Below are 127,432 nucleotides of genomic sequence, written 5' to 3'. Positions count from 1 at the left end.
ATATCTTCAAGCTCTGTGCGGTGCCTGTGCACTACTTTCCCAGCATCATAGTGCTGCTACACTTGATTTGAGTGTTAGTACACTTGTACAATGTAGTCCCAACATAACTAACACCCCTCTTGCCCAACAAAACTAATTACATCAATTTTCTATTTTACAATGTTTCCAGTTGAATAACATTAACAAAAATACAGAACGTGAGCTTTCTTTGATCAATTTATATAGATATTTGTCCACAATTTATATAGATATTTGTCCATGTTTTACTGTTGTGAATTATATTGTGATACTGCTCAGGTGGTTGTATGTTACTCCTCCATCTTGTGGACTTGGCTGTAACTATTCCTTTCTGCAGTGTTTTGGTGTTATTGCTGGTGCTGTCGTGTTTGGCTCTGGAGAGTGCATGTTTGCAGTGTTTGTTTCTGGTTATATTGTTTTCCGTGTCTGGTACCATAACTGCTGTTAATGTTGTCAGCTGTTGACAGCTTCAGGTGAGGGTCTGATATGGATCCTGTATTGGTTTCCAGGTTCTGTCTCTACCAAGTAAGATCTTGGGAGTATCCGCTTTTCCAATAACCTTGGCTGGACTCCATGTTCTCAACAACAGATCTTGTATATGCACTGATTGCCCATTTAGCAGCTCCGGTAGTGGTTTTGCATGCTTGTTATAGTGTGTGCTCTCCCCGTAGCTTGTGTTTCCATCAGCTTCTGCCGAACGTCCTCTTGGTCCTGGGGAGGATATACCTTTGGTAGTTTTGTATTTTCTACCGTTTAGTAGTTCTGCTGGTGATTTTTGAGTCTGCTCTCGGGTGTCAATCTGATTGCCAAAAGGGCGAGGTCTTGGTCTTCTTCCCATCTCCTTGCTTTTAATGAGCTCTTTGGATCTGTCTTTCAATAAATCAGTGTCCCCTTGGGTAATGTGGGGATGAGGTAATTTTTAAATCTATATTTTCCAGCCAGTGCTCCGAATTCACTGGAGTGAATTGTATCCCATTGTCGCAGATGACGACCTTCTCTGGGATGCCCTGTTCTGCAAATAAGCTTTTTGCAATTTTTGTGATTGTTGTGGCTCATGTCGTTTATCCTTCTGACAAGGAAATTTTTAGTAGTCTGCTATTATGATGTACCACTCCTGGTTGCACAGGAACAGATCTGTTCCAACCATGGTCTCTGGGCGTACTTCCATTTGAATCATCTTCTGTGTTTTGGTATTTCTGGCATATGCAGCATGTGGAGACCATTTGTTCTGTTTTTGTACATGCCTATCCAGTACACAGCTGATCTGGCTTAGTTTACATTTCTCCATCCCCCATATGCCTTTGGTGTATTAAGCAGAGAAGTTCCATTTGCATTGTTTTTGGTATGATTCTTGAGCCAGCAAGGAGAACACCGTCCTCCACCGAGATGTCGTCTGATTGTCCAGTACTGTCGCTTTGGTTTTGTACCTGCTGGATCTTCTCCAGCCACCCCTGTATTACCTGTTGCATGAGTAGTAGCAACTCCTTTACCAGTCTCCTCTTGAATTTGGCTAAGCTTTGTGGGAGTAACATTTACAAGGTGGTGTATGTAATACCCACTGGAAATGTGATGTACACTAAGTATGGTTATCAATCTTTAACTTAGACACTATTATCATGGTTATAAATCCCTGGGTTAAAGTTGCCCATGTGAAGGTACGACAAGAACTTTTAAGGACACAATGTGACTAAGCAGACTTTCCATAATTCTGCACCAGTATCAACTGTTGCAGACAGTGAGGCTGCGCAGTCTCCAGGCAGAAACCCCAGGAGGAAGGGGTGGAGTCGGGATTTTCGAGCGGGAAAAGCTGCAGAGAGCGACTAAGGAGGGCAGGAGCTCTGAAAAGAGGGCTCAGGAGGCAAATGGCTGCCGCATCCCGTCCCAGGCTTCCAAACTCGGCCGCCGCCCTTCGTATTAGTGGCTCTGCATCCAGAACTCAAAGTGGGATTCAGTGATCGTGAAGAGAATTCAACGAAGGGGTTCGGAGTCGTAAGTCTTGCAGACATTATACATACCATGAGCTCCAACTTAAGCGCGCCAACGAAAGTGCACTCGAATTTGGACACAGGGACAGATTCTCCTTTGAATCCATGTAAATGGAGAATGTATGTTTATTATGTCTAGATTCATTCTAATGTATGCAAATGTCTAATTTAGTTCATAGACCTGTAATCTTCTTATACTGTCTGACTTTAAAACTATAAAGTAAGATAATTAGAATTAAGCCATTGTAGTAGTGATCTCCTTACTGGACTATAGAATACTGTCTACCACAGAGACCACATCTCACATATATCTAGAGAACTGTGAAGGGGTTACATGTATTTTTACTGTCAGGCCCGTCATCTCATGTTTTTTGTGTGGTGACAATCGAGACAATGCATCTGCTAGTGCCATTTCTTTCCCTGGCCGGTATTTTAATTCAAAGTCGTAACTTTGGAGTCTTAACAGTAACCTTTGCAGTCTTGCTGGGGCCTTGCTTAGGTTTTTCTTGTAAATTTGTTCCAGTGGATGGTCACTTTCTACCTCGCATTTTCTTCCATATAAGTAGGTGTGGAACTTTTCGCATCTGTATACTACTGCCAATAGCTCCCTTTCGATGTTTGTTTGCGTATCTTGTCTCTGCTGATGTCAATGCCTTCAATGCGGAAGATATTGGTTTTCCTTCCTGCATGAGGGCTGCCCCTAACCCCCTGGTAGAGGCATCTACCTGTAGGGTGACAGGTTTTTTTCTATCGTAAGAGTCTGGTTTCTTTACATAATTCCTTTTGGGTGTTTGAAGTTCCCCTCATGGGATTCTGACCATTGGTATTCGGTGTCTTTTAGTAATTCTCTTAGGTTTGCTGTGTAGTCTGACATGTTCGAGATGAAAGAGCTCATACTGGACCAAGCCGAGGTAGCTTCTCAGCTCCTTGTCATTTGGAGGGTTCATCTCTGCTATTGCCTCGACCTTTTCGGGATTAGGCTCGACACCCTCCGGTGTGTAGATCATGCCAAAAAATTTGCATTTCGTACTTTTAACGATGCACTTCTCTGCATCCAGCTTGATGCCAGCCATTCTGGTGCACTCCATGGCCTCGTGCATGTCAGTCTCTTTCATTTGATCTGTCATCAGCGATTCCAATGGCTCCTTCACAGCCTTTATGTTTCATCGATCTTTTGTTGGAAGATGTCTTGGCTGACTTTCAACCCGAATGGCAGCCGCAGGAATTTATAACGCCCCAATGATGTATTAAGTCGTCGGGTTAGTTGATTCTTCATCCAGTTTTACATTCCAGTAGCTGTTTCTAGCATCCAGTTTGGAGAAGACTTTGGCTCCTGCCAGTGCTGGTGTGATTTCTTCTAATGTTTGTGGGGTAGTGGTCCCGCTTTATTGCCTGGTTTAAGTCTTTGGGGTCCAGATGGATTCTGAGCCGCCCATTTGGCTTTTCCCGTACCACAATCTAGTTTACCCAGTCTGTGGGTTCAGTGACCTTTGCAATTATATGCGATTATTTCTTTTCCATTTCTTTTAGTTTGGTGTAATTTTTCTTTTAGCTCGATGGGTATTTTTCTTGGAGTGTGGATGACTGGCTTTACCTCTGGATCTATTGTTATATGGTACTTGAACTCCCCGAAGCATCCTACAGTGTCATCAAAACATTCTGGATACGTGTCCATCAAATGTTTCGTGTCCATGATTTGTGGGCGATTCTCCAGTGGGGTGTTGCTGTTGACTTTCAGTGTTTTTGTTAGTTCGTGGTTTACCGAGATTAACCGCAGCTGTTTAATCCCAGGATCGCCGGTCCCTCTTAGTCAGTCACACAGAACATGCAGTTGATGTTTCTGCTTTTGTGTTCCTTTTTTATATAGGTTCCGGGTTGTCTGATCTCGCTCCCCCATACGCTGTCAACGTGACGTTTGCTTTTAAACATCCTCTTTTCGGGTATCTATCTTCGCCCAAGTTTTTGGGGAAGATCCTCCAGTAAAGCCTCAGTGGAAGGATGTTCTGAGCTCCTGTGTCCAACTTTACTTTTAGATTTGATGGTTGTGGGCTGTCCATTGATCCTCTTGGTAATTTGGATGATAGTGCGCCATTCTTTCTTTGGGGTGCTTTCCGCTCTGGATGTTTTGTGTAAGAGAACCTTTATGGTTTCAATGTTCAGAGCTTTGTCGTACCCGCAGTCTTTGTCCTCTTGCTCACCCATGGTATGGATTTTGGTTTTTCTTTTGTTGGCTCTGCTGCCCACCTCTGCTTTTGGGGTGTAGCCCCTTTTTAGCTGCACACATCTTTTGCCAGTGGTTTGCTTTACCACACGTGTTGCAGCTTGTTCCATACGCTGGGCATTTTCTTCTGTCTGTGTAGTTGTGTTCCACAATTTTCTACACGTATTCTTCCCACTGTCATATACTTGTTTTTGTGTGCTGTGCCTGCATCTACTCTGATCTGGTTCAGGAGTTGTCAGCCGTATGAGAATTCAGCGTTTTCATCTGTTTTGTGTCTTTGAGCCTTTGCTGTATCGATGGCTTCTGATATTCCAAGCTTTTCTTTTCCTATTAGTTCTTAGCACTTCTATGTGCTGATCCCCATATTAATTGGTCTACCAGCCTTTCTTCTCGTTCCGTAAACTTGCATTTGCTGGCGTCGTTTTTTAATCTCGTCAGGAAATTGTCAGCTGTTTCACCAGGTTCCTGTCTTAAGCTTTGGAATTTATACCTGTGTATACGGTGGTTTGATTTAGGCTCAATGGTTACTGAACTTTACATAAATCTCTGTAGGGTTCATTTTATCCTCTTCGGATAAACTCCAGCTGTTAGAGATCTAAGCCTTTTTCTCCTGCCCACAGTAGAATGTAGCTGACTTTCCTTGTCGGAGGGGCCTTTCAGGAAACTTTTAAATGTAAGCTTGCATTTTTGCTTAAATTTACAGAAAGCTTCCACAATATCGTCGGCTTCCCAGTTCATGATGGGGAGCATATTCACGGTCAGTGCATTGGACGCCACCATTTTAGCTGCCCGTACGATTTGCGGTTACAATGCTGCAGAGTTTACTTTTAAATGTCTTCAATCTGAAGTTTTACTCACTTATACCGCTGCCACCATGTTATGTTTTCTAGCACTCGTAGTGCTTTGTAAAGACGACTCTGGACTCGGTAGTTTGTAATTATAACTACTGTTTTATTTGTGTTGTAATGGCTGCCTGCCGCATGGATATCTTCAAGTCCTGTGCAGCACCTGCGCACTACTTTCCCAGTATCAGTGCTGCTACACTTGATTTGAGTGTTAGTGTGTTATGTTGGGACTACATTGTACTATCAAAGCATTCATTAATGGAAAGAGTCTGTCTCCATTTATTTTCTTCCCTCCCGCCAGCTGTCCTTCATTCTGCCAGGGCCATTGACATTTTCCAGAGCCATCCTTTTCCTTGAGACATTAAGAGATATTCAATGTCTCGATCTCTACTGCTGACCTTTTTTTTTTTGTTCTTTCATCCCCTCCCCTTTTCCCAGCCCCTACTTGCTTTAAAATCTATCCCCTCCTGGTTTTTCCCAGTTCTGACAAAAGGTCTTCAACCTGAAACATTAACTGTTTCTCTCTCCACGGATGTTGCCTGGCCTGAGTTTTTCCAGCATCTTGTTTTGGATTTCCAGCATCCGCGGTATTTTGCTATCGTTTATTTAGTGCACTGCTGCTCTTTCTGAAGAGCCGGGTGTGAGACTCTCCCTCCCAAACGACAGGCATTGGCCTATTGTCTCTAAAGCCATGGCTGAATTTTTGGAAGAGGTTTAACCAATATCAGTATGCGCAAACCAGGGGACTGCAACAAAGCTCATAACATAACCTCGTGTGGGCATTGATGGCAATAGGTCCCTAACCCAGCAGGAGTCAGTCAAGGAAACTATAACTGATAGAATATAGATCTAGGTGAGCAAAAGTGGAGACTGGTGTCCATGGCAATACTTATGAAAGGTTTTGAAAGAGTGGATAGTGTTTCCACTTGTGGGGAAGAGCAAAACTAGAGGCCATCAATATAAAAGTCGCCAAGAAATCAAATAGGGACTTCAGAAGAAACTTCTTTTCCCAGAGTGGTGAGAATGTGGAACTCGCTACCACATGAATAATTCATTGATGTTTAGATGGGCAGAGACAGAATAGTTAGTCAATGCTGTTACAGAACAACCTCAAGCAGTGTTTTTCTTTGCATATTTCTCCTGAAAAGGACAGCCCAGTATATTACATACACAGGATTACATAGGATATACAGCACACAGGCCAGCCAGTCCATGCCAGCATTTATGCTCCACTCAAGCCTCCTCCCATCTTTCCTCATCTAAATCTATCAGCATAACCCTCTATTCCCATCTCCCTCATGGTTATCTAGCCTCCCCTTAAATGCACCTATACTATTCACTTCAACCACTCCGTGGTAGTGAGTTCCACATTCTCACCACTCTCTGGGTGAAGTTTCTCCTGAATTCCCTATTGGATTTCTTGGTGACTATCTTATATTGATGGCCTCTAGTTTTGCTCTTCCCCACAAGTGGAAACATTCTCTCTGTATCCACTCTATCAAACCTTTCATAAGTTTAAAGACCTCTATTAGGTCACCCTTCATAGAATAGTTACAGCATGGAAGGCAGCCATTCAGTCAATTCTCTGCAAGAGCACTTCAGCTAGTCCCTGCTCCCCACCCTTTCCCTGTAGCCCTGCAAATTTTTTTTCTTTCAGATACTTCAACTCCCTTTTGAAAGCTGTGATTGAGTCTGCCTCCACCACCCTTTCGGGCAGTGCATTCCAGATTCTAACCAATTGCTGCGTTAAAATTTTTTTTTCCCTCATATCGCCTTTGGTTCTGTAGTGTCCAAGCATCAATAATACTCAGACTGCAGGAACAATAAAACAGGTATTTACTGAACAGAGTAATTCAATTCTGAAATACAGAAGCCTGCTATGGATTTATATACAGGGGTGGTCACTGCTGGTACTGCAGTATAGAATCAGTTCTTTTAAAGGCACATACACCACAATTGCTCCCCTTTTTTAGATACAGTACATAACATTCATTTAACAACTAAATAATAACTAATTACAATTACAATTTTTTCTCTACTATATACATCAGCTGAAATGATCATTTATAAGTTCAGTCTTTGAGGAGGCTTCCTGATCCTGACTGGATAACTGCTTTCTCGAGTACCCTGTTCTTGCGGCGGTGTTGATTCTGGCTCATTGTCATTGGTTGGTTCGTCAGCTTCCAATACCACTGCTTCTGAGGTAGATGCAATCTGTACTTTGGGTTGATTACCAGGTGCATCTGCTTGTGGTATGGGTTTGGCTTGTTCCTGTGACTCTAGAATCTGGTCAGCATAGCGTCTCACGATGCTCTCTCCAATGTCCACTGTGTACATTAGTGGTCCCTGCTGTGTGCATATCGTTCCTGGCTGCCATTTTTCTGTTCGGTAGTCGCGGGCCAAGACTGGTTGCCCTATCTTGAAGCTCTTGGTTGCCTTCTCATTTATGTGCTGGAATTGCTTATCCTCAACATCTCGTCTTTTATATTTGGTTTTAGCAAATCCAGGTGACCTCTTAGCCTTCGGCTGAAGAACATTATGGCTGGAGCTTGGTTGGTGACTGCATGTGTCGCATTCCAGTAAGCAAACGAGAAATTATCCACCTTGTGTTGTAGTGGTATGTCGTCATTATGCATTGCCTTTATGGCCTTTTTAAAGGTCTGAACAAACCTCTCAGCCAATCCATTTGTGGCTGGATGATATGGGGCAGATGTGTCATACTTCACCCCATTATTCCTCCGAAACCTCCGGAAATCCTCGGCCACAAACTGTGGCCCATTGTCGGAGCAAATCTGTTCTGGCAAGCCATTCCTGGCGAAGATGGTCTGTCGGACTGCAATAGTTTTCTCCGTGGTGGTGGAGGACATTTTAATGACCTCTGGCCATTTCGAATGGGTGTCCACAGCGATTAGGAACATTGATTTTGCTGGTCCATTTATGGACTCGCTGTGTACCCGTTCTCATGGAGATGAGGGCCACTCCCATGGATGTAGCGGGGCCTGTGGTGGAGCATTTTGGACCTTCTGGCATCCTGTGCATCTCGGTCATATCCTCGCTTTCTTTATCGATTCCCGGCCACCACACAAACGCCCTGGCTAGGCGCTTCATTTTCACCCCTCCCAGATGACCCTCATGAAGCTCATTGAGCGCTCCATCTCTCAACTTGGGTGGAATTACCACTCGGGATCCACACATCAAGGTCCCCCGGCTCACTGACAGCTGTTCTCTCCTTGGCGAGAATGCTGGCAACAGTGAGTCGCCATGTGCTGGCCATCCCTTCACCGTCAAATCATAGACCCGAGACAGTGTCGGGTCATTTCGGGTTTCCTTCTCTATACTTGAGTTTGTAACAGGCAGACATTCGACTGGTCGCATGGAATATCTCAACAGGGTCCACTGCAGGTGCTTCCTCTACCGTAGGCGCGACAGCCCATCAGCGTTTCCATGCTGTTTCGTACCCTTGTACTCTGTCGTACCGATGTGCCCCTAGAAAAAGTGACCATCTTTGCAGCCGTTGCGCCGTCATCACCGGAACGCCCTTCTTTGGGTTAAAAATGGAGACCAGGGGCTGATGATCAGTCAGTAGGGTGAATTTCTGCCTGTGCAGATAGTGATTGAACGTCTTCACCCACATCCCCCCCCCCCCCCCCCCCCCCCCCCCCCCCCAAAACCAGGCTGAAGGCCTCCCTGTCAATCTGGGCATAGTTACGCTCGGCTGAGGTTAACGAGCGCAACGCAAAGGCTATTGGCCCCTCAAACGTCAAGGAATTTGTGTGACCGCACCGCTCCGATGTCGTAGGGAGACGCATCACATGCTAACCGAATCGGTAGTGTTGGATTGTAGTGGGCCAATACTTCTCGAAGTGATTAGGCATTTACATTTCTGAAAAGCACGCTTACACATCACTCCATTTCCATGTTACTCCAGTTTGCAGTAGGGCGTTCAGTGGGTGCAGAATTGTAGATAAATTTGGCAAGAACTTATGGTAGTTCACCAACCCGAGGAACAACCTCCGTTGCGACACATTTTCCAGTGCTGGAGCCTTGACTACAGCCTCAATCTTGTCTGGCGACTTATGCAACCCTTCCTCATCAATCATGTGGCCACAATACGAGATTTGTCTCCTGAAGAACTCGCATTTGGGGCGGTTGGCTTGTAGCCCATATTCCTGTAATCTCGTGAGCACCTGCTCCAGGTTGGCAAGGTGTTCACTGTCATTTTCGCCTGTAACCAGGATGTCGTCCAAATAACACTGGGTCCCCAGGATCCCTTGCAGGACTTGTTCCATCGCCCTCTGCCAAATAGCCGGGGCTGATGCTACCCCGAATACCAGTCGATTGTACTGGTAAAGGCCTTTGTTTATGGTGAGGTATTTCCTAGATGCTTCTTCCACCTCCATTTGTAGATACGCTTGGGCCAGACCAATCTTTGTAAAGCGTTTCCCTCCAGATAGTGAGGTGAAAATAGCTTCTATCCGTGGAAGTGGATATTGTACTGTGTGCAGGACTGGGTTCACAGTCACCTTGCAGTCCCCACAGATGTAAACCTCCTTTGGTTCCCCAGGCGTGCTGCTCAATGATTTCATTACAGGAACGATGGGTGTGGCCCACTCGCTCCAGTCCACCTTGGACAGCACACCCAAATGCTCCAGACTCTCCAGCTCTGCTTCGACGGCTGGGCGGATCGCGTAAGGTACCGGTCTGGCCTAAATTTTAAAAAAATAAAAAAATAAAAAAAATAAAAAAATTTTTTTGGATATCTTCGATTTTTATCATTGCCGTTACTCCTTTTTAGAGTCCCAAGTCCTTGTTGGAACACCTCTTTCGCGTCAGTTAGAATTTTTGACAGTCGTCCAGGTGTGACGTCGTCCTTTTTGTCAGTCACAGTTAGCGCCTGAATGGAATGCCAATCCAATTGTATTTTTTGGATCCATTCACGTCCCAACAATGGTGGTCCTCCATCTGGTAGTATATATAGATAGTTTGTGTTTCCTTGCCGTTGTCTTCAACTGGCACCCTTATTTTTCCTCTGGGGTAGACTTTTTGCCCCGTGTATGTCTTCAATACAATGGACGTGTCCTTCAAGGGTATGTGTGGGAATAGCCGCTCATAGTCTTGTCGATTCATGACAGTTAGGGCTGATCCTGTGTCCAATTCCATCTTTACTGGGGACCCTGCTATCATGAGGGTGACCCAAATGGTTCGGTGATCCACCTTTTGCGATCACATTGTGTAACTTTAGACTACTTAGTCTCCTGCTCCCGGAGTCCTTATCACACTCCTGATCTTCCGAACTACTGTCTGTCAATTTCTTTACTTTCTTGTACTTTTCCTTAGTTCTTGTAGTGTTGGTTTTCTTTCCCGACCTGCAGACTCTTGCTATGTGTCCCATTTTCCCACATTGCCTGCATACTTTGTCCTTTAAACCAGCAGTCCTTCTGCTCATGGGTTGTTCTGCCGCAGCGATAGCACTTTTCTGCTCCATACGCCATTTCGTTAGCGCTGTATTCTTGTGGTTTCTGTTGTATTTCCGCAGCTCCCCCTGCTGCTGCTTCATAGGATACTGCCACGCTGAAAGCCTGTTCTAGCGTCAGGTCCTTTTCCGAAAGTAGTCGTTTCTGGGTTCCTTCACTCTGGAGCCCGCAGACAAACTTATCTCGCAAGGTGTCTGCCAGTCATGCTCCGAACTGGTAGTGCTTCGATAACTTGCGTAGTTCCGTAAGATAGTCAGCATTGCTCTCATCTTTGTGCTGGTTTCTTTTATGGAACTTGAATCTTTCTGCTATCAGCAGCGGTGTAGGGTTTAGGTGTTCCTATAAGATATTAACAATCTCCTCAACTTTCCTCCATTGGTTTAGCTGGGGTAATTAAATTCCGCAATAGGCTGTACATTCTTGCGCCCATCAAATTTAATAATACCGACGCCGCCTTTCCATCGGCCACCTCATTTGCCTTGCAGTACACTTCAATTCTTTCCACATACGTGGTCCAGTCTTCTACCTCGTTGCCAAAAGCAGTGATACTGCCACTCTTCAGCATCTTGGGTGATTTTAAAATGGCGCCTCCTGCGCTTTTCCTTCTTCCCCTTGCTGCCACGCTGCTCCTAGCATTCTACAGGGTAATGGCGGCGACCCGCGGCTTCGGCGCATCTCACTACTTTCCCCGCGTTCTATCCTCTCCACGCTGCCCTGTTCTTGAGCACTGACCACGCCCTGTGCGCTCCTCCCTCTCCCTTTTTCTCCCGACGACGCTGCACGGCTCCTTTGCAGAGCCGCTCGATCGAGCCTGAGCCCGCCGCAGTCCGGAAGGGTCAGCGCACTACCTGCTACCAGCATGACTTGCTGGAACACCTCGACTGGGGAGCCAGGCCCAGCTCGCCACAGCCTCCCCTGCAACTCTCCGATGGATCCCTGGGTGGTTGCCCGCGGTCGACGCCCGCCGTTCTGACTTCGACCTCCAAGAAGCTTCTCTTCAGGGAAAAGATCCCCGTGAGGTGATGCAGTACTGCAGGTGAGTTCAAACCTGCCCATCGCCAGTGTAGTGTCCGAGGATCAATAATACTCAGACTGCAGGAGAACAATAAAACAGGTATTTATTGAACGGAGTAATTCAAGACTGAAATACAGAAGCCTGCTATGGCTTTATATACAGGGGTGGTCACTGCCGGTACTGCAGTATAGAATCAGTTCTTTTAAAGGCACATACACAACAGGTTCTTCTGCCAATCACCTTAAATCTGTGTCCTCTGGTTCTCGACCCTTCTCGCAATAGGAACAGTTTCTTTCTATACTCTGTCCAGATCCCTCATGATTTTGAACACCTATCAAATCTCCTCTGCTCTAAGGAGAACAACCCCAGCTTCGCCAGTCTATCCATGTAACTGAAGTCCCTCATCCCTGGAATCATTCTCGTAAATCTTTTCTGCACCCTTTCTAAGGCCTTCACATCCGATCTTCATGATTCCCCTAGAATTGGACACAATACTCCAGTTGAGGCCGAACCAGTGTTTTATAAAGGTGGTTCATTTCCCTGCTTTTGTACTCTGCCTCTATTCATGAAGCTCACGATCCCATAAACTTTTAACTGCTTTCTCAACCTGCCCTGCCACCTTCAACGATTTGTGCGCATATACCCCTCGGCTTCCCTGTTCATGCACCCCCTTCAGGAGTGTACCCTTTAGTTTATATTGCCTTTCCTCATTCTTTCTATCAATGTATCACATTGCACTTTTGTTAAATTTCATCTGCCACATGTCCGCCCATTCCACCAGCCTGTCTGTCCTCTTGAAGTCTATTACTCCTCCTCACTATACTTCCAAGTTTTGGGTCATCCCATACACCCACATCCAAGTCATTAATATATATCAAGAAAAGCAGTGGTCCCAGAACCGACCCCTGGGGAACACCACTGTATACCTTCCTCCAGTCCGAAAAACAACCGTTCACCACCACTCTGTTTCCTGTCACTTAGCCAATTCCATATCCATGCTGCCACTGTCTCTTTTTATTCCATGGGCTTCAACTTTGCTGGCAAGCCTATTATGTGGCACTTTGTTAAACGCCTTTTGGAAATCCATGTACATCACGTCAACCACGTTACCCTCATCAACCCTCTGTTATCTCATCATAAAACCTTGATCAAGTTAGTTAAACATGATTTGCCTTCAACAAATCTGTGCTGGCTTTCCTTAATTAATCCACACTTGTCCAAATGACTGTTTAATTTTGTCCCTGATTACAGTTTCTAAAAGTTTCCCAACTACCGAGGTTAAACTGACTGGCCTGTAGTTGCTGGGTTTATCCTTGCACCCTTTTTTTGAACAAGGGTGGAACATTTGCAATTCTCCAGTCCTCTGGCACCACCCCTGTATCTATGGAGGATTGGAAGATTATGGCCAGTACCTCTGCGATTTCTTCCTTTACTTCCCTCAGCATCCTAGGATGCATCCCATCTGGTCCTGGTGACTTATCAACTTTAAGTACAGCCAGCCTTTCTATTACCACCTCTATCAATTTTTATCCCATCCAGTATCTCTTCTACCTCCTCCTTCACTGACTTTGGCAGCATCTTCCTTGGTGAAGACAGATGCAAAGGACTCATTTAGTACCTCAGCCATACCCTCTGCCTCCATGCGTAGGTCTCCATTTTCATCCCTAATTGGCCCCACCCCTCCTTTATAAGCCTATAGAAGACTTTTGGATTACCTTTTTTATGTTAGCTGCCATTCTATTCTCATGCCTTCTCATTTTCTTTGTCACTTCTCTGAACTTTCTATATTTAGCCTGATCCTCAGATGTATTCTCGACCTGCCATCTGTCATACTTTTTTCAAGAGAAAAGCGACCCAGCCTGTTCATCCTTTCCTGATCGGTAAACCCTCGCATTTCTGGTATTCTCCTTGTAAATCTTTCTTGCACCCTCAGTGCCTCTATCCTTTTTATAACATGGCGACCAGAATTGTTCAGAGGTTTGTCACCCCAGTGCCTCTGCTGTAGTGTCCAAGAATCGCAACCCAACTCCTGTAGAGTGGCTGGGCACTTTGCCCCATATCTTTGGTAACATGAGGTCCAATAGCAGAGATGCATTTAAGGGGAAGCTAGATAAACATAAAAATAGGACACGCTGCCAGGGCGAGATGAAGAGGGGTGAGAGGAGGCTCGTGTGGAGTATGAACGTTGGCACGGACCAGTTGGGCCAAATGGCCTGTTTCTGTGCTGTAAATTCTATATAATGCAACAAGCAGAAGCTTTAGCTGTGGAAAGTCCAACTGGTGCATGTCCTAGGGTTCTACATGGTACAGGAGTAGAAGTCTGCATCCACAACTGCCTGTGCAATGTCAGGACAACATTTTCATATAAGTGCTCAACACATGGTTCCCCACCTGGGCTCTTGTGCTTAAAAGATGTTGACTGAGTAATGGCCAAATCTTTCTCAAGTCATAGTGTGAAGGTTTAACTTTTTCATTATTTTTCTTCCATTCGCTCTTGAAATGGGCTGACTTGTGCTGGACGAGAGGACTGCCCTTCAGTACTTCACAAGTGACTGTTTTGCATGTATGAGCTTAGACCATGAGTGTTTGCAGTCCATTCCATTGCTTGGCAGGGGGAGGAGAACAACCAAACACCATGTCCTCGCCTGATGTGTACGTGCTTTGAGTAGGGGGTCAACGAACAGTTACTTTCCAGCAGTTCTCTTTTTCTTTTTTTTTTTCTTTCCGCTCCCCAGAAGCACCGGATCAAGTTATAACACCGAACCATTGCCCCAGATGAGAGCAGCTAGCTCTAGAGACCGAAACCCAGGGCCTTCCTGGTCTGAATGGCTCATAAGAATTAGGAGCAGGAGTCGGCCATACGGCCCCTCGAGCCTGCTCCGCCATTCAGTAAGATCACGGCTGATCTTTGACCTCAACTACATTTTCCTGCCCGATCTTCATATCCCTTGATTCCCCTAGAGTGCAAAAATCTATCTCAGCCTTGAATATACTCAACGATTCAGCATTCACAGCCTTCTGGGGTAGAGAATTCCAAAGATTCACCACTGAGTGAAGAAATTCCTCCCCATCTCAGTCCTAAATGGCTGACCCCTTATCCTGAGACTATGCCCCCTGGTTCTAGACTCTCCAGCCAGGGGGAAACAACCTCTCAGCATCTACCCTGCCAATCCCACCCCAGCATCTTGTATGTTTCAATGAGATCACCTCTCATTCTTCTAAACTGCAGAGTATCGGCCCAATCTACACAATCTCTCCTCATAGGACAACCCTTTCATCCCAGGATTTCACAGCTCCACAACCAGGCATTGATTCAAACAGTAAGCCATTCGATGAAGCAGGTTTTAAGTTTTTTTTTGACATCTGAGCCATAATGTTGAAGATTTTGCTTGTGCTAATATCAGAGAAGTCACGTCCACAGTCATATAGGTGCTGCATTGCCTATATACCAACTTGTATTTGTATAGCACTACTAACGTAGTAAAACGGCCCAAGGTGCTTCACAGAAGCGTTATCAAACAAAATTTGACACCGAGCCACAATAAGAGATATTAGGGCAGCTGGACTGGAAAAGGAAAATTTACAGGACTGAGGAAAGAGCAAGGGGCATGGGACTAATTGGAGAGCTCTTTCAAAGAGCAGGCACGATGGGCCAAATGGCCTCCTCCTGTGCTGTAAGATTCTATGAAGGTGAAAAAGATTGCTTTAGAGAATGGGTAAGGGAACACAATCCATACAAATCTTTCGAAGAGCAATCCAGTTAGTCCTACTCCCCGTGCTCTTTCCCTATAACCCTGCAATTTTTTCTCCAAGTATTTATCCATTTCCCTTTTGAAGGCTACTATTGACTCGCTGTCCACCGCCCTATCAGGCAGCGCATTCCAAATCCTAACCACTTGTTGCGTAAGTAAGTTTTTCCTCATGTCGCCTTTGGTTCTTTAGCCAATCACCTTAAATCTGTGCCCTCTGCCGTCAACCCTTCAGCCAATGGAAACAGTTTCTCTTTATTTACTCCATCTAAACCCTCCATAATTTTGAACACCTATCAAATCTTCTCTTAGCCTTCTCTGCTCCAAAGGAGAACGACCCCAGCTTCTCCAGTCTTTCCATGTAACCGTATTCCCTCATCCTTGGAACCATTCTAATAAATCTCTTCTGTACCCTAATTTAACTCTCGTTTTAAAATATATTGGCCTGGAATGTGCGGTAATAATCAGCGATCACCGTTATTACAGTGTAAATCTGACGGCAACCTCTGGATTACATGCGCAATTAAACGCAGAAATCCAGAACTTGCTGTCAGAGATACCTTGCTCCTCCATACGGTGCATTATTGCAGTCCTCGCCGATAGACTCGGCATTGAAATGATTACAATGGCGTGAACTTGGGCTACTTGCCCACTAGTTCCACACTAATCAGGCCATAAGTTAGGGCTGGTGCATACAGGAGCAAGTCAATTTTTAATGGTGTCATAACTGATAATTACAGTTAAACAACCTCTCTGGCCCTGAGAATTTTATTTTACAAGTGTGGAGTCTCATTTCTTCAGAAGTTAATTGGTATTGGAGATTTTTTTAAGAAAAATTTTGATTTAGCTTTTTCTGTCTGTCTCTTAATTCCATCTGTATTTGCCAATCTTTATTCTGCTTTCTGTACAACACTTATCCCTCAATCAACACCACTTAATTTTTTTTTTTTTTTTTTTTTTAATAATCTGGTCATTATCACATTGCCGTTTGTGGGACCATGCTGTGCACAAATTGGCTGCCGCATCTCCCTACATTACAACAGTGACTACAATCCAAAAAGTATTTCACTGGCGGTAAGGCGCTTTGAGACGTCCTAAGGTGGTGAAAGGCGCTATAGAAATGCAAGTCTTTCTTTGTGGTACTCCACCTCAATTTCGTCAACACCAATTAGATTGGTGTTGGGTATCAGAATCAAAGGTTTTCAGAGTTGGCCTCTCAGATTATCCCCAGTAATGTTACTTGTCTCTTTGGGATCAGTTTTACAACAATCCCATCGTAACAGAATGAGCTCTGTTCACTTTGCTTTTGTCAGTTTTTCCTTTTCCAAAATCAGGCGCATCTCGTTCGGCGCTGCTAACCTTTTTCTCGGTGAACACGGACAGGACATGTGTGTACATGTCGGACTGGTCAATGACAGCCTGTGTCCGCACCGGCCTCTTCTGAGTCGAGCTACTGCGACTTGCTCCAGACTCCATAGCCTACGTAGAAGGAAAAAGCCTCAATCACTGCATTGCAGGCTATTAAAACTCAGAACAATTACTTTCAAAACGGGCTGGAGGTAGAGAGAAAAGAAGAGTGTGCCTAAAAGGTAGACGTGGGACCTTATGCAAAGGTAAAAGATCCCATGGCTCTATTTTGAAGAAAAGCAGGGGAGTTCTCCCCGGTGTCCTGGCCAATATTTATCCCTCAATCAACATCACTAAAAAAAAATTATCTGGTCATTATCACATTGCTGTTTGTGGGCTCTTGCTGTGGGTAAATTGGCTGCCGCGTTTCCTACATTATAATAGTCACTACACTCCAAAAAGTACTTCTTTGGTCACAATGCTCTTTGGGACGTCCCCAGGTCATGAAAGGCACCAAATAAATGCAAAGTCCTTTCTTTCCTCCTTTTAAAGAGATGTGGACAAACGTGTCTCAAAATATTTGAGTAATTCATCCATTTGGCAATCCTGTTATAAGAACATAAGAATTAGGAGCAGGAGTCGGCCATACTGCCCTTCGAGCCTGCTCCGCCATTCAATGAGATCATGGCTGATCATTGACCTCAACTCCACTTTCCCACCCGATCCCCATATCCCTTGATTCCCCTAGAGTCCAAAAATCTATCGATCTCAGCCTTGAATATACTCAATGATTCAGCAACCACAGCCCTCTGGGGTAGAGAATTCCAAAGATTCACAACCCTCCGAGTGAAGACATTCCTCCTCATCTCAGTCTTAAATGGCCGACCCCTTATCCTGAGACTGTGGCCCCTTTGCTTTCCTAATCATTTTTAATTGCACCCCTGCACTTTCTGTACTCCTCTAAAGATTCTGGAGTATTTAGCCCTCAGTATCTGTCATACGCCTCCCTTTTTTTCTTTATCCTACCCTGTATGTCTCTAGACATCCAGGGGGCTCTAGATTTGTTAGTCCCACCTTTTTTCTTTAAGGGCACATATTTGGTCTGAACCCTCCAGATCTCCTCCTTGAATGCCTCCCACTGCTCTGACACTGATTTACCTTCAAGTAGCTGTTTCCAGTCCACTATGGCTAAATCCCCTCTGAGCTTAGCAAAATTTGCTTTTTCCCAATTTAGAATTTTTATTCCTGGTCTATCCTTGTCCTTTTCCATAACTACCTTAAATCTAACAGAATTATGGTCACTAGCACCAAAATGCTCCCCCACTGTTACGCCTTCTACCTGCCCAGCTTCATTCCCTAAAACTAAGTTCAGAACCGCCCCCTCCCTTGTTGGGCTTGCTACATACTGGCTAAAACAGTTTTCCTGGATGCATTTCAGGAATTCTGCACCTTTTATACCTTCACACTAATTTTATCCCAGTTAATATTGGGGTAGTTGAAATCCCCTACTATTACTGCCCTATAATTTTTGCACTTCTCAGAAACTTGTCCACATATTTGTTCTTCTATCTCCCCCTCACTGGGGGTCTGTAGTACACTCCCAGCAGTGTGATCGCCCCTTTTTTGTTTTTCAATTCGACCCATATGGCCTCGTTTGATGATCCCTCCAACATATCATCCCTCCTCACAGCTGTAATAGTTTCTTTAATCAATACCGCGACCCCCCCTCCCTTTTTACCTCCCTCTATCCCGTCTGAAAATCCTGTACCCAGGAATGTTTAGCTGCCATACCTGCCCCTCTTTCAGCCACGTCTCTGTAATAGCTATAATATCATAGTCCCAAGTATCTACCTGTGCCTTCAGCTCATCTGCCTTCGCTATATTCCTTGCATTGAAGTATATACCATTTAGTACAGGCAAACCTCCTTGTTGACTACTATCGAGCCCTTGATTCCTCTGTCCTTCCAATTTAATTTCTACGTTTTTGTTTTTCTTCCCTCCCTATTGACTCTATACTTAGGTTCTCATCCCCCTGTCAAGCTAGTTTAAACCCTCCCCAACAGCACTAGCAAACCCTCCCGCAAGGATATTGGTCCCGTTCCCGTTGAGGTCAGTGGCAGCTTGGATAAGGAATTGGCTTAAGGACAAATCAGCAAGTTGTGGTAAATGGCTGTTTTTCAAACTGGAGGGGATGGTCGTAGTGTTCCCCAAGGGTCATTGATGGGGTCACTGCTTTTTTGATGTATATAAATGACCTGGATATTGGAATACAATAGAATTTCTAAATTTGCTGATGACACCAAACTTTGGGGTGTGGCAAAAGCTGGGAATGATGCCAATTGACTGCAACAGGACATAGACTAGCCGAATGGGCAGACAAGTGGCAGATGGAGTTTAATACAGAGAAGTGTAAGGTGATGCATTTTGGCAGAAGGAACAGGGAGAGGCAATTTACACTTAATGGCACAGTTTTAAAGAGTGTGCAGGGACAGAGGGACCTGGGAGTTAATGTGCATAGGTCCCTGAAGGTGGCAGGATATATTGAGTGGTTAGCAAAGCATATGGGATCTTGGGCTTCATAAATAGAAGTATTGAGTACAAAAGTAGAGAAGTTATGCTGAATCTTTATAACGTGCTCGTTTGGACTGGTTACCACACTTTTTAGGAAGGATGTGAAGGCCCTTGAGTGGGTGCAGAGCAGATTTAACGGTGTAGTTCCGGGGATGGGGGATCTTGGCTGCAAGGACAGGTTGGAGAAGCCGGATTTGTTTTCATTAGAACAAAGGAGGTTGCGGGGTGATTTGATAGAAGTGTACAAGATTATGACGGGTTTGGATAGGCTAGACGGGGAAAGGCTGTTCCCACTAGTTAATGGTACAAGGACTGTGGGACACAGATTTCAGGTATTGGGCAAGAGATACAGGGGGGATGTGAACTTTTTTACGCTGTGAGTGGTGAGGACCTGTAACTCGCTGTCGGTGGAAGTGGAGACACGCCATGTTTTCAAGGGGAGACTGGATAGGCATTTGTGGGAAATAAACTTGCAGGGCTATGGGGATAGAGCAGGGGAATGGGACTGACTGGATCACTGAGCCGGCATGGACTCAATGGGCCGAATGGCCTCCTTCTGTGCCGTTATGACTGATATTGCTGCCTGTGGAGAGCTGTTGCTGTGACTGATTCTGCAGGTATTTGGTAAATGTGGGCATGTGTTGTGAAGGAATAAGCAAAATAGCCATATTCAGAAAAATACACCATTCTATGAAATATTCTGACTTTATTAAAACATGACTAACCGGGTTTGACAATCTGGAAGCCTCAACAATCTAAAGCCGTGTACAGCATACAGGCTTTCGAGATAAGATAAGTTGTTGACACTGAATCAATAGCCTTATTGAAGCAGAAGGGTAGAGTTTCCAGAAAGTCTGAAGCCTTGGAAAGAACACCCAGTTAAAGTGTCTTAAACCAACACTTCAGAAAGAATCACAGAAATTAAAGAAACATATGCCTTTGTAAAAATGACATCAAATGAAACATCAGACACGAGTCTGTGTTGCAACCAACTGAGGTAACTAAGAAGACAATGGTGCAACCAGCTGAGGTGTTCTAAATGCAAAAGATACAAACAGAAGACCTTCGTAAGAATGACATCAAATAGAGGCACCAGCCATCACATTGTTATGATAAGCTTTGAACACCTAAAGGTAGAGACACAAGTCTGCTTGCTACAAGCTGAACTAACTAAGAATAGCAGGGGTCAACAGAAAAATGACTAGAGATAATTAGCTTACATCAGCAGAAAACTTCAAAGGATATACCATTGAAAAAGGGTATAAAAATTGGACTTTCAAATGGGAAGACGGATTCGCTTGAAGGGGCAAAGCGATTCTTAGGCTTCAGAGGCAAGCTCTGTAAGTCTTTAACTCTGAGTCTTGGGGACCAAGGTACTTGTATTTGATTTTGGGTGGATATCCTGGAATAAGACTAAGAAATGTAAAAATGTAATGAAGTTAAAATTTGAGAATAAGGATCTCTGATAAGATTGTAAAAGCTTTTTGTATTTGGAACTGTTAATGTCCCGATTGAATCACCAACTGTAATTACATGTCGGTTCTTTAATAAATCTATATTTTTTTTAATTGTCTCACATGGTACTTCTGTAATCAAACTCACTAACTCAATCTCTGTACGCTCCTTGGCGAGGAGTTGCAGAATTATGGGGGAGTTTTCTGGACCCTCAAAATCCAGAAGGTTACAGTCTAGCTAAACTTATTAAAAGTGCTATCTGGAGAACGGTAACATCTTCAGGTTGTTCCTTTCATTTAGGGAGAGATAGTCTGGACCTTTAGACCCAATTAAGCATCTTTAGGATTAGGCGCCCAATGTGTGTGTTAACGAGTTGATACAGAACCTATACTTATTTTTATATCTATATCCATCTTGTAGATTAAGTATAGGAGTGTTTTACTGACAATGGTACTAAGACCCAGATTTAAGTCTCTAGAGATGACAAGCCCCTGATCAGGCCTTGTAGAACTTAAATCAGAACTCCCTCAATATACCATTGAGATCTAGAAATTTCTTATAAAGTTCATATTAAACCCTAACCGAGGTTAGCTCCTGTCGAAATATTAAACCCTAACCGAGGTTAGGTCCTGACAAAATGGCAAACCCTGTTGGAATTGGCCAAGTCTTATTAGGAAATTCAAACGATTGCTTTATTAGGGGAAATAATCCTATCCCTGTACCTCCACAAAACCAAGTGATAATTTTTGAAATAGAAGGCTTTGGTGCCGATGGAGCCGTTGGAACTCATGGCACGATTGATGTTGATTCCCCAGAACCAGGGGATACAGAATATCCAGTGGGATAATCAAACAAATACTCCAAATCCACTAAATTCCTTAATGATAAGGTGCACAATTGGGAGGACTAATGAACGGTGCCCAACAAGGTGGTGGCAACCATGGCCAAATAGCAGGACCTGGAGCAGCCTATGCTCCTGGGGGCCATGGATTCCGGTTAAGGTAGCAAGCTCATGATGAAATAAATGAGTGGAATCTTCGAGAAAACTATAGACAGCTTAGAATCCGTTATCAATGCCGACAGGCACTAGCTCAATCTTATCTAAATGCTGGAGGCGCAATGATTAATGGTCCAGTAAACCAACCCCAGCAACCACACATTGTGCCCCTAGGTCAAGTAAACCTGAGCTCTATCTACACAATGTGTGGTAGACCGGGTAACACCAGCCAGGAAAAAACCTGCTGGATCCTAACTAACCTTGATACATTTGAAACCTGTTGCCAAGATTGGAATGCCCAACACCTGAGGCAACTACTGCAAATGATACTAAGTTCAGACTTAATTCCCCCATTAAACCAGTGCAACAACTGGGTTCAAATATACGCTTACGTTCTCACAGCAACTCAGGGTGGGCATGTAATGGGTTCCATCAAGGAAATACTCACTAATACAGTTACAACTAAAGGACTGGTAGCTGCCTACAGATTAGGCAAAGTACTTACGCAGGATAACTGGGACATTGTTCATGGTTGCCTGGCCAATCAATACCAAAATACAGCCCTCAAACTTGCCTGAGAGGGTGCACCAGTGGATGTGGTGTATTTGGACTTTCAGAAAGCTTTCGATAAGGTCCCACAAGAGATTAACGTGCAAAATTAAGGCACATGGGATTGGGGGCAAGGTATTGACTTGGATAGAGAACCGGTTGGCGGACAGAAAGCAAAGAGTTGGAATAAACGGGTCGTTTTCCGAGTGGCAGGCAATGACTAGTGGGGTACCGCAAGGATCGGTCCTAGGACCCCAGCTGTTCACAATATATATTAATGATCTGGACGAGGGAATTGGATGTAATATCTCCAAATTTGCAGACGACACAAAGCTGCGTGGGAGGGTAAGCTGTGAGGAGGATGTCGTGAAACTCCAGTACGATTTGGACAGGTTGGGTGATTGGGCAGAAACATGGCAAATGCACTATAATGTGGATAAATGTGAGGTTATCCACTTTGGTGGCAAAAACAGGAAGGCAGATTATTATTTGAATGGCAATAGATTGGGAGAAGGGGAAGTGCAAAGAGACCTGGCTGTTCTTGTGCACCAGTCGCTGAAGGTAAGCATGCAGGTGCAGCAGGCGGTTAAGAAGGCAAATGGTATGTTGGCCTTCGTAGCAAGAGGGTTCGAGTACAGGAACAAGGATGTCTTGCTGCAGTTGTACAGGGCCTTGGTGAGACCGCACCTTGAGTATTGTGTACAGTTTTGGTCGCCTTGCCTGAGGAAGGACGTTCTTGCCATGGAAGGAGTGCAGCGAAGATTCACCAGACTGATACCTGGGATGGCAGGAATGACGTATGAGGAGAGATTGTGTCGATTGGGCTTATACTCACTGGAGTTTAGAAGATTGAGAGGGGATCTCATCGAAGGAGCAGGAGTAGGCCATTCGGCCCTATCTTCTATGTTTCTATTATCGAGATGACCAATAAAGATGGGATAATGTCAATCGCATTATCCAATTAAATCATGACCTCTTAGGTCTACCCCAAACTAAACCTATGATGAGATCAGAAACGAGGGATAAAAAAACAGAGAAGGTACCTTTGGTACTCAGAAAGAAGGACTGTATAGACCCAAGTCTCAAATCCACCCCGCCCAGGCACAAACCCGTGGCTCGGGACCCCCAAGAGGGTATTCCAGAAGGTTTACACCCCCAACTCACCCACAATACAAGAAAGATTTCTCCCCAGAAAGATGGGATAGACGAGGGGCTAAACCTCCAAAGGAAAGCAAAGGACAGTGGACTCCCTATGGGGATAGCTTTTACACTGGCCAAAACTATCAGAGAGCCATGGGAGGATACCGGGAAAACCGAAGTGGGGATCAAAAAGATTCCCAGCAGAACCAACGTCCACCCCAACAGGAAGATCGTCAAGATAATAAACGGTCCGACAAACCCCCTAAGGGATCTGGAAAACATAATACCCCCAAGCGGGAAGAACAAAAATCACTTAAAATAATTCAAAACAAAGCAGCAAATGCAACTCAGGATCCTGAGGATGAACAATCCCAGGATTGAAGGCCTGGCACCCAGCCAGGGCCTCTTGAATTCCCCTATGCCCTGGCAACCTTGCCCACAAACACACAAGTGAAGGCCCTGTTTGATACGGGAGCTGATTACACTGTAATGGATCCTGCAATTATAAAAACGAAGTGGACAGGTTGGGGGAGCCCAATTTGTAAAAGACCATTAGGGGGATTCACAAAAGACAAAACCAAAATAATTAATTTTTATAAAATACCTTTTACTATATATGGAATCACAGTGACCCTAGATGTAGGACTGGTACCACAATTGGCCTGTTCCCTCATTATAGGACAACCAGACATGAAACATTACCTTAAAATCTCAACCAGACCTCTAGAAGCATTCACTGACCAGGATGACAGGGAAAAGCATGGTCGGACACAGCTTGAGGCAAAGAGCTCCTCGAGCAACTCATTAATAGATACTACCCTTATCTACAACGCCATCCAAATCAATGTGGATAGACATCAAACCCCACCCACTTGATGCTGGCTGGCACAAACCTAAAAAACAGTGGCCTATTCAAGACCACAAAGGAAAAATGGATCTCCTAACAACCCTCAAAGCACTAACAGAACAAGGTGTCTTAATCAAAATGGCATCTAGAACTAATTCACCATTGCTAACTGTAATTACGTCGGTTCTTTAATAAATCTATATATTTTTTTAGAATTGTCTCACATAATACTTCTGTATCAAACTCACAAACTCAATCTCTGTACACTCTTTGGGGAGGAGTTGCAGAATTCTGGGGGAGTCTTCCAGACCCTCATAATATCCGGAAGGTTACAGTCTAGCTAAACGTATTAAAAGTGCTATCTGGAGGACGGTAACATCTTCAGGCTGTTCCTTTCCTTTAGGGATAGTCCGGACCTTTAGACCCAATTAAGCGTCTTTAGGATTCGGCTACCTCTAACTTTAGTTGAAGGTGAACGTCTGGGGAATACACCTGATCCGGATAGCCCGAAAGGGGCTAGGACTAGTAATAATCCCTTTCAATGTAGGTTTGATCCCTCGAGCTCCAAGTTTCCTTCTCCCTTCACCATATGTTGTGCTTTGTGACTCTGCCTTTTTTTGGTGTCACTTTGTTTTAATCTGTCCCTATTGTTCACTCCCTTTGTCTTCCACTTTCAACCAGCAGTCCTAGTTCCCCCCTCCCAATTTTCTTTCTTGTAACTCAACTACTCCTGGTATGTACTTTAATTTGAATCTGCAATTATTCCATTTGCCTCCAGCTTGCTCTGGTCAATCACATTATGCAGATCATTGGTCTTCTGTGCACACTCTTCATCTTGGCCTGTAATAATGGACCAGCGTTGGAGGACAAGGGTGTGGAAAGTTATTTTATGGGTGTTTCTAGGAGTACAAAGTGCAGTGAGCGTTTATGCTCCTAATACTGCAAATGGTGCTGTAATAGAACTAGTTTGATTTTCAGTTGAAGGAATAATGGGGTCCAGTCTTGCAATCTGGGACAATAGAATGGATATTGATTGCCATTAACTGAGGTTTTTTTTTATCCCCTTGTAGTGTTGTGGTATTTCAGTTGAGTTCTGTAGCCATATAGTTCAAGCATTTTCTGTCAGTATGAAGAAAACCAGGGTGGAGCGTGCAGAGGACGCACTGGCAAATATGGGTAGTTCGGTAAGTAACTTAATGTGGCATCTAGCATCACCTCAGGATCCATGATATTTAGCTAAACAAATCAACAAACTATCTGGATTATTTAGAATTTTGCCATCCAGAAGGTCATTTCTTTTAAATCTTGAACATTCGTCAGATAGCACTGGAATTAACTTGGCCCACCACAGGAGCCGGTCCTTTATCATAGCTGCTGCCAACATGAAAGATGGGTAATCAGTGCTGTAACTGTTGTACTGCTCATGCATGTGTATATCAGGACCTGGGCTTACAACTTTCTCTCTCTCTCTCTCCTCTCTCTGTCCAGGTATTTAGCGGCATCATACTGACCAAGTTTGGCGGTATTGTGGTCTTGGCATTTGCCAAATCCCAGATTTTCCAGATCTTCTACTTCAGGATGTACTTGGCGATTGTGCTTTTGGGAGCTGCTCATGGCCTCATATTCCTTCCTGTATTGCTTAGTTATATAGGTAAGATTGTTCATCCATTTTTGTTTATGAAAGTAAATTCATAACTATCTGACTGTCAGTGATGATTTGAAATTTATTTTAAATGTTTAATTCAACCAATTGAGCCATTCTTGCACTGCTGACAAGGAGAGTATATAATAATAATTTGGCTTCCTCTTGTTACTATCAATTCTTGTGCCTAATGTCACTTATTCAAGCTAAAGTTACCACACCTTAGGATGTATTGGCCTTGGAAGGAGTGCAGTGCAGATTCACCAGAATATTGCCAGGACTCCAAGGGTTAAATTGAGGGGTTACATAAACTAGGTCTGTATTCCCTGTAATATAGAAAGTTAAGGGATGAGTTGAGCTTTTGGGGATTTTGAAAGGAATAGATGGGGAGAAGGTTTTCCGCTGGCTAGAGAAGTTGGGAAACCCCATGCAAAGGATGGTAGAAGTGTGCAATTCCCTCAGCAGTAGATGTTAGGGCTGAATTGCTCACCATGGTATTGAAGGATGTGGAGCAGAGGTGGGTCGATGGAGTTTACAGATCAGCCATGATCTGAATGGCAGAACAGACTGTGTTGAATAGCCTACTCCGCTGGCCTTTGTGGAGAAGCTGGGCTATTACAAGCACCTTTTTATGGTACAATTAGCTGGTCTGTGGATGAGACTCGTTTCCACAGGAGTAATTTACAGAACAGACTACTTTATTTATTGAAGGTTCCTGACTGTTTCCTGTTTTATTGGATTCGTAATACCTTAACTGGCAATTCAGCAGAGAAGTGGATCTGTAACTGGTAATTGCAATGCTAGTTTACTCTTTCCAGTTAACTAGTTAAAAGAATGACACTGGGAAGCGACACTAATGCATACTTTTAATACATGCCAAAATTGTATAAATTTTTTATGGTCCTTTTATAATACACAAATAAAATTTCTAGACATTCAATAACTAATGGTGCATTGCTTTTCTGTGCTAGCAGTCCTGAGAGTTCATACAGCCATAGGTGTCAGAAGTGCTTGCTCTCCAAAAAGGCTTTTGAAATGGGAGATGTGTTCTTCGCAATGCTCTCCTAGAATTAAAAAAACATTCTCATTAACGGTGCTGAAGTACAATGCATTTCCATGAGGGAGTTAATATCAAAGTAAGCTAAGAAATCCCCTTCCACAAGGATCTAAAGCCCAACAACTGAGGGATGTGCCATTTTAAAAAAATCGGTTCCAATTTAAGGAGTGGTAGCAGAGACTGCTTTATGGCACATACTATCTAGTACAGGAAACTTATGTTTAAACGGAGGTTAAATCTCCAGAATGCTCTATCCACCGGCAAAATTCAGGAGTCGGTTCAGATAACTTTTTTTTAACTTTTCGTTGCTTTTTTTCTCCATTCCTGGCTCTGCAAGCGTCTAGCTGAAGCTGTTGCTTAGCTACAGAGACGCTTGCAAGCTGCGCCGACTGTTTTGAAGCTGTTGCTAAGCAACAGGGTTTGTTGCTAGATACGGAGCTCAGAAGCTCCGTATGTTTTAACATTAGCGCTGGTTTCTCCGGCAGTGTTGATCGACCGGCACCAGCTTGGTCCCGTCAGTGCTGGATACCAGAAAGTTTCCTGTAGTAAGGATGCCTTTTGACACTTAGCATCAATGTCATACTGATGCTGCATAAAAGGTAAAGCAGAAGGACACAAGTGTGACTCGAGCTGGCTTAAATGCTGATGTGTAACAGCAATACTTCCCCCTGAACCTAAATGAGCTTTTAATCTAAACTGAGGGACAGGTTAGCTTTTTAAAAACAGCAACAATTTACCCAAATTAATACCAGATGATCTCGGGAGTTAGCTTTTTTTTTTTAAAAATGATCAACTTTGCATATTTTTCACTGCCAAAAAGCTAGCTAATTAGAGGGGAAAAAAAATTATACTGCCATGGGACATCCCGAAGTGCGATGAAGCCATGTCACAGTTGTAATGAAGGGCAATGGGGCAACCACACTGCAAGCTCCCACGTGCAAAGATCAATGACCACGGAATCTGTTTGTGATGCTGGTTCAGGGATCAATATTCACCAGCTCACCAGAAACTCCTATTCAAAATGCCGTAGGATCTTGGGCCCATCTGAGGGAGCAGTTGGGACCTCTACCATTGGATCCAAAACAAAATGGGGGGAAAAGCAGAATTGAGTTTCAGTTCTTGATTGATTAAACATGTAAATACACAAAGTTGCAATTTTGTAATGTGACTTGCTGTTCATTAAAGACTTCTATGAAAGTACTCATTTGAAAAACTCATTCTTTCCTGATCTTGTCTGAATTATGGGTAAGTGAGTGGTTAATCCACCATTGCAGGTGAGGTATTGCAGTAATCAATGAGAACCTATGCTTATTTTCTCCCCCAGTTGTCTTCAAAGCACTTCTGGGCTATACTCACCTGGTGTAAAGTGTGAACTTCCTCGTAACCTCTGATTCCTCTGTTCAAAAAACTTGAAGGTGGTGTAGAACAGCATTGCATCTCCAGTCTGTCTTGCTGCATCCAAGAATTTCCGGGCCGATATGTTGTCGTGGCTCCCAACACTTCGAATAAACCTCAGTGCACCCAGAACCTGGTGTTTGGACAGTAACACTTCCACGATCTCATCATTGGCTGTGGAGAGTCGCTGCAATAGTGAAGGGAGAGAGCTTGTTTAGGAAAACGTTTGGCACACGTCCATAGCAAAGTTGATCATGTTGCGAGCCATGTACAATCCATGCAGTGTCCAGTGCTTTGTAGTAAATGAGCAATGTTCCCCCACCCCGCCTCACCACCATGAATTCTGGATTTCAAGTTGGTCAGATTAGGAGATGCTACCAAAGCATTCATTAATGGAAAGAGTCCGTCTCCATTATTGCTGCTCTTTCACTTCTGAAGGGCCGGGTGTGAGACTCTCCCTCCCAAACGACAGGCATTGGCCTATTGTCTCTAAAGCCATGGCTGAATTTTTGGAAGAGGTTTAACCAATATCAGAATATGAGCAAACTAGGGGGCTGCAACAAAGCTCATAACAACCTCAAGTGTGGGCATTGATGGCAATAGGTCCCTAATCCAGCAGGAGTCTGTAATGATCAGTAACCTGTCATTCTGGAATGGTACACTAGGTGGTGCTGTATGTATATAAGAGTGGGCTACCCACGATGCACCAGGCTACCCACAAGGCAGCAGTCAAGATGGATGCCTCTACAGATACTGTACCTAGTCCACATGTGCTCAATAAAGTGTCTAGCAAAAGCTAGCTGTTCTTAATAAAAACGACTAGTTAGTAATGAACATAACAGAGCCAATCAAGGTAACTATAACTGTGATAGAATATACATCTAGGTGAGCAAAAGTGGAGACTGGGGTCCATGCCAGAAAGCATTTAGGGATTATTTCACCTGTGGAGGCTTTGGAGACCTGCCAAGTGAATGTAAACACAAGCGAGTTCCTACCTTTAGCATGTCAAGGGACAGCTGATGTGCAGGAGGGTAGGTGCTCTCCAGCGATAGAAGCAGACAGGCCTGGAAGATAAAAGCACGTCTAAAATCGATATAATGTCTGCAGCAAGCTCCAAAGTTTAAAATGATTGTCGTACGATTTATTAAATGGGGCGCCTCTCGCGCACCTCCCAAAGGTCGATTGCAGAGCAGCACTGCCCTCACAATAGGTCACCCACCAGCCCAGGGAGCAGATGGCGTGCGACACAGGGTAGAAACCCACAAGGGAGCATCATCCTCAAACTTTAAGGGGTCATAAAGAGTACTGCCTCCAACAACAAGAACCTGCATCTATATAGCGCCTTTAACATCCCAGGATGCTTCACAGGAGTGTTATCAGACAAGATTTGACACCGAACCGCATACGGAGGTACTAGGAAACATAGAAGACAGGAGCAGGAGTAGGCCATTCGGCCCCTCGAGCCTGTTCTGCCATTTAATGAGATCATGGCTGATCATCCAAATTCAGTACCCTGTCCCTGCTTTCTCCCCATATCCCTTGATCCCTTTAGCCATAAGAAATATATCTAACTCCTTCTTGAATATATTTAATGAATTGGCCTCAACTGCCTTCTGTGGTAGAGAATTCCACAGGTTCACCACTCTCTGGGTGAAGAAATTCCTCCTCATCTCTGTCCTAAATGACTTACCCCTTATCCTTAGACTGTGACCCCTGGTTCTGGACTCCCTGACCATCGGGAACATCCTTCCTGCATCTAGTCTGTCTAGTCCTGTTAGAATTTTATAAGTTTTAATGAGATCCCCTCTCATTCTTCTAAACTCTAGCGAATATAAGCCTAATCGACCCAATTTCTCCTCATACGTCATTCCTGCCATCCCAGGTATCGGACTGGTGAATCTTCGCTGCACTCCCGCCATGGCAAGAACATCCTTCCTCAGATAAGGTGACCAAAACTGCACACAATACTCAAGGTGAGGTAGGTTTTAAGGAGCGACCTAAAGGAGGATAGAGAGGCGGAGAGGTTTAGTGAGGGAATGCCTGAGCTTAGGGCCTTGGCAGCTGAAGGCACAGCCGCCAATGGTGGAGCGATTAAAATCAGGGATGCTCAAGAGGCCAGAATTGGAGGAGCACAGAGATCTCGGGGGGTTGTGGGGCTGGAGAAGGTTACAGAGATGGGGGGGGGGGGGGGTGGGTAATGGGGGGGCAAGGTCTACATTACAACACTGACTACACTGCAAAAGTACTTCATTGGCTGTGAAGCACTTTAGGATATCCTGAGGTTGTGAAAGGCGCTATAGAAATGCAAGTCTTTCTTTCTTCGTCTTTTAACTTTAGTGGTTATCTCTGATCCTCGTGCAATTTGGGAAACTGGAGTCGAGGTCGAGGATCAGCCATGATCTCATTGAATGGCGGAGCGGGCTCGAGGGGCCGCGTGGCCTACTCCTGCTCATATTTCTTATGTAACTCTAACTTCCTAAGATGACGTGGATGTTCTTGCCTTCCCTTTACAGCCAAGATATTTTCAGGGATATTTTTATTACAAGATATAAAAGTATGGTTTACTCAAGTCAAAGGCCAGTTCAGCAGTCTGGTGAATTCTTCAAGAAGTCGGGTATCTCACCAGTGGTTTGGAGTCACTGAGCACATGGTACTGTAGAAACTGATGGAGCATGTAGAATAGGCTGTGCTGGACTAGGGTCTTTATGACCAATTCGTACAGGTAATGCTGGAATAAAATACAACGTTTTAAAGCAAGCAGACAAGAATCACAGTACACCAATCTCAATATTGTTAATTGAAGTGACGGGGACAGATTACCTGGACTGTGATCTGGTACTGATTGAGAGACCGGATGTATTCCATCAGTACTGCGCTAATGAACTTGTGGGGAAGGTCCTGCTAAAAGAAGAAGTTGTTGTAGAAAATCACATGGCAGAGACGCATCAGAACACAAGTATGGAATGAGACCATTCAGCCCATCAAGCCCGCTCCTAGCAGCCCAGGTAAAACCTGCAGTGTTGTGGACTCTAACTTAGTTAATGTGTTAAATACCTGCACGTAAAGTCTGATAAATACTATCCTAACCAGCAGCAACTCCAGGATCACAATAGAATCATAGAATAGTACAGCACAGAAGGACGGCATTCGGCCCATCCAGTCTGCACCGGCTCTTTCGAAGAGCAATCCAGTTAGTCCCACTCCCCCGCTCTTTCCCCATATCCCTGCAATTTTTTCTCCAAATATTTATCCAATTCCCCTTTGAAGGCTACTACTGAATCGGTTTCCACCGCCCTCAGGCAGTGCGTTCCAAATCCTGACCACTCGTTGCGTAAATAAGTTTTTCCTCCCGTCGCCTCTGGTTCTTTAGCCAATCACCTTAAATCTGTGCCCTCTGGCCGTCAACCCTTCAGCCAATGGAAAGAGTTTGTCTTTATTTACTCTATCTAAACCCTTCATAATTTTGAACACCTCTATCAAATCTTCTCTTAGCCTTCTCTGCTCCAAAGGAGAACAACCCCAGCTTCTCCAGTCTTTCCATGTAACCGTATTCCCTCATCCTTGGAACTATTCTAATAAATCTCTTCTGTACCCTAATTTAACTCTCACTTTTTAAAATATATTGGCCCGCAATGTGCGGTAATAATACCGGTGAGGCCATCAGCGATCACCGTTATTACAGGGTAAATCTGACAGCAACCTCTGGATTACATGCGCAGTTAAATGCAGAAATCCAGAACTTACTGTCAGTGATACCCCGCTCCTCCACACAGTGCGATATTGCAGTCCTCGCCGATAGACTCGGCATTGAAATGATTACAATGGCGTGAACTTGGGCTACTTGCCCACTAGTTCCACACTAAACACGCCATAAAAAGTTAGGGCTGGTGCATTCAGGAGCAAGTCCATTTTTAACGGCGTGATAATTGATAATTACTGCTGAACAACCTCTCTGGCCCTGAAAATTTTATTTTACAAGTGTGGAGTCTCATTCCTTCAGAAGTTAATTAGTGCTGGAGATTTTTAAAAAAAAATTAAAATAATTATTTTTTAAACTTTTTCTGTCTGTCTCTTTTAATTCCATCTGTATTTCCCAATCTTTATTCTGCTTTCTGTACAACACTTACCCTCAATCAACACCACTAAAAAAAAATTATCTGGTCATTATCACATTGCTGTTTGTGGGACCTTGCTGTGCACAAATTGGCTGCCGCGTCTCCCTACATTACAACAGTGACTACAATCCAAAAAGTATTTCACTGGCGGTAAGGCACTTTGAGACGTCCTAAGGGTGTGAAAGGCGCTATAGAAATGCAAGTCTTTCTTTGTGGTACTCCACCTCAATTTCGTCAACACCAATTAGATTGGTGTTGGGTATCAGAATCAAAGGTTTTCAGAGTTGGCCTCTCAGATTATCCCCAGTAATGTTACTTGTCTCTTTGGGATCAGTTTTACAACAATCCCATCGTAACAGAATGAGCTCTGTTCACTTTGCTTTTGTCAGTTTTTCCTTTTCCAAAATCAGGCGCATCTCGTTCGGCGCTGCTAACCTTTTTCTCGGTGAACACGGACAGGACATGTGTGTACATGTCGGACTGGTCAATGACAGCCTGTGTCCGCACCGGCCTCTTCTGAGTCGAGCTACTGCGACTTGCTCCAGACTCCATAGCCTACGTAGAAGGAAAAAGCCTCAATCACTGCATTGCAGGCTATTAAAACTCAGAACAATTACTTTCAAAACCGGCTGGAGGTAGAGAGAAAAGAAGAGTGTGCCTAAAAGGTAGACGTGGGACCTTATGCAAAGGTAAAAGATCCCATGGCTCTATTTTGAAGAAAAGCAGGGGAGTTCTCCCCGGTGTCCTGGCCAATATTTATCCCTCAATCAACATCACTAAAAAAAAAGTATCTGCTCATTATCACATTGCTGTTTGTGGGCTCTTGCTGTGCATAAATTGGCTGCCGCGTTTCCTACATTGTAATAGTCACTACACTCCAAAAAGTACTTCATTGGTCGCAAAGCTCTTTGGGACGTCCCCAGGTCATGAAAGGCGCCAAATAAATGCAAAGTCCTTTCTTTCCTTCGTTTAAAGAGATGTGGACAAACGTGTCTCAAAATATTTGAGTAATTCATCCATTTGGCAACCCTGTTATAAGAACATAAGAATTAGGAGCAGGAGTCGGCCATACAGCCCTTCGAGCCTGCTCCGCCATTCAATAAGATCATGGCTGATCATCGACCTCAACTCCACTTTCCCGCCCAATCCCCATATCCCTTGATTCCCCTAGAGTCCAAAAATCTATCGATCTCTGTCTTGAATATACTCAATGATTCAGCAACCACAGCCCTCTGGGGTAGAGAATTCCAAAGATTCACAACCCTCTGAGTGAAGACATTCCTCCTCATCTCGGTCTTAAATGGCCTTATCCTGAGACTGTGACCCTTAGTTCTAGCCAGGGGGAAACAACCTCTCAGCATCTGCCCTGTCAATCCCCCTCAGAATCTTATATGTTTCAATGAGATCACCTCTCATTCTTCTAAACTCCAGAGTATCGGCCCATTCTACACAATCTCTCATCATAGGACAGCCCGCTCATCCCAGGAATCAATCTAGTGAACCTTCGTTGCACCGCCTCCAAGGCAAGTATATCCTTCCTTAGATAAGGAGACCAAAACATGTGCACAGTACTCCAGGTGTGGTCTCACTAAGGCCCTGTACAATTGTAATAATGCTTTGAATTTTACAGAAGGGTTACCAGTCATAGAGGAATCGAAGAGCAGAGAGATTCTTGACTGCAGTTCTCGCTGTACATCTTCCAGCAATAAATTAAACTCCCTCCCACAGAACAGCATACATGACGAGAAGTGTTATGGACAGTGAATACTGCAGGCAGTCCTCACCAAGGTATAGTTTTGCTCAGCTTCTAGGTATTCTTTGTACACTTGATTGAGTTTATCAAATATGGTAGCAATCACAGGCAAACTACCGCGCTCTGCGGCACTCAGCACTGAAATAAAAAGATGTAACAGAATTACTGCAACAATATTTAGCAAGGTCCCATGCAACATGGCATTAGGAACAGGAGGAGGCCATTCAGCCCCTCGAGCCTATTCCGCCATTCTTAGATTATGGCTGATCTGTATCTTATCTCCATTTACCCGCCTTGGTTCCGTAACCCTTAATATCCTTGCCTCACAAAAATCTATCAATCTCAGTTTTGAAACCTTCAATTGGCCCCCCCAGCCTCAGCAGCTCTTTGGGGGCGAGAGTTCCAGATTTCCACTACCCCTAGTGTGAGGAAGTGCTTCCTGACATCACCCCTGAACGGCCTGGCTCTAATTTTAAGGTTATGCCCCCTTGTTCTGGACTCCCCCCACCAGAGGAAATAGTTTCTCTCTCTCTACCCGAACAACTCCTTTAATCATCTTAAACACCTCGATGAGATCGCCCCTTAATCGTCTATATTCAGGGGAATACAGGCCTAGTCTATGCAAGCTGCTTTCATAACTTAACCCTCTAAGCCCCTACATTTCCAATGAGTACTGGAACAAGGGTGGGTGTTACAAAGCTAGCAGTGATCCCTCAGCAGGCACGTCTGGTTTTACATTGTTGAACCCACGCTGCTCTCTGCACACACAAATGCAGTAAAGAGACTTGACCAGCGACGAAAGTAACCGGACCAAAATGCTAAAGGTTCGTATTAAAATGAGAAACTCTCTCCTTTATTATCTACATGTATTCCAAACTCAAAACAACGCGAACGGATACGATGCGTTCCAAGCGCGGTGCGGTACTCACTCTGACAGCACACCGACAAGGTGACCATCTTGCAGTCTTTCCTCTGCAGAAGGAAATCCATCAGCCGCCCCTTGTCTTGAAGCATGTGCACGATCGGCTGCAGCTTCATTTGCAGACACCACAAGTAACCTATCCAAGATTCACACGAGCCAGTCAATTAAAAAGCTACGGAAAGCTATAAATAAAGGCATACAGGTAACAAAAACCATTATAAATCACTAGCTCGGCCTCAGCTAGAGTATTGTGTGCAATTCTGGGCACCGCACTTTAGGAAGGGATGTCAAGGCCTTGGAGAGGAGATTTACTAGAATGGAACCAGGGATGAGCGACTTCAGTCACGTTGATAGACCGGAGAAGCTGGGATTGTTCTCCTTACAGCAGAGTAAATAAGGAGAAGCTGTTTCCAGTCGGTAACCAGAGGACACAGATTTAAGACAAGGACATAAGAAATAGGAGCAGGAATAGGCCCCTTGGCCCCTCGAGCCTGCTCCACCACACGGCCCCTCGAGCCCGCTCCGCCACACGGCCCCTCGAGCCTGCTCCGCCACACGGCCCCTCGAGCCCGCTCCGCCACACGGCCCCTCGAGCCCGCTCCCCCACCCGGCCCCTCGAGCCCGCTCCCCCACCCGGCCCCTCGAGCCTGCTCCCCCACCCGGCCCCTCGAGCCTGCTCCCCCACCCGGCCCCTCGAGCCTGCTCCGCCACACGGCCCCTCGAGCCCGCTCCCCCACCTGGCCCCTCGAGCCCGCTCCCCCACCCGGCCCCTCGAGCCCGCTCCGCCACACGGCCCCTCGAGCCTGCTCCCCCACCTGGCCCCTTGAGCCCGCTCCCCCACCTGGCCCCTCGAGCCCGCTCCCCCACCCGGCCCCTCGAGCCCGCTCCGCCACACGGCCCCTCGAGCCCGCTCCCCCACCTGGCCCCTCGAGCCCGCTCCGCCACACGGCCCCTCGAGCCTGCTCCCCCACCTGGCCCCTCGAGCCCGCTCCCCCACCCGGCCCCTCGAGCCCGCTCCGCCACACGGCCCCTCGAGCCTGCTCCCCCACCCGGCCCCTCGAGCCTGCTCCCCCACCCGGCCCCTCGAGCCTGCTCCCCCACCCGGCCCCTCGAGCCCGCTCCCCCACCCGGCCCCTCGAGCCCGCTCCGCCACCCGGCCCCTCGAGCCCGCTCCCCCACCCGGCCCCTCGAGCCCGCTCCGCCACACGGCCCCTCGAGCCCGCTCCGCCACACGGCCCCTCGAGCCCGCTCCGCCACACGGCCCCTCGAGCCCGCTCCGCCACACGGCCCCTCGAGCCCGCTCCGCCACACGGCCCCTCGAGCCCGCTCCGCCACACGGCCCCTCGAGCCCGCTCCGCCACACGGCCCCTCGAGCCCGCTCCGCCACACGGCCCCTCGAGCCCGCTCCGCCACACGGCCCCTCGAGCCCGCTCCGCCACACGGCCCCTCGAGCCCGCTCCGCCACACGGCCCCTCGAGCCCGCTCCGCCACACGGCCCCTCGAGCCCGCTCCGCCACACGGCCCCTCGAGCCCGCTCCCCCACCCGGCCCTTCGAGCCTGCTCCCCCACCAGGCCCCTCGAGCCTGCTCCCCCACCCGGCCCCTCGAGCCTGCTCCCCCACCCGGCCCCTCGAGCCTGCTCCGCCACCCGGCCCCTCGAGCCTGCTCCCCCACCCGGCCCTTCGAGCCTGCTCCCCCACCTGGCCCCTCGAGCCTGCTCCCCCACCCGGCCCCTCGAGCCTGCTCCCCCACCCGGCCCCTCGAGCCCGCTCCCCCACCCGGCCCCTCGAGCCCGCTCCGCCACCCGGCCCCTCGAGCCTGCTCCCCCACCCGGCCCCTCGAGCCTGCTCCCCCACCCGGCCCCTCGAGCCTGCTCCGCCACACGGCCCCTCGAGCCCGCTCCGCCACACGGCCCCTCGAGCCTGCTCCCACACCCGGCCCCTCGAGCCTGCTCCGCCACCCGGCCCCTCGAGCCTGCTCCGCCATTCAATAAGATCACGGCTGATCTTGGGCTCAAAGCCACTTCCCCGCCCGCTCCCCATAACCCTTCACTCCCTTAGCTTGCAAAAATCTGTCTATCTCCACTTTAAATATATTCAACGACCCAGCCTCCACGGCTCTCTGGGGCAGAGAATTCCACAGATTTACGACCCTCAGAGAAGAAATTCCTCCTCGTCTCAGTTCTAAAAGGGCGACCCTTTATTCTGAAACTGTGCCCCCGAGTTCTAGATTTCCCCACGAGGGGAAACATCCTCTCTGCATCTACCTTGTCGAGCTCCCTCGCTTTCTTATATGTTTCAATAAGATCACCTCTCATTCTTCTAAACTCCAATGAGTATAATTGGCAAAAGAATCAGGGGGAAAGAGATGAGGAGAATTATTTTTATGCAGCGACTTTAAATGATCTGGAATACGCTACTTGAAAAGGAGAGCGATGCAGGGCTATGGGGAAAGAGCAGGGGGGCGGGGGCAACGGTCCATCGTGCCTGTGCTGGCTCTTTGAAAGAGCTCTCCAATTTAGTCCCACTCCCCTGGCTCTTTCCCCACAGCCCTGCAAATTTCTTCGAGTATTTCTCCAATTCCCTTTTGAAAGTTACTACTGAATCTGCTTCCACCGCCCTTTCAGGCAGCGCATTCCGGATCACAACAACTCGCTGCATTAAAAAATATCTGATCTCCCCTCTGGTTCTTTTGCCAATTACTTTGTTGCCGGAAGACTTTCAAGATGGCAGCAGGCAGATGACTGAGGCAGGGAGCGGTGGGGGGAAAAAGAGAGAATGAGGGAGAAAGAAAGAATGAATAATCCTCAGCCCCAAATGTGCCACTGCACACTGCCCTCATAACATTTGGCCGCAAAAGAAACAGCTCACTGTCATTCTCCAAGATTCAAAACCTGCACAGGCTGGGTTAGTGAGAGATCATTGCAAGGCACTTTAATGACACTTTGCACAAAGAAATAAATCTATAAATGACTCAGGGTACAAATACTGCAAGAACTCCCCCTCCAGCATCCACTCACCTTCGCTCGCGTTAATTATAATATCAGGCTGAAACACACTCCACGAGGAAGAATCTAAAAGTTAAAGAAAACACGGATGCCATGGACAACGCTTCTACATCTTCACTGAATGTATTGGTACATGGTTTTAGAGTTGAGCCTCAGTAACGGTTTCCCTTCTCGTGTCTGCTGAAACTCTCTTTCACAGCCACCTCTCTATCCTCAGCAACCGTCTCTGTCTCCCACTTATCCCATGTGGATTCCAGCTTAAATTCCACCCTTCATGTTTCGGATCCACCCTTGATCACAGATATCGCCGCAATATTCAGCATTCCTCAAACCACTGCTCTCGCCGCTTCCCGAGATCCAGGCTCAGCGCCATGCACCGCCACATGCACGCTCTCAACCTCTCTCTTCAGCAGCACCGACTCACTATCTGGCCCACCGTTCCATTTCATCGTTCGCCTCATCCGCCACTTTAACAAAAAACTTCCTTTCGGGTGTCAAGGACCGCGAGCTTCAACGACTCCTAGTTACCAACGCCCTCCGTATCCTCCTTCCCCTTCACTTTCTTCTGACCCCAACCCTCCTTCCAATCACTCCTGCCCTTCACCCTATCACAGGCCTTTCCTTTTGTTCTCCCACCCCACCCCACCCCCCTTCTCCCTTTAAAAGCTGTTAACTCTCTAACTTCTGCCGGTTCTGATGAAAGGTCATTGACTTGAAACGTTAACTCGGTTTCTCTCTCCGCGGATACCGAGTGTTATGCAGCATTCTCCCTTCTGATTTCAGGTTTCCAGCATCCACAGTATTCTGTTTTTGTTTTAGAACTTATCCTGAAATTCCCAAGAAACTAATTTTAATCTCCATTATACACTGGCGTACAATTGATTCACTCTGAAGGATACAAAGTTCACACGGGACAGGGCTTTGTGTTGTCACAGCTGATGGACCTGGACACAGAATTTCAAGGCATTAATACAATATTACACAGAATTAAACTCTTGCTGAGATACAGTTTCTACATCAGGATTTAACTTAGGAGGGAAAAAAAAACAAGTATGAAATGAACACAGCAAACCTTCTAAATTATATGGGATTTTGATAGAGTAAATAAGGAGAAACTGTTTCCAGTGGCAGGAAGGTCGGTAACCAGCGAGCACAGAATTAATATAATTGGCAAAGGAACCAGAGGGAGAGAGGAGAATGTTTTTTTTGAAAAAACAGCGAGTTATTGGTTCCTGGGATGTGGGCATCGCTGGCAAGGCTGGCATTTATTGCCCATCCCTAATTGCCCTTGAGCAGCTGGTGGTGAGCTGCCTTCTTGAACCGCTGCAGTCCGTGTGGTGAAGGTGCTCCCACAGTGCTGTTAGGGAGGGAGTTCCAGGACTTTGGCCCAGCGACGATGAAGGATCGGCCAATATATTTCCAAGTCCGGATGGTGTGTGACTTGGAGGGGAACGTGGAGGTGGTGGTGTTCCCATGCGCCTGCTGCCCTTGTCCTTCTAGGTGGAAGAGGTCACGGGTTTGGGAGGTGCTGCCGAAGAAGCCTTGGCGAGTTGCTGCAGTGCATCTTGTAGATGGTACACACTGCAGCCACGGTACGCCAGTGGTGGAGGGAGTGAATGTTTAAGGTGGTGGATGGGGTGCCAATCAAGCGGGCTGCTTTGTCTTGGATGGTGTCGAGCTTCTTGAGTGTTGTTGGAGCTGCACTCATCCAGGCAAGTGGAGAGTATTCCATCACACTCCTGACTTGTGCCTTGTAGATGGTGGAAAGGCTTTGGGGAGTCAGGAGGTGAGACACTCACCGCAGAATACCCAGCCTCTGACCTGCTCTTGTTGCCACAGTATTTATGTGGTGGTTCAATTAAGCTTCTGGTCAATGGTGACCCCCCAGGATGTTGATGGTGGGGGATTCGGTGATGGTAATGCCATTGAATGTCAAGGGGCGGTGGTTAGATGATCGCTTGTTGGAGATAGTCATTGCCTGGCACTTGTGTGGCGCGAATGTTACCTGCCACTTAGCCCAAGCCTGAATGTCGTCCAGGTCTTGCTTGTATCTTCTAATAAACATGAATCACCAGCATAATAATGAAGGGATCGTTCCAATCATTGGGTATTTAATAGACACTGGTAGTCGGATAAACAGGGGTGGGTTATGTAGGCAGGGGGTGAGAAAGAGAGGCAGAGTTTTGGATGGGTTCCTCGCACGCTGTGGTTTTTCAACGCCACAACGTGCAACTTCTGTCCATGACAGGTTCCCTGCCCGTAAATCAGGCTGATGACAGACTTGGCTTCCAATTGGAAGCCGAGGTCTCCAGAGCAGACCACAGGACCAGGTAGATCCGATCCCCGACCTCGGTGGTCTTTGTATGGGGGGGGTGGAGGACTCCTGCTCCTCCTGGCCTACCAACAGTGCGGTAAAGGCACTTGCCTTCTCCCTGAAGCCGTCCACGCCTCACATCAGCTGCCAGGTTTCCCGAGAAACCCGACCACACAGTATAAAACCTGCAGAGGAGGTTAAATCAGAGGCTGCCAGCCTCATCAAAATATTTAAATTACCAACTAGCCTCCTGGGAGTGGGTTGGTTGCCCGCCCCTCGTCCCACCTCTGCTAAACCCAGAAGTGGGCGGGTTAACAAAGAAACATAGAAGATAGGAGCAGGAGTAGGCCATTCGAATCCTCATAAGAACATAAGAAGTAGGAGCAGGAGTAGGCCATACGGCCCCTCGGGCCTGCTCCGCCATTCAATAGGATCATGGCTGATCCAAATCTAGACTCACGTCCACTTCCCTGCCCTCTCCCCGTAACCCCTTATTCCCTTATCTGCTAGGAAACTGTCTATCTCCGTTTTAAATGTATTTAATGTTGCAGCTTCCACAGCTCTCTGGGGTAGCAAATTCCATAGATTTACTACCCTCTGAGTGAAGAAGTTTCTCCTCATCTCAGTTTTGAAAGGGCAGCCCCTTATTCTAAGATTATGCCCCCTAGTTCTAGTCTCACCCATCAGTGGAAACATCCTCCCCGCATCCACCCGATCAAGCCCCCTCACAATCTTATATGTTTCGATAAGATCGCCTCTCACTCTTCTGAATTCCAATGAGTAGAGGCCCAACCTACTCAACCTTTCCTCATAAGTCAACCCCCTCATCTCCGGAATCAACCGAGTGAACCTTCTCTGAACTGCCTCGAGAGCAAGTATATCTTTTCTTAAAAGATATACTTGCCTGTTTCACCATTTAATGAGATCATGGCTGATCATCCAAATTCAGTACCCTGTCCCTGCTTTCTCCCCATATCCCTTGAACCCTTTAGCCTCAAGAAATATATCCAACTCCTTCTTGAATATATTTAATGAATTGGCCTCAACTGTCTTCTGTGGCAGAGAATTCCACAGGTTCACCACTCTCTGGGTGAAGAAATTCCTCATCTCAGTCCTAAATGGTTTACCCCAGATTTTTAAAAATTTAACATCTAACCCAACCCCAACACACCTGTTTGTGGGTGTTAAAATTCACCCCATAGATTCCAAGAGCTAGATTAAAGGAGTCAGACGTCACTATCTGCGTACTGACGCCAATCGCAACTCAAATAACCGTCTGCAATCTATCTTTCATGTTATTTAGAGGATTTATGCAGGATTTTTTTTTTACCATTATCTCCTGACGGAATTAACAATTCTTAGGGCATGGTTCCAAACAACAACAACAACTTGGATGTATATAGCACCGTTATCGTAGTAAAACGTCCCAGGGCGCTTCACAGGAGTGTCATCAAACACAAAATTTGACACCGAGCCACATAAGGAGATATTAGGACAGGTGACCAAAAGCTTGGTCAAAGAGGTAGGTTTTAAGGAGCGTCTTAAAGGGAGAGAGAGCGAGGTAGAGAGGCGGAGAGGTATAGGGAGGGAATTCTAGAGCAGCCGAAGGCACGGCCACCAATGGTGGAGCGATTAAAATCAGGGATGGTCAAGAGGCCGGAATTGGAGGAGCAGAGATCACAAAGGGTTGTAAAGCCAGAGGAGGTCACAGATATAGGCAACAGCCGGTCTCTGTTACCTCACCTGAGTCACCATTCTTCATGCGTGAACTTAGAGTGAATGTTAGCAGGTTATTCAGTGCGGACTATTCGACCGCAGCGGGCATCACAGCTGATGCCAATTTTGCGCTTCACGTGTCGTGTGCACGGGTCACTGGAGTAATCGGAAGCTGGGATCCTGGATAGCTTTCCCCTCGGGGGGGCCGGGGGAGTGGGTGCTGAGGCTAGCTGTAATACCCCCATTGCTTCGCCAGCTCACCACAGATTGGGAATCAAACACGGGATTATCTGATCTGTACAACACAACGCCATTCCGGCTGGCGCCTTAACCCAACAGCTCAGTCGTTGGGTGGGGGGGGGGGGGGGGGGGGGGCTGAGGAAGAAGATTCTTTTTAAAATGATAGAAAACAGTGTTAATCAAGCCATCAGCAAATTATGCGGAATTTCACTTGCGCTCAAGATACTTCTGAACTTACACACCTGCCCGAGGAATCTTGCACGGGTGAATGGACAAAGCTGGAAGCACTTGATGATGAATCGTGACAGTTCCATCAAATTCTGCTCGCAGTTTTATGTCAAAAATCAGAGATGTCTGTGAATAAAAAAGTACAAACTGCAAGGTCACGTTCCAGGGTGGACAGTTCTTCCCGCTCCTCCTCCTCCAGTGACTCCAGTCAAGAGAATAACTGCAATGCCAGAAGCCTCGTAACAGATCAGAACATACAATTAAATCACTTTCAAACCCTTTAAGATCAAAAAATCCATAAGCTACTGCAAGCCATCCCAACTTGGACATTTATCGGCCGTTCCTTCATCGTCGCTGGGTCAAAATCCTGGAACTCCCTCCCTAACAGCACTGTGGGAGCACCTTCACCACACGGACTGCAGCGGTTCAAGAAGGCGGCTCACCACCACCTTCTCAAGGGCAACTAGAGATGGGCAATAAATGCTGGGCCTTGCCAGCGACGCCCACATCCCAGGAATGAATTAAAAAAAAAAAGAATTTGTCCAAAAGCTCTATAGAGCTTTACACGAGAGAAATTGAGAATTCCTTCAAATAGCGTTTCAAATGGTGGCTTAGGACTTACACCAGCCAAGTGGACGGGAGCAGGAAGTGAGACAAGTGGCGAGGTTGGAAACCGCGTTGACTAAGCCGTGGCTCAGTGGGCAGCACCCTCGCCTCGGAGTCAGAAGGTTGTGGGTTCAACTTCTACTCCAGAGACTTGAACACAAAAATCTAGGCTGACTCTCGCAGTGCAGTATTGAGACATTAAACCGAGGCCCCGTCTGCTCTCTCAGATGGATGTAAAAGATCCCATGGAACTATTTTGAAGAAGAGCAGGGGAGTTATTGTAAAGGCAGCGATAAGTGGGCGGGAGGAGCAGAAGTTTTATTTCCAACTTCTGAGCACAAACAGGGCAGTAAGGAGACGGGAAAGGTGTTCGTAACCTCTACTTGTCAAAATATAGTCCGTAACATCAAAGAAATTGGTGCACGGGATTGATACAGAAGGTGGAAGGAAGAAAGGAGTGAGAGAGAGAAAAAAAGAGAGAAAGGAGAAGGAAAAAAAAGGAGAGATCATAGAATGGTTACAGCATGGAAAGCCATTCGGCCCGTCGAGCCTGTGCCGGCTCTCTGCAAGAGCACTTCAGCTAGTCCCACTCTCCCGCCCTTTCCCCGTAGCCCTGCAAATTTCTTTCCTTCAGATACTTCTCCAACTCGCTGTTGAAAGCCGTGATTGAATCTGCCTCCACCACCCTGTCAGGCAGCGCATTCCAGATCCTAACCACTCACTGAGTAAAAAAGTTTTTTCTTATGTCGCCTTTGGTTCTTCTGCCAATCACCTTAAATCTGTGTCCTCTGGTTCTCGGCCCTTCCACCAATGGGAACAGTTTCTCTCTATCTACTCTGTCCAGACCCCTCATGATTTTGAACACCTCTATCAAATCTCCCCTCAATCTTCTCTGCTCCAAGGAGAACAACCCCAGCTTCTCCAGTCTATCCGTGTAACTGAAGTCCCTCATTCCTGGAATCATAAATCTTTTCTGCACCCTCTCTAAGGTCTGCACATCCTTCCTAAAGTGCGGTGCCCAGGATTGGACACAATACAGGAAACTCTCAATTTACCGGCACCTAAATAACCGGAAATCTCTCTTAACCGGCAAAATTCAGGAGTAGGTTCAGGTAAGTTTTACTTCATATTAGTGGCCGTGTAACCGGGGTTCCTGGATCTGTGGCCGTGTAACCGGGGTTCCTGGATCTGTGGCCGTGTAACCGGGGTTCCTGGATCTGTGGCCGTGTAACCGGGGGTTCCTGCACCTGTTGCCATGCAACAGGGACGCCTGGATCTGTGGCTGTGTACGGGGCTCTCGTACCTTAGTAAGTATACCTCTCTGTAATCCGGACTTTTTGATCAACCGGCACCACGCCGGTCCCGTCGGTGCCGGATAAAAAAAGAGTTTCTTGTACCCCAGCTGAGGCCGGACCAGTGTTTTATGCAGGTTCATCATAATTTCTACGTTTTTGTACTCTATACCTCTAATTATGAAGCCTAGGATCCCGTAAGCTTTTTAAACCACTTTCTCAACCTGCCCTGCCACCTTCAATGATTTGTGCACATATACCCCCAGGTCTCTCTGTTCGTGCACCCCCTTTAGGGTTGTACCCTTTAGTTTATATTTCCTCTCCTCATTCTTTCTACCAAAATGTATCACTTTGCATATTTCTGCGTTAAATCTCATCTGCCACGTGTCCGCCTGTCTATGTTTAGATGTGAGATGTAGTGAAGGAAAGGAAGATAGGAAGAGAGAAAGAGCTTGCAGCAGAACTTTAACAATTACATTCACTAAATTTAAAGTGAAAGTCGAGGCCGTTTGTAATTTTTACCCTTCCAAGATAATCACCGAATAGCAAGTAGGAAAGAGGCGGAGTGTAGACTCCTTACCTGAGAACTCTGGTGATGCACCACAACCAAGTTATCAACAACGTTCAAAGCAAATTTCCCCGTAGTATTTAGTTTCAATACATGTATTTTCTTACACTGTCCTTCCCTGCAATTGAAATGCAAGATACATTCAGGAAATCATCCCAAATTACAGTGCAGACTAAAGGTGAGCCCAATCAGCAAGTCTTACCTGGGTAAATGGTACAAGATTACTTCAGCCCCAGGATTATTGGGAGTTCTTGGTTGGTGCTTCAGATAAAGGACGTAAAGTTGGCCGTATCTTGCAAAAAAGACAGATTAAAAAATTACCACTGCATTCTTAAAATTAACCCTGCCATTAGGATCTATTGCAGGAAACAGAGCAAGTGTCAATAACTGACAGTGCGAGGGGCTGGTTAGCATTCTTACACGTACAGAAGGCGCGGTAACTGAAGAGTCAGACTCATGCACAGATGAAGGTCCTTATAAAATCAACAACAACAACAACTTTGATTTCTATAGTGCCTTTAAGGTAGTAAAAAGTCCCAAGGTGCTTCACAGAAGCGATTATCAAAATAAAAATTTGACACCGAGCCACTAGGGCAGACGACCAAAAGCTTGGTGAAAGAGGTCGGTTTTAAGGAACATCTTAAAGGAGGAGAGAGAGGCGGAGAGGTTTAGGGAGGGAATTCCAGAGCTTGGGGCCCAGGCAGCTGAAGGCACGGCCACCAATGATTGAGCGATCGAAATCTGGGATGCTCAAGAGGCCAGAATTAGAGGAGCGCAGATATCTCAGAGGGTTGCGGGCAATGCTCCCTCTAAATATTACCGTGGGCGCGTGGCCTGTTTATTTAAATGCGTGGTACCTTTAAATTTGCAGCGCAGCCGCGCATACACTGTACCTTGAACGGGACAGCCCGTGAGCAGCCTGTGCGGCACCTTCACAGACTGCTGTGCGGCCACACACCAGCTTACAGAGAACATTGGTTGTGGGGCTGGAGGAGGTTACAGAGATAGGGAGGAGTGGCCGTCGAGTGATTTGAAAACAAGGATGAGAATTTTTAAATCATATTTTTTTAATTTTTAAATTCATACTATGGAGCAGCACGGTCTCGGGGAGGTAGCATTGTTACAGACGTTCTCGAAGCGTGAAAGGTAGACACCAATCTGCAATCTGGTCTTTAAGAAGGACAGAAGCCTTTTACTTACATAGTAGCCATTATAATATCCCTGTCAGAGAGACTCAGGCTGCCAGATTTGGGAGATGCAGGCAGTTCGATTTCAAACTTTGGCATTTTGGACATTGTTCCACTCTGGAAAGTAAAATCAAATTGCTTTTAAGTCTCAATACACATCAAAACATTTGTGCCACATCAGCTTATCGCGACATATGGGGGGCTGGCTGTAAGCACAAGAAATAGGAGTGGGGGTAGGCGGGAATTAAAATTTAAAAGGCGGCCCGTTGCGGTACAGACATTTACCTGCTTAGAAAATGGACCAGGTTTCTATCTCCAACAATCTTTGAACGCACAGAGGCTGGTGAATCTCTGGAATTCTCTGCCCCCGAGGATTGTGAATCTCTGGAATTCTCTGCCCCAGAGGGTTGTGAATCTCTGGAATTCTCTGCCCCCGAGGATTGTGAATCTCTGGAATTCTCTGCCCCCGAGGATTGTGAATCTCTGGAATTCTCTGCCCCAGAGGGTTGTGAATCTCTGGAATTCTCTGCCCCCGAGGATTGTGAATCTCTGGAATTCTCTGCCCCCAAGGATTGTGAATCTCTGGAATTCTCTGCCCCCGAGGGTTGTGAATCTCTGGAATTCTCTGCCCCCGAGGATTGTGAATCTCTGGAATTCTCTGCCCCAGAGGGTTGTGAATCTCTGGAATTCTCTGCCCCCGAGGATTGTGAATCTCTGGAATTCTCTGCCCCAGAGGGTTGTGAATCTCTGGAATTCTCTGCCCCAGAGGGTTGTGAATCTCTGGAATTCTCTGCCCCAGAGGGTTGTGAATCTCTGGAATTCTCTGCCCCCGAGGGTTGTGAATCTCTGGAATTCTCCTCCCCCGAGGGTTGTGAATCTCTGGAATTCTCTGCCCCAGAGGGTTGTGAATCTCTGGAATTCTCTGCCCCCGAGGGTTGTGAATCTCTGGAATTCTCTGCCCCAGAGGGTTGTGAATCTCTGGAATTCTCTGCCCCAGAGGGTTGTGAATCTCTGGAATTCTCTGCCCCAGAGGATTGGGAATCTCTGGAATTCTCTGCCCCAGAGGATTGTGAATCTCTGGAATTCTCTGCCCGAGAGGGTTGTGAATCTCTGGAATTCTCTGCCCCAGAGGATTGGGAATCTCTGGAATTCTCTGCCCCAGAGGGTTGTGAATCTCTGGAATTCTCTGCCCCCGAGGATTGTGAATCTCTGGAATTCTCTGCCCGAGAGGATTGTGAATCTCTGGAATTCTCTGCCCCCGAGGATTGTGAATCTCTGGAATTCTCCTCCCCCGAGGGTTGTGAATCTCTGGAATTCTCTGCCCCCGAGGGTTGTGAATCTCTGGAATTCTCTGCCCCAGAGGGTTGTGAATCTCTGGAATTCTCTGCCCCCGAGGATTGTGAATCTCTGGAATTCTCTGCCCCCGAGGATTGTGAATCTCTGGAATTCTCTGCCCCAGAGGGTTGTGAATCTCTGGAATTCTCTGCCCCCGAGGATTGTGAATCTCTGGAATTCTCTGCCCCCAAGGATTGTGAATCTCTGGAATTCTCTGCCCCCGAGGGTTGTGAATCTCTGGAATTCTCTGCCCCCGAGGATTGTGAATCTCTGGAATTCTCTGCCCCAGAGGGTTGTGAATCTCTGGAATTCTCTGCCCCCGAGGATTGTGAATCTCTGGAATTCTCTGCCCCAGAGGGTTGTGAATCTCTGGAATTCTCTGCCCCAGAGGGTTGTGAATCTCTGGAATTCTCTGCCCCAGAGGGTTGTGAATCTCTGGAATTCTCTGCCCCCGAGGGTTGTGAATCTCTGGAATTCTCCTCCCCCGAGGGTTGTGAATCTCTGGAATTCTCTGCCCCAGAGGGTTGTGAATCTCTGGAATTCTCTGCCCCCGAGGGTTGTGAATCTCTGGAATTCTCTGCCCCAGAGGGTTGTGAATCTCTGGAATTCTCTGCCCCAGAGGGTTGTGAATCTCTGGAATTCTCTGCCCCAGAGGATTGGGAATCTCTGGAATTCTCTGCCCCAGAGGATTGTGAATCTCTGGAATTCTCTGCCCGAGAGGGTTGTGAATCTCTGGAATTCTCTGCCCCAGAGGATTGGGAATCTCTGGAATTCTCTGCCCCAGAGGGTTGTGAATCTCTGGAATTCTCTGCCCCCGAGGATTGTGAATCTCTGGAATTCTCTGCCCGAGAGGATTGTGAATCTCTGGAATTCTCTGCCCCCGAGGATTGTGAATCTCTGGAATTCTCCTCCCCCGAGGGTTGTGAATCTCTGGAATTCTCTGCCCCCGAGGGTTGTGAATCTCTGGAATTCTCTGCCCCAGAGGGTTGTGAATCTCTGGAATTCTCTGCCCCCGAGGATTGTGAATCTCTGGAATTCTCTGCCCGAGAGGATTGTGAATCTCTGGAATTCTCTGCCCCCGAGGATTGTGAATCTCTGGAATTCTCCTCCCCCGAGGGTTGTGAATCTCTGGAATTCTCTGCCCCCGAGGGTTGTGAATCTCTGGAATTCTCTGCCCCAGAGGGTTGTGAATCTCTGGAATTCTCTGCCCCCGAGGATTGTGAATCTCTGGAATTCTCCGCCCGAGGATTGTGAATCTCTGGAATTCTCTGCCCCCGAGGATTGTGAATCTCTGGAATTCTCTGCCCCCGAGGATTGTGAATCTCTGGAATTCTCTGCCCCCGAGGATTGTGAATCTCTGGAATTCTCTGCCAGGATGTTCTTGCCATGGAAGGAGTGCAGCGAGGATTCACCAGACTGATACCTGGGATGGCAGGAATGACGTATGAGGAGAGATTGGGTCAATTGGGCTTATACTCACTGGAGTTTAGAAGAATGAGAGGGGATCTCATTGAAACTTATAAAATTCTAACAGGTCTGGACAGACTAGATGCAGGAAGGATGTTCCCGATGGTCGGGGAGTCCAGAACCAGGGGTCACAGTCTAAGGATAAGGGGTAAGCCATTTAGGACTGAAATGAGGAGGAATTTCTTCACCCAGAGAGTGGTGAACCTGTGGAATTCTCTACCACAGAAGGCAGTAGAGGCCAATTCATTAAATATATTCAAGAAGGAGTTGGATATATTTCTTAAGGCTAAAGGGATCAAGGGATATGGGGAGAAGGCAGGGACAGGGTACTGAATTTGGATGATCAGCCATGATCTCATTAAATGGCGGAGCAGGCTCGAGGGGCTGAATGGCCGACTCCTGCTCCTATCTTCTATGTTTCTGTGTTTCACGACCACCAGATGTCCCAATGCGCTTTACAGCCAATGAAGTACTTTTTGAAGTGTATTCACTGTTGTAATGTAGGAAACGCGGCAGCTAATTTGCGCACAGCAAGCTCCCACAAACAGCAATGTGATAATGACCAGATAATCTGTTTTTAGTGATGTTGATTGAGGGATAAATATTGGCCCCAGGACACCGGGGAGAACTCTCCTGCTGTTCTTCAAAATAGTGCCATGGGATCTTTTACGTCCACCTGAGAGAGCAGACTGGTCCTCGGTTTAACGTCTCATCCGAAAGACGGCATCTCTGACAGTGCAGCACTCCCTCAGTACTGCACTAGAGTGTCAGCCTAGGTTTTTGTGCTCAAGTCTCTGGAGTGGGACAACCTTCTGACTCAGGCGAGAATGCTACCCACTGACAGCACAGAAACAGGCCATTCGGCCCAACAGTTCCATGCTGGTGGTTTATGCTCCACACTAGCCTCCTCCCACCCTACTTCATCTCACCCTATCAGCATATCCTTCTATTCCTTTCTCCCTCCTCATGTACGTATCTCGCTTCCCCTTAAATGCATCGATACTATTCGCCTCAACCACTCCCTGTGGTAGCGAGTTCCACATTCTCACCACTCTCTGGGTAAAGAAGTTTCTCCTGAATTCCCTATTGGATTTATTAGTGACTATCTCATATTGATGGGCCCTAGCTCCGGTCTCATCCACAAGTGGAAACATCTTCTCTACGTCTACCCTATCAAACCCTTTCATAATTTTAAAGATCTCAATCAGGTCACCCCTCATCCTTCTCTTTTCTAGACAAAAGAGCCCCAGCCTGTTCAATCTTTCCTGATGGGTTTAACCTCTCAGTCCTGGTATCATTCTAGTAAATCTTTTTTTTGCACCTTCTCCAGTGCTTCTATGTCCTTTTTACAATCTGGAGACCAGAACTGTGCACAGGCTGCAGATGGTGAGATCAGAGAACGACGCCTGACTTACCCTGAAATAAAATGGCTGAAGAACGTTCCCATGCACTGTGGTAGACAGGAGGAGGACCGCAGTTTCCGGGCAGTACATACACCAGTTAACATTGATGCTCTGATTCTTTAGTAGCTTTAGACTACGCTTGTCAGGCAATACCTGGGAATAACAAAAACAACAATGCCCGAGGCCATATTCCAAAAGGTGCAATTGTAACATTCAGCGTTTTGGCATTTTAGTTTGTGGACTAGAGTTTTTTTTTTTTAAATCAAAAAGCAATTTCCCAGTTAAATCTGTGATGGCAGAAGAAACCTCATTCTCTCTTGGATTTACAACAGTGTTTCTGTGAGGGCAAGCAAAGCAAAAAGGGAACAATTTTTGAAGGTGCTAAAGATTCAAGGAGCTAGTGAAATAAAAGAATCTACCACTGTGTAATCACAATAGAGAAACCCTCCCAATTGCAAATGGTTTCACCCAACTATTACAGAATTCAAGCCTTTTGAATATTAGCTATATTTTTGGATCGAGGAAGGGCCGAGGGATGCAGCAAGAAGATGGTTAGCTGGGATTATGTGCAGGGAAAATAAGTGGCAGCTCGATTGGCCTTTTCCAGTCCTCATTATGTACAGCTCTTACCTGATAAAATTCGATGCCTTGGTCAGTAATAAATACTATTTCACTGCTGCTGGTCCAACAGAACCCCAGGATGTTGGCATTTTTGGTCTACGGGGAGAGTAAAATGAAAAGACACATTTTTACACAGGCAGAAAAATGACATTTTAGATTCAAATTTTAGATTCATAGAAATTTACAGCACAGAAGGAGGCCATTCGGCCCATCGTGTCCGTGCCGGCCGACAAAGAGCTCTCCAGCCTAATCCCACTTTCCAGCTCTTGGTCCGTAGCCCTGTAGGTTACGGCACTTCAAGTGCATATCCAAGTACTGTTTAAATGTGATGAGGGTTTCTGCCTCTCCCACCCTTTCAGGCAGTGAGTTCCAGACCCCCACCGCCCTCTGGGTGAACACATTTCTCCTCAACTCCCCTCTAAACCTCCTACCCACTACTTTAAATCAATGCCACCTAATTTAATTACAATTATTACCTTGCATTCTTGAGAGTATTCTGTTTGGGGCAGGTCAGGAATGAAGTTAATAAAATCCTGCAAAAATATTAAAGATTTTAGTACGCACTGTGACTTCCGTCTAACTGCAAACCTTTAAAACCACAATCTGTAAAAACCATTCCTTACCACAGACTTTGGTGTTCTCTGCACAGCTAAGATCTTGTTCCCAAATGAAAATTTGATGCATTTGACTTCTCCTTTGTCCTCCATTCTTTGAGATGAATAATAAAAATGATTTTAGGGTGAAAGATATGGATTAAGCACAAAATCTGTCATTACTCAGGGCCAGGGGTGGGGGGAGATAAAACAAGAAAGGCAGCACCTCTTCCCCAGTTCAACAAAAGCACACTCGTGACATTTAAAATCTAGTAGTTTCTTTTTAGGACTGAGGGAGTTCAATGTCCTCCTTGCGTAAGAACATAAGAATTAGGAGCAGGAGTCGGCCATACGGCCCCTCGAACCTGCTCCGTCACTCAATAAAATCATGGCTGATCTTCGACCTCAACTCCACTTTCCCGCCCGATCCCCATATCCCTTGATTTCCCCTAGAGTCCAAAAATCTATCGATCTCAGCCTTGAAGATATGATTCAGCATCCCAGGGGGGCAGAGAATTCCAAAGATTCACAACCCTCTGAGTGAAGAAATTCCTCCTCATTACAGGTCTAAAGCAGGGACACGTGTAGACAGTTGCGAGCATTTTCACTTTCCAATAGAACCCAGTGTATATTCACGGCAGGGGTTAAAAGCTGGTCAGGCTTTTTTTTTCCCCCCCATTGGTCCCTCTCTCGATGGCTCAGTTTATTCGGAGAGTAGCTGCACCGACTGATCAGAGGGGGTCAGGATTGATGTCAGGTCTACGCTGAGCTCCAGGTGGCACTCCTGGTTTAAGAGGGAATCGTTCACTGGCATTCCCACTTCCGATTGCTATCCAGGAAACCCTATTGACAACGAGCATCTGTGGATATCGGGTGAGGTTAGGAACAGATAAGCCTCCATGCAAATAACCTGCCGACACTAACAAAGCGAGGCTCACATATGAATAATGGTCACTAGGGCGAGTTGTAGAACAGTACGTCAGCAGGACAGGAGGAACATGGGAACAGGAGGAGGCCGTTCAGCCCCTCGAGCCTGTTCCATCATTCAATCAGATCATGGCTGATTTGTATTTTAACTCCATCTACCCGCCTTTGACCCACATCCCTTGATACCCTTACCTAACGAAGATCCATCAGTCTTGAAAATTTCAATTGACCCAGTATCCACAGCCTTTTGGGGGGGAAAGAGAATTCCAGATTTCCACCACCCTTTGTGTGAAGAAGTGCTTCCCAATTTCACCCGATAGGCCTAGCTTTAAATTTAAGAGATTGTGCCCCATGGTCTGGATTTCCCCACCAGAGGAAATAGATTCTCTCGACAGCTACCCTACTGAATCCCTTTATCATCATTTTAAACACCCCAATTAAATCACCCCTCAACCTTCTAACATTGAATGGTGGAGCAGGCTCGAAGGGCCGAATGGCCTACTCCTGCTCCTATCTTCTATGTTTCTATGTAACCTCAAGGGAATACAAGTCTAGTCATGGCGCACCTCTTAATCCCCTGAACTTGCTGGCTGATTTGCACATTAATAACGGCCCTCAACCAACATAACAAAAACAGATTCTCTGGTCATTATCACATTGCTGTTTGTGGGAGCTTGCTGTGTGCAAATTGGCTGCTGCGTTTCCCACATTACAACAGCGACTCCACTTCAAAAAGTACTTCACTGGCTGTGAAGCGCTTTGAGACGTCCGGTGGTCGTGAAAGGCGCTATAGAAATGCACGTCTTTCTTTTGCATTAACACAAAGTTAATTTTTCTAGCAGGATTTGGCCCGTTAAATAAACACCTCTAATAACCTGGGTTCAAAATACCAACTACAGAAATACTTTGTTAACGGAATCACGAGTCTGTTCCTTTCTCTGCACCACTTCCACTTTCAGCATCTGCAGCTCTGCAAGACACCGGTGTCAAAAAACAATCATGCACTTGTACTTGTACTTTTTCAGCTGAATTCTGAACATTTAATAAACAGGACCGCATTCACCCCAGGGCGAGCGTGTAGGTGGGGGAGATTTTTATGCTTGTTCTTGCTGCGTGTTTTCTGGGATTCCCGAATAAACAATAGCTTATAAGTGGTCACAAGCTCTGTCGTCAGGAAGTACGGAGGTTGGAAGAGTGACACCATGTGGCCTGCATTGGTTCTGCAGCGCCTTCAGCACAGAGTTTACAGCATAGAAACAGGCCATTTGGCCCAAGCTGGTGTTTATTTTGAATTGTTCACTAGCTAGAGGGGGGATGTGTGTGAGCAGTAGTGCAATCGAGGCAGGGAACTGAAAACGCACGCGGACAGGTCTAAAACAGGGCAATTTATTGTTAAATTAACTCAAGATCGCTCTGACTCCCTTCAGACAGTAAGCAGCTCTTCGCAGATACTGTGGGTGGCTTTGAAAAGAGCCTTCGGGTTATTAGATTCATTCTTGGGACGCTCTTGGTGCTCCCAGCGCAGGGTTTCTTCGGCAGCACCCCGCCCTGAGCGATGGTTACCCGTCCCAGCAGCTTGTCGAGCTCCTTGTCGTTGCGGATGGCCAGTTGCAGGTTTGGGAATGATGCGGGTCTTGTTGTTGGGGACCCACTGCAACGTCTCTGCGGATCCCAGTTTGAGGACCACTGCTCTAGAAATCTAATAACTATGAATTGAGATGAAACTATCAAGTGTGCATTTTGTTGTCTTACAAACCCAGAAATTGTTGGTGATAGTTAGCAGATAAAACGTTATACAGGAAACTTTGTGCTATCTGGCACCCACGGGACCGAGCTGCTGCCGTTGCCTCAAAACTGCCGTACACTCGGGTGTGGCCTGCAAGCTCTGTAGCTGAAGCTGTTGCTATAGCTACAGACCTTGCACAGCTTGACTGTTCAAACAAAGCAAAAAAAACCAAAAAGAATAAAAAACAGCTGCTGATTTTTGCCGGTGGCTCCAGATTGCCGGATAGCTCACCTCCGGATAGCACAAAAAGTTTCCTGTACGATGTTTCTGTATCTGCCATTTCGGCAGAAGTACGAACTGACTTAAAATGTGCACATAAACGGCAGTGTTAAAATAACGGACAAAGGAACATCATACAAGCAAAGTAAGCATTCATCTGCTCATATCAAACACAGCAATTCAAGAAAAGTTATACATTTCACCACAGAATCTTGATTCATTCCTGCCAAAGGAATGAAACTGCCCTCATCGTGCTACTGAAAAGAAAGTGCATTTCTACAGCGCCTTTCACGACCTCAGGACGTCTCAAAGCGCTTCACAGCCAATGAAGTACTTTTTGAAGTGTTGTCAGTGTTGTAATGTAGGAAACGGGGCTGCCAATTTGCGCACAACAAACATTTTATCATCAAAACAAGGCCGCTTCTCTTTATTATTAATAGCTCAAGTCAAAAAGTGGAAATGAAGGTTCTAAAGGAAGGTACTAAACAGTTACTATCATGTCAAGAATTCCTAACTGCGGCAAGGCACCACCACAATCAGGAACCGGTGAGTTTCTTCGGTGGATGTGCAGGTGCTGGGGGTACGACGGGCTGTTTTAAAAGAATGTAGAATGTTTAAATATTCACAGCTAATTCACCACCAATCAGGTTCACTTTGTGCAAAGACACGAGATATATCTTTACACAGATCATACCCAATGCTCCCTGGAAGCTGCGCTTTGTTCTGTGCGGCCTGTTCCTTTTAATGCGCGGTCCCTTTAAATTTCTGCGCGGTGTTTAGTGTAAAAGCTGGTGAGCAGCCTGCGCGGGACCTTTCAGATTACTGTGCGGCGTACCTTAGCGGGAACATTGATCATAACCACTGCTCCCATTTATTTCGAACAGCAGGTGCTGGTAATGGTTCTGCTGTTGCCATTTACAGCTCCATCTTTTGATTCTTTACTTGTCCCATTACCATCTCCTTTCGCCTCACACCATCATCCCTTTTGGCATTTAATCTCTCCTGCCTTCCAACCTATCACAGACCTTCCCCCTTTGTTCTTCCCTCCCCTCCACCTCCCCGCCCCGCCCCTCCCCTCCCCCCCACCTTTTCCTTGGTTCTGTACTTGCTTATAAACTGTTAAATCTCTTAACTTCTCCCAGTTCTGATGAAAGGTCATCGACCTGAAACGTTAACTCTGTTTCTCTCTCCACAGATGCTGCCTGGCCTGCTGAGTATTTCTAGCAATTTTCTGTGTCTATACTGAATGTGGAGAAAGTTGCTGTATATAATAATTATTTTATGAGGAAGGAGACTGTGACTCAAAACAATTTCATCACACAAGTTTTGGTTTATAAGTGGAATAAACACAATATGAATACCTCGCTGGTGCACTATATCCCTACAACAGTGAAATAATACCTGGCTACAATAGAATAAGGCTATTCTAATAATCTTAGTCTGTATATAAAATAGCAGAAGCCCATTAAATGCAATATCATGTGTACAGTTAAGTTTAAGGCGTACAACCTCAAGTGAGCCCAGAATGTGTTGTCGTCTCATTATTATACACAAGAACATAAAAATTAGGAGCAGGAGTCGGCCATTCGGCCTCTCGAGCCTGCACTGCCATTCAATAAGATCATGGCTGATCATCGACCTCAACTCCACTTTCCCGCCTGATCTCCATATCCCTTGATTCCCCTAGAGTCCAAAAATCTATCGATCTCAGCCTTGAATAGACTCAAAGACTCAGCATGCACAGCCCTCTGGGGCAGAGAATTCCAAAGATTCACAACCCTCTGAGTGAAGAAATTCCTCCTCATCTCTGTCCTAAATGGCCGACCCCTTATCCTGAGACTGTGCCCCCTAGTTCTAGACTCTCCAGCCAGGGGGAAACAACCTCAAAGCATCTACCCTGTCAATCCCCCTCAGAATCTTGTATGTTTCAATGAGATCACCTCTCATTCTTCTAAACTCCAGAGAGTATCGGCCCATTCTACACAATCTCTCATCATAGGACAGCCCTCTCATCCCAGGAATCAATCTAGTGAACCTTCGTTGCACCGCCTCCAAGGCAAGTATATCCTTCCTTAGATAAGGAGACCAGAAATGTGCACAGTACTCCAGGTATGGTCTCACCAAGGCCCTGTACAATTGGAGCATTTTGGCCTTTATTGCAAGGGGGTTGGAGTAATGCCATTTGCCTTCCTTATTGCTTGCTGTACCTGCATGCTAGCTTTCTGTGTTTCCTTTACGAGGACACCCAAATCTCTATAAACACCAACATTTAATGGTTTCTCACCATTTAAAAAATATTTTGTTTTTCTATTCTGCCTAACAAAGGTGAATAACCTCACATCAACATTATTTTGCAAAGCCAGAGGATGTTCTTTTTAAGATTAGTTTTTAATGATGCCACATCAAGTCTTTGTGACCAGTTTGTTAAGATGAGCGAGAACGTGTTTATAAAACGTCCTTCCAATTTCTACTTGATGTCTCCAGCACGTGTGATCTTAGATATCTGCACTCTGGTTTCGTGACATGCTTTACCTGAAGGAGACGCAGCTCTTGTCATCAGGCCCTTTAACCACCACACCAGTGGCTCCCCCAGAGCGAACAGCAAACACCTATCAATAGAAAATGTACTTTTTAAAACAAGATCTATTCTCTAATCCAATAGGTCGTATGTCTCTATCAGCCAAGTTATAGACTTTGGGCTGGAAACATATAATTTCTACCGGTTCGCTTTCTACGTATGCGGCAGAGGCTAACTTTGGCAAACATGAACTGCAACTGAGGATATAGAATGCAAAAATAGGGTAACAACTCGCTTCGCATGGCCAAGGACCCTGTCAATCTAAAATGGAGGATCCTGTTAGCCTAAAATGGTGGTGCAATGTCGACATCGCGGAGTCACTTGCATATTGTAAGAGATGATCATGTTAACTCGGGAAAAGCTAAACTGATCTGTGGCTGCTAATATGGCTGGCACCCACAACGTCACACCTTGCTGGTGGAAACAGTGTAGGGCGGAGTGCAGAGGATATACAGACAATAGGCGATCAGAAAACACATTACCATACTGATTAGGTGATCGTGAAACCATTACCCGCATATTTCCTAAACTATAAACCATTCATTCAGTGAAATGTGACTTCTTTATTTCAAACTGCCAGGCCAGGAAATCAATTTAAATGTGTACGTGCCCAGCTCAGGATTGGTGCAGACTGTAAGATGTGTTAATGTCTTCTCAAAAGCAAGTATAATAATGTGGTACTCTGTATGAAAGACTACTTGCTCTGGTGGAACCTGTCGAGACTCTGCTGGAGTCAGAACTGTGCTGTATCAGAGTAAGTCTCCCGGGACAACAGAATAAAACAACTGTTGAACTCAACCAGTATTTGACTCAGTGTTTGTACTGAACCAGATTGAGGGCAAAAGAATCCGTTTCAACATTTGGTGTCAGAAGTGGGATCTCAACGGACGATCACCGAGAATTCGCGAAATTAAGAGCCGAACTAGTTTTGGACGTGAGAGGAGGAAATGGGCCCCCGGAGTGAGTATGTTTAAATTTACCACTTCGGTTTTCCTCTGATCCGTAAGTCCGATAAAAGTTTTGCCACTCGCTAATTCTTGTGTGGTGTCCCGACGAGATCTGGGTCAATCTGGCGAATACTGTGTAAACTTAGGAAATAAGTATCCAAGTCGGGTAAAGCGCCGGCCTCGTATTTCACTTGGCCCGCTCAGGCTCCGATTGGACTAAAAAGTAGATAAGTGATTTTAGAGAAAGAGAAAAAGAATACTTGAAAGAAAGTAAAAAGAGAGAGTCGGGGACTCTAGAGCTATAGCAACTTGTACTCGGGGAGTGCAAGATAAGGGTCGTATAAGTAGAATAATTAGGCTAAGAATACCTGTACCAGGCGGTGACAGAGGCTAAATTTACGATTTGAATAATTAGGCTAAGAATACCTGTACCAGGTGGTGACAGAGGCTAAGAATACCTGTACCAGGTGGTGACAGAGGCTAAGAATACCTGTACCAGGCGGTGACAGAGGCTAAAATTACTATTTGATGAATATAGACGACTCACTGTGTTTTTTGTTAAGTCTAAGTATTGTCACTGTGTTTTTGTTAAGTCTAAGTATTGTACTTATTGTATTGTAGTGTTTAGTTTTGCGTGCCGGTATCCGTGAAATATATGAGACACGTGTAAAACGTAACTCGAATCCTGAAAAGGAACCCTTAGTGTAAGAGAACCATGGGTAATTACCTAGACACAACGAGAGACGAGGGCAGTGCCCTACAAACATTATGTGACAAATACCCGGACAAAGCCCAACAATTGAGACAACTCTCAGGGGGTTTAAATAAAAAGTTAGGCAGCGAACAATGGCCACTAGGGGGTCCCAAAAGTTTAGAAACGGTTAAACAAGCTCAAGAAATGATTTGGAAAAAGAACATGGGAAGTAAGACTAAGAAACTAATTGGACTCTGGCGACAGTACTGCCAAGAAATTAAAGACAGTTCCCTATTAGCCAGCTGGCAAGAGAATGCTGTTAAGTTAGGAATAAAGTTAACCGAAGGAGGAAATCCTAAACCCATTGAAATACTTAAGAAAGAATGTGCACGAGAAAAGGTCAAAATCTGAAATGGCGCCAGATAAAAAGGATAAAAATGAACTACGTAGTTCAATGGTTGGCCTAGGTTGACCGAGGGAGACAGAACAGATGAGGACTTAAACAATTGGACAATTAGAACTCCTACCGCGCCACCTCCTCAGCCACCCCAATATAATAACATTTATCCCGACCAACCTCTTCCAAATCAGACTGGCTTGATCCCTATTACGTCCGTTACCAGTCCACCGACACCCTCCCTTACTGTCCCAAGTCACTCCCCAATCACGCCGATTTCTGATGTTTATATAGACCCTGTTGCTTGTCGAACCCGATCGAAAGATCCAACAAATCCCAAGAAAGACGTGAAACCGGGGAATACCCCTAGTCTGAATTGGCAGAAGAAGAAACGTAGACCCAGACAATTAGTACAAAATAAACCAGCAAAAGCAGATGACACTGACTCATGTAGTGACCTTACTGATTCTGAAGACAACCTTTCACCCTTAAACAGTTCCGACTCAGAACCCGAAATTAGCCTTACTAAACCAAAACGAACGCCCAGAAATCTGCCAGTAAGAACAATGCCAAACCCGAATGCAGCGGCTGCCGCAGCCAACCCCACCATAGATGTATTTTTCCCTTGGAAACCTAATGAGATAATGGCTATCCTAACCGGTATGCCAGACAGGAAAAAGGCGCCGGCTAGGTTTGTGGACTTTCTTCGAACCACGATACAGGTGTACAATGCAGACTCCCGAGATCTATGGGCTTTGATTCAACAAGTTTTAACTCCTTCCGAACACACTAGATTTTTGGAACACCTGACTCGCCCCAATCATGCCGCTTTAGAGACCGCCCATGTCCTCACAGCCGACAGGGAGCGACACATGCTTGCAGCACTCAATGCTACACTCCAAAAACCTATCAATATATCTAATGTCCTAGATACTAAGCCAAAGAAAGATGAGGGACCGGAGGAATTTTTGGAGATTCTGTGAGGTTTATCAGGGACAGCCGGGGGATACCAATTATCAAGGAGGAGCCAATTCACCCCAATTCTGCGCCATTCTGATGAACTGTCTTCCGGCTGCTGTGGCGACAGCCATTAAAACCAATAATATGAACTGGGCAGAAAACAGCCCGACTCAAATGACTAGAGCTGCGAAATATTACTGGAAAGAAAGTAAGAGTGCAGAAAGTCAACCCCACGTTAAGGTCAAGGCGGAATATGTAATGAAGCGAGAGGACGTGCCCATACAGCCAAAAGTAGGGCCAGACCTAACAGGATATCAAATGGAACCCCAGTATTGTGTTCCAGGATGGGTAGACTCCCAAAACTATGGGTATTACAATCACCCAACTGGACCCGACGCTGCTGCTTATGGCCGGCCATATGCGCCCCCACAACAAAATTATGGGGGAGGAGGAAGGGGCAGAGGACAAGGACAAGGTCTATGCTTCAATTGTGGTCAGCCTGGCCACTGGAGTAAGGAGTGTCCGGCCAGACAACAAGGAAGGGGAGGTCAGACCCGAGGAAATAGAGGCGGTTGGCAAGGAGGTCGAGGAAGGGGAACATACACTGATTTCTCCCAAACCAATCCGTTTCCACATGTTACAACCAGATCGAGAACCCCTATTAATGCTTCAGATTCAAGATCAATGGTATCCCTTTTTGGTCGATACAGGGGCCGCTATGTCATCTGTTCAATCAGACCTTAATCTCCCCAAATCGAAAGAAACTCAAAGCTTATCCGGCTTTCAAGGACAAGTATCTCAGTATGCGATGACGGAAGCAGTCGGAGTAACATACAAAAAGGAATCCGTGATTATGTATACAGATGGCAGTTCTTCAATTGATGAGAAGGGAAAACGAATTTCTGGTTATGCAATTGTGAATCAGGAAGGTGTCACCTTAGAATCAGCAGCCTTTGAATCCCTTTTTTCTGAGAACTGTTTGCACTCATACGAGCTTGTACTTTGGGAGAAGGATTACGAATTAATGTATATACAGACTCTAGATATGCCTTTGGAGTAGTTCACGATTTTGGACAATTGTGGAAAAATAGAGGATTTCTAACCTCTTCGGGCAGTCCGATCTCACACCATCAGTTAGTTTCAGACCTCTTGCAAGCCCTTTTACTCCCCACAGATAGCTGTGATTAAATGCTCTACCACTGGCCAAAACCCAGTAGATATAGGAAACCGCCGCGCTGATGAGGCAGCCAAAATTGCTTCTAGGAGTCACCAAATGATTGTGCCCGAATTATGAGGCAGACTAAAAATTCCAAAAAGAATCAGTCTACCTCGGAAAAACTAATGCCAACCATCCAAGAGGTGATTAAGTTGCAGGAGGACGCTCCTGATAGTGATAAGCATTTATGGAGAGAATCGGGATGTGTATATAACCCTTTATCAAAACTCTGGACTACTCCCGCGGAACACACTTGCATGTCTGATGAGTTAGCTCTTTGGGTTATTGAATGTGTACACTTTGCTATGTGATGGTTAAGAACTGGACTCGTAAAAGTCTAGATCCAAGGTGGGAAGGTCCATATCAGGTCTTACTAACAACCCCGACTGCAGCTAAGGTCGAGGGAAGAAGCGCATGGGTGCACTTCCACCACTGTAAATTGATTGGAGAAACCAATCAAAAGGGGGGGCGGGGGCGGAGATAATCAGTAGATTTCAGTACAGTATATAGTAGATTTTACGAACAATCATTAATTTTATTTTAATTGATCAGCCATTGATAGGAGACTACAGAACTCGTGCTCGGCCTTGATAAAGGTGACTGCAGTTTTACGAGGTCTGGTGTTGTGTTTGGATTGTTTTGGCCTGCCGAAATCCTACTTTTATTATACTTATTATACGATTTTAATTTTTAATTTTTAAAATTTTAGTTTTAAGTTTTTAACTTTTGATCTTGTGTAAGCACTTTGTTTTCCAGATTAATAGTTAATAAGTAGCATTGATTGATCACCAAGAATCAAGATGAGGACTTTATTACTGCTTCTGAGCGTTATCCTGCTCGCGGGCGGGGCGTTCAATCGACTGAAGAAATGTGCCGAAGAGATATTCTCCAGTGCAAAGACAAGAATCTTAAAGCTTTCGGATCCTGGAACGTGACTAAATGGGACTTCTGTAATGGACTATTAAAAAAGGAAATCATCAGAAGAAGAAATTGAATTACTAAATATATAGAGGGTGAAGTGAGTGAGATGGTAAAGGAGCAAGTTGAGAAGGAATTAATGGAGGAGGAGTATAATAGATTCAATAAGATAGAGATGGACCAGCAGGATGAAGCCAAGAATCACTGGGTACCTTAGATGGTTATCATGGAATGATAAAAGGGGGGAATGAGGATATAGAATGCAAAAATAGGGTAACAACTCGCTTCGCATGGCCAAGGACCCGGTCAATCTAAAATGGAGGATCCTGTTAGCCTAAAATGGTGGTGCAATGTCAACATCGCTGAGTCACTTGCATATTGTAAGAGATGATCATGTTAACTCGGGAAAAGCTAAACTGATCTGTGGCTGCTAATATGGCTGGCACCCACAACGACACACCTTGCTGGTGGAAACAGTGTAGGGCAGAGTGCAGAGGATATACAGACAATAGGCGATCAGAAAACGCATTACCATACTGATTAGGTGATCGTGAAACCATTACCCGCATATTTCCTAAACTATAAACCATTCATTCAGTGAAATGTGACTTCTTTATTTCAAACTGCCAGGCCAGGAAATCAATTTAAATGTGTACGTGCCCAGCTCAGGATTGGTGCAGACTGTAAGATGTGTTAATGTCTTCTCAAAAGCAAGTATAATAATGTGGTATAACAACAGAAAATGCTGGAAAAACTCAGCAAGTCAGGCAACATCCGTGGAGAGAAATTTGAGTTGACGTTTCGGGTTTGACCCTTCTTCAAAACTGGAGAGAAAAGGAACTAGATCGAAGGCAGGGCTGCGATCGGACAAAAGAATAAAAGAACCAAAAGAAGTAAAAGAGATTAGAAGCTAGACGAGATGGTAATAGGCTGTGATTAGGTGTAAAGTGTACTGGCAGGGCAAAAGATAGCTGCCAGGTGTGAGAGAGAAACAAAAGGAAAGGGGGGGGGGGGGGGAAAGGAAAGGAGTGGAAAAATATAAGTGAAAATGAAATAGGGGCCGAGGTTATGATCTGAAATTGTTGAACTCGATATTGAGACCGGAAGGCTGCAGACTGCCTAATCGGAAGATGAGGTGCTGTTCCTCGAGTTTACGTTGAGCTTCCGTGGAACAGTACAAGAGGCCAAGGACGGTGAGGTCCGAGTGGGAATGGAGCGGTGAATTGAAATGACAGGCGACCGGAAGCTCGGGGTCACCCTTACGGACTGAACGGAGGTGTTCCGCAAAGCGGTCACCCAATCTGCGTTTGGTCTCCCCAATGTAGAGGAGACCGCATCGTGAGCAGCGAATACAGTATACTAGATTGCGAGAAGTACAAGTAAATCGCTGTTTCACCTGGAAGGGGTGTTTGGGGCCCTGGACAGTGGGGAGGGGGGAGGTATAGGGGCAGGTGTTACATCTCCATTCACCGCTCCATTCCCACTCGGACCTCACCGTCCTTGGCCTCTTGTACTGTTCCACGGAAGCTCAACGTAAACTCGAGGAACAGCACCTCATCTTCCGATTAGGCAGTCTGCAGCCTTCCGGTCTCAATATCGAGTTCAACAATTTCAGATCATAACCTCGGCCCCTATTTCATTTTCACTTATATTTTTCCACTCCTTTCCTTTCCCCCCCCCCCCCCTTTCCTTTTGTTTCTCTCTCACACCTGGCAGCTATCTTTTGCCCTGCCAGTACACTTTACACCTAATCACAGCCTATTACCATCTCGTCTAGCTTCTAATCTCTTTTACTTCTTTTGGTTCTTTTATCCGATCGCAGCCCTGCCTTCGATCTAGTTCCTTTTCTCTCCAGTTTTGAAGAAGGGTCAAACCCGAAACGTCAACTCAAATTTCTCTCCACGGATGTTGCCTGACTTGCTGAGTTTTTCCAGCATTTTCTGTTGTTATTTCGGATTTCCAACATCTGCAGTATTTTGCTATTATAATAATGTGGTACTCTGTATGAAAGACTACTTGCTCTGGTGGAACCTGTCGAGACTCTGCTGGAGTCAGAACTGTGCTGTATCAGAGTAAGTCTCCCGGGACAACAGAATAAAACAACTGTTGAACTCAACCAGTATTCGACTCAGTGTTTGTACTGAACCAGATTGAGGGCAAAAGAATCCGTTTCAACACAACCCTAGAGATTGAATTTTACTTATGTTGCACTAAGAAAGAAGAGACTGAAAGACTTGCATTTCTACAGGGCCTTTCACAATGGCAGGATGTCCCAAAGCACTTCACATCCAATTAGGTACTTCAGAAGTGTAATGACAATTATAATGTAGGAAAGACAGCTGCCAATTTACGTACAGCAAGATCCCACCAACAGCAATGTGATAATGACCAGATAATCTGTTTTTTTAAGTGATGTTGGTTGAGGGATAAATATTGGCCAGGACACCAGGGAGAACTCGCCTGCTCTTCTTCAAAATAGTGCCATGGGATCTTTTAAGTTGAATAAGAGGTTAGATGGGGCCTTGGTTTAACATCTCATCCAAAAGATGGCCCCTCCAACAGAGCAGCATTCCCTCAACACTGTCCCTCCGACAGTGCAGCGTTCCCTCAGTACTGCCCCTCCGACAGTGCAGCGCTCCCTCAACACTGCCCCTCCGACAGTGCGGCGCTCCTTCAGTGCTGCCCCTCCGACAGGGAAGCGCTTCCTCAGTACTGCCCCTCCGACAGGGAAGCGCTCCCTCAGTACTGCCCCTCCGATAGTGCGGCGCTCCCTCGGTACTACACTGATGTGTCAGCCTGGATTACGTGCTCAAGTCTTTGGAGCGGGACTTGACACATGACCCTGTGACTCAGAGGTGGGAGTGCTGCCCACTGAGGCAAGGTAGGCACTAAATTGAATGCAGCTGAAGCTGTGACACTAATTACAAAATCAAGTTATGTTTGCGTTTGATAATTGTGTTGACAGTTGTATTATCCCTGCTTTCTGAGAAGTAGTCGTTAGCAGTACATTAATTGTGCCCTGCCCAGCAATTGATATTTCCATACTGATGGGACAGGAAGGTCCTGGCTCACTCTTAACTGCAATAGTCCTGTGTGAAATGAGTTTGGACGAGCTCAGCCAATTCCAAGTGGATGCAATTTCAATTTCAATTTCAATTTTATTGGTCACATAACTAAATACAAGAAGTGTAATCTAGTCAGTGAAATGCTTTTTTCTTGACAAGCCGAGAGCACCAAGCAGCAAGAACACTGAGCTGCCTGGTACGCACGGAGCTCGCAAGGACGGCAGCCATCTTCATCGGCGCCATCACAAAAAAACACACACCGACATATACACGCATACATACTTTAAATATAAATAAAGCAGACATAAAATAAATAAAAGACATAAAAAGACAGCACATAAAATGAACAAGCAATAATGTAAAAAAAGTAATTTCTACAGTAATTACATTGATATTTCTACCCAGGCTTCTAGAATAATCTCTGGTTACAGGGTGGCCGCACTGGGAGAGCATCGTGAGGAACTCACAACTTATAATTAAATAAAATTAATTAATTAATAAACTTAAATAAATAAAGTGCCCCCTCAGTCTTTCTCGATGTTTCCATCTTGGTCTCTCTCGATGTTTCCCCTCTCTCTCTCGATGTTTCCTCTGTCTTTCTCGATGTTTCCTCTGAGTTTTTCCTTGATGTTTCCCCTCGGTTTCTTCCACACACCTGGCCTGCACATTACCCCTGGCTGTCCAACTTGGCATCCTGGTAACCGGGTTCCTCTCCAGCTCTCGACCTTCAAACTGTCTCTCCAGCTCTCGACCTTCAAACTGTCTCTCCAGCTCTCGACCTTCAAACTGTCTCTCCAGCTCTCGACCTTCAAACTGTCTCTCCAGCTCTCGACCTTCAAACTGTCTCTCCAGCTCTCGACCTTCAAACTGTCTCTCCAGCTCTCGACCTTCAAACTGTCTCTCCAGCTCTCGACCTTCAAACTGTCTCTCCAGCTCTCGACCTTCAAACTGTCTCTCCAGCTCTCGACCTTCAAACTGTCTCTCCAGCTCTCGACCTTCAAACTGTCTCTCCAGCTCTCGACCTTCAAACTGTCTCTCCAGCTCTCGACCTTCAAACTGTCTCTCCAGCTCTCGACCTTCAAACTGTCTCTCCAGCTCTCGACCTTCAAACTGTCTCTCCAGCTCTCGACCTTCAAACTGTCTCTCCAGCTCTCGACCTTCAAACTGTCTCTCCAGCTCTCGACCTTCAAACTGTCTCTCCAGCTCTCGACCTTCAAACTGTCTCTCCAGCTCTCGACCTTCAAACTGTCTCTCCAGCTCTCGACCTTCAAACTGTCTCTCCAGCTCTCGACCTTCAAACTGTCTCTCCAGCTCTCGACCTTCAAACTGTCTCTCCAGCTCTCGACCTTCAAACTGTCTCTCCAGCTCTCGACCTTCAAACTGTCTCTCCAGCTCTCGACCTTCAAACTGTCTCTCCAGCTCTCGACCTTCAAACTGTCTCTCCAGCTCTCGACCTTCAAACTGTCTCTCCAGCTCTCGACCTTCAAACTGTCTCTCCAGCTCTCGACCTTCAAACTGTCTCTCCAGCTCTCGACCTTCAAACTCTCTCCAGCTCTCGACCTTCAAACTGTCTCTCCAGCTCTCGACCATCAAACTGTCGCTCCAGCTCTCGACCTTCAAACAATTCAACAGCACAACACTGCACCCTAATTGGCTGCTCACTGACAATTGCACTCAGAGGCAACAGGATCGCAGATGTGAGAATATAAAAATGTCGCACGCAGTCGTGCAAGAGTGTTCAACTTTTTACAGGACAGATCCTTGTGATGCAACAAGTGAGTGGACTGTGCCAATTAATGATGCATTTACACCAACACCAACGTGCATACATAGCAACCCCCGTGATACGGTTCGACTGTAAATGTACCCTACATTGCTCTCTCTCTGCCTTCACCTCAGTCTCTCCCTCTTTTCACAACAACAACTTGTATTTATATAGCACCTTTAACATAATACATATTAGGAAGGGTGGAAAAGAGGTTGGTTTTAAGGAGCATCGTAAAGGAGGAGAGATAGAGAGGCAGACAGGTTTAGGGAGGGAATTCCAGAGTTTAGGGCCTCAGCAGCTGAAGACACGCCACCAATGGTGGAACGATTATAATCAGGGATACGCAAGAGGCCAGAATTGGAGGAGCGCAGAGATCTCCGAGGGTTGGAGGAGATTACAGAGATAGGGAGGGGCGAGGCCATGGAGGGATTTGAAAACAAAGATGAGAATTTTAAAATCGAGTCGTTGCTGGACCGGGAGCCAATGTAGGTCAGCGAGCACAGGGGTGGTGGGTGAAGGGGACTTGGTACGAGTTAGGACACGGGGCAGTGAGCACAGGGGTGGTGGGTGAAGGGGACTTGGTGCGAGTTAGGACACGGGTCAGCGAGCACAGGGGTGGTGGGTGAAGGAGACTTGGTGCGAGTTAGGACACGGGTCAGCGAGCACAGGGGTGGTGGGTGAAGGGGACTTGGTACGAGTTAGGATATAGGCAGCAGAGTTTTGGATGAGCTGAAGTTTAGGGAGGGTGGACGATGGGAGGTTGGCCAGGAGAGTGTTGGAATAGTCGAGTCTGGATTCACTTGTTTCTTTTCATATTCACGGTTTCCCTGCATTCACTTGTCTCTTTTGCTAGCAACTCACCCCCATCTCTGCTCCTTCACTTGTGTTTTGCTTTTCTTACTGTTCTGTTTTTCATTGTCTCTGTCCCTTGGGTGGTGAGTGGCAGCAGCAGCGGTACTCAGGCGAGTGGCCATGTTAGAGGCAGCAGCAGGTAGAAACGGTAGCATCAGGACTCATGGTTGAGCAGGTTAGAGGTGGGCACCGCGTCTAATGTGCAGTGGGGGGGGGGGGGGGGGGGGGGAAAAAGAGAGAACACACTAGCGACTTCACCATAAGCTGGGAAAAGGGTCAGAGTCTCTCTTGGTTGTTGGCTTCCTGTAGCTGGCCTGCTCAGACTCAGTCTTTGAGACACAAGGGCAGCATGGGAACATCGTTAACTCAAAGCTCCCCTCCAAGTCACACAGCGTCCCAACTTGGCCGTTCCTTCATCGTCGCTGGGTCAAAATCCTGGAACTCCCTCCCTAACAGCACTGTGGGAGCACCTTCACCACACGGACTGCAGCGGTTCAAGAAGGCGGCTCACCACCACCTTCTCAAGGACAACGAGGGATGGGCAATAAATGGCGGCCACGCCCACATCCCGAGAATGATTAAAAATAAACACTGAATCAGTTCAGCAGCTTCTACTGGTAACAGGAAACAAAAAGGTGGAGCACTGCATATGGGGCAAGATCAGGAAGCAGGAAGGGGTGTTCTTCGGAAGCCTACAATGTCATCTGTTATCTCATCAACGAATGTATCCTCAGGGCTGAAAGTCTGCCATCAGGTACTGCAAGGGATACATGTTCTACAACTGGGAGAATTTATAAATGAATTTTGCTTTTAGCATCTGCATGCACTCATCACCACTAGGGAATGGATCGATCACCCACTGTCAGCACCTCGCATTCCCAGGTCAGCTACACTGACGTCAGATGCAGAGAACATAAGAAATAGGAGCAGGAGTAGGCCATTCGGCCCCTCCAGCCTGCTCCGCCATTCAATAAGATCATGGCTGATCTTCCACCTCAACTCCACTTCCCCACACTATCCCCATATCCCTCGATTCCCTCAGTATCCACAAATCTATCGATCTCTGTCTTGAATATACTCAACGACTGAGCCTCCACAGCCCTCCGGGGTAGAGAATTCCAAAGATTCACCACCCTCTGAGTGAAGAAATTTCTCCTCTCAGTCCTAAATGGCCGACCCCTTATTCTGAGACTGTGACCCCTGGTTCTAGACTCCCCAGCCAGGGGTAACATCCTCCCTGCATCTCCCCTGTCAAGCCCAGTAAGAATTTTGTATGTTTCAATGAGATCACCTCTCATTCTTCTAAACTCTAGAGAATATAGGCCTAGTCTACTCAATCTCTCCTCATAGGACAATCCCCCCATCCCAGGAACCAGTCTGGTGAACATCTACCAGAGTAAATCTCCCTCAAAAAAGGAGGAAGGCTTTCTGCACAGGCAAAATACTGAGGATGCTGGAAATTGAAATAAAAAACAAAAAATGCTGGAAACGCTCAGCAGGTCAAGCAGCACCTGTGGAGAGAGAAACAGAGTTAACGTTTCAGGTCAGTGACCCTTCGTCATTCTCTCCAGCCAGGGGAAACTGATGCTGCCTGACCTGCTGAGTGTTTCCAGCATTTTCTGATTTTATATATGTAAGAAGTCACACAACACCAGGTTATAGTCCAACAGTTTTATTTGAAATCACAAGCTTTCGGAGCGCTGCTCCTTCGTCATCTCTCCACTTCACCTGACGAAGGAGCAGCGCTCCGAAAGCTTGTGATTTCAAATAAAACTGTTGGACTATAACCTGGTGTTGTGTGACTTCTTACATTTCTCCACCCTAGTCCAACTCTGGCATCTCCACACCATGATTTTATATAGGAAGACTTTCTATGTGCATTAAGTCTACCTCTCTCTCCTCCTTGAAGACGCTCCTTAAAACCTACTTCATTGACCAAGCTTTTGGTCACCTGCCCGAATTTATCCTTGTGGATCAGTGTCAAATTTTTTGTCTTAAAATACTCCTGTGCAACTCCTTGGGACGTTTTACTATGTTAAAGACGCTATATAAATACAAGTTGTTGTTGTTGTTGTTGTTGTAGTATCTCGACCATAAGAAATCTTTGTCTAACCTCACAACAGCACCGTTATTGGCCCAGGAAAAGGTCCAGAGGAGGGCGACCAGATTAATGAGTAGTTTAAAAACTTAGTTATCATAATAGGCTGAGAGAGCTGGGTCTTCATATTCTGGAAAAGTGTAGAGTTTGTGCTGCATGTCTCCTAATTCTCCCAAACCTATCTAATTGAAATCATCCATCCACATGGACAGTCTAGACCCTTCATCATTTTAAATACTTCAATCAAGCCGACATGTTCTCGAGTAAAAAGCTACAGAATCATACCGGTGTCAGCCATGGCTCAGTGGGCAGCACCCTCGCCTCCGAGTCAGAAGGTTGTGGGTTCCAGTCCCACTCCAGAGACTTGAGCCCATAACCGAGGCTGACGCTCCCAGTGCAGTCCTGAGGGAGTGCTGCATGCCGGAGGTGCCGTCTTTCGGATGAGACGTTAAACGGAAGCCCAATCTGCGCTCTCAGGTGAATGAAAAAGATCCCGTGGCCACTATTTCGAAGAAGAGCAGGGGAGTTCTCCCCGGTGTCCTGGGGCCAATATTTATCCCTCAACCAACATCACTAAAACAGATTATCTGGTTTGTGGGAGCTTGCTGTGCGCAAGCTGGCTGCCGTGTTTCCTACATTACAACAGTGAGTACCAATGTTCCCCATAATTATTTTTTGGGTCGCGTGGCCCCTTTAACGGGCTGTGCGGCCCATTCAGAAGTCTGCGCACACACCGGTTTTTCAATTTAAAAGCTGGCTCACCAGCCGCACAGCTTCATGGGATCATTGGTGAGTACACTCCAAAAAGTGCTTCACTGGAACATCCCGAGGTTGTGAAAAGCACGGTTTAAATGCAAGTCTTTCTCATGCTTTATAACTTAAGGGCCTGCGCAGTCACTCTATGTGCAAGTTTAGACAGTTATCATGGACAGGGGTGGGGGAAATATAGCCGTCACTGAGCATGTCCATCACACGATGTCTAGGGGAGGGACTCAGAGTACAATTACAAGGATGTTGCTGCTGCCTGGACTGGAATCAGCCAACTTAACTCCCCAAGATAAATGACCAGATAATCTGGTTTTGTGACATTGGTTGAGGGATAAATATTGGCCAGGACACCAGGGTGAACTCCCCCTGCTCTTCTTCGAAATAGTGCCATGGGATCTTTTACGTCCACCCGAGAGAGCAGACGGGGCCTCGGTTTAACGTCTCATCCGAAAGACAGCACGTCCGACAGTGCGCGCTCCCTCAATACTGACCCTCCGACAGTGCGGCGCTCCCTCAGTACTGCCCCTCCGACAGTGCGGCGCTCCCTCGGTACTGACCCTCCGACAGTGCGGCACTCCCTCAGCACCGCCCCCTGCGGTTGGTGGCGAGATGAGGTTGAAAAGACTATCTGACAACTGAAGAACAACAAGGCCTCAGGAGCAGATGGGATCCCCGCCGAGGCACTAAAGCATGGCGGAGAAGCACTATTGGTGCAAATACATGAACTCATTTCTCTTATTTGGAAGGAGGAGAGCATGCCAGGGGATCTCAGAGACACCGTAATCGTGACCATCTTCAAGCAAGGTGACAAGTTCGATTGCGGTAATAACAGAGGAGTTTCCCTACTGTCTGCCACAAGGAAAGTCATCGCAAGAATCCTCCTCAATCGCCTTCTCCCAGTGGCTGAAGAGCTCCTCCCAGAGTCGCAATGCGGATTCCGCCCACTAAGGGGCACAATGGACATGATCTTCACCGCACGTCAATTACAAGAGAAATGCAGGGAACAGCACCAACCGCTGTACATGGCCTTCTTTGACCTCACAAAGGCCTTCGACACTGTCAACCGTGAGGGATTATGGAGTGTCCTCCTCAAATTCGGCTGCCCTCGAAAGTTTGTCACCATCCTCCGCCTGCTTCATGACATACAAGCGGTGATCCTGACCAACGGATCCACCACAGACCCAATTAACATACGGACTGGGGTCAAGCAAGGCTGTGTCATCGCACCAACGCTCTTCTCGATCTTCCTTGCTGCAATGTTCCATCTCACCCTCAGTAAGCTCCCTGCTGGAGTGGAACTAATCTACAGAACAAACGGGAAACTGTTCAACCTACGTCGCCTCCAGGCCAGATCCAAGGTTGTCCCATCCTCTATCATCAAATTACAGTATGCAGACGATGCTTGCATCTACACACACTCGGAGGTCGAACTCCAAACCAGTCAACATCTTCACCGAAGCGTACGAGAGCATGGGCCTTACACTAAACATCTGTAAGACAAAAGGTCCTCTACCAACCTGCACCCGCCACACAGTACTGCCCCCCGATTATCAAAATCCACGACAAGGCCTTGGACAACGTGGAACACTTTCCATACCTCGGGAGCCTACTGTCAACAAGGGCAGACGTCGACGACGACAAAGTCCAACACCGCCTTCAGTGTGCCAGTGCAGCCTTCGGTCGCCTGAGGAAGAGAGTGTTTGAAGACCAGGACCTCAAACCTGGCACTAAGCTCATGGTCTACAGAGCAGCAGCGATACCCGCCCTGCTGTATGCCTCAGAGACATGGACCGTGTACAGCAGGCACCTCAAAGCACTGGAGAGGTACCACCAACGCTGCCTCCGCAAGATCCTGCAAATCCATTGGCACCAACGTCAGTGTTCTTGCTCAGGCCAACATCCCCAGCATCGAAGCTCTGACCACGCTCGATCAGCTCCGATGGACGGGTCACATCATCCACATGCCCGATACGAGACTCCCAAAACAAGCGCTCTACTCGGAGCTCCAACACGGCAAGAGAGCGCCAGGTGGGCAGAGGAAACGCTTCAAGGACATCCTCAAAGCCGCCTTGAAAAAGTGTAACATCCCCACCGACACCTGGGAATCCCTGGCCCAAGACCGCACAAAGTGGAGGAGAAGCATCCGGGAAGGCGCCGAACACCTCGAGTCTCTTCGCCGGGAGCGCACGTCAACCCAAGCACCCCACCCGCCCCTTCAACTACCGTCTGCCCCACCTGTGACAGAGGCCGTCGGTCCCGCATTGGACTCATCAGTCACCGGAGGACTCATTGTTAAGGTGGTGGCGGTGTCGGGGCCTTGCGCTCGGTTTCTCTCACTCGGCTCCGCGCAGCTTTCTCCCGCTCACCTGCTTATTGGCCTCGTCGAAAAAGACATTGTTGACGGCAGAGACTTTCTCGAACTGCACGGGACTGTCGCACAGCTCCAAGTAATGCCCCACCACCGCCATCGCTCCCTCACTCAGTCAGCGACTGCCCGCCACCGGCTTTGTTGACAACCGGCAGACTGCTGGCGCACTGCGCACGCGCGGCCTGATGGCGCACTGCGCAGGCGCGGCCTGATGGCGCACTGCGCAGGCGCGGGCTGTTGGCGCACCGCCCCTGCCACACTGCGCACGCGCAGCACTGGCTTGACTTTCTGGGCTTCATGCAAACCTTGGCTGTGGGAAGCGAGCCCAAGGTTCAAGTTGTCGGGTGTAATTTCTTTTCTGCTTGTAAAAGTAATACTTAGAACTTCTTTGCAGGGCTATGGGACTAATTGGATAGAATCGCGGAATGGTTACAGTGCAGAAGGAGGCCATTCGGCCCGTCGAGCCTGTGCCGGCTCTCTGCAAGAGCACTTCAGCTAGTCCCGCTCCCCCGCCCTTTCCCCGCAGCCCTGCAAATCTTTTTTCTTTCAGTTACTTATCCAATTCCCTTTTTGAAAGCTGCAATTGAGTCTGCCTCCACCACCCTTTCAGGCAGTGCATTCCAGATCATAGAAGCATAGAAGATAGGAGCAGGAGTAGGCCATTCGGCCCCTCGAGCCTGCTCCGCCATTCAATGCGATCATGGCTGATCACTCGGGTCCGCGCGCTTTCTCCCGCTCACCTGCTTATTGGTACTCCTAGCCACTCGCTGCGTAAAAAAAAGATTTTCCTCATGTCGCCTTTGGTTCTTCTGCCAGCCACCTTAAATCTGTGTCCTCTGGTTCTCGACCCTTCCGCCAATGGGAACAGTTTCTCTCCATCTACTCTGTCCAGACCCCTCATGATTTTGAACACCTTTCTTTGAAAGATAGCTCTTTCAAAATGATAGCACAAGCACAATGGGCCGAATGGCCTCCTTCTGTGCTGTATGGTTCTATGATAAGAAAAAAAGAAAGACTTGGATTAAACATACTATGATATCACACGTACTTATACATGTGCTTGGTTAGATTATAATAGTTAACACCAAAATACTCTGCTGCCAACATTAAGAGGAATTCTAGAAGGCAGCTAATTAATGTGCCACTAAAATTAAGCTTATCCGCACCAGCTTGTAAACATTGAAACCCAAAAACTTAAATCACTTTCAATGCGATGTGGAGTCTTAACTGTGCTGGTTGATATGCAGGTGCAGCAGGCGGTTAAGAAGGCAAATGGTATGTTGGCCTTCATAGCGAGAGGGTTCGAGTACAGGAACAAGGATGTCTTGCTGCAGTTGTGCAGGGCCTTGGTGAGACCACACCTTGAGTATTGTGTGCAGTTTTGGTCGCCTTATCTGAGGAAGGATGTTCTTGCCATGGAGTGCAGCGAAGATTCACCAGACTGATACCTGGGATGGCAGGAATGATGTATGAGGAGAGATTGGGTCAATTGGGCTTATACTCGCTGGAGTTTAGAAGAATGAGAGGGGATCTCATTGAAACTTATAAAATTCTAACAGGACTAGACAGACTAGATGCAGGAAGGATGTTCCCGATGGCGGGGGAGTCCAGAACCAGGGGTCACAGTCTAAGGATAAGGGATAAGCCATTTAGGACAGAGATGAGGAGGAATTTCTTCACCCAGTGATGAACCTGTGGAATTCTCTACCACAGAAGGCAGTGGAGGCCAATTCATTAAATATATTCAAGAAGGAGTTAGATATATTTCTTAAGGCTAAAGGGATCAAGGGATATGGGGAGAAGGCAGGGACAGGGTACTGAACTTGGATGATCAGCCATGATCTCATTGAATGGCGGAGCAGGCTCGAGGGGCCGAATGGCCTACTCCTGCTCCTATCTTCTATGTTTCTATGTTGTCAGTCTTTGCTCCTGAACTTCATCCCATTGAGCCACCTTGACATTTTTGGACAACTTCTGTACTTGACTATTGGCCAGTGTGTTCAGGACCCTCAATTAGCTGCCCCCCACCCTCACCCCTACTCCCACTCCTCAATTGCAAGCAAGACAGCAGAGGCAGATTTAAGAGTGAACCAGTGGTACCAGGTTACTCGTCAAAGGCAGTCTCCCAGCAGAGCAACTATTCTACTGGTGAATATGCAGCTGCGTTCTCCTGGGTAATAGTGACAGTCTCATCCAAAACTGGTTCCGCTCCCAGTCTGAAGTGAAAATAGAGCTGTTTCTGTGACACACTGAACTATAAGAGTAAAGTCGTCTTACTGCAATTATATAGGGCCCTGGTGAGACCACACCTGGAGTATTGTGTACAGTTTTGGTCTCCTTACCTAAGGAAGGATATACTTGCCATAGAGGGAGTGGAACAAAGGTTCACCAGACTGGTTCCTGGGATGGGGGGATTGTCCTATGAAGAGAGATTGAATAGACTAGGCCTATATTCTCTAGAGTTTAGAAGGATGAGAAGTGATCTCATTGAAACATACAAAATTCTTACAGGGCTTGACAGGGTAGATGCAGGGAGGATGTTTTCCCCTGGCTGGGGAGTCTAGAACCAAATGGGTCGGCCATTTAGGACTGAGATGGGGAGATATTCCTTCACTCAGAGGGTGGTGAATCTTTGGAATTCTCTACCCCAGAGGGCTGTGGAGGCTCAGTCGTTGAGTATATTCAAGACAGAGATCGATAGATTTTTGAATATTAAGGGAATCGAGGGATATGGGCATAGTGCAGGAAAGTGGAGTTGAGGTAGAAGATCAGCCATGATCTTGTTGAATGGCGGAGCAGGCTCGAAGGGCCAAATGGCCGACCCCTGCTCCTATTTCTTATGTTCTGTTGCTAGTTGGGAGACTTGGGTATGAAGATGGTTCCTTGCGTACCATGACAGCATTGCTATAACCCATTGTAATTGGAAAATACTTTTAGAATAGAGTCTAACATTTATTAAAGCTTATGCCTAACAGTTGAGTTTTATTCTTGCTGAGATTGTCCTGGACTATAATCTTATATGAATACATAATATTTGTATTTAAAGAAACTTAATCTTTGTATTTAAAGAACTTGCATTAATAAAGCACCTTTCACAACCTCAGGACAGCCCAAAGCACTTTACAGCCGAGTTAAGTACTTTTGAAGTGTAGTCACTGTTATAATGTGGGAAATGTATGATTTATGAAGGTTATGTGCTGGATATTGCATTCATTATCTACATCATGCTCAGCTGGGGCTCAATTCTAGCATGGAGAGCATTCCGTCCAGTCATATCTCAGTCTTCATCTTTGCTTTAATGTTTCTAATATCCTGGAACATTGCAATCTTGTTTCCCCTACAGCTATTTGAACATTATTTACATTAAAGGCACCATTTAAATACAAGTGGGATTGGTGCCAAATATACAACAACTTCCATTTATATAGTGCCTTTAACATAGTAAAACGTCCCAAGGTGCTTCACAGGAGTGTAATCAGTCAAGATTTGACACCGAGCCACAAAAGGAGATATTAGGACAGGTGAGCAAAAGCTTGGTCAAAGAGGGAGGTTTTAAGGAGCATCTTAAAGGAGAGGTAGAGAGGCGGAAAGGTTTAAGGAGGGAGCTTAGGGCCTAGGCAGCTGAAGGCCGCCAATGGTGGAGCGAAGAAATCCAGGGATGCACAAGAGGCCAGAATTAGAGGAGCGCAGAGATCTCGGTGCTTTGTAGGGCTGAAATATATTCAAGAAGGAGTTGGATATATTTCTTACGGCTAAAGGGATCAAGGGATATGGGGAGAAGGCAGGGACAGGGTACTGAGTTTGGATGATCAGCCATGATCGCATTGAATGGCGGAGCAGGCTCGAGGGGCCGAATGGCCTACTCCTGCTCCTATCTTCTATGTTTCTGGAGGAGCTTACAGAGATAGGTGGGGGTGGGCGAGGGCATGGAGGGATTTGAACTCAAGAATGTGAATTTTAAAATCGGGAGCCAATGTAGGGCAGCAAGCACAGGGGTGATGGGTGAACGGGACTCGGTGCGAGTTAGGACACGAGACAGCAGAGTTAAGGCTGAGCTCAAGTTTACGGAGGGGCAAAGTGGGAGGCCGGCCAGGAGTGCGTTGGAATAGTCACGTCTAGTGACAAAGGCACGTATGAGGGTTTCAGCAGTAGATGAGCTGAGGCACAGGCGGAGTCGGGCGATGTTACGGAGGTGGAGGTAGACTATGTATTAGCTGTAGTAAATGCAGATGATCACAAATCCATGCTGGAATCGTGCTGGGATTTTTAAAACCCTTATTCCCCGTTTCCAATAAGTTTAGGAATTTTTTCTTGTACAGACCACATAGAAAGTAAGCAGCCTCAGAACATCCCAAAGTGCTTCACAACCAAATTAAGTACTTTTTTTTTTTGGAAGTGTAGTCAGTGTTATAATGTCATACATTCTGAATACCAGACCCAGCATCAAATTACCGTGTACAATCTAAAGCTTTAAGCTATAATTGGCACTTGCAAAAAGAAAACCTTGGATGTGAAGTGAGCTGGCGAAACCTTTTGTAACCGTCAAATTCTGTCAATGTCAAATTGCTGCCTCTTATCTGCCAGTACCTCGGTCACTCATTGTTCATGGCCACGTGGTGATCTGGAACGCGCTGCCTGAAAGGGCGGTGGAAGCAGATTCAATAGTAACTTTCAAAGGAGAATTGGATAAATACTTGAAAAGGACAAATTTGCAGAGCTGTGGGGAAAGAGCAGGGGGGAGTGGGACTAATTGGAGAGCTCTTTCAAAGAGTCGGCATAGGCACGATGGGCTGAATGGCCTCCTTCTGTGCTGTATCATTCTAGGTTTAAAAAAAAAAAAAATCACTTTAAAAGTTCAGTGATTCCAGTTACTGGGAAATTGAAGAAGAAATTCTAACAATTCTTTGATTTACTAATAAAAGGACTTGCACGACCACCGGACAGGCAGTAAAGTACTTTTTGAAGTGTAGTCACTGCTGTAATGTAGGAAACGTGGCAGCCAATTTGCACACAGCAAGCTCCCACAAACAGCAATGTGATAATGACCAGATAATCTGTTTTAGTGATGTTGATTGAGGGATAAATATTGTCCTGGACACCGGCAAAAACTCCCCATCTCCTCTTTGAAATAGTGCCATGGGATCTTTTACATCCACCAGCGAGCAGACGGGGCCTCGGTTTAATGTCTCATTTGAAAGACAGCACCTCCGACAGTGCAGCAATCCCTCAGTACTGCCCCTCAGTGTGGCGCTCCCTCAGTACTGCCACCTCCGACAGTGCGCCGCTCCCTCAGTACTGCCACCTCCGACAGTGCGCCGCTCCCTCAGTACTGCCCTTCCGACAGTGCAGCGCTCCCACAGTACTGCCACCTCCGACAGTGCAGAACTCCCTCAGTACTGCCACCTCCGACAGTGCAGAACTCCCTCAGTACTGCCCCTCCGGTAGTGCAGCGCTCCCTCAGCACTGCACTGGAGTGTCAGCCTGGATTTTTGTGCTCAAGTCTCTGGAGTGGGACTTGAAACCACAACCTTCTGACTCAGAGGTGAGGGTGCTGCCCACTGAGTCACAGCTGACAAGTATTCTACTTACCAGGAAGTTACCCTGAAGATCAATTCTTAAGCAGAAATCACATACAGCGCAGCAGTGTCCCTCGTCAAGGAACTACTTCTCCCAGGGAAAGTACTGATCACAATCTGGAGCATTGTGATGGTATATATCAATTACTGTAGTACCTGTGACACATCCTTTGCCTAACACACTTAACCATACTTCATATTTAAGTTGATTGTCCCTCAACATTATGTTGAGATTAATTGAATGCTGAAGGCTAGGGAGGCATTCTCTTAATGTGTGTTTGTCAAACAGGTACGCTCCCATGCCATTCTCGGGGGCTCCTATTTGAACTCTGGTATAAGGAGTCTCGATTTATTTCATGCACCAAGCAGTGCAAATACCAAGAAAGTCGTCATCGTTTTAAACACAGAAGAATTAATCAGTTGAAAAGATTCCTGATTCTTATGGGCTTGAGGATTGGACATTTATAAGAACATAAGAAATAGGAGCAGGAATCGGCCATACGGCCCCTCGAGCCTCCTCCGCCATTCAATAGGATCATGGCTGATCCTCAACCTCAACTCCACTTTCCCTCCTGATCCCCATATCCCTTAATATTCAAAAATCTATCAATCTCTGTCTTGCATATACTCAATGTCTTTATAATGCTTACTTGTATACATTATACACACTTTCTATGTGTGTACATTGATTACATTTAATTGAGTAGATTTTAAAAAATCATTCCTGGGATGTGGGCGTCGCTGGCAAGGCCGGCATTTATTGCCAATCCCTAGTTGCCCTCGAGAAGGCGGTGTTGAGCCGCCTTCTTGAACCGCTGCAGTCCGTGTGGTGAAGGTGCTCCCACAGTGCTGTTAGGGAGGGAGTTCCAGGATTTTGAGACAGCAATTGGGCATTTATTCTATGGAGGTCAGAAGAATGAGAGATGATCTCACTGAAACATAAAATTCTTACAGGGGAGAAGGCAGGGACAGGGTACTGAATTTGGATGATCAGCCATGATCTCATTGAATGGCGGAGCAGGCTCGAAGGGCCGAATGGCCTCCTCCTGCTCCTATCTTCTATGTTTCTATGACAGGGTAGATGCAGGGAGGTTGTTTCCCCTGACTGGGGAGTCTAGAACCAGGGGTCACAGTCTCAGGATAAGGGGTCGGCCATTGAGGACTGAGATGAGGAGGAATTTCTTCACTCAGAGGGTGGTGAATCTTTAGAATTCTCTACTCGAGGGCTGTGGAGGCTGTCGTTGAGTATATTCAAGACAGAGATCGATAGATTTTTGGGCACTAAGGGAATCGGGGGATATGGAAATCGGACAGGAAAGTGGAGTTGAGGTCAAAGATCAGCCATGATCTCACTGAATGGCGGAGCAGGCTCGAGGGGCCAAATGGCCAACTCCCATTTCTTATGTTCTTAATTGTTTTTAAAGGGATGCAGTGCTTTTGTGGGATGGGTGAGTGGAGGCTAATAAAAGCAATCCGGGCACATTGCTTTGCATTATTTATAATGTAGAAATGCTCAGCTCAGTTCTACGCTCGCGTTTTGCTCAAGTCTTTAGATGAATGGTTGTGGTTAACTCTCTGGACACCCAAGTGACAAATCACATTTATCAGTTTTGAAAGGGCTGTTTGGGAATGGCTGCTTACCGATACTATTTGGCAGAAAGGTCTTATCGAAGCACCTCGGACAGATCAGCACGAAGGCTGAATTGGTGTGTACTGGTCCTACCAGATTCTGATGGGATGTATTAAGACATACAATACAACTGTCACAAGTTCGGAGTATTCATTCTAGACGCCACACTTTTTCTGGATGCAGTTTAGGGAAGCACCACTTTTTTTTTTTTAATTCTGTTTACAAACACAAAATGAATAGTTCCCCATTTGATCCCAAATATCCTTCCTGTTTTTTAAAGTTACCTTTTAGATTCATTAGCAATCTTTTGACTACAAACAGAATTTCATTATGTATTGTATAAACAAAATTTGTGCAGAGTTATAATTCAATGAACCTGCCAATCACTTTCTACACCATTACAATTAAGAGGCCCGCGATAAGTCGCTTCCAAGTAATTTTTTTTTTTTTTTTTTTTAAGTAAAAGTAAAGCCGTGTGAGCTCTTCGCTTTAAATTACATTTTGTTGCCACCAGAATTTGCAAAAGTCTCAGTAAATCTAGTTTAAATGGACACACCTGGACTCCAGATGCTGCACTACCAACAGCACCTCTCTGAACACAGGATGGTAAATGGAGGAAGAACCAGCTTTTCAGTGAATGTGTTACTTTGACCCCATTTTAATGCAACAACGTAAAATATGCAACAATCTGCAGTTACACTGTCAATGTGAAAAGACAGCTTTCACTCAAAATGTCATTTAAAGTCAAGTTGAGCGAACACGCGACAAATTAATATACGTGGTGTAGAGAGGTAAACAGCAACAGCTTACGGCATCTTCATCACCACACCAGCCTGATTCCTGTCACAATAAATACTGACTACACAAATCTACTGATACTCATTTTTAATTTTAAACCGGATTAAATTGCACAAATTTCCAGCTCCGTCGAATCCCAGCTTGCCAATTTATCTTCCCCCTCTTGCAAAGGTCAGCCCGCATAAAATATTTAAAAATCATTCCTTCTTTAATCGTCTGTTGGACTTTCATCATAATCATCGTACATGAACTTCATGTGTTTCCCCCGTTGTTGGACGTGGTTTTCATTAATTTTCTCCAAAGCTTCGATCTACAAAAAAAAATTAAGAAAGGCAAATAGATCGTTAGCGCAGACAACGTACTAAAATTAATGCAGTCATCTTAGAATTTTTTATTCATTCAAAGCATTTATTGCCATCCTCCATTGTCCTCGAGAAGGTGGTTGTGACCCGCCTTCTTGAACCATTGGAGTCTGTGATGTGATTGATACAACTGAGTGATTCGCTGGGCCATTTCAGAGGGCAACTAAGAGTCAACCACAATGCTGTGGGTCTAGAGTCACATATAATCGGCCAGACCGGGTAAGGGCGGCAGATTTCCTTCCCTAAAGGACATTAGTGAAACAGTTGGGTTTTTACAACAATCCGGTAATTTCGTGGTCACCATTACTAATACTCGCTTTTTATTTAATTAAACTGAATTTAAATTCCTCAGCTGCCGTGGTGGGATTTGATCTCCTGTCTCCAGATCATTCGTTCAGACCTTCAACAGAGCAGCGCTCCCCCAGTACTGCCCCTCTGACAGTGCGGCGCTCCCTCAGTCCTGCCCCTCCGACAGTGCGGCGCTCCCTCAGTACTGCCCCTCCGACAGTGCGGCGCTCCCTCAGTCCTGCCCCTCCGACAGTGCGGCGCTCCCTCAGTCCTGCCCCTCCGACAGTGCGGCGCTCCCTCAGTCCTGCCCCTCCGACAGTGCGGTGCTCCCTCAGTACTGCCCCTCCGACAGTGCGGCGCTCCCTCAGTACTGCCCCTCCGACAGTGCGGCGCTCCCTCAGTACTGCCCCTCCGACAGTGCGGCGCTCCCTCAGTCCTGCCCCTCCGACAGTGCGGTGCTCCCTCAGTACTGCGCTCCCTCAGTACTGCCCCTCCGACAGTGCGGCGCTCCCTCAGTACTGCCCCTCCGACAGTGCGGCGCTCCCTCAGTACTGCCCCTCCGACAGTGCGGCGCTCCCTCAGTACTGCCCCTCCGACAGTGCGGCGCTCCCTCAATACTGCCCCTCCAACAGTGCGGCGCTCCCTCAGTACTGCCCCTCCGACAGTGCGGCGCTCCCTCAATCCTGCCCCTCCGACAGTGTGGCACTCCCTCAGTACTGTCCCTCCGACAGTGCGGCGCTCCTTCAGTACTGCACTGGGAGTGTCGGCCTTAATACCTTTGGTTAATAGAAATCTATCAATCTCAGATTTAAAATTAACAATTGATCTAGCATCAATTGCCGTTTGTGGAAGAGAGTTCCAAACTTCCACCACCCTTTGTGTGGAGAAGTGTTTCCTAATTTCGCTCCTGAAAGGTCTGGCTCCAATTTTTAGACGATGCCCCCTAGTCCGAGAATCCCCAACCAGCGGAAATAGATTCTCTATATCTACCCTATGTATTCCCCTTAATATCTAGGAACCTTGGCTGTTTCCCCCTCCTCTGCATTTTTAATACGGTTAGGGGAGAGGGGAGAAGATTCTCTCCAACATAAATCTGCTGTAAAATTTTGCACCATAAAGTATTGAATGCCTTTTTCCTCAACCGAATGCTCGTTAATCAACTGATAAAAGTTGAAACTGCCTTTTGTCGTGAAGCCAGAATAACTCGGTCCGTTAAACCGCCGAGCAGATTTGCAGTTCTCTTAAAAAAAAAAATCTCTAGAAATAACCTTTGAGATAATCAAAAGATTTTATGCGAATACAAAACAAATTAGTTGCTTAATTCTCGCCCGCTGAATTATATTTTCCCCTCGCATGCATACCTAGCATTGGAAAATACAGTTTAGGTTGCGGGTTTAATCAATGAAATGTTTACAAAGTGAGCCCTCAACAACCTGCATTCGTGCAACGCCTTTTAACGCAGTTAAATGTCTCAAAACGCTTTAAAATACTGAGATTTTAAACACAAGCCACGCTTTCTTGCATTAGGTTATACCTCAGCAATGAAGTCCACTTCGTTATCCGCTGTAATACCTAAATCAGAGACTGCGTTGAAAAGCTCCCGTTCGCCCATTGCATCTGCAACCCCCGACTTCTGGAAGAACTGCAATAAGGAGAGCAGCAGAAAGGATCACTCTACGTGTATGGCTGAAGAAAACCACGAGTTAAGCACGCACCGTCAATTTTCAAAGTACCAATTTCAAAAATAAGTCAGGCATGCATTTTACAAGCAACAAAGTACTTTTGAAGTGTCGTCACTGCTGTAATGCAGGAAACGCGGCAGCCAATTTCGGCACAGCAAGCTCCCACACACAGCAATGTGATAATGACCAGATCATCTGTTTTTTTTTAGGTGTTGGTTGAGGGATAAAATATTGGCCCAGGACACCAGGGAGAACTCCCCAGCTCCTCTTCGAAATAGTGCAGCGCTCCCTCAGTACTGCCCCTCCGACAGTAAAACGTCCCAAGGCGCTTCAGTTAGAGTTTAGAAGAATGAGAGGGGATCTCATTGAAACTTAGAAAATTCTAACAGGACTAGACAGACTAGATGCAGGAAGGATGTTCCCGTTGGCCGGGGAGTCCAGAACCAGGGGTCACAGTCTAAGGATAAGGGGTAGGCCATTTAGGACAGAGATGAGGAATTTCTTCACCCAGAGAGTGGTGAACCTGTGGAATTCTCTACCACAGAAGGCAGTGGAGGCCAATTCATTAAATATATTCAAGAAGGAGTTAGATATATTTCTTAAGGCTAAAGGGATCAAGGGATATGGGGAGAAAGCAGGGACAGGGTACTGAATTTGGATGATCAGCCATGATTGCATTGAATGGCGGAGCAGGCTCGAGGGGCCGAATGGCCTACTCCTGCTCCTATCTTTCTATGTTTCACAGGAGCGATTATCAAACAAAATTTGACACCGAGACACATAAGGCGATATTAGGACAGATGAGGTCAAAGAGGTCGGTTTTAAGGAGTGTCTTAAAGGAGGATAGAGGTGTAGAGAGGCAAAGAGGTTTAGGGAGGGAATTCAGGAGGTTAGGTCCTCAGCAGCTGAAGGCACGGCCACCAATGGTGGAGCGATTAAAATCGGGGACTCTCGAGAGATCAGAATTGGAGGAGTGCGGCGATCTCGGAGGGTTGCAGAGCTGGAGGGGATTAGAGATAGATGGGGCGAAGCCATGGAGGGATTTGAAAATTGAGTGTTTTAAAGTCAAGGGGTTGTTTAACCGGGAGCCAATGTAGGTCAGCGAGCACAGGGGTGATGGGTGAACGGGACTGGGTGTGAGTTAGGACACGGGGCAGTGAGCACAGGGGGTGATGGGTGAACGGGACTGGGTGTGAGTTAGGACACTGGGCAGCGAGCACAGGGGGTGATGGGTGAACGGGACTGGGTGTGAGTTAGGACACGGGGCAGCGAGCACAGGGGGTGATGGGTGAACAGGACTTGGTGTGAGTTAGGACACGGGGCAGTGAGCACAGGGGGTGATGGGTGAATGGGACTCGGTGTGAGTTAGGACACGGGGCAGTGAGCACAGGGGGTGATGGGTGAACGGGACTGGGTGTGAGTTAGGACACGGGGCAGTGAGCACAGGGGGTGATGGGTGAACGGGACTGGGTGTGAGTTAGGACACGGGGCAGTGAGCACGGGGTGATGGGTGAACGGGACTGGGTGTGTGTTAGGACACGGGGCAGTGAGCACAGGGGGTGATGGGTGAACGGGACTGGGTGCGAGTTAGGACACGGGGCAGTGAGCACAGGGGGTGATGAGTGAACGGGACTGGGTATGAGTTAGGACACGGGGCAGCAGAGTTTTGGATGAGTTCAAGTTTACGGACTTGAAAACGAGGACAAGAATTTTGGGGGAAATCAGCACACTGGGGTACTGGAAATGTGTAGCTCGGGGAGGGCGGAGACAATGATTGCGGGCGAGGATGCGGTCGGTGGGATTTTGGGTAAGTTGAAGCTTCAACATCATAGCAATTACAAATGGCACTGTTTGCAGAAGGGCAAGGCATTACGGCTGGGAGACCTCTGAATAATAAGTAAACTCTTGTTTAAATGGCAATCATCCGGAATTCTTTAATAACCGGCAAAATAGATAACCGGAAATCTTGCCGAATCCATCCATTTTTCGTTTTTCCCAGTCTGAGTTTCCCGCGGTGGCTGGGTTAGTCCGTGGTTTTAATTTCTTTTGTGTTAAACATTGCCTCCCTCTCTGCTATCCGGAATTTTTCATCAATCGGCACCATCCCGGTCCCGTAGGTGCCGGATACGGAAGAGTTTACTGTATATAGTTTTGGTAGAGTGAGGTACTTCTGCAACACCAGAGCTACTGAATTTCCACCTCATCAAATAAACCCCGGTTCAGATTAGTGCGATATGATGTTATACTGCGCGGTTAAAAATAATTTAGTACTGGGGTTCATTTCTAGAGGAACAGAATTCAAAAGCAAAGACGTTACCTTAAACTTATATGAAACCTTGGTTAGACCACACTTGGGGCAACGTGAACAGTTCTAGTCTCCATATTACAAACAGGATACAGAAGCAATGGAGCAAGTGGAAATAAGATTTAATAGGACGATACCGGAGCAGAGAGGTTATAATTATTAGGAAAGGTTGAACAGGCGGGGGCTCCTTTCTCTAGAAAGGAGAAGGCTGAGGGGTGACTGGATCGGGGTCTTTAAAATTATGAAGTGGTTCAATAGGATAGACGTGGAGAAAATGTTTCCACTTGTGGGGAATTCCAAAACCAATGGCCATAAATATAAGACAGTCACTAATAAATCCAATAGGGAATTCAGGAGAAACTTCTTTACCCAGAGAGTGGTGAGAATGTGGAACTCGGTACCACAGGGAGTGGTTGAGGCGAATAGTCCTTGTGCACCAGTCGCTGAAGGTAAGCATGCAGGTGCAGCAGGCGGTTAAGAAGGCAAATGGTATAGATACATAGAAGATAGGAGCAGGAGTAGGCCATTCGGCCCTTCGTGCCTGCTCCGCCATTCGATGAGATCATGGCTGATCCTTTAATTCAGTATCCCGTCCCCGCCTTCTCTCCGTAACCCTTAACCCCTTTTGCCCGTAGAAATATATCTAATTCCCTCTTAAATATATTTAATGAGCTGGCGTACACTGCCCTCTGTGGCAATGAGTTCCACAGGTTCACCACTCTCTGAGTGAAGAAATTCCCCCTCATCTCTGTCCTAAATGGTTTAGCCCTTATCCTTAAATTATGTCCTCTAGTTCTGTTCTCACCCGCCAAGGGAAACATTCCTTCTGCATCCAGTCTGTCTAGACCTGTCAGAATTTTATACACTTCTATGAGGTCCCCTCTCAATCTTCTAAACTCCAGTGTGTACATCCCTAAACTACATAGTCTCTCCTCATAGGTCATTCCCGCCATTCCTGGTATCAGCCTGGTGAATCGCCGCTGCACCCCCTCCATGGCAAGAACATCCTTCCTCAGATGAGGCGACCAAAACTGTACACAGTACTCGAGGTGTGGTCTCACCAGTGCCCTGTACAGCTGCAGCAAGGTATCCCTGTTCCTGTATTCTAACCCTTTTGCTATGAAGGCCAGCATACCGTTTGCCTTCTTGACCGCCTGTTGCACCTGCATGCTCGCCTTCAGTGACTGGTGTACAAGAACACCCAGGTCTCTCTGTACTTCCCCCTCTCCCAATCTATTGCCATTTAAATAATAATTTGCCCTCCCGTTCCTGCACCCAAGGTGGATAACTTCGCACTTGTCCACATTATAGTGCATCTGCCATTTATCCGCCCAATCGCCCAGTCTGTCCAAATCGCTCTGGAGCTTCCTGGTCTCTTCCTCTGAGCCCACCCCCCCTCCTAGTTTAGTGTCGTCTGCAAATTTGGAAATGCTGCATCCGACTCCCTGATCCAGGTCATTAATGTAAATTGTGAACAGCTGGGGGCCCAGGACAGATCCCTGTGGTACCCCACTTGTTACTGCCTGCCATTCAGAAAATGAGCCGTTTATTCCAACTCTCTGTTTTCTATCTGACAGCCAGTTCCCTATCCACGCCAAAACTTTCCCCTTTATCCCATGAGCCTCAATTTTCCATGCTAATCTTTTATGTGGGACCTTATCGAAGGCCTTTTGGAAGTCCAGGTACACCACATCTACTGGCTCTCCCCCATCTATTCTACCAGTTACTCCCTCAAAAAATTCCAATAGATTAGTCAAGCACGATTTACCCTTTGTAAATCCATGTTGACTCTGTCCTATCCTGTCCCCATTTGCTAAGTGCTCCGCTATTTCATCCTTAATGATGGACTCCAGCATTTTGCCCACAACTGATGTAAGGCTTACAGGTCTGTAATTACCTGCTTTTTCCCTACCCCCCTTTTTGAATAGTGGGGTAACGTTAGCTACCCTCCAATCCATCGGCACTGTTCCCGAGTCTAATGAATTCTGAAAAATCATCCTTAGTGCATCCGCTATCTCTAGGGCCACCTCCTTCAGTACCCTAGGATGCATGTTATCAGGCCCTGGGGATTTGTCCACCTTCAATCCCTTTAGCTTCCTTAACACCATATCCTTAGAGATATTGATTTGCGTCAGTTCCTCCTTTGCCAATGTCCCTATTTTTCCCGATATCCCAGGGAGGTTTTTTGTGTCTTCCTTCGTAAAGACTGACCCAAAGTATGCATTTAGTTGATCTGCCATTTCCTTATTTCCCATTATATATTCCCCCGTATCTGACTGCAATGGACCAACTTTGGTTTTCACCAGTCTTTTCCTTTTGATATATTTATAAAAGCTTTTGGAGTTAGTTTTTATATTTTCCGCCAGCTTGTTTTCGTAAGCTATTTTGCCCCTCTTGATCATGCCCTTTGCCCTCCTTTGCTCTATCTTAAACTGTTCCCAATCTTCCCAAGGTATGTTGGCCTTCGTAGCGAGAGGATTCGAGTACAGGAACAAGGATGTCTTGCTGCAGTTGTACAGGGCCTTGGTGAGACCACACCTTGAGTATTGTGTGCAGTTTTGGTCGTTTTATCAGAGGAAGGATGTTCTTGCCATGGAGGGAGTGCAGCGAAGATTCACCAGACTGATACCTGGGATGGCAGGAATGACGTAAGAGGAGAGATTGGGTCGATTGGGCTTGTATTCGCTAGAGTTTAGAAGAATGAGAGGGGATCGCATTGAAACTTATAAAATTCTAACAGGGCTGGACAGACTAGATGCAGGAAGGATGTTCCCGATGGCGGGGGAGTCCAGAACCAGGGGTCACAGTCTAAGGATAAGGGGTAAGCCATTTAGGACAGAGATGAGGAGGAATTTCTTCACCCAGAGAGTGGTGAACCTGTGGAATTCTCTGCCACAGAAGGCAGTTGAGGCCAATTCATTAAATATATTCAAGAAGGAGTTAGATATATTTCTTAAGGCTAAAGGGATCAAGGGATATGGGGAGAAGGCAGGGACAGGATACTGAATTTGGATGATCAGCCATGATCTCACTAAATGGTGGAGCAGGCTCGAGGGGACGAATGGCCTACTCCTGCTCCTATCTTCTATGTTTCTATTGATGGATTTCAAGGGAAGCCAGATAAGCACATGAGGGAGAAAGGAATAGAGGGATCTGCTGATCGGGTGAGATGAAATGCAGGAGGAGGCCCGTGTGGAGCGTAAACACCGGCACGGAGTAGTGGGGCCGAATGGCCGGTTTCTGTGCCGTACATTCTATGGAAAGCTGCATGAATTCACTGCTGCCAAGGTAAGTGGATCTGCAACGGGGAAAAAAAAGTAACGTGATCCATACCCGAGAAACATTTTTACAGTCCCTGAAGAGAAACTCGAGTCCATGAGGGTGAGTGGGTTCCACAGACTGACCGACGTCGATCAACCAAACCTGTTAAGACACAAAAACACAGCAACGGTTACAATCAGGTCGAGTGCGTGAAAAAAACAATCAGAAATCCAGTTGTTGCTGTAAAGACTTTTAATGGGCCAAATGAGTTTGTTCGGCACACGTATCTTCAACACTGATGTTGGGGGAAAGAGGGTAATTAAAAAAAAAAAAAAGTATTTGGCAAGCAAGGTTCCCGCTAAGCTGCGTGGTCGCACAGCTGTCCGCTGTTCCCACGCAGCCCAGGGCCGGCTTTTTAAACATGGAATTGTGCGCGTGCGCGGAACTTTGAATGGGCCGCGCAGCTCGTTAACGGGACCACGCACCCCAAATTTAAAATTCAGGGGAACATTGGTGGCAAGATCGGTTAGCATCTGAACCACCATTAGGAATTAAGACAACGCTCAATGAAATCAAAAAAAATTCTATAATCCTAGGTGTCAGGAAGCACTTCTTCACACAAAGGGTGGTGGAAATCTGGAACTCCCCCAAAACGCTGCTGAGGCTGGGGGTCAACAGAAAATGTCAACACCGAGAATGATAGATTTTTGCTGTGCAAGGGTATTAAGGGTTACTGATCTCACTGACTGGCGGAACAGGCTCAAGGGGCTGAATGGCCTTCTCCTGTTCACATTTCCGAACCTCTACACATCTAAAAGTATTCTTACCTTCCCCATATGCCACAGCATGTTGTATGCACTGAGATCAGCATGAACAAGCTTGCATTTTGTGTACAGCTGTTGCATCATCTGCAAGACAAGACAGACCATCAACCAATAGCACGAAAAAAGCCCTTGCTTAGCAAATATTGACCAAGAGAAGGCCAAGAGTGACCTGATAGAGGCCTTTCAGATTATGATGGATAGGATAGACGTAGAGAAGCTGTTTCCACCTGTGGTTGGGGGGGGGAGGGGGGGGGAAAGACCAAAACAGAGGCTGTAAATACAAGATAGACACACATCCCCTGGAACCTTCAAGACTTGATGGGCCGTATTTTGCAACCCCCACGTGTGCGTACGAGCCCGTAGGGGCCGCGCAAGTTCCGGGTTCTGACAGATCCTCCGCATCCACGGGAGACGGGCCTCTGCGGGCGGAGAGTCGCGCGATTTGCCCAACTTCCGCCCGCTGAATGCCCGTGAAATTCTTTTACCAGCATAAGAGAGTATTAAAAAATAGAAAAATAAAATTTACCACTTTTATACATTGAAAAAGAAAATACTGCAGATGCTGGAAATCTGAAATAAAAACAGAAAATGCTGGAGAAACTCAGCAGGTCAGGCAGCGTCTGTGAAGAGAGAAACAGAGTTAACGTTTCAGGTCAATGACCTTCACAGATGCTGCCTGACCTGCTGAGCTTCTCCAGCATTTTCTGTTTTTATTACACATTGAAAACCCTGTTCAATAAGGTAAGTTTATTTTTAGCCCGGGTAAAACATTTTAAAAAATTCAAAAAATTAAATGTATTAAAAATATTTAATTAAATGGCATTTTCATTCATTTTAAAATATGTAAAAAAAAAATTCATGTATTCGTGTATTTTTTAAAGTGATCCCCATTCATACTTACGGGAGTTGCTACGTGCAGAACTCCCATAAGTATGAATGGGGATTCCATTCTTTTATTGGTTGGGCCGGCCCACGTGACCAAGGGGCATGCACCCCTGGGATACCCGAGCCTCTGCCCGTGCCTACCCGGAGAGGCCCAGGATCAATACCTCCCGGGCCACCAGGTAAATGCGTCGATATTTCACAGGTTGGAGGCGCCCGCCCGCGCGTGGAAAGCCTCCAATCGCAAACTTTGGGCCGATGTATGAATGACACAACACTTGAAGTCAGTCACCGGCCTGGTAGAAACAGCCGAGCATTTTCATACCATTGCCAAATTGAGCTTGTGGCGAGAGGAAAAAAATAGCTTACATGCAAAACCTGGTAGTAGGCCCGTTTCATATCTTCGGTGCTGAGTCTAACCTCCTTTAATTTAGGAGCGGCCACGTGATCCTGGCCTATGAAGGACATCACCAGAATATGCTTCTTAAGGATAACCACCTCCGGACAGTGAATTCCGACTTTCTGCATTCTGCAGAATAAATAAAAAGGCATCAGACTGTGCAACTGCCACAACAACAATTAGCATTTATATAGCGCCTTTAATGTAGTAAAACGTCCCAGGGCGCTTCACAGGAGCGATTATCAAACAAAATTTGACACCGAGCCACATAAGGAGATATTGGGACAGGTGACCAAAAGCTTGGTCAAAGAGGGAGGTTTTAAGGAACGTCTTAAAAGGAGAGAGAGGCGGCAAGGTCTAGGGAGGGAATTCCAGAGCTTAGGGCCCAGGCAACAGAAGGCATGGCTGCCAATGGTGGAGCGATTAAAGTCGGGGATGCTCAAGAGGCCGGAATAGAAGGAGCGCAGAGATCCGGGAGGGTTGTAGGCAACGTCCCCTTTAAGCTGCGCAGCCCGGGACCGGCTTTTTCAACGTTAAGTTTCACGCAAGCTGTGAATGGGGCGCGCAGTCCCTTAAAGCAGCTGCACAACCCCCTCCCCCCCCAAAAAAAGAGGGAACGTTGGTTGTAGGGCTGGAGGTGGTCACGGAGATAGGGACCTTGTAGGAAGGGCCCGGACGCAGAAACAAAAGCCATTTTATTGATTATGCATCTGGACTATTTTAATTTGCACACAGTAGCACCATGAAGCTGGGAGTGGGATTCAAAAGCATACGAGGATAGTTACCCTATAAGGGCAAAAGCTCAAGTCGTGTAAATAAACAAACTTGGTCAACAAAAGGGGTGCGAGATAGTGTAATACTAAAAGAAAGGGCTTTTTAAAAAATTTGTTTTTATGGGATGTGGGCGTTGCCGGCAAGGCTGGCATTTATTGCCCATCCCAAGTTGCCCCTTGAGAAGGTGGCGGTGAGCTTCCTTCTTGAACCGCTGCAGTCCATGTGGTGAAGGTGCTCCCACAGTGCTGTTAGGGAGGGAGTTCCAGGATTTTGACCCAGCGACGATGAAGGAACGGCGATATACTTCCAAATCAGGATGATGTATGACTTGGAGGGGAACTTGGAGGTGGTGGCCTCGCCAGAAATGCCCACATCCCATGAATGAATAAAAAAAAAAGCTGATATTGTAATTGAAAGTAAGGAAATGGCTCAATAGTTGCTTTGTATCGGTCTTCACAGTAGAGGAAAGAGGATAACGTAGCAGAGATGAGAGAAAAATGAAAAATAAATCATGGGGAGGAGCTTTGACAGTGACAAAAAAAATCATCAAAAGGCTAATGGAATGTGAGCCTTCATCTCAAGGGGGGCTGGAATACAAGGGGTGGACGTTATGCTACAGTTGTATAAAGCTCTGGCTAGACCCCATCTGGAGCACTGCGTTCAGTTCTGGACACCAACCCCCCTCTACATCGGCCAATCCCCAAAAAGTATCTGTGGGAGCAGCTGTTGCTGCTGTTCTTCTGAGGGTCGTGAATCTTTGGCATTCTTTACCCCAGAGAGCTGCCGAGGCGGAGGCACTGAATATATTCAAGGCGGAGATAGACAGATATTTGAGCTCCAGCGGAGTCGAGGGTTATGGGGAGCGGGCAGGAAAGTGGAGTTAAGGCCAAGATCAGATCAGCCATGATCTCATTAAATGGGGGAGCAGGCTCGAGGGGCCGAATGGCCGACTCCTGCTCCTATGTCTTATGATGCATCACGCAAACTGCAGCAATTAAGCCTACGCGGCCAACGTGACTGCAATTTGGCCTGTAATAAAAAGGGACAGAATTTAAAAAACGCGCAGTGAGCAAGCGCGGAACTGCGGTGGTACAGAATGAAAGGACAACACTTTCTAACAATAACCAGTTCTGACCAAACTTCAGGTCAATCTTTCGATGAGGAACGACGAGACCCTACCTGGCCAGGTTGTGCATTTCCTTCTCTGCCCACATGCGGATGATTTTGCGAGGATTCAACTTGCTAAAGCGGTCTTTGAATCGGTAATCGTCCTTGATGTACTTATCGCGGTTTTTGAACTCATTGAGTGTTGTCTTAAAAACTTTGATGGCACACTCTGCGGGAACCATTTTCTCATCCATGCTACAGAAGCAGAAAGAGGCATAAACTACAAATGAATTTGTGCAAAGTGTGATTTCAGCTTTAATTTTAAAAAAAAGGAAAAAGCAGCAGCTTGGAGATAAAGGTTAAAACTTATGCTGCAAGAGCCAGCAGGAAACGCCGTTATCATTGTGCTGGTGATAGCATGACTGGCTGCAGCGATGATTCGCTCTAACGGCCCGGAGGTTGCAGTGTGTAATAACGACGAACTGTCAGCGTCTAAACGCAGAAATCCCGAAGTTGCGGTCAGTCATTCACTGCTCCGACCCTGCCTGCGCCGCACACTCTCCCGTCTCCCAACGCCGGCAATCAGGGAAAACTTAGGCTTTTCTGTGCTAATATCACTGTTAAACACCCCATTAAATGTTAGGCCTTGTTGCATTAGGTGTAACTGGGATTTTAACAACCTATTGACTGCTAAACAAACGTTCTGGCCCTGAAAAACCAATTTTAATTTTGTGGAGTGTCAAATTATCTCCATTATGATAAAAATTATAACTTAAGAAACTTTAAAAAATATATTATCCCCATGTGAGAGCCCCAATTTTTGTCTTGCTCTCCAACATTATCAAAAAGTCTGGATAAAAGCAGGTTCTCTTTTCCTGGTTCCCGGTCTGTGAGAATTCTGCAGTATGATTGGCTGCTTAGACAGCTTGCTGACGTCACATAAGAACATGAGAAATAAGAGTCGTCGGCCGCACGGCCCCTCGAGCCCGCTCCGCCGCACGGCCCCTCGCGCCCGCTCCGCCGCACGGCCCCTCGCGCCCGCTCCGCCGCACGGCCCCTCGCGCCCGCTCCGCCCCTCGCGCCCGCTCCGCCGCACGGCCCCTCGCGCCCGCTCCGCCGCACGGCCCCTCGCGCCCGCTCCGCCGCACGGCCCCTCGCGCCCGCTCCGCCGCACGGCCCCTCGAGCCCGCTCCGCCGCACGGCCCCTCGCGCCCGCTCCGCCGCACGGCCCCTCGAGCCCGCTCCGCCGCACGGCCCCTCGCGCCCGCTCCGCCATTCAATAAGATCATGGCTGATCATCGACCTCAACTCCACTTTCGCACCCGATCTCCATATCCCTCGATTCCCAGCAGATCGCACTAGGGGGTTCCCACTACACTGCACTGAAATCACTTGCGCGTCGAAAAAGGCAAACATCTCGCCATAGAGATCGCAAGATCTTTGTGGGCAGCTTTCTTTGGGGCCAGCGGCGAACGTCTTTAGTTGGCCACTGACCGCAAATTCCAGGCCATTTATCATCAAAATACCCAATGGCCAACATTCACTACTCAACAAGAACTGCAGCTGTTATATGGAACATGTACCGCCAACTAAACAAGGAACTAAACAGAAACACACTTGGGTCCTTCTATTTCATAGGGCTACATGCAATGTACAGCACAGAAACAGGCCGTTCGGCCCAACTGCTCCGTGCCGGTGTTTCTGCTCCACACGAGCCTCCTCCCACCCCCTCTTCATCTCAGCCATATCACCATCTCCTTCTGTTCCTTTCTCCCTCGTCTAGCTTCCCCTTAATGCATCTATATTATTCGCCTCAACTCCTACATTACAACAGTGACTACACTTCAAAAAGTACCTCATTGCCTGCGAAACGTTTTGGGACGTCCGGTGGCCGTGAAAGGCGCTATATAAATGCAAGTCTGTCTGTCTTTCTTTCAACCACTCCCTGTGGTAGCGAGTTCCACATTCTCACCACTCTCTGGGTAAAGAAGTTTCTCCTGAATTCCCGATTGGATTTATTAGTGACTATCTTATATTTATGGCCCCTAGTTCTGGTCCCCCCAGAAGTGGAAACATCTCCTCTATGTCTACCCTATCAAACCCTCATAATTTTTTTTTTTTTAATACCTCTATCAGGTCATCCCCGCAGCCTTCTCTGTTCTAGGGGAAGAAGCCCCAGCCTGTCCTGATTAGTTATAGCCCCAATGGAAAGTGGTTTATCATTTTGGACGAGTACATACCTTCCTCCATTAGCGTGGAAGACCACAGACTCTTTCCCTGTACTGATACAACCATTGATGCTTTCCAAGATCCCAGCATTCACCATTTTGTACAGCAGCAAGCGGGTTTTCGGGTCGACAGCTTGGTCCTGAGATTGCAATAATAAATATTTTTAAATGGGAATTTAGGGAGGATTTTGAAGTGAACCAGCACGTTGCAATTCAAGTCACTCAAAGAAAAAACACAATCATTTTGACTTTCCCCAGTGCTCACAGCGGGGACTTGGACAACATGGATTGAAACTACATTAAATGTCTCACAAGGGGGCAGTTCCGGTTCAAAGTCATTGTTTTAAGGTGCTTAAAACAGACTGGCAATAAACACACCTTAATTCAGCATTAAACTTTACTCCAGTGAAAAGTATTACAGGAAACTTTGGTTTATCCGGAGGTTAACTGTCCGGAATGCTCGAGCCACCGACAAAATTCAGGAGTCGGTTCAGTAAGTTTTTTTTCTTTTCGTTGCTTTTTTTCCCCCCACCAGTCAGGCTCTGCAAGGTCTAGCTAAAGCTGTTGCTTAGCTACAGAGACGCTTGTAAGCTACGGCCGACTGTTTAGAAGCTAAGCAACAGGGTTTGTTGCTTGATACGGAGCTCAAAAGCTTCCGTATGTTTTAACATTAGCGCTGGTTTGTCCGGCAGTTTTGATGGGACGGCAACAGCTCGGTCCCGTCAGTGCCGGATAGCGCAAAGTTTCCTGTAATGCACTGAAATCACAGCGGACTGTACAAAACGTTTGATGTCGACTCAACAACAGGGAAAACAAGAGGATTTCAATTATCTCAAAAATATCTGGCTTAATATTGCACAGCATTTCTTTAAAAAAATAATAAAGCTACTCATTCCAAACTGTCAGCTGCTGATCGTAAGTTAGCTAGTAATTTCAACACTGGACCAGATAGGGGCTGAAACACATGAACACTTCCAACATATTCATACTGGTTCTTGCAGGGAAGGTTTACCAGGATGATACCCAGACCCCAAGGGTTAAATTACGAGGAGAGAGTAGGGTTGTATTCCCTAGAATTTAGAAGGTTAAGGGGTGATTTGATCGAAGTTTTCAAGATATTAAGGGGAACAGATAGGGTAGAGAGAGAGAAACTATTTCCACTGGTTGGGGGAGTCTCGGACTAGGGGCAGTGTCTAAAAATTAGAGCCAGACCGTTCAGGAGTGTGGAAGTTTGGAACTCTCTTCCATAAAAGGCAATAGATGCTAGATCAATTGGCAATTTTAAATCGGAGATTGGTAGATTTCTGTTAACCAAAGGTATTAAAAGGGATCTGGGCCAAAGGCGGGTCTATGGAGTTGGGTCACAGATCAGCCATGATCTCATCGAATGGCGGAACAGGCTCGAGGGGCTGAATGGCCTCCTCCTGTTCCTACGATCACAATCGCAATCATCCTCTCTAAAAACGGAACAGTAAGGCGCAAGAGAAACTTACACATCAAGATTAAGAAATAAAACAGTTGACGAAAATAAAAAGGGGTCATGTTCTTCCAGACAAGATCACGAACTGTTACTGAAAGTTCGTGCTGAAATCAACGAAAGGAAATTCTGAGAAACTAATTCATGAGTCGCAGCTAATTAAATGTTTTTTTCTAACTTCTATGGATTAAGAAATATTCCCAATCAATGTTCCCCATAATTTTTTGGGGCCGCGCGGCCTCTTTAACCATTCCAAAGTCTGCGCGGCCCCTTTAACCATTCCAAAGTCCGCGCGGCCCCTTTAACCATTCCAAAGTCCGCGCGGCCCCTTTAACCATTCCAAAGTCCGCGCGGCCCCTTTAACCATTCCAAAGTCCGCGCGGCCCCTTTAACCATTCCAAAGTCCGCGCACGTGAGGTTTTCTTTTCAATTTAAAAGCTGGCTCACCGGCTGCACGGGACACCTGGAGCTCTGTGCGGCTGCGCAGCTCAAAGGGAACCATCGTTCCCGAGGCTGATTCATTGAGATTTTAAATATTTAGTACAATTACAAGACGACAAAGAATATTTCAGTACAATGTGTAATCTCAACTAATCACAGAAGTTTTTATTAATTGTAGGTTAAGTACTTTGAAAGGAGTTTAGTTGAGAATCAGAGCTTGCTGCTGTGCCCCTGTCCAGTTTCGGAGAGGTTCTGCACAGTCCGCTGTGGGCCCCTAAGGCCCCATTACTTCAGCATGCAGATTTTCAAACATTCCCTAAACAAGGCCTTAGAAAGAGGGTGCAGGGGAGATGTACCAGAATACCAGGGATGAGGGACTTCAGTTACATGGAGAGACTGAAGAAGCTGGGGTTGTTCTCCTCGGAGCAGAGGAAGTGAAGGGGAGATTTGATAGAGGTGTTCACAATGAAGGGTTTTGATAGAGTAAAAAATGAGAAACTGTTTCCAGTGGCAGGAGGGTCAGTGACCAGAGGACACAGATTGAAGATAATTGGCAAAAGAACCAGAGGTGAGCTGAGGAGAATTATTATTTATTTTAACGCAGCGAGTTGTTGTGATCTGGAATGCGCTGCCTGAAAGGGCGGTGGAAGCAGATTCAATAGTAACTTTCAAAAGGGGAATTGGATAAATACGTGAAGGTGAAAGTTTGCAGGGCTGTGCGGGACTAATTGGAGAGCTCTTTCATAGAGTCGGCACAGGCACGATGGGCCGAATGGCCTCCTTCTGTGCTGATTCTATGGTAAGTACCAGTCGCATTTATACAGCTTAACAAAGTCAGACATACAGAAGTAGAATGCTCTTTCTTCTCGTGAATCTTGGCACTGCGACGCTGCTCAGAATACGAATGCTGCTTCAACGCATTAAAAACACGATTAGATAGTTTCAAGTCCATTCCGATTCCATCGCCAACTTGGAACTCTGGAGCAAACTAAAAGGAAAAACATTTTTTGGATCATTAAATGGAAGCAATAAGCTTACGTAGCACGATCTAGGTCATACTTTCAGCGCAATATCGTTGGGTCTTATCCAATGTTCTGAGCTGCACGGCCACGCAACACTCTGCAGCTCCTGCGCAGCCCTCTCATCAGCTTTTAAATAAGAAAAACTGTGCATGCACGCTATTTTGAATGGGCAGCATGCCCCCCAAAAAAATTAAAGGGAACGTTAGTCTTATCCAATGCCCCCTGTAAGCTGTGCTTTGTTCTGCGCGGCCTGTATCTTTTAATGCGCGGTCCCTTTAAGTTTCTGTTCATGCGCTGTGTTTACAATGGAAAAGCCGGGGAGCGGACTGCACGGGATCTTTCCCATTATTGCGCGGCCGTTTATCTCCTTTACAGTTCAGTGAATGGAAATGCCCCTTCCTTACTTTAAAAAAAAGCTGCGAGTTCTCACTGACAGATTAAAGATAAGCAAATGGTTAGCTGCAAGTTTCACAATTTTCATACTGCAGGCTATACAAATATCTATTTTTTCAGCATAGTACATGCCATATACTTGTTAATATCTATTTTTTTCTGCATTTACACTTTGCAAGAGTAGAAACGGGAAGTTAATCGAATATAAAAAGCAACAGCCATACTCCACCCCACCCAAAAAAAAACTGTTATCAGCTGTGGCTCAGTGGGCAGCACTCTCGCCTCCGAGTCAGAAGGTTGTGGATTCAAGTCCCACTCCAGAGACTTGACCACAGAAATCTAGGCTGACACTCCGGGGCAGCGCCGAGCCGTCGGGGGGGGGGGGGGGGCAGCGCCGAGGGAGCGCCGCGCTGTCGGGGGGGGGGGGGGCAGCGCCGAGGGAGCGCCGCGCTGTCGAAGGTGCCATCTTTTGGATAAGTTGTTAAACCGAGGCCCCATCTGCTCTCCCAGGTGGACGTAAAAGATACCCTGGCACTATTTCAAAGAGCAGGAGCGTTCTCCTCGGTCAATATTTATCCCTCAATTAACATCACCAAAACAGATTCTCTGGTCATTGTCACATTGCTGTTTGTGAGAGCTTGCTGTGCGCAGATTGGCTGCTGCGTTTCCTATATTATAACAGTGACTTCAAAAGTACTTCACTGGCTGTACAGCGCTTTGCGACACCCGGTGGTCGTGAAAGGCGCTGCAGAAATGCATGTCTTTCTTTTTCTAATGACGAGCAAAACATTAATAAAAAGACAAATGCTTACATTTTCCATGCGCGCAGTGTTCCTTCTGCCGCACATCACCTCATCGTGCTTGGTGGTGATCTCTTTGCCCTTTCCCACAAATCCTCGTCTTGGATTTGTCAAAGGTTTCTCTGTCAACACAGGAAGATTTTCAACACTATTGAGAGTGTCTTGTCCGGCTGCATCACTACCTGGTATGGCAACTGCACCGCCACAGACCGCAAGGCTCTACAGATGGTGGTGAAAGTTGCACAACACACTATAGGAATTAAACTACCTGCTGTGCAGGACATCTACCCCGAGGTGTGCCGGGGGAAGGCCCTGAGAATCATTAAAGACGCGAGTCACCCCAGCCACAACCTCTTCGCCCTGCTCCCGTCCGGTAAGAGATACCGAAGCATACGGTCTCGTACCAGCATGTTTTGAAACAGCTTCTACCCCCAGGCCATAAAACTCATGAACAAATAATTTATTACTGTTTATTTATTATTACTGTATATCTATTAGTATATTTATCATTGTTATGCCATATTTATTCCAATGTTGGGAGGACTCGTAAAAATCAACATTTCATTGTGCAGTACACACGTTTGCTGCATATATGACAAATAAAATTGAATTGAACACTTGTTAGAAAAATTGATTCATAAACTAAGATACTTTAGACAAAACCTTAAGGATACATTAGAAAAAATAAATACCTAAAACACTTATTCTGTAGCTTCTTGTGGCAAAATAGTAACACATCCAACTTGTGTAAAGGGTCTTACCAGTACGTCAATCACTAGCTCTTTATTAATTGAAATTAGTAAGGAATGATAAATATCACAAGGAGTTTCATTCCATATTCTTCATTCTGTGCTGTACTATTCTATGATACTGTTCCATGCAATGAAGTATATGAACAGATAGTGCTCGAATTCACTGATCTAGGGTGATTATTTATGCACTCCATGTGTTGCACAATGCCCGAGAAATAACAGAATCACACAGCACAGGAGGAGGCCATTCAGCCCCTTGTGCCTGTGCCAGCTCTTTGAACGAGCTCTCCAATCAGTCCCACTCCCCCTGCTTTCTCCCCACAGCCCTGCACATTTCTCCTTTTCAAGTATTTATCCAATTCCCTTTTGAAAGTTACTATTGAATCTGCTTCCACTGCCCTTTCAGGCAGCGCATTCCAGATCACAACAACTCGCTGCGTAAAAAAAAATGTTTCCTCATCTCCCCTCTGGTTCTTTTGCCAATTATCTTAAATCTGTGTCCTCTGGTTACCGACCCTCCTGTCACTGGAAACAGTTTCTTCTTTACTTATCAAAACCCTTCATGATTTTGAACAGCTCTATCAAAATTTCCCCTTAACCTTCTCTGCTCCAAGGAGAACAATCCCAGCTTCTCCAGTCTCTCCACATCACTGAAGACACCCATCCCTGGTACCATGCTGATAAATCTCCTCTGCGCTCTCTCCACACCTAGATGCTTAAAAATAGATCGATGTCATGTTACCGACAAAATTAGTGAACATAGCACATCAGTAAAAGATGCTGAAATGCTAAAAATAAACCATTTGTTAAAAAGTGTCTCAACTGTTAAGAACACAGCAAAGAAATGAGCGCAGAAGCAGAGACTGAGGAGTTCAGGTACACTAATCTTTAAATATCAGGACAAGCTGGTAAAAAAAAAAATAAAGCAAATGGGATTTTAAGTTTTAAGGCACAGAGTACAAAAACAGAGAGCTAATTCTAAACCTATACAAATCATTTGTTAGACCACAGTTAGAATACCATGTTCAATTTTCGGCACCCTGCTTCAAGTAGTACATCTCACTGAAACTTATAAAATTCTAACAGGACTAGACAGACTAGATGCAGGAAGGATGTTCCCGATGGTCGGGGAGTCCAGAACCAGGGGTCACAGTCTAAGGATAAGGGGTAAGCCATTTAGGACAGAGATGAGGAGGAATTTCTTCACCCAGAGAGTGGTGAACCTGTGGAATTCTCTACCACACAAGGCAGTTGAGGCCAATTCATTAAATATATTCAAGAAGGAGTTAGATATATTTCTTAAGGCTAAAGGGATCAAGGGATATGAGGAGAAGGCAGGGACAGGGTACTGAGTTTGGATGATCAGCCATGATCTCATTGAATGGCGGAGCAGGCTGGAGGGGCCGAATGGCCTGCTCCTGCTCCTATCTTCTATGTTTCTATCACGGCCAGGGAGAGGGGACAGAAGAAGCTCACCAAGAGGAGAGACTTCAGTTGTGAGCAAAGACTGGAGAAAATGAAGCTCTTTACATGACAGCAAAGGAGAGCGAGAGAATCTGAGCGAGGTGTTCAAAGTATGAGGCACTTTGATAACAAATAGGGAAAAAAACTATTTCCACTGATCACCAAGTCAGTGACTAACTAATCAACGTAAGAACAAAGGGAGGGGAGGGGAGGGAGGAAAATGATATCTCATCCTGGGCTGAGAGGGCTGTCCTATGAGGAGAGATTGTGTAGATTGGGCCTATACATTCTGGAGTTTCGAAGAACGAGGGGTGATCTCATTGAAACATAGCAGATTCCGAGGGGGACTGACAGGGTAGACGCTGAGAGGTTGGTTTCCCCTGGCTGGAGAGTCTGGAACTGTCCTGCGCAGGCCGCCTCACTGACTTCTAAATGGAAAAACCGCGCATGAGTGGAAATTTGAATGGGTCGCGCAGCCCATTAAAGGGACCGCGCACCCCAAAAAACATCAGAGGGAACATTGGAGTCGACCACATTGCTGTGGGTCTGGAGTCACATTTCGGCCCAGACCAGGTAAGGACGGCAGGTTTCCCTCCCTAAAGGACATTAGTGAACCAGATGGTTTTTACAACAGCCCGAGTCACTTTTACCGATACCAGCTTTTTATATCCAGCTTTTCTTTTTAAATATAAAAAAACTGAACTGAAATGATCAAAGTGCCACGATGGGATTTGAACTCGCGTTCTCGGGATTATTAGTCCAGGCCTCTCGATTACTAACCCGTGATGGGGCAAAATGGCCGCACTCGCTGCTGCAAAATTTTATAATTCTCTATTTTTCTCTCCTTCCTATCAAACCCAGACAGTTATGATTTTCTGAATATACACAAGCAATAAGAAGCGTTTTTCAAGTAACAAGGTGGAGATGACTTAGTCTTCTTTAATAATCAGCTCCTGCATAAAGAGCGCAGAAGTCTAGGACTAAACTAACACGCTTGGAACCATCCGGTTAGCACAGTCGCATCAAGTTAGACATTACCAGGTCCATAGGGATCGTGCCGTGTATCCTGCCAATCAACTTCATCCTCCGAGCTTTCACTGTCTTCAAAAGGATGCACCATTCGGTAATTCTCAAAAGAAATAGAAACTGAGTGGAGAGAGAGAGAAAGTGAGCGATAATACATTGTATATTTTATATTGCTGCATACAGTGACAAGTCCTGGGCAGAATGGCGATGATTGGGTAATTCCCCCGTCAATCACGCCTGGAGGCCACCCTGCTGGAAGGTGACTGGGACTGATTTTACGCACATCATTTGTATTATATTACCATCCTCCGCTCACTGTACTTTGCTGGAGAAATCAGCCTGTAAAATATAGGAAGATGTTTCCACTCGTGTGTGGGGGGGGGGCCAAACACTAGGAGCTGTAAACACAAGATAGTCACTAATAAATCCAATAGGGAATTCAGGAGAAACTTCTTTACCCAGAGAGTGGTGAGAATGTGGAACTCGCTACCACAGGGAGTGGTCGAGGCGAATAGCAGAGATGTATTTAAGGGGAAGCTGGATAAACACATGAGGGAGAAAGGAATCGAAGGGTATGCTGATGGGGTGAGATGAAGAGGGGGCGGGAGGAGGCTCATGTGGAGTATAAACACCGGCACGGATCAGTTGGGCTGAATGGTCTGTTTCTGTGCTGCAGACTTGATGTAATTCACTTTAAGGCTTCAGCTGCTGTTAGCAAATGCCAAAATGATCACTGATCTATGCCCGTGACACAGACAGACACTGAATCTACACCCGAGGCACAGGCAGACACTGAATCCACACCAGACACTGAATCCACACTATAGACACGGGCAGACACTGAATCCACACCAGACACACAGGCAGACACTGAATCCACACTATAGACACAGGCAGACACTGAATCCACACCCGAGACACAGGCAGACACTGAATCCACACTATAGACACAGGCAGACACTGAATCCACACCCGAGACACAGGCAGACACTGAATCCACACTATAGACACAGGCAGACACTGAATCCACACCCGAGACACAGGCAGACACTGAATCCACACTATAGACACAGGCAGACACTGAATCCACACCCGACACACAGGCAGACACTGAATCCACACCCGAGACACAGGCAGACACTGAATCCACACCCGAGACACAGGCAGACACTGAATCCACACCCGAGACACAGGCAGACACTGAATCCACACCAGACACAGGCAGACACTGAATCCACACCCGAGACACAGGCAGACACTGAATCCACACCCGAGACACAGGCAGACACTGAATCCACACCCGAGACACAGGCAGACACTGAATCCACACTATAGACACAGGCAGACACTGAATCCACACCCGAGACACAGGCAGACACTGAATCCACACCCGAGACACAGGCAGACACTGAATCCACACCCGAGACACAGGCAGACACTGAATCCACACCCGAGACACAGGCAGACACTGAATCCACACCAGACACAGAATCCACACCAGACACAGGCAGACACTGAATCCACACCCGAGACACAGGCAGACACTGAATCCACACCCGAGACACAGGCAGACACTGAATGCACACCAGACGCAGGCAGACACTGAATCCACACCCGAGACACAGGCAGACACTGAATCCACACCCGGGACACAGGCAGACACTGAATCCACACCCGAGACACAGGCAGACACTGAATCCACACCCGAGACACAGGCAGACACTGAATCCACACCCGAGACACAGGCAGACACTGAATCCACACCCGAGACACAGGCAGACACTGAATCCACACCAGACACAGGCAGACACTGAATCCACACCAGACACAGGCAGACACTGAATCCACACCCAGGACACAGGCAGACACTGAATCCACACCAGACACAGGCAGACACTGAATCCACACCCGAGACACAGGCAGACACTGAATCCACACCCGAGACACAGGCAGACACTGAATCCACACCCGAGACACAGGCAGACACTGAATCCACACCAGACACAGGCAGACACTGAATCCACACCCGGGACACAGGCAGACACTGAATCCACACCCGAGACACAGGCAGACACTGAATCCACACCCGAGACACAGGCAGACACTGAATCCACACCCGAGACACAGGCAGACACTGAATCCACACCCGAGACACAGGCAGACACTGAATCCACACCCGAGACACAGGCAGACACTGAATCCACACCCGAGACACAGGCAGACACTGAATCCACACCCGGGACACAGGCAGACACCGAATCCACACCCGAGACACAGGCAGACACCGAATCCACACCCGAGACACAGGCAGACACTGAATCCACACCCGAGACACAGGCAGACACTGAATCTACACCCGAGACACAGGCAGACACTGAATCTACACCCGAGACACAGGCAGACACTGAATCCACACCCGAGACACAGGCAGACACTGAATCCACACCCGAGACACAGGCAGACACTGAATCCACACCCGAGACACAGGCAGACACCGAATCCACACCCGAGACACAGGCAGACACTGAATCCACACCCGAGACACAGGCAGACACTGAATCTACACCCGAGACACAGGCAGACACTGAATCTACACCCGAGACACAGGCAGACACTGAATCCACACCCGAGACACAGGCAGACACTAAATCCACACCCGAGACACAGGCAGACACTGAATCCACACTATAGACACAGGCAGACACTGAATCCACACCCGAGACACAGGCAGACACTGAATCCACACCCGAGACACAGGCAGACACTGAATCCACACCCGGGACACAGGCAGACACTGAATCCACAGCCGGGACACAGGCAGACACCAAATCCACACCCGAGACACAGGCAGACACTGAATCCACACCCAAGACACAGGCAGACACTGAATCCACACCCGAGACACAGGCAGACACGCCGAAGACTGCGAGTACTTTTACTCGTACCTTTGCTGTCACCATTCAGTTTATTTTCTTCCCGGCGAAGTTGTGCGTCATATTCTCGGTCAAATTCCATCTGCAGCATTTGGGCTAACAGGAGATCACTGGAGGTTTCCGTCCCCTCTCCCAGGAGAGCTGCCGTATCGATACTGCACACAACAAGAGGTATTGAATTTTCTCCCACTGAAGTTATCAACTTACAAAATTTATAACACACTGCATTTTATACAGCATCTAACGTAGCATAACGGCCCAAGGCGCTTCACGGTAGCATAATCAGACATATTATGACACTGAGACAAAGGAGATTATTAGGATGGGTGACTATAAGGTTGGTTAAGTAGGAAGGTTTTAAGGAGGATCTTAAAATAGAGAGAGGTGGAGGAGCGAACGTGTTTAGGGAGGGAATTCCAGAGCCTAGGCCCATACAGCTGAAGGCACAGCCAGCAATGGTGTGGCGAAGGGAGAGGGGGGATTCGCAAGAGGCCAGAATTGGAGGAGCGCAGAGATTTCACAGGGTTGTAGGCAATGTGGATTAATTAAGGAAAGCCAGCATAGATTTGTTAAAGGCAAATTGTGTTTAACTAACTTGATTGAGTTCTTTGATGAGGTAACACAGAGGGTTGATGAGGGTAATGCAGTAGACGTGATGTACATGGACTTCCAAAAGGCTTTCGACAAAGTGCCACATAACAGGCTTGCCAGCAAAGTTGAAGCCCATGGAATAAAAGGGACAGTGGCAGCCTGGATACGGAATTGGCTAAGTGACAGGAAACAGAGAGTAGTGGTGAACGGTTGTTTTTCGGACTGGAGGAAGGTATACAGTGGTGTTCCCCAGGGGTCGGTTCTAGGACCACTGCTTTTCTTGATATATATTAGTGACTTGTACGTGGGTGTACAGGGCACAATTTCAAAATTTGCAGATGACAAAACTTGGACGTATAGTGAACAGTGAGGAGGAGAGTGATAGACTTCAAGAGAACACAGACAGGCTGGTGGAATGGGCGGGCACGTGGCAGATGAAATTTAACGCAGAAAAGTGTGAAGTGATACATTTTGGTAGAAAGAATGAGGAGAGGAAATATAAACTAAATGGTACAATCCTGAAGGGGGTGCATGAACAGAGAGACCTGGGGGTGTATGTGCACAAATCGTTGAAGGTGGCAGGGCAGGTTGAGAAAGCGGTTAAAAAAGCTTACAGGATCCTGGGCTTCATAAATAGAGGCACAGAGCACAAAAGTGTGGAAATTATGATGAACCTGTATAAAACACTAGTTCGGCCTCAACTGGAGTATTGTGTCCAATTCTGGGCACCGCACTTTAGGAGGATGTGAAGGCCTTAGAGAGGGTGCAGAAAAGATTTACAAGAATGGTTCCAGGGATGAGGGGCTTCAGTTACGTGGATAGACTGGAGAAGCTGGGGTTGTTCTCCTTGGAGCAGAGAAGGTTGAGAGGAGATTTGATAGAGGTGTTCAAAATCATGAGGGGTCTGGACAGAGTAGATCGAGAGAAACTGTTCCCATTGGCGGAAGGGTCGAGAACCAGAGGACACAGATTTAAGGAGATTGGCAAAAGAACCAAAGGCGACGCAAGAAAAAAACTTTACGCAGTGAGTGGTTAGGATCCGGAATGCGCTGCCTGAAAGGGTGGTGGAGGCAGACTCAATCACAGCTTTCAAAAGGGAGTTGGAGAAGTATCTGAAGGAAAGAAATTTGCAGGGCTACGGGGAAAGGGCGGGGGAGTGAGGCTAGCTGAGGTGCTCTTGCAGAGAGCCGGCACGGGCTCGACGGGCCGAATGGCCTTCTTCCGTGCTGTAACCATTCTATGATTCTAATGTTCCCTTCAATTTTTTATGGGGCTGCGCGGCCTATTCAAAATACCGCGCATGCGCGGTTTTCCAATTTAAAAGCTGATGAGCCAGTTACGCAGGAGCTCCAGAGCGCTGCCTGGCCACGAAGCTTATAGGGAACATTGGCTGTAGGGCAGGAGGAGGTTACAGAGATAGGGAGGGGCCAGGCCATGGAAGGATTTGAAGACAGGGATGAGAATGTTAAAATCAAGGCGTTGGTGGACCAGGAGCCAATGTAGGTCAGTGAGCACAGAGGTGATGGGTGAACGGGACTGGGTGTGAGTTAGGACACGGGGCAGTGAGCACAGGGGGTGATGGGTGAACGGGACTGGGTGTGAGTTAGGGCACGGGGCAGTGAGCACAGAGGTGATGGGTAAACAGGACTGGGTGCGAGTTAGGACGCGGGGCAGTGAGCATAGTGGGTGATGGGTGAACGGGACTGGGTGTGAGTTAGGACAGGGGGCAGTGAGCACAGGGGGTGATGGGTGAACGGGACTGGGTGTGAGTTAGGACAGGGGGCAGTGAGGACAGGGGGCAGTGAGCAAAGGGGGTGATGGGTGAACGGGACTGGGTGTGAGTTAGGACAGGGGGCAGTGAGCACAGGGGGTGATGGGTGAACGGGACTGGGTGTGAGTTAGGACAGGGGGCAGTGAGGACATGGGGCAGTGAGCACAGGGGGTGATAGGTGAACGGGGCTGGGTGAGAGTTAGGACACGGGGCAGTGAGCACAGGGGGTGATGTGTGAACGGGACTGGGTGTGAGTTAGGACACGGGGCAGTGAGCACAGGGGGTGATGGGTGAACGGGACTGGGTGTGAGTTAGGACACGGGGCAGTGAGCATAGTGGGTGATGGGTGAACGGGACTGGGTGTGAGTAAGGACAGGGGGCAGTGAGCACAGGGGGTGATGGGTGAGTGGGACTGGGTGCGAGTTAGGACACGGGGCAGTGAGCACAGGGGGTGATGGGTGAACGGGACTGGGTGTGAGTTAGGACACGGGGCAGTGAGCACGGGTGATGGGTGAACGGGACTTGGTGCGAGTTAGGACAGGGGGCAGTGAGCACAGGGGGTGATGGGTGAACGGGACTGGGTGTGAGTTAGGACACGGGGCAGTGAGCACAGGGGGTGATGGGTGAGCGGGACTGGGTGTGAGTTAGGACACGGGGCAGTGAGCACAGGGGGTGATGGGTGAATGGGACTGGGTGTGAGTTAGGACACGGGGCAGTGAGCACAGCGGGTGATGGGTGAACGGGACTGGGTGTGAGTTAGGACACGGGGCAGTGAGCACAGGGGGTGATGGGTGAACGGGACTGGGTGTGAGTTAGGACACGGGGCAGCGAGCACAGGGGGTGATGGGTGAACGGGACTGGGTGTGAGTTAGGACACGGGGCAGTGAGCACAGGGGGTGATGGGTGAACGGGACTGGGTGTGAGTTAGGACACGGGGCAGTGAGCACGGGGTGATGGGTGAACGGGACTGGGTGTGAGTTAGGACACGGGGCAGTGAGCACAGGGGGTGATGGGTGAACGGGACTGGGTGTGAGTTAGGACACGGGGCAGTGAGCACAGGGGTGATGGGTGAACGGGGCTGGGTGTGAGTTAGGACACGGGGCAGTGAGCACAGTGGGTGATGGGTGAACGGGACTGGGTGTGAGTTAGGACACGGGGCAGTGAGCACAGAGGTGATGGGTGAACGGGACTGGGTGTGAGTTAGGACACGGGGCAGTGAGCACAGGGGGTGATGGTGTGAACGGGACTGGGTGTGAGTTAGGACACGGGGCAGTGAGCACAGGGGGTGATGGGTGAACGGGACTGGGTGTGAGTTAGGACACGGGGCAGTGAGCACAGGGGGTGATGGGTGAACGGGACTGGGTGTGAGTTAGGACACGGGGCAGTGAGCGCAGGGGGTGATGGGTGAACGGGACTGGGTGTGAGTTAGGACACGGGGCAGTGAGCACGGCGGGTGATGGGTGAACGGGACTGGGTGTGAGTTAGGACACGGGGCAGTGAGCACAGGGGGTGAGGGGTGAATAGGACTGGGTGCGAGTTAGGACACGGGGCAGTGAGCACAGGGGGTGATGGGTGAACGGGACTGGGTGCGAGTTAGGACACGGGGCAGTGAGCACAGGGGGTGATGGGTGAACGGGACTGGGTGTGAGTTAGGACACGGGGCAGTGAGCACAGGGGGTGATGGGTGAATAGGACTGGGTGCGAGTTAAGACACGGGGCAGTGAGCACAGGGGGGTGATGGGTGAATGGGACTGGGTGTGAGTTAGGATACGGGGCAGTGAGCACAGGGGGTGATGGGTGATCGGGACTGGGTGTGAGTTAGGACACGGGGCAGTGAGCACAGGGGGTGATGGGTAAACAGGACTGGGTGCGAGTTAGGACGCGGGGCAGTGAGCATAGTGGGTGATGGGTGAACGGGACTGGGTGTGAGTTAGGACAGGGGGCAGTGAGCACAGGGGGTGATGGGTGAACGGGACTGGGTGTGAGTTAGGACAGGGGGCAGTGAGCACGGGGTGATGGGTGAACGGGACTGGGTGTGAGTTAGGACACGGGGCAGTGAGCACAGGGGGTGATGGGTGAACGGGACTGGGTGTGAGTTAGGACACGGGGCAGTGAGCACAGGGGTGATGGGTGAACGGGGCTGGGTGTGAGTTAGGACACGGGGCAGTGAGCACAGTGGGTGATAGGTGAACGGGACTGGGTGTGAGTTAGGACACGGGGCAGTGAGCACAGGGGGTGATGGGTGAACGGGACTGGGTGTGAGTTAGGACACGGGGCAGTGAGCACAGGGGTGATGGGTGAACGGGACTGGGTGTGAGTTAGGACACGGGGCAGTGAGCACAGGGGGTGATAGGTGAACGGGGCTGGGTGAGAGTTAGGACACGGGGCAGTGAGCACAGGGGGTGATGGGTGATCGGGACTGGGTGTGAGTTAGGACACGGGGCAGTGAGCACAGGGGGTGATGTGTGAACGGGACTGGGTGTGAGTTAGGACACGGGGCAGTGAGCACAGGGGGTGATGGGTGAACGGGACTGGGTGTGAGTTAGGACAGGGGGCAGTGAGCACAGGGGGTGATGGGTGAGTGGGACTGGGTGCGAGTTAGGACACGGGGCAGTGAGCACAGGGGGTGATGGGTGAACGGGACTGGGTGTGAGTTAGGACACGGGGCAGTGAGCACGGGTGATGGGCGAACGGGACTTGGTGCGAGTTAGGACACGGGGCAGTGAGCACAGGGGGTGATGGGTGAACGGGACTGGGTGTGAGTTAGGACACGGGGCAGTGAGCACAGGGGGTGATGGGTGAACGGGACTGGGTGTGAGTTAGGACACGGGGCAGTGAGCACAGGGGGTGATGGGTGAGCGGGACTGGGTGTGAGTTAGGACACGGGGCAGTGAGCACAGGGGGTGATGGGTGAACGGGACTGGGTGCGAGTTAGGACACGGGGCAGTGAGCACAGGGGGTGATGGGTGAACGGGACTGGGTGTGAGTTAGGACACGGGGCAGTGAGCACAGGGGGTGATGGGTGAACGGGACTGGGTGTGAGTTAGGACACGGGGCAGTGAGCACAGGGGGTGATGGGTGAGCGGGACTGGGTGTGAGTTAGGACACGGGGCAGTGAGCACAGGGGGTGATGGGTGAGTGGGACTGGGTGAGAGTTAGGACAGGGGGCAGTGAGCACAGGGGGTGATGGGTGAACGGGACTGGGTGTGAGTTAGGACACGGGGCAGTGAGCACAGGGGGTGATGGGTGAGCGGGACTGGGTGTGAGTTAGGAGACGGGGCAGTGAGCACAGGGGGTGATGGGTGAGCGGGACTGGGTGTGAGTTTGGACACGGGGCAGTGAGCACAGCGGGTGATGGGTGAACGGGACTGGGTGTGAGTTAGGACACGGGGCAGTGAGCACAGGGGGTGATGGGTGAACGGGACTGGGTGTGAGTTAGGACACGGGGCAGTGAGCACAGGGGGTGATGGGTGAGCGGGACTGGGTGTGAGTTAGGACACGGGGCAGTGAGCACAGGGGGCGATGGGTGAACGGGACTGGGTGTGAGTTAGGACACGGGGCAGTGAGCACAGGGGGTGATGGGTGAACGGGACTGGATGTGAGTTCGGACACGGGGCAGTGAGCACAGGGGGTGATGGGTGAGCGCGACTGGGTGTGAGTTAGGACACGGGACAGTAGAATTTTGGATGAGGATGGGAGGCCGGCCAAGAGAGCATTGGAATAGTCGAGTCTGGACGTAACTAAGGCACGGGTGAGAGTTTCTGCAGCAGATAAGCTGAGGCCGGGGCAGTGACGGGCGACGTTACGCAGGTGGAAATAGGCTCTCTTGATCAGCCATGATCTCACTGACTGGCGGAGCAGGCTCGAGGGGCCGAATGGCCGACTCCTGCTCCTATCTTCTATGTTTCTCTTTTTGAAGGAGAGGATATGGGGTTGGAGGCTCAGCTCAGGGTCAAATAGGATGGCGAGATTGCGAACAGGATGAACATAAGAAATAGGAGTCGTCGGCCATTTGGCCCCTCGAGCCTGCTCCTCCATTCAATAAGATCATGGCTGATCTTCTACCTCATCTCCACTTTCCTGCACTATCCCCATATCCCTTGATTCCCTTAATATCCAAAAATCTATCGCTCTCTGTCTTGAATATACTCAACGACTGAGCCTCCACAGCCCTCTGGGGTAGAGAATTCCGAAGATTCACCACCCTCTGAGTGAAGACATTTCTCATCGGTCCTAAATGGCCGACCCCTTATTCCGAGACTGTGACCCCTAGTTCTAGACTCCCCAGCCAGGGGGAAACATCCTCCCTGCATCTACCCTGTCAATGGTAGAGCCCGAGGATGGTTCAGCCTGAGACAGCGGCTAGGGAGAGGGATGGAACTGGTGGCAAGGGAATGGAGTTTGTGGCAGGGGCCAAAGACAATGTCCTTGGTTTCCCAATATTTAGTTGGAGGAAATTGCAGCTCATCCAGGACTGGATGTTGGGACATGCAGGCTGACAACACAGAGGCAGTGGAGGGGTCGAAAGTGGTGGTGGTGTTATTGTACATGTGTAATCTGATGTCTTCAGATGATGTCGCCGAGTGGCAGTATGTAGATGAGAAATAGGAGGGATAGATCCTTGGGGGACTCCAGAGGCAATGGTGCAGGGGCAGGGAGAGATGTAATTGCAGGAGATTCTCTGGCTACGACTGGAACTAGGCGAGGGCAATCCCACCCAGCAGCCCCACGACAAAGGGGAAACGCTGGAGGAAGGTGACGTGGTCAATCGTGTCAAAGGCTGCAGACAGGTCGAGAGGGACAAGGAAGGCTAGTTTACCGTCACAGTCACATAGGATGTCATTTGTGACTTCGAGGAGAGCCGTTTCAGTACGCTGGCAGGGGCGGAAACCTGATTGGAGAGATTCAAACTTGGAGCTGCGGGAAAGATGGGCATGGATTTGGGAAGCGACAACACGTTCAAGGACTTTGGGAATAGAATGAAAGGGAGGTTGGAGATGGGGCGGTAGTTTGCAAGGACAGCGGGGTCAAAGGTGGATTTTGTAAAGGGGGGGGGGGGGCGATGACTGCAGATCTGAAATGGAGGGGGACAGTACCCGAGGAGAGAGAACCATTTACAGCATCAGCTAGTATGGGGGCCAGGAATGGAAGGTGGGTGGTCAGAGGTTTAGTGGGACTTTGGTTGAAAGAGCAGGAGGCGGAACGAGTGGAGACAGGAGAGAAACTAGAGGAAGATGAGAGAGGAGAGGACCGAACCTCGGCCTGGTGGGCTAGGGGAAGGGAGGGAAGCGGCAGAGGCAGCTGATCGGATCGTCTTGATCTTAGTGACAAAGAAGTCCATGAGCTCAAACTCGTTGGAGGTGACAGGGGCTAAAGGAAACGGTTGGTTGGGGAGAAGAGAAACCAGGGTTTATCTTTGCACCCCAGGATAATCCTGGGTAGGGAGCAGGTCCCAAGTGTGCTTGATGTGGTCCAGCCAGATCTGGCGATGAATGGCTAAATTGTTCAATGTTCACGTTTGCGCCCCTTGGATTTAAAGGGGCGAGTATGGGGGCCTGTACCGGGGAAAGGCCAGGATAAGAGGAGAGTTAAGAGCATTATTACTGGGGGCTGGGGCATTAAAGGTGGGGGTGTAATTGAACAGATCAATAGCTGCAGAAATATAGTGGCGAAATGAGGGCCAAAGTCTAGGCCGTTGGGAGTTTGAAAGGGCCATTGTACATGTGGAGCCGGCAACAGCGAGGAGGAGGCCGCGGTGAAGAGGAGGACGGAGTGGCTGAGGGACATCGTGCTCCCACTGCCACGGGAAGCCATTGTATTGACTCTGAACGCGGCGCTGTATGTATAGCTGACGCGTCCCCACGGGGAACAAGCATTCCATTGTACTTGTTACATATGGCAAATAAATCTAATCTGAATCTGACTTGGGGGAAGAGCTTTTGCCAGGTATGAATGCAGAAGGCAGTGGAGTTGGAAGAGGGATGCGAGTTGCGAGATACATGGAACTAATCAGAGGTGGCCGTGCAATTTTAAAAGTCCGCTATTGTGGGGCAAAGGAGGTTTTAGGATTACTGCCATTTTCTGCAGCACAGTTGCATCACGACCACTGGACAGGGTAAAATTAACCATTTTAAATCATTCCCATTTGAAGCCTCAGTGCTGGAGTGTGTAAATGCACACACCACATCACTCCAGTTGCCAACGCTCCGGGAACTGGCCTGGGCCCTCCGGGAACGGACACTGCTGTGAGCAAACCCCGGAGAAAAATCATAGAGGCATTGAAATAATAAAAAGCGGCTTCTTCATTTTCTTTGAACACTAGTTCTAAAAATATTAGAGATGTGGGGAAAAAGGTCGTTTTGGCTGACAGCCAAGAACCATCCAATTGGGCAATGAAGAGTCTTGTGGCTTTCCAATTGGCCGTTGGAAGGCGGGCCGCGAGGATGGGCGTGCCTGGTGACCAATGGCAGGGGTGGTTGGAGGCAGGCGGTCATGTGATGACACCTCCGGGAATACGTCCACCCAGAGTCGGCAATGCCTGCACACCGTTACTGAACCATACTGGCTGGGCAAGTGCCAGGTTTGATCTCTGGTCTGTGTAAAGTTAACACATCTCAGCCAAGGTGGCAGTGGACAAACTATTGTTGGCATCAAGATTCTTTGGCTACAACAAAAACAGAAGCTATAGTCCCTGCTCTTGACTGCTGTCTAGCAACCCCCGGACTGGGTAGTTGCGGGTTGAACATTGGATTGCTGTCCCCAGTGAAATTAAACGTATTGTCGTTTTCCCCCCCACTCCTCCCTACCAACGGTTGAAAAACATAGAAACATAGAAGATAGGAGCAGGAGTAGGCCATTCGGCCCCTCGAGCCTGCTCTGCCATTCAATGCGATCATGGCTGATCATCCAAATTCAGTACCCGGTCCCTGCTTTCTCCCCATATCCCTTGAGCCTTAAGAAATATATCCAACTCCTTCTTGAATATATTTAATGAATTGGCTTCTACTGCCTTCTGTGGTAGAGAATTCCACAGGTTCACCACTCTCTGGGTGAAAAAATTCCTCATCTCAGTCCTAAATGGCTTACCCCTTATCCTTAGACTGTGACCCCTGGTTCTGGACTCCCCCGCCATCGGGAACATCCTTCCTGCATCTAGTCTGTCCAGTCCTGTCAGAATTTTATACGTTTCAATGAGATCCCCTCTCATTCTTCTAAACTCCAGCAAGTATAAGCCCAATCGACCCAATCTCTCCTCATACGTCATTCCTGCCATCCCAGGTATCAGCCTGGTGAATCTTTGCTGCACTCCCTCCATGGCAAGAACGTCCTTCCTCAGATAAGGTGACCAAAACTGCACACAATACTCATGGTGTGGTCTCACCAAGGCCCTGTACAACTGCAGCAAGACATCCTTGCTCCTGTACTCGAACCCTCTCGCTACGAACTGGTCACATACCCAATGACGCGCGGGAACGTTGCATCGTCTTCCTGTTGCTGCAATTCTTTAGCAAGCTCTTCGCTCATTACATCGGAAAGGGAGCAGGGGGTCTCTGTGGGAGGAGGCGATCCCCAAGGACACTGTGAACAAGATCAATGGAGTCAGAACAGGCACCTTGGAGACGGAATCTCCCATCAAAAATGAGTGACGATAGTGTTAATGGGGGGAAACTCTGCTCGCTCCACCTCAGGGCATTCATTCTGACTCATACAAGTTGAGCGTACTTGTGTCAACACACTGTCACCGTTATAAATAGTACAAGCTGACTAATATGAAACATGAAAAGGAACTTCCCTCACAACTCAGATATTCAGGGTTTTTTTCTGTTTTTATTTGCGTCCCCCAGGAGGTTACACGTCTGTGGAGTGGTCAGGAGGCTCCAGTCATCACGAGGTGTGGGGCACACGCGACAGAGCAGCTGGGTTTTTTCCCTAAAGAGCCACACACACACACGATTGAGTCTTAACTGCCCTCTGAAGTGGCCTAGCAAAGCAATCATTTGTATCAAACCTCAGGCAACAAGGGATGGGCAGAAATAATTGCATGACATTTTAGTACTGGAAAAGGTAAATCAACCAAATCGTTAATGCATAAAATAGATCATGGCAATAGGATGAGTCGGCAAAGCTTTTCCTTCGGGTGACCTAGGTTTAAATGAACTCTGGAGTAATGGGATCCAATAACATAAGAGAGAGCAGGAGTCGGCCACCCGGCCCCTCGAGCCCGCTCCGCCACACGGCCCCTCGAGCCCGCTCCGCCACCCGGCCCCTCGAGCCCGCTCCCCCACCCGGCCCCTCGAGCCCGCTCCCCCACCCGGCCCCTCGAGCCCGCTCTGCCACCCGGCCCCTCGAGCCCGCTCCCCCACCCGGCCCCTCGATCCCGCTCCGCCACCCGGCCCCGCTCCCCCACCCGGCCCCTCGAGCCTGCTCCCCCACCCGGCCCCTCGAGCCTGCTCCGCCACCTCGAGCCCGCTCCGCCACACGGCCCCTCGAGCCTGCTCCCCCACCCGGCCCCTCGAGCCCGCTCCCCCACCCGGCCCCTCGAGCCCGCTCCCCCACCCGGCCCCTCGAGCCCGCTCCGCCACACGGCCCCTCGAGCCCGCTCCCCCACCCGGCCCCTCGAGCCCGCTCCCCCACCCGGCCCCTCGAGCCCACTCCGCCACCCGGCCCCTCGAGCCCGCTCCGCCACCCAGCCCCTCGAGCCCGCTCCGCCACCCGGCCCCTCAAGCCCGCTCCCCCACCCGGCCCCTCGAGCCCGCTCCGCCACCTCGAGCCCGCTCCGCCACCTGGCCCCTCGAGCCCACTCCGCCACCCGGCCCCTCGAGCCCGCTCCCCCACCCGGTCCCTCGAGCCCGCTCCCCCACCCGGTCCCTCGAGCCCGCTCCGCCACCCGGCCCCTCGAGCCCGCTCCCCCACCCGGCCCCTCGAGCCCGCTCCCCCACCCGGTCCCTCGAGCCCGCTCCCCCACCCAGTCCCTCGAGCCCGCTCCGCCACCCGGCCCCTCGAGCCCGCTCCCCCACCCGGCCCCTCGCGCCCGCTCCCCCACCCGGTCCCTCGAGCCCGCTCCGCCACCCGGCCCCTCGAGCCCGCTCCGCCACTCGGCCCCTCGAGCCTGCTCCCCCACCCGGCCCCTCGAGCCCGCTCCGCCACACGGCCCCTCGAGCCCGCTCCGCCACCCGGCCCCGCTCCCCCACCCGGCCCCTCGAGCCCGCTCCGCCACCTCGAGCCCGCTCCGCCACACGGCCCCTCAAGCCCGCTCCCCCACCCGGCCCCTCGAGCCCGCTCCGCCACCCGGCCCCTCGAGCCCGCTCCCCCACCCGGCCCCTCGAGCCCGCTCCACCACCTCGAGCCCGCTCCGCCACCCGGCCCCTCGAGCCCGCTCCGCCACCCGGCCCCTCGAGCCCGCTCCGCCACCTCGAGCCCGCTCCGCCACCCGGCCCCTCGAGCCCGCTCCGCCACACGGCCCCTCGAGCCCGCTCCGCCACCCGGCCCCTCGAGCCCGCTCCGCCACACGGCCCCTCGAGCCCGCTCCCCCACCCGGCCCCTCGGGCCCGCTCCGCCACGCGGCCCCTCGAGCCCGCTATGCCACGCGGCCCCTCGAGCCCGCTCCCCCACCCGGCCCCTCGGGCCCGCTCCGCCACACGGCCCCTCGAGCCCGCTATGCCACACGGCCCCTCGAGCCCGCTCCGCCACACGGCCCCTCGAGCCCGCTATGCCACACGGCCCCTCGAGCCCGCTCCGCCACCCGGCCCCTCGAGCCTGCTCCCCCACCCGGCCCCTCGAGCCTGCTCCCCCACCCGGCCCCTCGAGCCTGCTCCCCCACCCGGCCCCTCGAGCCTGCTCCGCCATTCAATAAGATCATGGCTGATCTTGGGCTCAAAAGCCACTTCCCCGCCCACTCCCCATAACCCTTCACTTCCTTATCTTGCAAAAATCTGTCTATCTCCACCTTCAATGTATTTAATGACCCAGCCTCCACCGCTCTCTGGGGCAGAGAATTCCACAGATTTACGACCCTCTGAGAGAAGAAATTCCTCATCTCAGTTCTAAAAGTTCCCTATGGGAACAAGGTGGGCACATGGGTTCAGAACTACTGCTTGTATGGAGGATAGACATCAGCACAGACTGGATGGGCCGACTGGCCTGTTTTTGTGTTGTAAGTTCCGTGTAATTCTACGTAATCCTGTTTTTTTGGCTCATTGAGAGTTTTGGGAGAGTGGCTCCAAACCGAATTGCGTGTTGTTCTCCCGTGTTTAGAAACTGTCTTGTGCCTCTGCTTTCTGGAGGCAGGTCTGGGGAAAGGAAACAATGCAGCAGGAAGAGCATTACACAAGAGCAGAGCTGGTGAACAGCATATTCCCCCCTTAGCAGAATTACGAAAAATCAACGCAAAGGCAATGAGTCAGACCAGTGAGTTATACGAAGAAAATATTTACAGGGCTGTGGGGAAAGAGCAGGGGGAGCGGCACTAATTGAATAGCTCTTTCAGAGTCGGCACAGACTCAATAGGCCGAATGGCCTCCTGCGCTGTAAGAACCTATTTATCACGGTATGACTTTATATTGTGACCAAAACAAATCCCGATACGCTGAAACGGCTTGGCACATTTACAAGTGAGCTCCAAGTGCAGAAGCAGGCACATCGCTCCTCCCCATCTCTGTAACATCCTCCAGCCCCCGCCCCTCCCCATCTCTGTAACCTCCTCCAGCCCCCGCTCCTCCCTATCTCTGTAACCTCCTCCAGCCCCCGCCCCTCCCCATCTCTGTAACCTCCTCCAGCCCCCGCCCCTCCCCATCTCTGTAACCTCCTCCAGCCCCCGCCCCTCCCCATCTCTGTAACCTCCTCCAGCCCCCGCCCCCTCCCCATCTCTGTAACCTCCTCCAGCCCCCGCCCCTCCCCCTCTCTGTAACCTCCTCCAGCCCCCGCCCCTCCCCATCTCTGTAACCTCCTCCAGCCCCCGCCCCTCCCCATCTCTGTAACCTCCTCCAGCCCCCGCCCCTCCCCATCTCTGTAACCTCCTCCAGCCCCCGCCCCTCCCCATCTCTGTAACCTCCTCCAGCCCCCGCCCCTCCCTATCTCTGCAACCCCCTCCAGCACCCGCCCCTCCCTATCTCTGCAACCCCCTCCAGCACCCGCCCCTCCCTATCTCTGTAACCTCCTCCAGCCCCCCACCCCTGTAACCCTCCTCCAGTCCCTACACCCCTCCCTATCTGTAACCTCCTCCAGCCCCCGCCCCCCCATCTCTGTAACCTCCTCCAGCCCCCAGCCCTCCCTATCTCTGTAACCTCCTCCAGCCCCCGCCCCTCCCTATCTCTGTAACCTCCTCCAGCACCCCGCCCCTCCCTATCTCTGTAACCTCCTCCAGCCCCCCACCCCTGTAACCCTCCTCCAGTCCCTACACCCCTCCCTATCTGTAACCTCCTCCAGCCCTCGCCCCCCCCTATCTCTGTAACCTCCTCCAGTTCCCCGCCCCCCCTATCTCTGTAACCTCCTCCAGTCCCCCGCCCCCCCCTATCTGTAACCTCCTCCAGTTCCCCGCCCCCCCTATCTGTAACCTCCTCCAGTTCCCCGCCCCCCCCATCTCTGTAACCTCCTCCAGTCCCCCGCCCCCCCCCATCTCTAACCTCCTCCAGTCCCTCGCCCCCCCTATCTCTGTAACCTCCTCCAGCCCCCGCCCCTCCCTATCTCTGTAACCTCCTCCAGTCCCCCGCCCCCCCTATCTCTGTAACCTCCTCCAGCACCCGCCCCTCCCTATCTGTAACCTCCTCCAGCCCCCGCCGAGATATCTGCACTCCACCAATTCTGGCCTCTTCAGCAACCCCGATTTTAATCGCTCCACCATTGGCGGCCGTACCTTCTGTTGCCTGGGTCCCAAGCTCTGGAATTCCCTCCCTAAACTGCTCTGCCTCTCCACCAATGTTACCTTCATTTTTTGGGGGTGCGTGGCCCATTCAAATTCCCACACGTGTGCGGTCTTTCCTATTGTAAAGACGGCAAGCAGCGTGCGGGGCAGCTCCAGATGGCTGCTCTCGACCTCTTTCCTCCTTTAAGACACTCCTGAAAACCTACCTCCTTCGACCAAGCTTTTGGTCACCTGTCCTTATATCTGCTTATATGTGGCTTGGGGTCAAACTTTGTTTGATAATTGCTCCTAGAAGCATCTAGGGATGTTTTACAGGTGCTATATAAATGCAAGTTGATGTTGATTCAAGAGACCTAGACAAAATCAACTGAACATGGTCTGACGATGGTTATGTTCGACAGTGGTATTCTGTGCGATAATCCGGCATCAACAACATTGGAGCAGAACAAAACACCAGACAGGGTTATGATCACATGATCATTACGGGTCAGGAAACCCATTCAGTCCATTTGAAATCATCCATCCAGAATGATCTGGTCTCTTCCACTGCAACACAGAATTTTTTTTAATGGTAAAGAAAGATTTGCGCCTTTCACAACCACCAGACATCCCAAAGTACTTTACAGCCAATGAAGTACTTTGGAAGTGGAGTCACTGTTGTAATGTTGGAAACGCAGGCAGCCAATCTGCGCACAGCAAGCTCCCACAAACAGCAATGTGATAATGACCAGATCATCTGGTTTATTAAAGTGATGTTGCTCGAGAGAGAAATACTGGCCAGAGCACTGGGGAGAACTCCCATCATCTCCTTTACATCCACCCGAGAGAGCAGACGGGGCCTCAGTTTAACGTCTCGTCCAAAAGACGGCACCTCCGATAGTGCAGTGCAGCCCTCCCTCAGTACTGTCCCTCGACAGTACTATCCCTCCCTCAGTACTGTCCCTCCCTCAGTACTGCCCCTCCGACAGTGCAGCGCTCCCTCAGTACTGCCCCTCCGACAGTGCAGCCCTCCCTCAGTACTGCCCCTCCGACAGTGCAGCCCTCCCTCAGTACTGCCCTCCGACAGTGCAACCCTCCCTCAGTACTGCCCTCCGACAGTGCGGCCCTCCCTCAGTACTGCCCCTCCGACAGTGCGGCGCTCCCTCAGTACTACTGCCCCTCCGACAGTGCGGCGCTCCCTCAGTACTGCCCCCTCCCTCAGTACTGCCCCTCCGAAAGTGTGGCGTTCCCTCAGTACTGCCCCTCCGACAGTGCGGCGCTCCCTCAGTACCGCCCCTCCGACAGTGCGGCGCTCCCTCAGTACCGCCCCTCCGACAGTGCGGCGCTTCCTCAGGGCCGCCCCTCCGACAGCAGGGCGCTCCCTCAGTACTGCCCCTCCGACAGCAGCGGCGCTCCCTCAGTACTGCCCCTCCGACAGCAGGGCGCTCCCTCAGTACTGCCCCTCCGACAGTGCGGCGCTCCCTCAGTACTGCCCCTCCGACAGCAGGGCGCTCCCTCAGTACTGCCCCTCCGACAGCAGGGCGCTCCCTCAGTACTGCCCCTCCGACAGCAGGGCGCTCCACTCAGTACTGCCCCTCCGACAGCAGGGCGCTCCCTCAGTACTGCCCCTCCGACAGCAGGGCGCTCCCTCAGTACTGCCCCTCCGACAGCAGGGCGCTCCCCTCAGTACTGCCCCTCCGACAGCAGGGCGCTCCCTCAGTACTGCCCCTCCGACAGCAGGGCGCTCCCTCAGTACTAGCCCCTCCGACAGTGCAGCACTCCCTCAGTACTGACCCTCCGACATAGAAGATCGGAGCAGGAGTAGGCCATTCGGCCCCTCGAGCCTGCTCCCACCATTCAATGAGATCGTGGCTGATCGTCCAAATTCAGTACCCTGTCCCTGCCTTCTCTCCATATCCCTTGATCCCTTTAGCTTTAAGAAATATATCCAACTCCTTCTTGAATATATTTAATGAATTGGCCTCTACTGCCTTCTTTGGAAGAGAGTTCCACAGGTTCACCACTCTCTGGGTGAAGAAATTCCTCATCACAGAAAACCCACAGTGCAGATAGAGGCCATTTCGGCCCATCGAGCCTGCACCGACACATATCCCACCCGATCCCCGTAACCCCTACACCAACACATATCCCACTCTATCCCCGTATTTAATCCCCCTAACACTAAGGGTCAATTTATCATAGCCAATCAACCTAACCCGCACATCTTTGGACTGTGGGAGGAAACCGGAGCACCCGGAGGAAACCCACGCAAACACGGGGAGAATGTGCAAACTCCACACAGACAGTCACCAGAGGCCGGATTCCTGGCGCTGTGAGGCAACAGTGCTAACCACTATGCCACCGTGCTGCCCACTCATCTCTGTCCTAAATGGCTTACCCTTATCCTTAGAACTGTGACCCCCGGTTCTGGACTCCCCGACCATCGGGAACATCCTTGCAGCATCTAGTCCTGTTAGAATTTTATAAGTTTCGATGGGATCCCCTCTCATTCTTCTAAACTCCAGCGAGTACAGGCCCAATTGACACAATCTCTCCTCATACGTCATTCCTGCCATCCCAGGTATCAGCCTGGTGAATCTTCGCTGCACTCCTTCCATGACACCAAAGTGGATAACCTCGCATTTATCCATGTTATACTGCATCTGCCATGCTTCTGCCCAATCACCCAACCTGTCCAAATCATACTGGAGTTTCTCGGTATCCACCTCGCAGCACACACGCCCACCCAGCTTTGTGTCGTCTACAAACTTGGAGATATTACATCTAGTTCCCTCATCTAGATCATTAATATATATTGTGAATAGCTGGGGTCCAAGGACTGATCCTTGCAGCACTCCCTCAGTATTGCCCCTCCGACAGTTCGGCGCTCCCTCAGTACTGCCCCTCCGACAGTGCAGCATGCTCTCAGTATTGCCCCTCCGACAGTGCGACGCTCCCTCAGTACTGCCCCTTCGACAGTGCAGCGCTCCCTCAGTACTGACCCTCCGACAGTGCGGCGCTCCCTCAGCGCTGCCCCTCCGACAGTGCGGCGCTCCCTCAGCGCTGCCCCTCCGACACTGCGGCGCTCCCTCAGCGCTGCCCCTCCGACACTGCGGCGCTCCCTCAGCGCTGCCCCTCCGACAGTGCGGCGCTCCCTCAGCGCTGCCCCTCCGACAGTGCGGCGCTCCCTCAGCACTGCCCCTCCGACAGTGCGGCGCTCCCTCAGTACTGCCCCTCCGACAGTGCGGCGCTCCCTCAGTCCTGCCCCTCCGACAGTGCGGCGCTCCCTCAGTACTGCCCCTCCGACAGTGCGGCGCTCCCTCAGTACCGCCCCTCCGACACTCCCTCAGTACTGCCCCTCCGACAGTGCGGCGCTCCCTCAGTACTGCCCCTCCGACACTCCCTCAGTACTGCCCCTCCGACAGTGCGGCGCTCCCTCAGTACCGACCCTCCGACAGTGCGGCGCTCCCTCAGTACTGCCCCTCCGACAGTGCGGCGCTCCCTCAGTACTGCCCCTCCGACAGTGCGGCACTCCCTCAGTACTGCTCCTGTATTTTGTGCTCCAGTCTGTGGAGCAAGACCTGAACCCACAACATTGACTCAGAGCAGAGAGAGTGATAACCACTGAGCCACTAGCTGACAGATGATCTAGAAATGCAACTTTTTCAAACAATAAACAAACACCTGCCTGTTTTGGCAACTCACAACAGAAAGAGCAGCAGGGCGAGTTCAGGAATGAGAGTGAGGGGCCGGGAGTTTGTACCTTGCCTTTCCAGGGCTGTGGGCCGGGCGCGGCCAGCGGCTCCATCCTGTCCCGGGGCCTGGGGCCCGACACCCCGCACACAGGCTGCAGACACTCGGCGGCGGGCTGGCTGGCAGAGGTCCGGAGACCGGCAGAGAGTGAGGGGGCAGTGGCCGGGCCCGGGGGGACTTGCCCGGGCAGCTCTGGGGTCTGAGGCCGGATTAGACCCTGCCCCGGGGTCTGTCTCCCTGTCCCGGGTCTGAGGCTTGTCCCGGGTCTGCGGCCTGTCCCGGAGTTAGTCTGTGTGTCTCTCTCTCCCTCGGGCCTGTCCCGGGGGGTCGGACTCTCTCTCAGGGTCTGAGGCCTGTCCCGGGGCCGGCTGTCGGACTCTCTCTGTCCCGGGGCTTTTCTCTCTCTCAGCCTCTGTTTCCCGGGGTTAATCTCTCTCTCTCTCTCTCTGGGTCTGAGTCCGGGTCGGGCTCTCTCTCCCGGGGCCGGGGCCTGTCCCGGGGTGACTCTCTCCTTCAGCCTCTCTCTGTCCCGGAATGGCGCCGCCAACAGAGGCCCGACCCTGACGTCAGGGGGCGGGGCACATCGGCGCCATTTGTACTGCGGGATTTTCCCAGAGAGAGGCCCACTGCCCCCAGAGAGAGAGAGAACAACCCCAGATTTCAAGGAATTGGATGACCTGTCAAAATTGAGATTAGTCCTGGGAAAAGGAGACAGACCATACCTTGGGGCCAAATATGTAACAACATGTCACAACCTGAGGACTGTTTAAAATTAAGACTGTTTAAAATTAATATTGAACGTACCAAATGAAGTACAAAGACTGTTTAAAATTAATATTGTTTAAAGTAATATTGTATGTACCCAACAAATGTCAAATCGATTGACACCTACAGAATGTTGGAAAACTGTACCTTTTTGCTATGTAAGCTTTGGCAATATGGTTCTCTGTAAACTTTCATGCCAATAAAGCATTTGAATTGGAATTGGAATTGGAGAGAGAGGCCCACTGCCCCCAGAGAGAGAGAGAGAGGCCACTGCCCCCAGAGAGAGAGAGAGAGAGAGAGAGAGAGGCCCACTGCCCCCAGAGAGAGAGAGAGAGAGAGAGGCCCACTGCCCCCAGAGAGAGAGAGAGAGGCCCACTGCCCCCAGAGAGAGAGGGAGAGAGGCCCACTGCCCCCAGAGAGAGAGAGAGAGGCCCACTGCCCCCAGAGAGAGAGAGAGAGAGAGAGGCCCACTGCCCCCTGCCCCCAGAGAGAGAGAGAGGCCCACTGCCCCAGAGAGAGAGAGAGAGACCCACTGCCCCAGAGAGAGAGAGAGAGAGAGGCCCACTGCCCCCAGAGAGAGAGAGAGAGGCCCACTGCCCCAGAGAGAGAGTGAGAGGCCCACTGCCCCCAGAGAGTGAGAGGCCCACTGCCCCCAGAGAGAGAGAGAGGCCCACTGCCCCCAGAGAGAGAGAGAGAGAGAGAGAGGCCCACTGCCCCCAGAGAGAGAGAGGCCCACTGCCCCCAGAGAGAGAGAGAGGCCCACTGCCCCCAGAGAGAGAGAGAGGCCCACTGCCCCCAGAGAGAGAGAGAGGCCCACTGCCCCCAGAGAGAGAGAGAGGCCCACTGCCCCCAGAGAGAGAGAGAGAGAGGCCCACTGCCCCCAGAGAGAGAGAGAGGCCCACTGCCCCCAGAGAGAGAGAGAGAGAGGCCCACTGCCCCCCAGAGAGAGAGAGAGAGAGAGGCCCACTGCCCCCCAGAGAGAGAGAGGCCCACTGCCCCCAGAGAGAGAGAGAGAGGCCCACTGCCCCCAGAGAGAGAGAGAGGCCCACTGCCCCCAGAGAGGAGAGAGAGGCCCACTGCCCCCCAGAGAGAGAGAGAGGCCCACTGCCCCCAGAGAGAGAGAGAGAGGCCCACTGCCCCCAGAGAGAGAGAGGCCCACTGCCCCAGAGAGAGAGAGAGAGAGAGAGAGAGAGAGGCCCACTGCCCCCAGAGAGAGAGAGAGAGAGAGGCCCACTGCCCCCAGAGAGAGAGAGAGAGAGAGAGAGGCCCACTGCCCCCAGAGAGAGAGAGAGAGAGGCCCACTGCCCCCAGAGAGAGAGAGAGAGAGGCCCACTGCCCCCAGAGAGAGAGAGAGAGAGAGAGGCCCACTGCCCGCAGAGAGAGAGATGCCCACTGCCCCCAGAGAGAGAGAGAGAGAGAGGCCCACTGCCCCCAGAGAGAGAGAGAGAGGCCCACTGCCCCCAGAGAGAGAGAGAGAGGCCCACTGCCCCCAGAGAGAGAGAGAGGCCCACTGCCCCAGAGAGAGAGAGAGGCCCACTGCCCCCAGAGAGAGAGAGAGAGAGGCCACTGCCCCCAGAGAGAGAGAGAGAGGCCCACTGCCCCCAGAGAGAGAGAGAGAGAGGCCCACTGCCCCCAGAGAGAGAGAGAGAGGCCCACTGCCCCCAGAGAGAGAGAGAGAGGCCCACTGCCCCAGAGAGAGAGAGAGACCCACTGCCCCCAGAGAGAGAGAGAGGCCCACTGCCCCCAGAGAGTGAGAGAGGCCCACTGCCCCAGAGAGAGAGAGAGAGGCCCACTGCCCCCAGAGAGAGAGAGAGGCCCACTGCCCCCAGAGAGAGAGAGAGAGAGAGGCCCACTGCCCCCAGAGAGAGAGAGAGGGAGAGAGGCCCACTGCCCCCCAGAGAGAGAGAGAGAGAGGCCCACTGCCCCCAGAGAGAGAGAGAGAGAGAGAGGCCCACTGCCCGCAGAGAGAGAGATGCCCACTGCCCCAGAGAGAGAGAGAGAGAGAGGCCCACTGCCCCCAGAGAGAGAGAGAGAGGCCCACTGCCCCAGAGAGAGAGAGAGAGGCCCACTGCCCCCAGAGAGAGAGAGAGGCCCACTGCCCCCAGAGAGAGAGAGAGAGAGAGAGGCCCACTGCCCCCAGAGAGAGAGAGAGAGAGGCCCACTGCCCCCAGAGAGAGAGAGAGAGAGAGAGGCCCACTGCCCCCAGAGAGAGAGAGAGAGGCCCACTGCCCCCAGAGAGAGAGAGAGAGGCCCACTGCCCCCGAGAGAGAGAGAGAGGCCCACTGCCCCCAGAGAGAGAGAGAGACCCACTGCCCCCAGAGAGAGAGAGAGAGGCCCACTGCCCCCAGAGAGTGAGAGAGGCCCACTGCCCCCAGAGAGAGAGAGAGAGGCCCACTGCCCCCAGAGAGAGAGAGAGGCCCACTGCCCCCAGAGAGAGAGAGAGAGAGAGGCCCACTGCCCCCAGAGAGAGAGAGAGGGAGAGAGGCCCACTGCCCCCAGAGAGAGAGAGAGAGAGAGAGAGAGGCCCACTGCCCCAGAGAGAGAGAGAGAGGCCCACTGCCCCCAGAGAGAGAGAGAGAGAGAGGCCCACTGCCCCAGAGAGAGAGAGAGAGAGAGGCCCACTGCCCCCAGAGAGAGAGAGAGAGAGGCCCACTGCCCCAGAGAGAGAGAGGCCCACTGCCCCCAGAGAGAGAGAGAGAGAGGCCCACTGCCCCCAGAGAGAGAGAGAGGGGCCCACTGCCCCCAGAGAGAGAGAGAGAGAGAGAGAGAGAGGCCCACTGCCCCCAGAGAGAGAGAGAGCGAGTGTGGGAGGGAGAGAAAGGCCCACCGCTGCTCCCAACACATACAGAGGCCATTCCAAGGCTATCTACAATCTATATTTAAGGGGACACAGAAACACCGATGAATAGGAAAAAAATGCAAGCAACAACCTGTATTTATATAGCACCTTTAACACAGTGAAAACATCCCAAGGTGCTTCACAGGAGTATTATGAAGACAAAAAATTTGACACCGAGCCACATAAGGAGATATTAGGAGAGATGACCAAAGCTT

The 127,432-nt window shown here is 48.6% G+C and overlaps 2 protein-coding genes across 10 annotated transcripts; both read right to left on the bottom strand.

The window, feature by feature from the left end:
- Positions 1-26,704: 26,704 nt before the first annotated feature.
- Positions 26,705-74,078, bottom strand: rmc1 (regulator of MON1-CCZ1). Of its 8 annotated transcripts, none has more exons than XM_085992220.1 (20): positions 73,975-74,078; positions 57,138-57,214; positions 51,704-51,788; positions 51,557-51,613; positions 51,090-51,176; positions 50,472-50,612; positions 46,268-46,371; positions 45,270-45,359; positions 45,080-45,185; positions 42,616-42,727; positions 39,003-39,047; positions 38,116-38,169; positions 35,105-35,233; positions 34,207-34,313; positions 32,858-32,977; positions 31,128-31,208; positions 30,931-31,035; positions 29,303-29,371; positions 28,269-28,494; positions 26,705-26,919 (listed from the first exon to the last, which is right to left on the bottom strand). In XM_085992220.1, exons 3-20 carry the CDS (start codon positions 51,785-51,787, stop codon positions 26,840-26,842), a joined length of 1,797 nt encoding a protein of 598 aa, XP_085848346.1. In that variant the 5' UTR covers position 51,788; positions 57,138-57,214; positions 73,975-74,078; the 3' UTR covers positions 26,705-26,839. The 8 variants fall into 8 exon arrangements, 7 of the variants coding, with proteins under 7 accessions (XP_085848346.1, XP_085848340.1, XP_085848341.1 ...); XM_085992214.1 differs by lacking the exon at positions 73,975-74,078 and adding an exon at positions 73,233-73,408; XM_085992215.1 differs by lacking the exon at positions 73,975-74,078 and adding an exon at positions 73,233-73,408 and having other exon boundaries at positions 31,128-31,205.
- A 7,004-nt stretch (positions 74,079-81,082) lies between these two features.
- riok3 (RIO kinase 3 (yeast)) lies at positions 81,083-124,192 on the bottom strand. 2 transcript variants are annotated; one of them, XM_085992212.1, is made up of 13 exons: positions 123,549-124,192; positions 115,478-115,599; positions 105,672-105,814; positions 102,739-102,846; positions 99,497-99,606; positions 98,114-98,257; positions 95,364-95,491; positions 93,196-93,378; positions 91,212-91,371; positions 89,964-90,044; positions 89,209-89,298; positions 83,423-83,530; positions 81,083-81,548 (listed from the first exon to the last, which is right to left on the bottom strand). In XM_085992212.1, exons 1-13 carry the CDS (start codon positions 123,666-123,668, stop codon positions 81,447-81,449), a joined length of 1,599 nt encoding a protein of 532 aa, XP_085848338.1. In that variant the 5' UTR covers positions 123,669-124,192; the 3' UTR covers positions 81,083-81,446. The 2 variants fall into 2 exon arrangements, with proteins under 2 accessions (XP_085848338.1, XP_085848339.1); XM_085992213.1 differs by having other exon boundaries at positions 81,311-81,548; positions 123,624-124,191.
- Between the last annotated feature and the right edge of the window lie 3,240 nt (positions 124,193-127,432).

This window comes from Somniosus microcephalus, chromosome 7, assembly GCF_052327205.1.
Source record: "Somniosus microcephalus isolate GS21.2 chromosome 7, FLI_Smic_1.0, whole genome shotgun sequence".
Classification (NCBI taxonomy): Eukaryota; Metazoa; Chordata; class Chondrichthyes; order Squaliformes; family Somniosidae; genus Somniosus; species Somniosus microcephalus.
This window is presented reverse-complemented; position numbering and strand designations above follow the sequence as displayed.

What these genes read in the sequence shown, in the direction of transcription:
- riok3 (XM_085992212.1), bottom strand. Translation starts at nt 123,668, where the DNA reads ATGGAGCCGCTGGCCGCGCCCGGCCCACAGCCCTGGAAAGGCAAGGTA. An exon ending in AGAAAGAGCATTCTACTTCT is followed by an intron (nt 95,492 to 98,113) that starts GTATGTCTGACT and finishes TTGCAATCTCAG; the next exon opens with GACCAAGCTGTCGACCCGAA. An exon ending in ACTGTAAAAATGTTTCTCGG is followed by an intron (nt 83,531 to 89,208) that starts GTATGGATCACG and finishes TCCTTATTGCAG; the next exon opens with TTCTTCCAGAAGTCGGGGGT.
- rmc1 (XM_085992214.1), bottom strand. Translation starts at nt 73,334, where the DNA reads ATGGCGGTGGTGGGGCATTACTTGGAGCTGTGCGACAGTCCCGTGCAG. An exon ending in TTCAGCCATTTTATTTCAGG is followed by an intron (nt 46,372 to 50,471) that starts GTAAGTCAGGCG and finishes TTTACTTTCCAG; the next exon opens with AGTGGAACAATGTCCAAAAT. An exon ending in CCGTGTTCACCGAGAAAAAG is followed by an intron (nt 31,209 to 32,857) that starts GTTAGCAGCGCC and finishes TTCTTCTTTTAG; the next exon opens with CAGGACCTTCCCCACAAGTT.